Raw genomic sequence first — 144,179 nt, 5'->3', positions numbered from 1 at the left:
TCCTCGGCCAAGAAGCTCTTCATCTCAAGGTCGAGGTCCCTCCAAGAGTTAATCATTGCCCTAGTTTTCACATCCAAGATCATCCTAGGGTCTTGGGTAGCAACCCTCCAGTGGGTTGGAAAAGACCACCCTTCCGAGTTACAAATGATGAGGTACTGTCTTTTCCCGGCTGGAACCTTGTTCGGGCAGCTGGACAGATCTTAAATTCAGGCCTGGAGGAGATGTAGTAGCTCTGTCATACGTCCCCGCACAGATAGGCTGAATTTCGCTTGATCGCGTAGATCAAGCTAAAGACATCAAGGGACAAAGGTCGGTTGTAGGCGTCGAACAAAGAAATGGTACCAACTATGTTCCAAATAGAGTTCGGATGAAGCTAGTCGATGGTGATGTTGTAGAATTTGACTACTTCTATCAGAAAGGGGTGAAGAGGGAAGCACAGCCCTGCCACAAGCTCACTGTGGTCGTGATCCCAAGGATACTGACCTAGTGGAAAACTGAAAATCAAGTTGTCAGGAAAACGATACTGAGATGCCAGGTACCGCAACCTATCCAAAGATAGTTTAGAAGGCCCGAAGTTGTTAGCCTTCCGACCTCGAGAAGAAGTCGGAGCCCGTGACCTAGAGAACGGGCCCTCTTCCTAGGCTTCGGTCTCCCCGAGCCGAGATGGCCCAGCTTCGGGGACAAAGGTTCCCTCTACAGACCGATGAAGGGAGGCACCCTGCTGTAGACTGGCTTCCCCAGCAAGAACAACGGCGCCCTTCTTGCTAACACTATCTACAAGCCTATCTATGCTAGAGCTCGACATAATTGGAAACAAGAAAAAGCTAAGAGACTCGCCAAGATCGAAGAACGAAGTGGAAAGCGGGAAGAAAACTGAGCTGCGAGACCTTGACACAACTTTGGGAGAGCTCAATTGCAGAATTTGTGGCAAGGAATGAGTCGTGGACCCTCCTATTTATAGCCGCTATGTTCGAGAACTAATGGTCAAGATTAAAGCAATCCTACGGCTCCTAGGAAAACCGGTTGTGCGACCCCCAAGGGTAAATTCGATTTAGCGCATTTTTTGACATCCACGGAGTTTAGAATTTGTGTGATATTCGTGCGTGACGTGACTTGCATTTTCCTGGTTGAGCCAGGTGGCCGAACGAGTCCGACCCGTGGGTTATCTAACTAGCTACCCGGTCCTGGGACCAAATCCACTTGGCTTGTCACAAACTCCCTGCACCAGGTCAGGACCCTTGGCCCGGGGAGTGGGGGAAATTGATGTGGGGTGATTTGGCCTGACCTAATAATGGAGGGACACATGGACACGACCTAGTTGACAGAATGACAGCTCATCCCAAGTGAACCCAAGTCTTCAATGGACCAAACTCGGATAACCGAACCACCTTGGGACAGACCCACCTCAGAAGCAAATCCACCTTGAGACAAGTTCACTTCGGGGCACGATTGCATTAAGATCACCTCGGTTACCAGGCACCTCGACGTTCATAACAAGTCAGACCCGGGGGGCATCAGTTCGGGTAATATTGATCGGCCTCCACATGATAACCCCGAAGATCTCGTAACGGGATTCCATGTTTCATGGGATCACGCCTCGTAACAGTTGGCCTTATCTCCTCCGACCGATTCGAATGGCAACAATATGCCTTATCGGCTGGTGACGTTATCTCCCATTAATTCGGTGATAGGCCACATCACGATGAGAATTCCAAAACCACTCCAAAAAACCCGCGAAGACTCCAGTATAAAAAGACCCCAACCCTTTGGGGGTAGAGGCGCGCAATTACTGCTTACTAGCTCTCCTACTTTCTTATCACTTTCAATGCGCACATACTGACTTAAGCATCAGAGCAACCTCACTAGGTAAGCACCCCCGGATTCTCTTATCCTTTCTGTGCAGATTCTTCACGTCCGTCGTCTACTAAGAGCCAAATCATGTTCAGGTAAGAGCAGCCAGATTGCGTAGCATCAACCACCATTACTGGTATAACTCCAAAACTAATGGTCTTAACTTGGTGATACTCAATAAATCTGAAGTCAGAAAAATATTTTGGCACTTGAAACTCCCAAACAATGTTTATAAGAAAGGATACAACCAATAAAGTGTCAAAACATTGATTTTTCAAAATTTTCTTTCCTTTTTTCTTCTTTTGAAAAAGCCCAAAGGCATATTCATTCATCCGAGTCGGTTATTAAATCTGATAGAATTACATGACTTAAAGAAAGAGAATATGTATAACAATTTCAACATCTTCCCCACAGACTGGACATGCAATATCATTGAAATGAGAGTGCCAGCTGGCAAGTCTTTCTTTTGAAGGAAAAACATTATATACACATTTCCATACAAACTACTTGACTAAGGGGGGTAAGAGCTTCATCTAACATAGGTGAGGTGTCTCTTTTTCATATCATTGTGAAGGAAGCTAGATGTGGACCACTTGGGGAACCAGTGGTAAGCAACTTAATGCACGTAAGATGAGGTTGTTACTTTCCCATGAAGGGTGAATCTCCACACAAGCCCATCAATGGCCTCCATATTTAGTTGAGATAGGGGTTTATATATAGCCTTGTAATTAATTTCCATGTATTTGGTTTGAAAGAAAAGGTAGGGAAACCTATACAAACTTACCTTTTCCTTCCTCTCCTTACCTTTTCTTTCAAACCAAACATAGCCCAAAGTTCTGCATTCCAAGTGCCTATGGTAGAATTGTGAACTACCATGTGTTGCAAAACTTCCAAACGTCTTTCATTTTGCTAGAGTCCTAGCCCCTGAGTTTAACCTTTTCAGTCATCGAAAGGGTTTCTACTAGAAATAAGGCAGAGAAAATATCAGTGCACGTGATGAACACTAAGCAAAAGATAAATCAATAAATAAAAATAAAAACAAAGAGGACCACTTGTAAGATCCGTATCATCATTAATTAGCTTTATCTCATGTACTTGGGGACAGATATGTAAATCATATTCTGTCATTCCATCCTTGTTTTCTCTTGCTAATCCTTTCTACACGTGAAAACATCTCCTATGTGCAAGAAAGCCTTTTTATCTTACTGTTAAATTTGTCTAGGTCTTTGTATGGCCTTTCCCAATGTGTACTTAGAGTAGATCAATTCAATGAGTGGATACAAATTTCCCATCTGCAAGTAGTACCACTCTAGCTTTTGCCTTTGGGTTGTTTTCTACTTTCTATTTTGTTGTGTTTTATATTTCAAGTTTATGGTTCTTGTTTCTGCTTCTTGTTTTCTGTTATATCTGTTTTCTACAACTTTTGCTACTTGTAGAATCCCTTTTGGTCTACCATTTCAAAATCCTTTGAATGATTTGTTTTCCTTTTTGGTCCTTACTTCCCAATTACCCAAAAATTGTCCTAAAATCTCTCAACCTCTCCCCTCCCCCTTTCCCTAAAAACTCTCTTAAATCTTTCTAAAGTATTTCTATTTCTAACTCATCCCATGTTTACCTCTTATTGGATAGGGAGTTTATCTCTATCTATCAACGCTATCCATGAAAGTTTTCACTTATGCCACATTGATTTCATTGTCAACTTCAACTTAATGTTACTTAATTTTCCTAATGGCTACATATAATGAATGTTATTTTTGTATCATTTCTCTTATTTCTCACACTTACAATATGAAATATGTAATTTTTTTCTCTTTGTCATACACCTAAGTTGTATGTTTGCATGTTTTTTCTAAATTTTGTTGAAAACATCAGAAGTCTCAAGCTCTACTAGTGGAAAAAGAGGTTTTTCAAATGTATGGGGGGATTTTGAAAAGTTTATTGATGATGATGGAAAACCAAAAGTGAAGTGTAAGTTCTACGAGAAAGCATACATTATAGATTCTGGCTATGGCACATCCAATTTGAGACAACATATGAAAATATGTAAAGAAATGATAATTGAGACCTGTAGTCCTTGAAGTAGGACTAACATATTTGATGAAGTTGCATAAAAGGAAGCAATGGCAATGGTAATAATAAGGCATAACTATCCCCTCTCATATGTAGAGCATGAAGGAAACAGAAATTTTCATACTGTTTTGAATTCTAATGTTCGGCATATTACTGAAAACATCATTAAGGCTAATATTTTAAGATTATATAAGAGAGAAAGAGAGAGAAGAAAAGGTTTTATGATTTGTTGCATTCCATCCATGGTAGAATTAATCTTACATTGGATATGTAGACTTCGATCATAATAGAGTCCTATATTTGCATTACAGTACATTTTGTGGATTTTGATTGGTGCATTTTTTTTTACAATTTTCTTCTTTTATTGCATTTCTACAATTTTTTGGTATTTTCTGTGATTTCTTGGTATTTTTCAGCATTTTCTGCAAATTTGTTTTGGCTTTTCTCTGCATTTTCTGCAATTTTCTGTTATTTTCTTCTACTTTCTGGTATTCTCTGTAATTTTCTATTATTTTTTAAATTTTCTGCATTTTCTATAACTCCATGGTAGTTTTGCTATTTTTTTGCAAGTTTCTGGTATTTTTCTGCAATTTTCTTGTATTTTCTGCATTTTTGGTATTTTCTACAATTTACTGGTATTTTCTGTAATTTCTGCTATTTTTCTGAAATTGTCTACAATTTTATGTTATTTTCTGCATTTTCTGTAATTTTTTGTTATTTCTTGTTATTTTCTGTAATTTCTGCTATTTTTTCTGCATTTTCATCTATTTTCTTCAATTTTCTACTCTTTTTCTGCATTTCTGCAATTTTCTAGTATTTTTCTGCAATTTCTGGTATTTTCTGCATTTTTATTTTCTTCAATTTTCTACTCTTTTTCTGCATTCTCTTCAATTTTTCTGCATACTATTTTCTGCAAATTTTTAGTATTTTTTTGCAACTTTCTACTATTTTCTGCTACTTTTTTTTTTGCACTTTTCTGCTATTTCTGGTATTTTCTGCTTTTTTTTTCTCCATTTTCTGCAATCTTCTGTTAATTTTCTACTTTTTTCTGCAATTTTCTGATTAATTTCTGCATTTTTTGGTGTTTTCATGCATTTTCTACAAATTTCTTGTATATTTTTGCAATTTTCTGCATATTTTGTGAATTTTCTCCAATTTTTCTGATTAATTTCTACATTTTCTAGTGTTTCCATGCATTTTCTTGTATTTTCTATTATTTCGGGTATATAGGTCAACCCAACCCATTTATACCACATGGCAATCTTGGGAGAGTTGTTTCTCTCAAAAAGTTGTTATTTTTTGGGTATATAAGCTGACACAACCCATTTCTTCCATGTTGCATCATTGAAAGGTGTTTCATCCAAAATAACATTTTCGGGTACATGGGTCGATCCGACCCATTTATACCACTTGATAGTCTCGGGAGAGTTGACTCTCTCAAAAGTTGTTGTTTAGGGTATACCGGTCGACTCGACCCACTTATATATTTATATGCTATGGTAGGTGGGTTAGAATGGGTAAGGGTGGGAAAGGGTCATATGAATGGATTAAGTGGGTCAATATGGATGGATCAGATAGGGTGGGTCAAGGTTAAAGTGGGTTATGACCTTTTAGCAAGCATTGATGATGGATCATGATGGATTGGTGGATTAAGATGAGTGAATTGATACTCAATCCTTATCCAAACCAACCAAACCCAATCCACCCATTTGACAACCGTAGGGCCAACCTGTTGAGAAACTTAACTGGGACATCTCAGTCAATATTTTCTCTTAATATCACCTGAATCAAGAAATTGATACGACTTTTTGGATTATAGGGTTTGACATGCGTGATGAAAAGGCAAGGGTGTTAGGAAACAGTTGCACCAATATAATCCTAAGATGCACCATGCAGAAGCGTCAGATAGAGTTTAGGTTTATTTTAGCTTTTTGGATATATATTTGGATAAAATTAAATTAGCTTATATCTTTGGTGGGTCGTTCACCCAAAACCTGACTGTCTCATGCATAAGAAAAGAAAAGAAAAGAAATATCAAATAACCATGCACCACCATACATGCCGGTGGCATTTTCTTTTAAACTTAATCTCCCATCTCTTAACTAATTCCATTTATATACTTCTCTTCTTCCATTGAATGCGTGAATTTAAGGACCCCCTCTCCTGCAGAATTAGGTGAATTTTCTATATGTATAACGTATGTACTTGTATATATTTTCATGCATGAGTATATATGTATATGAATGACTATTATGACTATATGAGAGAGAAAGAGATGTCCGGTTTAATTTTGTCCAACTGGTTTTCTCGTCTGGGGTCTGCTGGGCTGGTTTACCTTAAATTCCCAACGACCTCTATGGCGTGTTTCAAGGTGTTAGTGGGCTAAAAGGAGAGAGACGGTGCAATTGAAGAAGAATCTGGCCACATTAATTAATTCTCCTATAAATCCGTGTAACTTCATTTCTCTCTTCCACAGTCATACGCCTCCATTTCTTTCCTCTTCTTCCTTTTAGCTCTCTGGTTTTCCGACGTAAAAACCCAGGTCTGAGGTCTCACTAACCTCCTTTTCTTCATTTTATTCCTTTACATTATCTAGTTTCCCAGTTTTCGTACATGAGTTCTTCATTTCTTCCTTTCACAGTCGCAGTCTCTGCAGGCTTCTTTTCTCCTCTTTCGACGCCATTTTCCTCTACATATATAGCTTCCTTATTTCTGCAGCTCCCAGCTTAATAAGCCGGTGACACGGAAGAACATCTCCCGTAGTTGATTTTATGATTTTATCATTCATATAGGAAGACGTACGTTCCCAATGCAGGGTTGCGATGACCTGTGAGGTTGGTGTCGACAGGGGAAAACCAACATTTTTTCATCGCACACACTGGAGTGCTTTCTATTTTCAAGCTACCTTCCAGAACCCAGTTCCAGGGTTTACCGGAGTCGAGTAATTTTCCGGCTATAAAAAAAAAAAAAAATCCGCTGTGAAATTGCTTTTTACCGGCGGCGGCAATCAATCATCCAATCCTCCTCCCATGGATGCATCTACGACTCTGTTGCTCTTGGCAGCCATTATGGCGTATTTACTCTGGTTCAGACTCATCTCCCGGTCATTAAAAGGTCCACGTGTCTGGCCCCTGTTGGGTAGCCTTCCGGGACTGATCGACAACGCCGATCGCATGCACGACTGGATCGCCGAGAATCTCCGAGCGTGTGGCGGCACGTACCAGACCTGCATCTGCGCCATCCCCTCTCTGGCGCGAAAGCAAGGGCTTGTGACCGTCACGTGCGATCCGCAGAATCTGGAGCACATACTGAAGACCCGATTCGACAACTATCCGAAGGGCCCTACCTGGCAGGCTGTGTTCCATGATCTACTCGGTGAAGGCATCTTCAATTCTGATGGAGACACGTGGCTTTTCCAGAGGAAAACCGCTGCTCTCGAATTCACCACCCGAACGCTGCGCCAAGCCATGGCTCGGTGGGTGAACCGAGCCATCAAACTGAGGTTCTGCCCGATTCTGAAGGCGGCTCAGCTCGAATCCAAGCCGGTCGATCTTCAGGACTTGCTGCTCCGGCTCACCTTCGATAACATATGCGGGCTGGCGTTCGGTAAGGACCCACAAACCCTATCTCCGGGTCTCTCAGAGAACGGCTTCGCTTCGGCCTTCGACCGAGCCACGGAGGCGTCGCTGCAGCGCTTTATCTTTCCTGAGTTCATATGGAAGCTGAAGAAGTGGCTTCGGCTCGGCTTGGAAGTCACCTTGACTGAGAGCGTCGAACACGTGGAGAAGTATCTAGCCGATGTCATCAAGACACGTAAGCTCGAGCTTCTGAATCAACACCAAGGTGGGACCCACCATGATGACTTGCTCTCGAGGTTCATGAAGAAGAAGGAATCCTACTCGGATTCGTTCCTGCAACAAGTCGCACTGAATTTCATCCTGGCTGGCCGTGACACGTCATCCGTGGCGCTGAGCTGGTTCTTCTGGTTGGTGATGCAGAACCCGAGAGTGGAGGAGAAGATCTTACGCGAGATCTGCACCGTTCTCATGGAAACACGTGGCAACAACCCATCGAAGTGGGTGGACGAGCCCCTGGCGTTCGAGGAAGTTGACCGTTTGATCTACCTGAAAGCGGCATTGTCGGAGACCCTGCGACTCTACCCGTCGGTGCCGGAAGACTCAAAGCATGTGGCAGCCGACGACGTGCTGCCGGACGGAACTTTCGTTCCGGCGGGTTCGGCAATCACGTATTCTATATATTCGGCGGGCAGGATGAAGTTCACGTGGGGGGAGGACTGCCTTGAGTTCCGACCGAAGAGGTGGTTATCACCCGACGAGAAGCAATTCGAAGCCCAACATCCATTCAAGTTCGTAGCTTTTAACGCCGGGCCCAGGATCTGTCTTGGGAAGGACTTAGCTTATCTGCAAATGAAGTCGATCGCGGCTGCAGTGTTGCTACGACACCGGCTGAGCTTAGCACCGGGCCACCGCGTGGAGCAGAAGATGTCCTTGACTCTGTTCATGAAGTACGGGCTGAAGGTTAACGTGCACCACAGGGATCTGACGGCGATCGCCTCTTCCATACACAGGGAGACTGAGGGGAAGCTGAGGGGAAGCTGTGGGGTGTAGAAGGTTTGGCCGTTAACTGCAACGGCGTCACTCCGGCAGCTTGTGATGATCGTCGAGTGGGGGATGAAATGATTGTTGAGGTGGCTTAGGGAGGAGGGTGGTCGACTGTGAATAGTGAAAAAACAGGTATATTATATATATATATATATATATATATATAATTATTATCAGATAACTAAAAGAAATAATTTCAGTGTTTTATGCAGGTGAGTACTGAGGACAGAGGAGTGTTAATTTAAGCATATCTGCGTATGTGGTCTCTCATTTAACTTATCAGAAGGAAAGAGATTGAAAGAAAAGAATGGTGTAAGTGTTAAATTTAAAACTTGAAAGAGGAGGGTAGTTAAGTAGAAAAACGTAGAGCAGAATCTGTGAAAGAGAAAACAGGAGAAAAAATGCAAGTCTGAGAGAAGACAGAAGAAGATTCAGATTGAGATGGTTTAATTTCTTTATAGGATTTGTTGATATGAGAAGATGGACTGGGTCTCTGTAGAAGTACAGATTGAATGGGGGAAACCAGCTTTTCCTCTGTTTACTGTAGAAAGCAATTTTATAAAATATAATTTCTTTTGTATTTGTAGCTATTGAGCTTTACTGCAGAATGAATAAACAAACTTATCAATTAATGGAGTACAGGAATTGAATGACATAAACTGTAAACGTCATGAGATAAAGAACACGATTTCTTCCCCTTGTCCTGCGCTTTGCAGTTGAGATATTACAGTGATTTGTGATTATTCCATTTGGGGAGATCCCAATTCACAACTCTTTCCTGTGGTCATGGTCGCAGGAGAAACCGAAACCCCCGAATGAAATTTGAATACGCCACTGTTTTAATCAAACATGGGATGTTCTGTCATTTTCTTCAACCTCTGGCTTGTTCACACTTCATTGGGTCTCCGGTTTGTCCTGCGACGGAGGTCGCAGGGAAAGTAATCTACGTGTGGGTTGGTTAACCCATACCAAGAAATTGAATTCTTCATGATTTCTTAAATGCTGGTTTTATTATTGGTTGACCTACCATGACCATGAGCTTACTTGAGCAAGAGGAATTCTTTCCTTCTTTCTTGAAAGTTGAAAGTGACCTTTGTTGGTAAGGGTAGTCAGAGGTGGAGGCATGGATAAATCTAAGGCCCAAGGAGCAAAGTAAACCGATATTGGGCTAAATTTCAACCCTCCTAACTCATCTCTCTGCTTATACATGTTTCCATTAAATAATTACAAATTTTGATGTTTGTTCATATCTATTCTATCTATACTATATTATAAAGCTATTAGGCCCCACATCAGCAGCCTTCTCCATCTTTCATCCCCCCTTCTCTCTTATCTCCTTAAATCTCTCTCCTTTCTCCCTTACCTCTTCCTAGCCCTTCTATGTAGTCACGTGGAAGCCCTCTCTTCGACACTAGAGAGCCACCCCAAATCTCTCTCATGTTCTCAATCACTTACCTAACCCCCTCCTAAAATTTCTCTTAAACTATCTCTCCTACCTAAAATTCTTTCTAAAGAACCTCTTAATCTATATTGCCATGTGCCAGCCCTCTATTCTTCACTAGATTTCCACTCCAACTCTCTCTCTCTCTCTCTCATGTTCTCAATCACCTACTTAACCCCCTCCTAAAATTTCTCTTAAACTATCTCTCCTACCTAAAATTCTTTCTAAAGAACCTCTTAATCTATATTGCCATGTGCCAGCCCTCTCTTCTTCACTAGATTTCCACTCAAATCTCTCTCTCTCTCATGTTCTCAATCACCTACCTAACCCCTCCTAAAATTTCTCTTAAACTATCTCTCCCACCTAAAATTATTTCTAAAGAACCTCTTAATTTATATTGCCACGTGCCAGCCCTCTCTTCTTCACTAGATTTCCACTCCAATTCTCTCTCTCTCTCTCTCTCACATGTCAACCCCCTCCTAAAATTTCTCCTAAACAATCTCTCCCATTTAAAATTCCTCCTAAAACACCTCTTAATCTATATTATAAACCATCTAAAATTCAAAAACGTAGGTAAATTAATTTTGGCAGTTAAATTAGTTTGTGAAATATTTTTTTATATTTTCAATAATTATGGTTATTATTGAATATTATTTAGTAAATCTCAACACCTAAACTATAATTTTTCATAATTTTGGTAAATTGAAAATTTTAATTACTAATAATTACTTGTTGAAAATTACTGATTTTTGTAATTAATTTTAGATTTTTTTAAATTAATTATTGAAATCAATAATTACTAAAAAATTAATAATTAATTAAAATAATAATAAAATACAAATTTAATAATTAAAAATTATCAGTAAGTTTTATAAATAAGTAGTAAATTAAGTTGGGTAGTTAAATTAATTTTTAAAATACTTTTTATATTTTCAATAATTATTGGTATTATTGAATATTATTGAGTGAATATCAACACCTAAACTATAATTTTTTATAATTTTGGTAAATTAAAAGTTTAATTACTAAGAATTACTATCTGAAAATTACTGATTTTGGTAATTTAATTTCAGAATTTTTTGAAAAATAATTATTGAAATCAATAATTACTAAAAAAATAATAATTAATTAAAATATTAATAAACACAAATTTAATAATTAAAAATTATCAGTAATTTTTAGCCATAAGTAGTTATTGATATTTTCAGTAATTTTGGTAAATTTACTAATATTTAATGATATTATCAAACAATAATTAAAATTTTTCAATAATTTTTGGTGGAAAATTAATTCAATAATAATAAATTTATTTTTTATATTTTTCAGTAATTTTTATATTTACTATAATTTTTTATCAATAATTTTTGTTAATTTAATGAAACTTAAATTATAAAACTTCCAATTTTTCAAATAAATAATTAGAAAATTTTAATAATTTCCATAATTATTGGATACTACATTTGTAATTACCATAATTATTGGAACTATATTTATGGCTTTGGGGGTGTTATAGGTTTAGAGGATGACCCCAAGGGTAGGAATGGCAATGGACGGGGGTCATACTCCCCATCCCGACCTCGAGTTTTAAATTAATAAGTGTCAAAAATTTTAGACTGCATCCCTGGTCCTCAACAAAGAGGGCTTCCCCATTGGGGACCTGAATCCCTAATTTTGTTAATTAAAAGTATGTTTTTAGAAAGATATTTTTTAAAATAAAGGAAAAAATAAAATTCAAATAATATTTTAAATATATTTTGATATATAATATAAAAATATTATAAATAATATTATATATTTAATTAATATATACACATATATTGAATATATATAATTGGGGTTGGGGCAGGGTGTGGACTTCACTCCCCCTCCCCAATCAAGTATTTCTATTAATTCCATCCCCTCCCTATCCCTGGGCAATCTCCATCCCATCCCCACCTAATTGGGGAGGCCAAGTACTTGATGGGCACGGAGAAAATTGTCATCCCTACCCCATGATTGTGTAACTCCATAGAACAATATGTTTTAAGTCCAATTCCGTGCATCGCACGAGCCTGCTAGTATATATATAAAGCGGCTCAATCTAGGTGGTAGAAATTTAAAACCACTTTACTCCTAAACAATTCAACCACTACTAGATATATTCCAATATTTGAGGAAGCTTAAAACTATTTTACTCCTAAGATATCTCCGGCTATCTTCTGTCTCATATTAATTGCAAAATCACATCCCACCTTTTTCTTCTAAAATCCCATACCCCTTCTACTTTCCTTTCAATAAAGCTTCTCCATCATGTCTCTTAAAGAAGATAATTAGATTACACTTCTCAACTATCTCACACTTTGTTAGCTTCTCCAAAGATAAAGAAAAATAAATCTTGGTAATTTGGAAATTAGTTTCGATAAACAATTTTGGTAGATTCCGAAATTAATTTTGATAAATTAGGTAATTTATGTTGGTAAATGAATTTTGGTAACTTTTGTAAATTAATAACATTTAGAAAAAATACCAAAAATTAATTTAAATAATTCATTTTTCTTAATTTTGAATTTATGAAAAATTACTAATTGATTTTTCTAATTATCAAACAATAATTTTATTAATTTAATAACTTTGGTTAATTCATTTATAGATAATTAATTTATGTTAATTATTTTTGGTCAATTTCATAATGAATTTTGATAAACTAATTTTTTTAATAAGTTTATGTTAATTTACATTTATTTTGGCAAATGAACGATTAACAAAAAATTATTATATTTCTAATTTATGAATTGGTAATTTTGATAATTTTGTAAAATTATTAATTTTGGTCAATTATTAATTTATGAAAGTGAAGTAATTTAGCTAATTTTGGTCATTTTTGTACTTTAAATTTGGTGATTAATTTTGTTATATGGAAAATTAAATTTTTCATCCATTTTGTTATATTAATTTTGGTAATTTTGTATATTAATTTACCTAAAATTTTAATTTTTGGTAAATAAATTTTGGTAATGTTGGTAATCATATCTTAAGATCCTTGAGGCAATGAATGTGTTGGATTTGCTTTTGTGGAGTCAAGGTTTGAACGTTACATAGATTGGGGCTGTTTGAGAGATAGAGATTTTTGTGAAGGGCAAGAAAATGGAGTAATTTTTGCTATTGGAATTTTGGTCAAGGTTGAGGTTGACATAATGCAATGCCTTTGCTTAGAAGGTGTAGTACAAACCCAAGTCTTTGAAGGCAAATGTAACTACCAAGCGATACTACAAAAATTAAAGTGGTGTCATCCTAGATATATCTAGTATTAATTAATGCTTGCATTAGTGATTGATGTATCGATTTGAAGGATTGATAATATAATGGAGTTTAAAAGTTTTTTTTTTTTTTAAGCTTGTTGAGTTTTGATGGATTTTGATGTTTAATGCGAGTTGATGTTGAAGGAAATTCTATGGGTGTTTGATTTTAAAACCTTTTAGAAAACCATTTTAAAAACTTGACAGAGGTCTTGTGATTGTTATAGTGCTTGTTGTCATCATGATAGGTAATAAGAGTCCTTTAGATGGGAGTAGCTTGCACATGGAAACATCAATATACCAGACGATGAAAACCGTATAGTGCAAAATGTCATGGTGTTGAAATAAGTCTAATTCCCCCAGTAATGGTTAGGTCTCCATAAGGATAGTTTGAGGATGGAGTGGTCTAATCACAAATTATCAAGCTTTTTACACTTCTAGACATGCTGCCACGCACTAAGAAAAACCTAGAGGCGACATGTGTAGAGTGAAAGATTTTTGAATTTTATGCTTATGTATGAATAGAAAAGCTTTTAATTGATTTCACAAAGTAAAAGATTTCCTTTTTTGCATTTTTCTATATTAGGATTTTAACATTAAGTGAAGCGATTGATTTTTTTTTAGATTATATCCAAAGGAGAAAATACTTTTGATTGATTTTAATAATTTTAGGATTATGACTGAAGGCAGTTCGCACAAAATGAAAGTTTTTTTTATAGATTTTAGGAGTATGCCCAAAGGCAAGTTAGATGAAGCAAAAGATCTTATATGGATTTTAGAATTATTCTCGAAGGTGATTCACACGAAGTGAAAGATTTTTATGGATTTTATTATTCTGCTCGAATGCAATTCGCACAAAGCAAAAGATTTTTTATGGATTTAGCATTATTACCAAAGGAAAATCACACAAAGCAAAAGATTTTTTATGGATTTTAACATTATGCCCAAAGGCGAGTCACATGAAGAGAAAGATTTTAATGGAATTTATGATTATGCCCGAAGGTGACTTGCATGAAGCAAAAGTCTTTTAATGGATTTTAACATTATTCCTGAGGCGATTCAACAGAACAAAATATTTTGATGGATTTTAACATTATGCCTGAGGGCGAGTCACACGAAGTGAAAGATTTTCATGGAATTTAAGATTATGCTTGAAGGAGAATCATACGTAATGAAAATTGTGATGGAACTTAGCATTATGCCTGATAAAACAAAAGATTTTTATGAATTTTATCATTATGCCCGAAGGCAATTTGCACGAAGCGAAAGATTTTGATGAATTTTAGCATTATGTTCGAAGGCAATTTGCACGAACTGAAAGATTTTGATAGATTTTAGCATCATGCTCAAAGGCGATTCACATGAAGTGAAACATTTTGATGGGTTTTAGCATTATGCCTGAAGGTGATTCGCATGAAATGAAAGATTTTAATGGATTTTATCATTATGCCTAAAGGCAATTTGCACCAAAAGACATTAATGGATTTTAACATTATGTCCGAAGGCGAATTACACAAAGCAAAATATTTTTTTTGGATTTTGGATTATGCCTGAAGGTGACTTAAATGAAGTGAAAGATTTTTTATTGATTTTGGATTATGACCTAAGGCAATTTGCACAAAGCAAAAGATTTTTTAATGAAAATGACTTGCATAATTAAAAGAATTTTAGAAGATGATCTTGTATGCAAAAGTTATGAAAGAATTTTTGGATGATATAGATGAATGAAATGTGGATGATTAAAGATTTTTGGATTGGGAAAGTTTGGATGAAAAGTAATTTGAAAGAATTTTGGATGCAAGAAAATTTGATGTAAAGATTTTTGGATTATTTTAGATTTGGAGATTTGGATGAAAGAGTTTTGAATAAAAGCAATTTGTATGAACAAATTTTAGACTTGGATAAAGTAATTTGTATGAAAGAATTTTGGAAATTTTCAAATTTGTATAAAAGTAATTTGTATGAAAAGATTTTGGATGATTTTGGGTTTAGATGTGATTGGACCTTAAATGAGCTTTTTTGTCTTTTTTTTTTTTTGAATTTAGTAAACAAGGGTTAGTTGAAAGGTCAAAGTTGACTCTCGACAAAACAATGACAAAACAATGGTGTTCAAAAGGGGTGTGCCTACCCTTCATGGGGTGTGAGATTTGACAATTGAAACACTAGTGATTATGTGTCATGGAAATATTAGGTTGATAACTGAAAATTCATTTAGGAAAATGTTCAAGTGAGAGGTAGCTGCCCCTTTATTATTGAAATTAAATCTTGAAAAAAGTATTGTCTTTCCTTGTTGATTCAAACATCTTGTGCTTTGGAATTTATCTTCTTTTATACCTTTTATGCCCCTTCTTTAGTGCTCCTAGGTACAACTTTTTTTCTTTCGACCTTTGGAGTGCCTATACTTGATTCTATCATTATCATCAAAGTAAGTTAAGACCATCTTACTAATCTTTCAAAAATCAAGGAGGTCTCATTAGATAGAAAGAAACATGGCTTAGAACAAGGCTCAAAATTGAATGATAGGAGGCTCAAACACTTTTTGAAATGGGTTTTGGATACTTTTGTCAACATATAGGGCATTTAGCACATTCTTATCCTTTTTTCTCCCTAGATTTTCCTTTTTTTTTTCTTTTTTTTTTTTTGCTTCTCTTTAGTTGTAGGGATTAAGAAATGCTTTCCATGTCTTTTGACACTATGAATCATACACCTTTCTTGATCCAGGAGGACTTTATGGTTAACTGTGAATGGGTGGGGTCAAAGTGAAATCAGATAACGGATGCCATCTAGAGAAAGTCTTACTAGCTTAATTGCCCTAGTTTTATTTATTGCTTTCAAAATCACACTTTGCTACTCCGATTTTCTCCTTTTGAGTTTTTTTCCTTTTTTTGGTGTAAAGACATTTGAACATTTGACATCTGTCTCTTCGGAAAAGGGATTAGTCAAAAAAAATGGTCAACATAAAGGCTTAAAGGTTGATTAGTGGATTAAATAAAAGAGGTTGGAGTGGACAAGGTGAAGCGACCAATAGATGGCTTCCCTTCATCTCTTAATCGTATGCATAATTCATGAAACAAAATATATGTCAAGCTTGTTCCCAATCGGCCGCTCAAGGGGGATTATTATTCTTGAAAATGTTAGGGCTTTTAATGAGCTTGCCCTTAGTTTCTCTATGTTTTTTTTCTTTCTTTCTTCACTCTCTTTTGCATTCTTTTGCATACTTTTTCATTTTTCTTCTTTTGTTTGCCCTTTAATTTATGCATTTGTGGAAATTTGTAAGTTTTGTCAAAGAAATGTTTTGATTGAAGGCTCAATTGGGCTAATTGTCGTCTAAATGAATGCTAAGGGACCAAGGGAAAATGACCAACTGAAAATGGCCTCTTGTGCTTTCTTTGATTGATCACCAATTGATATTGGTATTTTAAAGATGCATTTATATATTCTATGCTAACTTAGGAGGAGTTGTTGCAAGTAGATTTTTCCTTACATTATTCAATTGCCCTTGGAATGTATCTTCAGTGCTACTTTGGTTGTCCCCTTCTTCAAATATTTTCTTCTTTGAATTTCTAATTAATAGCCAATTTTTCTTAAGAACATATCTATGGGACTTATCAGAAGCCCTTAGTTGAGTTCAATTTCAATCATCAAACCTAGATATATTGAAAGGATGAATGGGACCCAATTGAATTTTCTATTTCCTAAGGAGTAAGTAGTAAGAAACAAACAAAAAAAAAAACAAATTTTTATTAAGTAATCAACTAAGTACAATGACTTTTAAAGCACAAATATTAACAAACAAAGTTCAATGCAAAGGTGCTTTAAGGTTAGCATGTCCACAAGGTCGAGCTTAGGGTTGTACTAGCCATCGTTAATGAGACATTGGATAGCATACTTCAATTTACAGAATTCATTAGTCTCATGTCCCAATCCAAGATCACATATGTGCCCCACATGCACATCTTAGCATGCATTGGGATCATCTCTCAAAGTTGTTAGTGGAAGGTCTTCCCAATATATGGTTGGGATATGCTGTAGAGCATTTATGGGGTGCCTTCTATGGGGTGTAGCTGTGAATTCTCCTAGTCCTTGGTGGTAAGCACAATAAGCCTTCTTATTGAAATTTTTTTATCCGCGGGAGATTTCCAAGATTGAAAATGAAGGTATATTTTCTTTATCAAGATGGGCAGAATTTAGGAAGGCATGCAAGGTAGTGAAGTGAATTTCTTTACTTCTTTCTTGGATGGTTGAGTAAATGTTGTGGGCTTTAAAACAAAGAACAAATTAAAATCTAGTAGTGTTGCTCCTGTGTGAGAGGTTAGCCAGTCATTTTTTAAGGTTAACAGATTCACTGCTTTTGGAAGTTTTTCAATCTCTTATTGGATTTTGAGTTGATCTCTGGTAGGTACAATCATCTTTCCTGTTGGAAGCATTAGACCTTAGAAGGCATGAATGTTAATAAAGTTTGTGTAGAGCAGTGCATAATGTATGTGCATGTAATGCAAAGATGATACAAGCAATGCCTAAACTATACAGGTTAGTACCTACAAGGTGCTTAGGTAAAGAGCCTAAGGTTTTAAGAGAGATTACTAAAAGGTGTTTATTTGAAAGTTTTAGGATTTTATTTTTATTTTATTATCTAAGTCACACCCAAGCGCCACTGCCAAGGTGCGGTTGAGGGTAGGATGAGTTGCGAAGGGTATCACCAAGTTGCAATTTCAACCAACAGTAGGGGTACAACCATCTTAGGAATTAGTGAAATGCGATTTGAACCAGCACTAAGAGTTGTCTACAACCCTAAGCAGCACTGATACACGACTTCAGCTCACGCAAACTATGCTAAGTCTTCCTAGATGCAATTTCAAATTGTAGAACAAGCAACCTTTAAGCCTTTATAGCGCAAAGAACACAAGTGCAAAATTGAGCCTAAACACCTCCTAGTAAAGGTCTCTTTCTTCCCCAGTAGAGTCACCAAATGTGAGCTATAGAAAGCTCATGACCGGCTCAAATAAAAGGAGTTGCTACCCATTTTTCAGAGGAAATGGGCCCTCATTTTCATATTTGAAAATCGACTATTCTTTGATAGTGACTCTATTCTCCATGAAATAAGCACTTACCAAAAGATTCTAAATTCGATAGGATTGGAAGAGGGAAGGGTTAGGCACCCCTCTCTCCATGATGTAAATGACATACCGATATGGAAGTTTTTAGGCTCTCAACTTCGCAAAATTTTGAATTAATAAAGATAGAATTATAAAACTTGTAAATGGAATCCCTTCTAACATCATTTTAATCTCAATTTTAAGGGGATGCTATCGGGACTTAGATACTGATTTTCCCTAAATACATTGCCTCTCACCCTCTAATTTCGAGATTTCGTAAAGTTAGAAGGAAAGCTTTCACAAGTGAAGAGCTCTAGCCTCAATCAATCTGAAATCAAACTAAATTATTCTTGGAAGGAAACTAAGGCAACAACAAGAATGAAAATCTAATAATGAAGGATAAGAAACTCACCTATTTGATGTAGCCTTGACTAAACTTTACAGCAGCGGTCCTAGAGCCTAGGAATGAAATGTCTTGCAATTACTCCTTGATGTGAAAAGTGGATATTTGAAAAGGGATTTTTTCTTTCTTGAATGATAGGACATAAACTTCTCTTCTCAAAATTGCCCTTAGACTTAGAGCTTAAGTTGGGTCTCTATTTATAGATAAGAGAAGAAATTCACCCAATCAGAGAGTCTGGGCTTCAAGAAAGCATTTTCATGAAAAAATGAAAAGATTTTTCAAAGAAAATGGTTTATTCCCTACTTGGTAAAAGGATTCTTCTCGGTTTAGGGTTGATTTTCACATGTTTTGTGTGTGGGGTGTAGTTTTCATTACAATCTCGTATTTGGGGTTGCCAATGGCATAAAACATAAATTTGACACACTAACAACTATTTTGTCTTTTCTTACCTTTAAGCAGGGGTTTAATGCCTTTTAAGTCTATTGGGCCTAATTTTATTGGTCCAGGTGTTTGAATAGGTCAAGCATGGGTCCGACATCAACCATTACATTTTAGAGGCCTTAGGTTAGGATAGATGAAGTGGCAATTTAATTTGATGCATCGAAATGGAATTTTTATAGTTTAATAGTCAAACGGGTGAATTAGGTCTTAAAATTTTATGTATTAGGATTTTTTTGGTCTATGAACAAGGTGATGCGGTCTGTTGGGGATTTTTGGGTTTTTAAACACAGTGGTGATGTCTAATTGGTAAAATAAGTTTGGGATGATAAAGATCCATGGCTGATAAGCGTTGATAAACAAGATTTGCTAAAATATAATTTTTATTCAGTGGTAGGTCAAATGAGCAAATTTTGGAATGAAATTTGGTAGGTAGGCAGTTTTGAACATCTCAAATCTAATAAAAGTAATGGATATTTGATCAGATGTGTGGATTGAAAGATTTGGTTTAGAACAAGGTTTTGGCTTATGGCTTACCAACCAATGAGAATGTCCAAAATGGAATCTTACTTGTTTTTAGAGGAAATTGAGGAATTAAGGTTGAATTTGATGAGTGGCTTATTTTGAGAATTTTGGACTCAAGACATGACTTTTTGTGTAGTTTAATCATAAACATCAAATTAAAATCTTTATTAATTGGATAGTTAAAGAAAAGAGTTTTGAGTTGAAATTTGGCATATAGGCATGGATTAAAATAAGGAGTCGGGTGGATAGCTCAAATTTGAGAAATAGTTTGTTGATCTTGGTTGTTTAGCTCTATTCATTCAAAGCCGTCAAAATGGAACCTTGGCATTTTTTTAGGTTGATCGTTATAGATTTGATATGGAATTTGGGGGTTAATCGTATCTTAGGATCCTTAAGGCAATGAATGTGTTATATTTGATTTTGTGGAGTTAAGGTTTGAATGTACATAGATCGGGACTATTAGGAAAAAAAATTAATGTAATGGTCAATGGATCTTGGGAGTTTAGTTATGAAATTCAATAATTGTGGGGTTTCACATAAGACTCCCACTTATGGATGATTGGGTGTTAACAATGGCCCAATTAAAGAGGTGGGGTGAAGGGACCAAGCAAAAATTGGGTGCATTGCCTAATTAGAAATGTCATAAGACTCCCACTTATGGATGATTATTTTTAACTTGACCCAACTCGGTTAAACCTATAAATTTCTAGACTCAAGCAACTATTTGTTTTTGGGCTAGGTTTAGGTTGGATATACACAAACTCCACACATAATGTAGGTAGCAGAGCTATAAATGGATCAAATTCAAATTGGATCCAGCTGCATCCGCATCTACATCCGATTATGAAATCTCTAGTTTAATATCCACATTTGATTATTATATTGGCTTTGGATTTAATCTGCAACCATCTTGTGTTTAAAATGACCAAAAAAATAAAAGGTTTTAAAAAATAGTTATTCTTAAAATATATATATAATAAATATATATAAATATTAAATATTAAATTTATCAATTATAAACTTTGTATAGTTATACATAATATCTATATGTATACATAATTATACTACATATATACATAATATAATAATTTGTTACTATACTCAAATTTAAATCGAATTGAATGGGGTTAAATCCACATCCAATCCAATTATTAATCAAATGGAACTTCTAACATCCAAATATGAAATAATCATATTCAAAGTCTAATTGACCTTTCAGAGTTCAATGGCAGCCGTAGCGGACAAGGCTCATGCTAAACAATTGCTAACCTCGACCTGAAAGTTATATACATAAATAGTAAATATTATTATATAATATTTAGATAACAATTTTATATTAATATATAGATAGAAATTTTTTTATATGTTTATAATAGACTAACATTAAATATAAATTTTAGTTTTAATAAGGGCAAGCTTGTCATTATCTTAGGCCCAAACAAATATTATTGCGCTTGAGTTATGGGTCAGGCTAAGCCAGTTAACCTTAAAAACTATTAATACACTATCAAAATTTGGCTTGAGATCTTTTATTTTTTTTTGGTCCATTGGCCTACACAATGTGGGGCAGCCCATCTCTCATAGCTACTTCAGCTTCAATGTTATCTAAAAACAACTAAAAACCCAAAAATAATGCATGTGTAGGTTTCACCCGATTTGGTTCGATCCAATATGAATGTCACATTGTTCTTAAGAGTATTACTTGGGTAGGTTAGGTTAGGTTGAGGATCAACCCAAGCGTAACCTGAAGTCTTAAACCTTAAGTTCAGGCTTAGATGAACTTAATTATGACTATAACCCAATTTTATATATTTATTAATATTTAAGTATTTGAAATATTTAAATAATATTTACAAAAATTATAACATTTAATAATTAATAAAATAAAATAAAACACTAACAAATAATATGGGAAATAATTATTTTATAAAATAATTAGAAATAATTTATTATTTTTGTTAAAATTTATTAATATAAATAATCCAAATTACTGAATCATTTTTGTAATAAATTACTAAAAAAAGATTAATTATTTTAAACAACATTACATTCCTTATAACAGTTATTAGCTTCACTTTCTCTTGACAAATCCCATGCATCACACGAGCCCCCACTAGTTTAACCATAAATCCACTCTAACATATCGCCTTTTTTTTTCAAAGTATCGATACATAGGATATGTACAAACATGTATATTAGGTGGTTTGATAGAATGAAAACTCTTTTTTTTCTATTTTTTACTCTCAAATTTTCTCAAAGAGATAGTTTTAAGTTTATTTAACATTTAAAAACATTGGTTTTTCAAAACCCTCAAAAATGGCATATCAAAGGGCCACAAATATAATACAATATGCTTGATACAGGATGTATCCTATTGAAATTTTAAACTCGTCATAGATCTAGGGGTGAGCATGGGTCCTATCAATTTGGTTTCAAGGTAGAACTTGGAACCTACCTTGTAAGAGTAGGTTCCATTAAAACTAGAACCAACCCTACCAAGGTTGGTTCTAGAGTTAGTTGTAAGGTATACCCATGGAACCTATTCTTTCTTTACACTCAAAAAAAAATGAACATGTTCATTAAAAAAATAGACATTCCTTAACATTAAAAATCAAATTAGATAGCTGTATATGTTGAGTTTAATATAGTACAATATGTTATGTTACTTTTAACATTAAAAACTACAAATGTTGTGTAATTACATAATCATAAATTGTACCACTAATAATGTTACTATCAATATATATTATTGATGAGAAATCACAATCATAAAATGTTTAAACTTGATTTTCAATAATAATAATAATAATAATAATAATAATAATAATAATATAGTTAACAATTTATCATTTTAATTTAAATTTCATAAATATTACCTTTTGCATTACTTATTATATACATTATTAAATTGAAAAAAAATACTAGTTAAGTGGCTTAGTGGTCAAATAAGAACATAATATTTGCAAACATTAGTGTTTGGGTTCAGATCTTCACATTCTTAAAGTACTAATCATGTGCTTTGCACATAGCAATTCTAGATTAGTGTTTTACAAGTGCAAGGACCTATTTGTGCCTTAGGTGCAAGGCGAGGTGTGCACCTTTTTGAAGCAAGGTGCAAAAATACAAAAAAAAAAAGTCAAAATTTTCAAAAAAAATGACAAAAAAATAGAAAATGCAAAAAAAAGATCAAAAAATATTAAACATAATGTTAATAAAAAATATAAACTTAAATTAAAAAAAAATGTTTTAAAAAACCTATTATCCAAAATTGAAATAGATAAATATAACATGTAAAATATATTTTCAAGCATGTAAAACCCACAATCTTTTTTTAAGCATATTCAAATGAAATTTTAAAAATAAAAGCAGATATATAAAGCATTTTAAAGCATGTAAAACCCACAATCTTTTTTTTTTCTTCAATTGCATTACTTCAAGTAGCTAATGTAATGTCAAACATATTGCATTCTTGATTCTGAGTCACCTTTGTACCACACCCCTTGAGACAAGCCCAAACAAGTCCATGTTAGGGTCTTAAATTTTTATTTCTCACATAAAAAATAATGATTTTATAACTTTAATTGTCTTTTAAGAAGATATTTTATTGGAACGAATGAATGAACAACATTAACAAATAGGGGGTTCTCGGAGCTTTGGTGAGTGAATTTTAAAATATATTCTTAAAAGGCAACTAAAGTTATAAAATCATTACTTTTTATGTGAGAAATAAGAATTTAAGACCCTAACATGAACTAGTTCAAACTCGCCTCGAGGGGTGTGGTCGGGGGTCTAGGGGCAGAGCCCCTAGCCCAGCCTTTAGTCTCAAAAATAAAAAGCAAAAAGTTCAGAATTTTAAAAAGGTGCAAGGCCAGCGTATGTCTAGGCACACCAAGCATGCACGTTTCTAGATGATGATAACATAGTAATAATGTATCCAAAATTTTCTATAAAATCCATGTATTTTTTATATTTTTGTTTTTCATTATTAATTGAATGCAAGTTACAAAATCCAAATCCGATTACGTAAACACCTCATATTGGGTTGCAAAGTTTTAGGTATTATTGACAAACCTATCTACTTATCTTGATTCTTCTTTTTGTAATATTTTATCTTATTAATGTATCTTTTTTGTTCATTTATCAAAGAAAATGTAAGATTTAAAGAGAGAGAATTGAATGAGGTGAAAATTAGTAGTAGTTCAAATTATATTTTAAACCTCACAACTAAATAGGGATTAAATTCAAAAGAATGGGTATTTTAGTTAAAAGAAAGTTTTACAATATTATTCATATTTTTAATAGTGGTATAACTATAAATATAGAATTATAGATGTGCTAAATGTTTTTATTTGTTTAAAAATAATTATGTTATGTACACTTATTTTTTGTTTAAAATGATAAATATATGACATATGCCCAAATGTTTTTTGTAAAATTTATATATTTTTTATTTTATGTTTTTTATATTTTATTAAATTTTATTATTTAATTATGACATTAAAGGTTGACACAATTGTAAAAGTTGAATTATTAATCTTCGTTAAACAGGAAAATAATTTCATTTTTTGTTAGTTTTAGATTATATATTTCATTTTCAACATCAACAAAAATAATTCTTGTTTATTACACTTATTTTTTTAATTCGATCAATAAAAATATCATAAATGTGTCTAGTTTTTCTATATTTTTGTAATTTTTTACATTCATTTCTATTTAAAAATTTTATTATTTAACTATGACTTCATGGGTTGACAACTCCCATACAAATGGTTGAATTGCTTAGTCACCACTTGGATAAAGAATGGTTTTATTTTTGAGTAAATTTTAAAATATACAGGTTTATATTGTTAAAATTATTAGACATAGATCTAATTAGTAGCATTTATTAGTGAAAGATAGCTTAAATATAAGATTTAATAAGAGAGAATGGGAGTTAATATCTTAAATATAAGACTTAATGAGGGGGATTAAATGAGGTGAAAAGCGTTAATTGAAATTAAATTTTCAACCATCATAATTAGGGATGGACTAAATACAAGTATGGGCATTTTAGTCAAGAAAAGTTTCATACCCTCATTTGTATTTTTATAATAATATAGAAATAGTATAGATTTTGAATAATTAGAGATGGACTACCAAGGTCAACCAATGCCAACCAAGATATGTTAAAGTACAACAAAACCCCCAAACCTTAGAACTAGTCTAAGTGAGGATCAGTTCCAAGATTTTTGAACCAAACCTTACTCGATAACAAATTGAGTAGGGCTGGTTTAAGGCCAGTTCCATTTAGTTCTAAGTAGAACCAACTTATTTGCTCACCTACCTAAACCCCCCAACCCGGGAAAAAGTGGGACTCAATCCCAAGTCTCTACTACAACAAACATGCTAGCTGGCACCTTCCAATGAATCACTATTTAAAGAATGGGTTATGAACCAAAGATGGCTTTTTTAAGTTAAAATTTTAATTAACTAAACAATTCTTAGAATGAGCTACAAGTCTAGGAAAAAAGTAATTCCAACAATTTTCATTAAAAATGAAATCTTAGAATCACAAAATTCATCAGAATTAATTCACTAAAAGCATTCAACAGACGAGCAATAACCTTGTTAACCCATGGTTCCTTGGAGGAATTCAACTGCTTGGAGTAAACCCATGGCCAGCCATGGGCAATTCATAATGAATCAATTCAAAAAACCAGGGCAAATCAAGGAAATGCTTGCCAAATCTACCTGTCAGTTTGGTTTGTGAACAAGACCAGAATCGAAATTGAAATCCTCCAAAATCGGAATCGAAATCACCTATTCCTGACACCTATTTGGTTCAATCAAGAATCAGAACCAAATTCCGATTGTTGTTTGGTTTGTTGGGAGTTGGAATAGGAATCAACTAAAATTTTTTTATTTTGTACTAGTCTATTTATTATTTTATTATTACCTTAATATTTTATAAATATATAATTATTATTTTATTAATACTTTGTTATTATTATTTTCTAAGTATTATAATATCTTAGTATTTATCATTAACTTATGAGTATTTTATTAATATATTATTATTTTATTATTACATTAGGATATTTTTATTACTATATTTTATTAATAATTTATTATTTTTTTATTAGTTTATTAATGTCTATTATTTTTGTTTATTATTTTAAAATTAATTTATTATTATTGAATAATTAATATGTTAGTATTTGATTATTACTTTAATTGGATTATTGATATTTTATTTCTAGTTAATTATTATTATTTAATAATAATATTTTTTCTTTTATTATTTTGTTATTATTATTTTATTAGCATTTAATAATTAATATCTTTGTATTTATCATTAATTTATGAATATTTTATTAACATATCATTATATTACTATTACTTTAATTATATTTTTATTATTATATTTCATTAGTAATTTATTGTTTTATAGTTATTATTTTCTTAGTAGCTTATTAATATTCTATTATTTTTATTATTTAATAAAGAATATCTTTGCATTTTATTATTAATTTATTAATATTTCATTATAATTTTAATTATTAATATACTCTTATTTTATTATTACTATTACTTTCATAATATTTTATTATTTAATTATTAATGTTTTATTATTATTATTTTATTATTTCTTTAATTATATTGTATTAATATTTTATTATTTTATTAATATTAGGATTTGGGGGCTTTTTTGTGATGAGTATGGGAATCGGAATCCCATTCCTTCCTAGAAATCAAACCGACCCTACATACAGTTAACCCGTACTCAAAACTTCAATGGACAAGCAATAACGAGTAATAACCTTGTTAACCCATGGTTCCTTGGAGGAATTTGACTGCTTGGAATGAACCCATGGCCGACCATAGGCAATTCATAATGAATCAATTCACAAAACCGGGGCAAATCAGGGAAATGCTTGCCAAATCTACCTATCAGTTTGGTTTGTGAACAGGACCAGAATCGGAATCAGAATCACCTGACACCTATTTGATTCAATCAGGAATCAGAATCAAATTCCGATTGTTGTTGTTTAGTCTGTTGGGAATTGGAATAGGAATCAACTAAAATTTTTCAATTTTGTATTCGTCTATTTATTATTTTATTAATACTTTGTTATTATTATTTTCTAAATATTTAATAATTAATATCTTAGTATTTATCATTAATTTATGAGTATTTTATTATTACATTAGAATATTTTTATTACTATATTTTATTAATAATTTATTATTTTATTATCAATTTATTAATGTCTATTATTTTTGTTTATTATTTTAAAATTAATTTATTATTATTGAATAATTAATATGTTAGTATTTGATTATTACTTTAATTGGATTATTGATATTTTATTTCTACTTAATTATTATTATTTAATAAATAATATTTTTGCTTTTATTATTTTGTTATTATTATTTTATTAGCATTTAATAATTAATATCTTAGTATTTATCATTAATTTATGAATATTTTATTAACATATCATTATATTACTATTACTTTAATAATATTTTTATTATTATATTTCATTAGTAATTTATTGTTTTATTGTTATTATTTTCTTAGTAGCTTATTAATATTCTATTATTTTTTATTATTTTAAAATTATTTATTATTATTCAATAAATAATATCTTTGCATTTTATTATTAATTTATCAATATTTTATTATAACTTTAATTATTAATATACTCCTATTTTATTATTACTATTACTTTCATAATATTTTATTATTAATTATTAATGTTCTATTATTATTATTTTATTGTTACTTTAATTATATAGTATTAATATTTTATTATTTTACTAATATTAGGATTTGGGGGCTTTTTTGTCATGAGCATGGGAATCGGAATCCCGTTCCTTCCTGGAAATCAAACCGACCCTACATACGGTTAATCCGTAATCAGAACTCAGAAGTGCAAGTTTCACGAAAACAAAAATTACCCCCTTTAACCTACCCTGAACCGGTCAGTGCCTCAGTGGCCCTTAAACCCAATCCCAGCCCATATCAAATGCTTGAGCTTGACAAAGGATTTTACGGGATCATATACAGCAAAACCTCAAAAACCACCATCTTTGGAGTTATATGAGATATCCATAGAAGATGCAAGGGGAAAAGCATAGAATTGATGTTCATATATTCCTTGTTTGTGTGCACATGAATTACATCCTCTCTTGAACAGTAAATTGTCATAAAATTTACAGCAAGACGCACCAAAGAGAAAATTAAATACAGAGAATTGAAGCTGATATTTAGTATTCATTTTTAATAGATTGTATTCTAAATTAATAGGAAATGATTCAATGGGCCTAATTACCAAAGTTACCTAATAGAAACATGTAAGAACCCAGGAAAACTCAATAAACTGTATAAAGAATATGGTTTTAAGACAAATCACAACCTCATTAGATAGGTGTAAAGTATTAGCTTCAAATAAACCCCCAGGAAAGACAGTTTCCTAAATGGTAGTATTCGTGTTTCACTTTCTCCCCCTTGCTTTACCTTAAATTTGAGGTTTGCGTTTTACTCCATTTCCTTGTTTACGAATTTCTTATTCTTGCTTATAGGCTACATCCTTTTTTATTTATTCTATTTTACTTTTTCTTTTGATCATTTTTTGGGGTTTTTTTATCTTTTTCTAGTCAAGAATTTTCTCTCCTGTAGCAAAGAAGTTCCAGATCAAAGTACCAATGATATACAAGGCAACAGCTACTTTAAAGACGTCATTCCATGACCCTGCACAGTTATAAAATTTAAAAGATGAAATTCAACCATATAAAAAATTGGGTAAAAATGTAATTGTTTTATTAACTTTAATAAAGTAGGAGGTGCAGGATTGATGGAAATACCTCGTTGGAGAATATAGCCGGTTGCTGCCGTACCAAAGACGCCAGCAAGCACTCCAGCAGTGTTTGATAGCCCCAGTAACACTCCCTTTTTCATTTACATGTAAACATTGTGCTACTGCATCAACTTCCCATTCTCCATGAACAAATGAAAAAGAAATAAACTGATACAAAACCAGAACTACTGTTTCTGCTAATACTTATAGAGCTAGGAAAGATAAGATAGCATCTCCTAAATTCATCCATTTTTATTTGGGGTATTAAAGGGATCATGCTCATTATATTCATCTGGAAATGCAATCCATACCTTTGATTTAATTAAATCCATAAAAGTTTCTTGTTTTTAGAACTTAGTATCTAATCCAGGCTATAAGATCAAACCAAACATGTGATCTTTCCAACCAAAAAAAAAAAAAAAAAAAAACACCTTCTGCAAAATGTCTCTTCCTAGCATAGGTGTGGGCAACAGTTACTACAGTGCAATAGATTTGAAAAGGTTAGAAATTTTCCCATCCATGCACATTCCAGATTATTTTCAAACCAAAAATGATTATAATTCTTAAGCCTTACTGCCAGGATCCCTCTTTCACCGACAGCTGAATTCTTCAGCATCCCTCCCCTTGTCACAAGTTCAAGACCATTGAAAGAGTTGACTTCCACTAGTTGCATAGTTTTGCAAAGGGTCAAGGTTGACTTAACATGCACCAATTCTGGCCCAAAACAAAACCATGTTATACCTATGCAAAAGGTTTCTTCTTCTTTTGGTTGTTTTCAGGATGGGGGACCAAAATATTTATCAACATGTATAGGTGACTTGAAAGTTTAAATTGTTTCTTGCTGCTAGTCATTTTCTGCATGCAGATTTTTCTTGGAAGTACAAAGGGCATAAAGTTGCTCACAATGGACTATGCTTTTTGCAGAGTTCATTCCATAAAACACAAAGAATCTGATTACCAAATAGGTGAAAAGATAAAAGAGGACTTACTGCATAACGTGGTCCAATGTCTTGGTGATTAGAGTAGAGACCAGATTGTGAAAATGCATCTGATCCCTGTACAGAAGAATATATAAGTTAAATTTCATTACAAATCATTGAATAAAGGAAATAAATTTCTATAGAACAAGTCAATAAGACCAATAATGACACAACATAGTTCATCCTAGAAGTTGGTTGATTATTTCTCTTTCCCATGCTTCTGCCAAATAATTCAGTTAGAATTTTAGAATTACCACCAGTTCATGATTGCAAGACCCTAAAAATAATTTTGAAGGAAAATTTCACCAAGCAACTTGGGAATATCAAGAAATGAATGCTCCAGTTCAGGAGAAAAAAGATAGTTTGCTACTTAAGATTACAAAAGCTTAAAAAACCTATGATATTTAAGTATCTAGACAATCATCCATATAATGAACATTTCATATATGTTTATTATGAACTATTTTAGTCATTTTCCTTGCTCGGGGAATATGCTTTCATATGTCTACCTGAAGATATCTTGGTCATTGTATATTGTTAGTGGTGTTAGTGAAGGGGTATTTCGGTCCTTTGTACTTGTTGAGAATGTTGATGTGTACTGTTATGTTAGTTCGAGTGCCTCTTACTTAAAGTTGGCTCCATGCACCCTATGTGATTTCCCACATTTCCAGAGACAACCCATAGTCTCCATCACTGAGAAAGGAGGGAAATCTCAGAGACGAATAAATGAAAATGGATCGTAGATTAAAATCCATATCTATGAAATGAACATGAATCAAATTAGGTTGTGGACTGATGTTTGCTCTTTTATCAGAAAATGGCAAACGGATCTTTTGCAAAACTGCTTGATGACAACAAGTTGAAGGGCCCAAACTATGCTGACTGGTACAGGAACCTTATGCTGGTCCTAGCTTCTGAAAAGCTGGACAAAGTGGCAAAGAATCGTGCCCCGGAGCGTCCGGGTGATAGGGCTTCTGAGGCCCGAAGGAGAGACTATCAAGAATGGGAGGAGAAAAACTCCCTTGCCCGGTGTTACATCATTGCCTCTTTAGACAACCCGATACAGAGGCAGTTCGATCAGATCGAACTTGCCAAAGACATATTGGACAGTCTCAGGACAATGTATGAAGAGCAGAATCGTTCTACTCGACAAAAGGTTTTGAAACAGTTCATGACCGCACAAATGTCCAAGGGTCAACAAGTTCACGACCATTGTCTTCGGATGATGGGATACATCAACGAACTGGAGGCTCTTGGATCCGGGCTGGACCTTGCAACCCAGATAGATGCTATCCTTAACTCTTTGCCTCCTTCCTTTAATCCGTTCATCATGAACTGATTAGAAAGGATAAGCCTGTAGCCATGCTTGTTGAAGCTGGCAAGACAGGCAAGAGAAAGAGGAAGGCAAAGAAGCCTCAAAAGAAAGCCGCTAAGAGCAAGAAGCAGAAGAAAGACAAAGCATCGGATGCCTGTCACTTCTGCAAGAAGACCGGCCACTGGAAAAGGAACTGTCCTACCTACCTGGAATCCAAGAAAGGTAACTTCGAAACTTGTGTTATAGAAACCAATTTGTTGGTAGCTTCTGCATCCTGGTGCATTGACTCCGGGGCTTCAACTCATGCTTGTAACTCACTGCAGGGGTTCAAGGTAAGCAGAAGGCTGAGTGAAGGAGAAGTCACACTCTTCTTGGGGACTACTGCAACTGTTGCAGCCGCGGCCATAGGAACCGTGGAATTAATTTTTAGAGAAGGAACAATTGTACTGAAAGACTGTCTTTATGTGCAAAATTTAAGGAGAATTTTGATTTCTGTCTCAAAACTGTGTGCAGATGGTTATTCTGTCTTCTTTAGTAATACGATTACTATTAAAAGAAACAACAGATTCATCGCATACGGGGAACTGGAGAACGGTCTCTATGTTCTACATCCTTCTCTAGAAACTAACATAACCGAAACTACATCGACTGAAATCCCTAAGAAGAGAGCTCGTGATACAGTTAATCCCACGTGTCTGTGGCATTATCAACTTGGCCACATCGGTGTTGACCGAATCACAAGGTTGGTAAAGGATGGTCCTTTGGATTTTCTAACTGTAGAAGATCTTCCCACTTGTGAGCCTTGCCTACAAGGCAAGATGACAAAACGGCCATTTAACGGTAAGCCTGAAAGATGTACGGGCACACTTGACCTAATACATATTGATGTATGAGGTCCCCTGAGTGTCAGGACACGAAATCAACACGTGTATTTCATCACCTTTACAGATGATTTTTCACGATACGGTTACGTGTACCTAATGAGACACAAGTCTGAATCCTTTGAAAAGTTCAAAGAGTTTCGACAAGAGGTCGAGAAACAGTTAGGGAGAGAAATTAAGGCCCTTTGATCAGATCGAGGTGGCGAGTATCTCTCTGACGAATTCAGGGACTACTTAAAGGACAATGAGATAGTATCACAATTAGCTCCTCCTGCTACACCACAACTTAACGGTGTTTCGGAGAGGAGGAATAGGACCTTATTGGATATGGTCCGGTCGCTTCTCATACACTCAGAGTTACCCACATCCTTTTGGGGTTACGCATTAGAGACTGCGATTTATGTGCTGAATCGGGTTCCAACCAAATCGGTTCCGAATACTCCATATGAACTTTGGACCGGAAAGAAACCAAGTGTCAGACACTTGAAGATTTGGGGTTGTCCAGCACACGTTAAAAGAACGAGTGCAGACAAGTTGGAATCCAAGAACAGTCGTTGCCTATTTGTAGGCTACCCAAGAGGCTCTGTAGGTTACCTATTCTATGATCCAAGTGAGCAGAAAGTGTTTCTGCAGTCGTAACGCGCAATTCTTGGAAACCGACTATATCCTAAACACCCATCGTCAGGAAGTTGTTCTTGATGAGGAGAGCTCAGGAGCAGTGGGAGATATCCCACAAGTTCCAGGTAGTGACCAACCTAGAAGATCCACTCGGGTATCCAGGCCACCTGTCCGTTATGGTTATGACCAGGATAGTTACCTGGTGGAAACCTTGACTAGTGAGGAGGATCCCGTGACTTACACGGAAGCTATGTTGGACATAGATTCCCAGAAGTGGGTGGAGGCCATGAGAGCAGAGATGGACTCAATGGAGACCAATGGAGTCTGGACTCTAGTAGATCCGCCCTCCGGGGTAAAAGCAATCGGTTGCAAATGGATTTACAAGAGGAAGAAGGGTCCCGATGGTAAGGTTGAGACATTCAAATCTCGTCTGGTGGCGAAAGGGCACACTCAGAAAGAGGGCATCGATTATGAGGAAACCTTTTCGCCTGTGGCCATGCTTAAATCCATTAGGATCCTGCTAGCTGTAGCAGCATACCATGATTATGAGATTTGGCAAATGGATGTCAAAACTGCATTCCTGAATGGAGATCTTACTGAAGATATCTATATGCAGCCGCAAGGCTTCATCGCTGCAGGTCAGGAAAACATGGTATGTAAACTTAATAGATCCATTTATGGACTTAAGCAAGCTTCTAGAAGTTGGAACATCCGTTTTGACTCTGCCGTCAAATCGTTTGACTTCGAGCAGAATCCGAATGAACCCTGTGTCTACAGGAAGTACAGTGGAGATAAGGTTACCTTCTTGGTTCTGTATGTAGATGACATTCTATTCATTGGGAATGATGTAGGTATGTTAACTACAACCCATGCCGAGCGCATTGCCGAGCGCATTGCCGAGCGCATTGCCGTAAGTGAGGCTGCCTTATGAATGAAGGTGTTCATTGCTGAATTTGGAATTCAGCACATCACCCATTCCATTGTTGTATGACAACACTGGACCTACGGGAGGATGATAGTAAGAGGTAGCATCAGCGGAGAATGTGGTAGACCCATTGACTAAGCCACTGACACAGAAAGTGTTTATGAAACACGTGGAAAGTATGGGACTCTGGCTAGTACCTGATTGGACCTAAGTGCAAATGGGAGCTGTTAGACAGTTTTGTATGCTCTTAGCTTCAATCAAATTGATGTACTTTATGAGTTTATTGTAAATGAATAAAAGTGCATATTTGATTCATGTTCCCTTGGTATGTTTCTGTGTAATACCCTTAAACTGGACACTTATTGAGACTTGTGTTAGTTTAGAATGTTCACAGCTAGTGGGTCGGTCTGGGGAGACCTATCCTGACAAGGCTGACACTGTGGTGCCACAAAGTCGGTTGGGGTGGCTTGTCTCAGCTACCGGGGTGAGACCCTAGGCACATATAGTGTGGGACTAATTGAATCTTTGAACTGGACCAGATTTCCAGTATTGCCCTGGACCTTGGAGATTGATGGGCAAAACTGGAAAGTTACACCCGACCCCTAGACTCGATTATGATACTGCACTTGGTGTTGGATCGGGTTATCTTTGATGTACCAATCAGTGAGATCCTTAGCGGGGGTCAAAACCTGGGTATGTTGGGACAATCCGAGAATTCATCTAAGTGGGTGATCATAGTGACAGGATCAGCCCCTTTGTCGGACAAAGGTAATTATCGGGGATGCGCTCTCACTGTTGGAAACCAAGACTATCGGCAACCGATTTCAACCGTTGAGATTTGTTTTGCAAAGTATATTTTATATGAGATATAAAAGTATATATATTATGGTTTCTAAAATGTTTGCAAAAGGTTTTAATTCCCAGGATCCATATAAGTGGAGAGTGCAACAATGTTCCTTGCAGCCGAGGGAGAGGTCCTCTCTTGTCGGGCAGTGTATGATCATTAAGGGCCGAGAGGTTAAGTGTAAGACCATTGAGGATAATACCTGATGGGCTAATCTTGCATCTGCCCACATTCCCTGGGTGTTACAAGGTGGCTTGGCCCAGGGACCACTTAGGGTAAGTGTTGGGCCCATAGAGCCCATTCGATGGGTTTCAGGGGGTGCACTGTCTTTAACAGTGTATTCGACCAAGCCTTGTAACAAAGGCTGGGCCGAACCCATGTGGCTGATGTGTAGATCAATGCTTAGGTCCCACGCCATACAAGGAAGCCCAACTGGGCAGCAGTTAGGAAGGTTAAGTGAGCACATAAGCTTGATGGGCCTAAAGCCCATTTCGAACTGGGCTATTTATTTAGTTATTTAAAGGGGCGAATTCTGAGATGGATTAGCAGATAGGATAGGGTCTTAATCCTATCCACTCAGAGAGTCCAGATCTAAATGTGATTCAGATCTAGAAACCTCCTAATGGGATTAGGAAAAAGCTAATCTAATCTGTAGATAAGATAAGGGTTTATCCTTATCACTAGAAGAGAAGGCTGATCCAAATATGATTTGGATAAGCACCTCCTAATGGGATTAGGAGCTGATCTTTTAATTTAACAAAAAGGAGGGGGCGGCAGCCTAGAGAGAAAAGAGAGACCAAGAAACACATCAGATCCTCTTTAGTGCTGAAATCAAGAAGAGAGAATTCTGCACCCTGCGAATACTCTCTTGCCGCCTCCCTGCTCTTGTCGCCCTGTTTGCCAGTTCGATCTCCAGTTGTGGGAGAAGTCAAGATTGGATCTTGACATCAGTTCTTTGAGAAAGGATTGAAAAGGAAGCTGTGCTCAGTACCATTCTACTGATTCTTGCGAAGGACAGAGTTCTTGGGGAAGAACACTGCTGATTCTGCTCCATCCTGCACTGCGCCATCTTCAGTGGGAGCAGTCTTTGGATCCTTCCTTGGGCGTGAACACCTTCGTTGGGAGATATTACTTCTCCGTATCAGGTATTATTCTCTCCCATTCCTTTTGGTTCAGATCTGGTTCAGTTTAAGGTTCAATATTTATCCTTGAAAATATGATTTTCTAAATAGGGAATGTGATTCCCAGAAGAAGGGAGAGGAAAAATTTTTGAAATTCGCCCCTTATTCCACAATCTTTGGGCGTCCATGGGATGGATCTCTCATCCTTTAACCTTCAATCATCCATTTCTCCTCTCCAGTGGCATTGTAGATTTGGTCATCCTTCGCTGAAAGTGTTGCAGTCGTTAGTCCCTTCATTGAGTCAACTTTCTGTTTTAGATTGTGAGTCACGTCAATTTGGGAAACACCATCGTGTTCCCATTCGTTCTAGGGTCGATAACCGTGTGTCGAGTCTTTTTTCTTTAATTCATTCAGATGTTTGGGGTCCTTATAAAGTGATGTCATATAATGGATATCGATATTTTGTTATTTTTGTTGATGACTGTTCAAAAATGGCGTGGCTCTATTTAATGAAAGAAAGAAGTGAATTATTTGCCATCTTCCAGAAATTTTATTCTGAGATCCGCAATCAATTTGGCATTCACATCAAAATTTCCCGTTCTGATAATGGTCGTGAATACTTGTCTTCATCTTTTCAAGAATACTTGCACCAACATGGCATTATACACCAAACTTCATGTACCTACACTCCGCAACAAAATGGGGTTGCTGAGAGAAAGAACTGCCATCTTGTAGAAACGACACGCTCCCTCATGCACCACATGAATGTTCCCAAAATCTTTTGGAGCGATGCAATGCTCACCTCTTGTTTCTTAATTAATCGAATGCCCATGTCTATCCTTAATGGTCGTTCTACTTTTAGTGTCTTATTCCCCAACATGTCTCTGTTTCCACTTTCTCCTCGGGTATTTGGGTGCGTCTGCTTCGTTCATAATCTGGGTCCCGAGACTGACAAGTTAGATGCGCGTTCCCTGAAATGTATCTTCCTTGGCTATTCCCGAACTCATAAAGGGTACAAGTGTTATCATCCCAGCTCTCGTCGTTCCTTGGTATGTGCTGATGTTACATTCTTTGAGTCTACTCCGTTCTTCGTGGGGTCCGGTGCTGCTGCTTCCTCCACATCACCACCTCCTCTTCCTCTTCCCGTGGCTGATCCACCTCCTCTGATTCCAGTCATGCCTACGTCCTTGCCTCCAGTGCCACCGTTGGTTGACCGTCCATCCCTTCGTCACATGTATACACATCGCCCGCATGTACCGGCTGCAGCTCCTCCAGCTTCATCACCATCGACAGATCCAGCTCCAGCTCCGACACCAGCCTCCGACCTAGATCTTCCTATTGCCTTCTGAAAAGGTAAACGTACTTGCACCCTTCACCCTATTTCCAATTTTGTTTCACTTACCCACCTCTCCGCCTCCCATCGCCAGTTCATCTCTTTGTTATCCTCCGTGGTTGTTCCTAAGGATGTCTAGGAAGCCCTTACCTCTCCAAAGTGATGTTATGCTATGGAAGAAGAGCTCTCTGCTCTGTATCATAATCACACTTGGGATCTCACCGCTCTTCCTCCTGGGAAGCAGACTGTCGGTTGTAAGTGGGTGTATAGTGTTAAGTACTTGTCAGATGGTCGTGTTGAGCGCCTGAAGGCACGGCTAGTTGCCAAAGGGTACTCCCAAACCTATGGCATTGACTACACAGAAACGTTCTCCCCGTTTGCTAAGATAGGGTCAGTTCGTGTCATCATCTCCCTTGCAGCTATGTATGATTGGCCTCTCCATCAGATAGATATCAAAAATGCCTTTTTGCATGGTGATTTGCTCGAGGTGGTTTACATGGAGCAACCACCAGGGTTTGTTGCTCAGGGGGAGGATGGTAAGGTATGCAGACTTAAGAAGGCTATTTATGGACTTAAACAGTCCCCTCGAGCATGGATTGGTAGGTTCGATGAGGTGGTCAAGAAGTATGGTATGAAACAGTGCCAAGTTGATCACTCTATCTTCAGTTTTGACTCGTCGGCAAGCAAAATAATATTGGTGGTGTATGTGGATGATATCGTTGTGACTGGGAATGATAAAATGGGAATTGACAGATTGAAGGCATTCCTACAGGAACACTTTCAGACAAAGGACCTTGGCAAGTTGAAATACTTTTTGGGCATAGAAGTAGCAAGATCTAAGCATGGCATTAATTTGTGTCAGAGGAAATATGTGCTTGATTTACTGGAAGAAACAAGGTTGTTGGGTACTAAACTGGTTGAGACACCTATGGAAACAAATACGACGTTGAACAGTGATATAGGTGAAGTATTTGAAGACCCTGGCAGATACCGACAACTTGTAGGCAAACTAAACTATCTAACCATTACTCGGCCAGATATTTAATTTGCGGTTAGTGTGGTGAGTCAATTCATGCAGAAACCTTTGGTCCCACATTGGAATGCAATGCTAAGGATTGTGAGGTATCTGAAAGGAGCTCCTGGTCGTGGTTTGCTGTACAAGAGTGGTGGAAAACTGGTCGTAGAAGGATACACCGATGCTGATTGGGCAGGTTCTATGTCTAATAGACGATCTACCACAGACTATTGCACCTTTCTGGGGGGTAACCTGGTAACGTGGAAAAGTAAGAAGCAAACAGTTGTGGCAAGAAGCAGAATATAGGGCCATGGCACATACTGCTTGTGAATTAGTGTGGCTGAGGAACCTTCTACAGGAGATAGGATATGACATCAATACTCCAATGAAGCTCTATTGTGACAATCAGGCAGCAGTTCATATCTCTTCCAATCCAGTGTTTCATGAAAGAACCAAGCACATCGAAGTTGACTGTCATTTTTTGAGAGAGAAGGTGCTGAATGGGGTGATAGAAACTGCATATGTTAGTACGGGAAACTAGTGGGCAGACTTGTTTTTTGAGTCGGGGGAGAGTGGACTACATATGTAACAAGCTGAGATTATATGATATATATTCACCAGCTTGAGGGGGAGTGTTAGTGGTGTTAGTGAAGGGGTATTTCGGTCCTTTGTACTTGTTGAGAATGTTGATGTGTACTGTTATGTTAGTTCGAGTGCCTCTTACTTAAAGAAGGGCACTTAAGTCTTTTCCAATAAGTTAATAATATAATAACGGGTCTGGCTGAATCTAGGGATAACTTTTTCTCTAATTCGAACCAGCCTTTCTCTCTTTCCTCTCTTTTCTCTCATCTTCTTTCCTCTCCTACTTCTTGCTGTTTACTTTACAATCAACGAACAAGACAAAATTCTAGGGCAGGTCAAACTTCAACATATATAATGGGTGTACTTTCCCTAACCCTTAAAAACTTTTTATTGTTCTCCTTTTTATGTTTTCTTCTTCTTCTATAGTTGTCTTCTTTTCTACAAGTTTGATATAAATATTGATTGGATCGCCCTTCCTTTCTTCAAGTTTTATTAAGTTCCTATAAAATACTAGACTAGAAACTTCTCTCTAGAAATCACCCTAGTTGGAAACCCCCATATAACCCCCCTCTATATCAGCAGTAGAGGTGCTCATCAAAAACCAAAAAAAACGGGTTAATCAAACCATCAGTTCAGTTTCATCAAAAACCAAAACCCTGTACTTTGGGCCTAGTGTCACTTTGGTCCTCGAACTTTAAAACGCGACAATTCAGTTCCCAAACTTTCAAAATGTGTGTTGTACAGGAAGAAGAGAGGAAGGGAGAGAGGAGAGGAGAGAGGAGAGATGAGAGGACTGAGAGCTCAAAAATAGCATCTGTTAACAGTCCCCCTCTAGTTGGAGCATAGATATCAATCATGCCCAACTTGTCACATAAATCATGATGTCTTGAGTGGTGTAGTCCTTTTGTAAAGATGTCTGCAAGTTGGTCCTCAGAGCTGACATAGAGAGTACACACTTCGCCTGTGATGACTTTCTCTCTGATAAAATGCTTGTCAACTTCGATGTGTTTTGTTCTATCATGTAGCACTGGGTTAGCAGCAATGTTTATGGCTGCTTTGTTATCACAGAATAGGGTCATAGGCTTGTCCACTAGAAAACCCAACTCGCTCAACAAATTCTTTATCCACATACTTTCAACCACTCCATGAACCATTGCTCGATATTCAGCTTCAGCACTATATCTAGCCACCACACTTTGCTTTTTACTTCTCCAGGTAACTAGGTTTCCTCCTATAAAGGTGCAGTAACCACTAGTAGACTTTCTATCATTTAGAGATCCAGCCCAATCTGCATCAGTATACACTTCAACTTTCAAATGCTCATGCCTTTGAAACAACAAGGCAGCACCTGGAAACCTTTTAAGATATCGGAGGATTCTTTCTGCTGCTTCAAGATGAGTGGACATAGGGGCATGCATAAATTGGCTAAGGACACCAACTACATAAGCAATGTCTGGGCGGGTCATAGAAAGATATAACAATCTCCCTACAAGTCTCTGAAACTGTTTCACGTCCTTGATAGGTTCACCTTGGTTGTCACCTAATTTATGGTTAGGATCAATGGGAGAGTCAACTGGCTTCACTCCCATTTTTCCAGTATCCTGAAGTAAATCTAGGACATACTTCCTTTGGGAAATGAAGATACCCTTTTTTGAGCGGGCAACTTCAATTCCAAGGAGGTATCTTGGAGGCCCTAGATCCTTTACTTCAAAATGTGTGGTAAGAAAACTCTTCAACCTATGGATTTCATCCTTTCAGTCACCAGTGACAATTATATCATCAACATATACTATCAAAGCAGCAATTTTACCTTATCCTCTTTTCACAGTGTGTGATCAGATTGACATTGCTTGTATCCTTTCTGCTGAACTGCAACATGGAATCTGCTGCACCAGGCTCTTGGTGATTATTTCAGCCCGTACAAAAACTTCTTCAACTTGGACACCTTTTGTTCATTGCCTTGAGCCTGAAAACCAAGGGGTTGCATCATGTAAACTTCTTCTTCAAGGTCACCATTCAAGAATGCATTCTTGATATCAAGCTGATTTAGATCCTAGTCAAGGTTAGCAACAAGAGAGAATAGAACTCTAATGGAGTTCATCTTGGCAATAGGAGCAAAAGTCTCTGCATAATCAACTCTGTACACTTGTGTAAACCCCTTTGCCACTAAACGAGCTTTATACCTCCCCACCGTGCCATCAGCCCTATGTTTGACGGTGAACACCCATTTACATCCAACTGGATCCTTTCCCTTAGGAAGATCTACAAGTTCCCATGTGCCATTTTTATGAAGGGCATTAATTTCTTCCTTCATGGCATCTGTCCATTCAGGTACTGAAAGAGCTTCTGCCACATTCTTAGGGATAGGGACACTGTCAATGGAAGTAAGAAATGCACGAAAAAATGGTGAAATGTTTTCATAGGAAACAAAGTTGGAAATGGGGTGTTTAGTGGTGCACGATCTAACACCTTTCCTGTGAGCAATAGAAAGGTCAAGGTCATTAGCAATAGAGGTATCAATTGCAATGGGGTTAGGGACATCATTGGGAACCAAGGTACCTGAGTGAGTATGATCCGCCCCCGAGGAGTTTGATGGCACTGGAGGTACAGCTTCTAGATTCTCCACAACTCTTGAATTTGGTTGGCTTTTGTGACGATGGAAGAAGACACGAAAAGGCGGAGGATCAGAAAGAGAAGGGAGTTGAACCAGTTTCTCCTCATTCCTACACTCCCCCTGAGGAGAAACAGGGAAAAAAGGCTCATTCTCAAAGAAAGAGACATCCATGGAAACATAGAATTTCCGAGAAACAGGATCAAAACAACGGTATCCCTTCTGAGTGAAGGAGTACCCCAAGAATATGCAAGGAATAGCACGAGAATCCAATTTCCCACGAGTGGGAGACAGATTTTGGACAAAGCACCAACAACCAAACACGTGAGGAGGAATGGGAAGAAGGGGGGCCTTAGGGAAGAGAAGCTGATGTGGGGCTTTGCACTCTAACCAACAAGAGGGCATACGGTTAATGAGGTAGGTAGAACAAAGGACAACCTCAAGCCAAAAACGTTTGGGGACATTCATATGGAGTAGTAAACCTCGGGCCACTTCAAGGAGATGTTGGTTCTTCCGTTCAGCAACACCATTTTGTTGTGGTGCTCGGGCACAAGAGCTACGGTGAAGTGAACCACACGAAGCAAAGAATTCCGTAAGATCACTATGCAAAAACTCTTTTGCATTATCTAACTGAAAATTTTGAATTTCAGTTTGAAATTGAGTGAAGATCATCCGCTGAAAATCTTGGATAATTTTTGGTACTTCCTCCCCGAGGCCAGATCCTGGATCACACAATAAGAAGGGAAAAAGGTCACTAAGCAGTTTAAGGAATTAGTAACACTACTAACAAAGAACAAATTAATGGGAAATTTTGGAACATGTAAAACATCAGAAAGGGTAAGACCGAGGGGAAGAGAGATGGTTCCTTGACCAACTATGGAAGCATATGATCCATCAGCTAGTTTCACCTTGTCTCTTCCAAAAAGAAGGTGATAGATTTGAAAGTAAGAGGGCGTACTAGTCATGTGTTTTGACGCTCCAGAATCAATGATCCAGGGAGAGTCAAGAGTATGAGAAGCAACATGGAAAGTTGTGGCAGAGTAACCTGATGTAGACGCAAATGAGGTTGAGGAAGGAGCATCCATCTGACAAATTGCTCTACCATATAGCTTTAAATGGTCACGGAAGAAATTCATAATATCCCCCCTTGGGTCAAATCCAGATGAATGTGTCTGAGTCACAGTATGGATGGGGGGCTGATTCTCGAGTAGCCATGTTGGCCATAGTGTGTTTTCTTGTACCTTGTTGTCCTAACTTTTTATTCATATCTGAACTTTGCTTCTTATTCAGATCTTGAGCCCATTTCGGCTTTCCATGAAGATCCCAGCATGTATCTCGGGTGTGTTGGGGTTTCTGGCAATGAATACACCACAATTTATCTTTGTCATCCATTTTTTTCTGAAGATCTCCTTTCCTGGAAGAATTTCCCCCACTGGTAGTAACACTCCCTTTCGATGCCAACACAACTGCATCTCCACCAGAACTGTTCATCAAATTCCTTCTGCTTTCTTCAGATTGTACAAGAGCATAAACTTCCTGAACTGATGGAAGATCCTTAGAACCGAGGATCAGGACTCTGATAGATTCATATGTAGGGTTCAAACCATGTAAGAAAGCAAACACTCTCTGCTGGGAGACGAGTTTTTTATACAGTTTTGCATCTTCATCACACTTCTAGTCCACAATCTGATAATGATCCAACTCCTTCTAGACAGAAGTCAAGTCAGAGTAATATAAAGATAGACACCTCTCCCCCTGTTTACAAGTAGACGATTCTGCCTATAGTTGGTAGATTTTTGCATAGTGTCGCAGTTCCGAATATGTGGTTCTTTTATTCTCCCAAAATGTGGTTCTTTTATTCTCCCATTAATATAACCTATTTTCCCCCTTGCAGTGGTGTACAGCTTGATCCCTCTTGACCACTCTAAATAATTTAAACCATCAAGAGGGATAACAGCCATGGGTAAGGATAGGTCCACACCCCCACTCATTCCCTTCAGCATTGAGGAAACACTGGATGTAGCAGAATCTTCACCACTCATGATTTCAGATTCAAAAAGCAACACTCAAAAGAGGAACACAACCTTAAAAAGTTGTTACAGAAGGTACCATCCACTTCCAGACCTTCAGTCCACCATAAAAGCTGTTGTTGCAGCACATAAACAAGGTCCTTACGACCTACAGTTTCACAGGGATCAAACGACCCCACAAAAAGGAAAACAAAGAGGTGCAGCTCACCTCACATCCAATCGGCAGACCTAGTACAGGTCCAGCGCAGGCACATGACCAGGAAAGAAAAGAGAGAAAAAAGTTACTTCATTCGAACATCAGAACAGCCGAACAGCAGATGATAACAAAGTCTGTCACCCTCAAAACAATGACTTCTACATGCTGGGAATCTGGTGCGAAGAAGAGGAAAAGACAGACTGCTCGACTTCTCCCTTCAGATCTGGTTGTCCTGCTTTGATACCATGTTGTACAGGAAGAAGAGAGGAAGGGAGAGAGGAGAGGAAAGACGAGAGGACTGAGAGCTCGGAAAGATACTGTAGGCGGCGCAGTATATTATATTTATACTAGGGCGACAACAACTAAACATAAAGAGAAGTAAAAGTACAATAGTACCCCTGCGGTACTATACATATGAAAAATAACATCTGTTAACAATGTGGCAATTTAGTACCCATCATTAACCAGTTGTTAACCATCCGTTAAGTAGCATTTAAAAGGACACAAATGCCCTTTGAGTGTTAACTAATTTTCTTTATCAACCATCCAAATGTTGACAAAAAATGAACAGTCCCAAACCCTTGCCTCTTCTATTCAAGAAATTTGGGGTCACCAGAATGCGGAATGCCCAGTAAGACGTGACCCAACTTTCTTGAATAGAAGAGAAAAGGATTTGGGACTGTTCATTTTGTGTCAGCGTTTGGATGGTTAATAAAGAACATTAGATGACACTCGAATGGCATTTGTGTCTTTCCAAATGCCACTTAATGGCTGGTTAACAGTAGGTACTAAATTGGCATGTTTTGAAAGTTCGGGTACTGAATTGTTGTGTTTTAAAGTTCAGGGACCAAAGTGGCACTAGGCCCAAAGTACAGGGTACTAATCGGGAATTTTCCATATATATATGTATGTATGTATGTATGTATTATTTATAGCATTTAGATTATATATTTATATATTTATTTATAATATATATTATAAATATGAAAAACCAAAAAACTAAAGAACCAAACCGATCAACCAGTTAACCGATAGGATTAGGTTTGATTTCGGTTCATGGTTTTCCAAAAACTGAAGGACCAGTTTGGTTTGGAAAAAAAGGTCCATGGTTCAGTTAGCATCCCTAATCAGCAGTCCTGTATATCTTATTCCTTTCAGCCTGCTACTTTTTAAGATATAGGGGACATTGCTTGGTACAATGGTATAATCTCAGGCTGGCAAGCATGAGAATGCAGGTTTGAGTCTGAGAATGACCAGTTTGTGCAAAAAAGTAAGGTCAAAGGTTAGGATTATATCCAGTTTACCCCTCCCAGGACCCCAGACAGCTAGGACAAACATTAGGCAATGGCCTTTCTTTACATTTTTGGAAGATACTAAAAGAAATCTTTTCTTTCCCACTCTTGAAAATTCCATGAATGCAGGATTCTTAGCACACTTTGTTTCTCTATGACCCCATCTTTGAAACCATAACATTTCCTACGAATTCTAAACCACTCCTTAGACTGGCTTAGACCTATCCCCATCTTCCTAGTCCCAAACTCTAGATTTAAAGCCTACCACAACCCTAATTCTCTTGGAAGTGTTTGCATGGCTGATTGCTAGAGGCTGTATTTTAACACAGGACATATTAAAGAAAAGAGGTTATCAGTTTCCAAACAGTTGTGTTGTGTGTTTTTCTGAAGAGGAAAATATTCTGCAACTGTTGGTTCAATGCAATTTTTGAAATCATCCGGTCCTACTTCTCCAAACTCTTCAAGGTGGACATGTGGTCGCCATCAGACACAGCTGGAAATCTTGGTTGTTGACCAAAGGTTCAGGGTGGTCCTAAGGCAAAAATTTTATTGGGCTGTATCCCCTTTGCTGTATGTTGGGAGGTGTGAGGGAGAGAAACATGAGGATTTTTGAGAAGAGGAAAAGTTTGAAAGAAGTTGGGGTGGCAATCAGTTATTCGATTATTGGCTGGGTTCTGTTTCTTCCAGATTTTGAAAGTCTAAAGAAGGAAGACTTCAGTGCTGACTTTTGGCGCACTCTGAATGCTTAATAGGAGTTTATTGGTTATGCTTTATGTACTTTGAAGTTTGTTTTTTGTGAATCTTCTCCTTGTCTTTTGTATTTCATGGATGGGATGACTCTTTGTCACCTATTTAAGATGTATTTTCCTTTTTAACAATAAAATTTTCTTCTTTATTTATCTTCAAAAAAAATTCTCCACTTTTTTCCCTTCTTTTTACAGCAATCCCCTATTTCCTTTTTTTCCCCTACCAATCTTACCATTACCCTACTTTTCTTCACTTTTCCCTACCATTTCTCAGACCTATGACCTATCTCCATCTTCCTAGCCCCAATTTCAAGACTTAAATCTACCTTTACATGCCAAGTGTTCATAGGAAGGTTATACATTATACTCTCCTCTGTAAAGGTCAAAAGACCTTAATGACTACGCACTATCTTATTGGATAAAACACATGTTCCGTAGCTTCTGTCTTAAGACATTGGAGACATGGCAGAGAATGGAAAGATCAAATTATTAACTTGTCAATCATGGATGCTAAAAGGAAGAAGAAATTTTGACTTGTCAAGAAAAAAAAAACGAAAAAGAAATTTCTGTAATGAATTTATTGGAGCAAGCGTTGTACTATCTTTCTAGCTGCTTATTTTTTAGTGTGCTGGTTCTTTAATGAATTTTAACTATCAAAAAGAGGAGGAAGAGCTGAACCGTCATTTTGTATTTCTGCATTTTCACCATAGTGCATACTACTTATCAAAACGAAGGAATTTTTTTATTTTTTCATATTTCATTTTCTTAAACAAATACTATGTTAAGCAAAATTTGTTTTACATATTATATTTTATGTTATTAAATGTCAGCCAATGGGATCCACATAGAATACAAATATGTTTCTGAGTGTATTCTGCTTACATGGAAACTAGAACTAGATTTATAATCTCTCATGAATCTTATTCTAATTAAATTGTATCATTCATTCTTCATTGGGGTGATTAAAATTTTAGCATAAGAGTAGATGGTCAAATCAATAGATCATTATAAACTTTATGCCGTTCCTCAAGCGATCAACCAAGACACAAGCAATATGCCAAATTCAAGAAAAGGAAGTAAAAAGACTTCTTGCGTGACTTAGTTAATCAAGAATTAAATTGATATTGGGTTCAGTGTGGAAGGTTTAGATTGGCCAAGATTGGATTCTGAGTTGGAAGAATTCAGGAGGTTGTGTTTTTAATGGAGAGATCTAAAGCACCAGAACCAGATGAGTTCACTATGACTTTTTATCAAGAATGTGGGGAAATTATCAAATCAGATCTGTGGGCAGTCTTTGAAGAGTTTACTGAGGAACACTTTATTAGTCCAGGGATCAACTCCACATTTCTAGCTTTGACATTGATACCTAAAAAGAGAGATGCAATCCAACTGAGAGACTTCATACCTATCAGCCTATTGACTAGCATCTATAAATTATGGCCAAAGTGTTGTCATTAAGATTAAGATTAGCCCTACCCAACTTAACAAGCCAGCTACAAGGGGCCTTTATTCAAGGAAGACAAATCATTGATCAAATACTAATAGCCAATGAGTATGTGTGTAGAGGATTTTAAGACAATGGGAGATTCTGAGGAAATTGGATTTGTGTGTAAATTGGATTTGGAGAAAGCTTATGATATGGTTGATTGGTATTTTTCTAATGGAAATTCTGAGGAAGTACAGATTTGGAGAGAGGTGGTGTGACTAGGTTGAAGGTTATTTGAAAACTTGTTGTTATCAATTCGATCAGATCTGATTTCTGTCCTGGAATAAAAGAAAAAGAAAAGAAGAAGGGAAGAAGAAGAAGAAGAAGAAGAAGAAGAAGAAGAAGAGAGAAAGAGAAGAGAAGGGATGGATCGAATGGTCTTTGAGAGAGAAAGATCATACTTTCTCAGCCGACTAGAATTAATGTTTCAGTTTCAGTTCTTAAAATTAGAAATTTGGTTAACTGAATTAACTGAACTTTGGTATATAATATGGCCGGATGGGCCCTAGTGCATTATTTTCTTGTTATTAGTGCTTCTTACATGTTTTATTTGATAATGGGCCTTTACATTTATGGGCATGTTAATCTTTTTTATTTCTTTTAAGTGTGTTGATGAGCTGGCCGCCCACTTAAGGCAGACTTGTAATTAATTCTAATTAAGTGAGATTAATAAAAGGATTAGAGAGAAAGCAGAGAAGACATCGAACTCTCTATTCCTCCCTTCTTCTTTCCTTTTCTGCTCTATTCTTCTTCTCTTTTTCCTTTTTCCTTGCCATAATCAAATATTATTTTCAGATTTTAGTGGACTGAATCACATCTTAATATATAATATGTAACATATAATATATAATATATTATATATTATATATAATATATATTCTGTTATAATATATAATATAGTATATAGTATATAGTGTATATATATATATATATATATATATATATATATTATTAAAATTCGGCTTTAACTGAAACCGAACCGAAAGTTCCACTTTTCGTTATTTCGGTTTTTCTATAATTCGGTTCAGTTTTATTTTTTTTAATTCAGTTATTAAAATTTCAGTTTATTCAGTTCAGTTTTTAACCAAATGCTCGCCCCTAATCCCAGCTTGTTACATATATAATCCACTTTTCCCTGACTCAAACATTTTGTAAAAAAATCAGCCCACTGACTTCCTGTGTTCACATTGTTGGTTCGGCTGTCTTAATTTGTATGTTTATCATTGTTGGGTCTTAAGTCATTAGTTATTGGGCCTTAGTTACTGGGCCTAATCTTATTTAATGTTTATTTTGACTAGGTGTCCCATCATTAATTAGGGGCATTCTTGTCTATTTATGTAACATTATGTAATGTTCTTATATATATAATAGATTAGGGCTGGCTGAGGACTATTCTGCCACCCATCTCATATCTTCTTCTTCTTCTTCCTCTTCTTCTCTCTTTCGACAGCCCTATTTCAGCAAACATGGTATCAGAGCACTAATCTTTCGACTGGTTACAGCAGCCGCCTCTTCTTCTACTCGCAATTAACTCTCTCATCTTTTTTTTGGTTGCTGCAAAGAAACCCTAGGGTTGGTCGTAGAACACAGCTAGACCTACATCTAGGGTTTCCCTTGGTTGTAGGGCCCAAGGGGAGTTAGACCCAGAGGCTAATGCCCTAATAAATGCAGTACAGCAGACTGTAGCCATTCGGCTAAGATAGATCTGTGTAGAACATATCTAGGCGGAAGGACTAATCTCAGCAGTCCTAGAACTGTTCGTGGGTGAGGTTATAACCTGCGATAGCAGTGCTTAGCTCACAGTAGAAGCCAACACAGCAAGTTGCAGGCTGCAGCAGCAGTGATTAGAACACAGCAGTAATTAGGGCACAGTGTGCAATGTAGTACTCGGTGTTTCAGCTCTGTGTCAGGTTCTCAGGACTGAGTTTACAGTGCAGCAAGTTCCGTAAGTGTGAAACAGTTCACTATATATTGCGTTTACAGTCTTGGCATTTACGAGTAAGTGAAGATGTCTTCCATATCCGGGGAAGTGTCTTCTAGAGATGTTAGGGCTTGTGGGAGGTCTCCTAACCTGGAGAATCCAAATCTGCACAGCCTACAGATCACAAGTGTGTTGTTAGATGAGTACAACTTCAGAGAATGGTCTGTCTCAGCCATGCTTTTCATCACATCCCGGGAACTCACTGGTTACTTGGACGGGCAGAAGAAGGAACCAGAAGTGGGGAGTCTTGAATATGCAGCTTGGCGCAAGGAGAATGCTACAGTTATGTCCTGGCTACTTGCCTCAATGACTCCAAGAGTAGCTAGGACTGTTCAACATTTCTCCACGGCTGCCAAGATATGGGAAAAAGTTTCTAAAACCTATGGGCAAAAAATGAATAATGCCAGAATTTACAGACTGAATCAAGACATTGCTGCCTTGAGGCAAGGAGATATGAGTGTTGCAACATATTTTGCTACACTAGAAGGACTATGGGAAGAGTTAGATCACCACCTTATTATTGATTGGGAGAGTGCCGGAGACAAGGAAAAGCATGACAAACAAATTGAAGAGGGTAGAGCATTTAAGTTTCTGGCTGGCCTAGATCCTATATATGAGAGAATAAGGTCCCAAATTCTGGAAAGGGATGAAATGCCAGACTTACATCATGTTTACTACCTTGTGAGGAATGAAGAGGTGAGAAGAAAAGAGATGCAAGTTGATACTCAAACAAAACTAGCTGAACAGTCTGTGGAACATTCGGCCCTAATCTTTACAAATCAAAGGGGAAACAGGCACTTTGACAAGAGACATCTGAAGTGCACCCACTGTGGAGGGGAAAGACATGTGAAAGAGACCTGTTGGGTTCTCCATCCGCATATGAAGCCAGCTGCATTGAGAAAAGATAAGAAGCATCTGAAGGGTCAATCTGCAAGTGTGAATCTGACTACGGGTCAAAGTGATGATGGTTCAAAACACTCATCTACAGTTACTTCCTCTTCCATGGGACAGACTACTAATTCCCCTCGAACCGGGTCCTTAGGTTTTACTGCCGATGAGGTAGAGGTACTTAGCCGGGCCCTAGCCCGTTTAAGGACCAATTCTCTTCCATCCTCCTCCCTTGCCAGATCAGGTATTGTCTCTGCTTTTAGTGCAACTAGTACTATTGATCCTGCCTCTTGGATTATTGATTCTGGTGCAACTGACCACATGACACACATGTCTTCTCTATTTTCTTCCTATCATTTAGTGTCTGGCCAAGATAAAATGAGAGCTGTTGATGGTTCTCTCTCTACCATCTCTGGGAAAGGAGTGGTTGACCTAAGCAAGGACCTCTCACTCAAATCTGTCTTGCATGTTCCCAATCTTTCTTCAAATCTCTTATCTGTTTCAAATCTTACCAAAAGTTTGAATTGTAGCATAACCTTTTTTCCTTCTCATTGTGTCTTTCAGGACAGATTGACGAAGAGAACGATTGGGAGCAGTCAAGAGTGTGGAGGTCTCTACTACCCTGATGCAGACATCAGTTCGGCCTTGCAAACATCTGCTACTTGTAGCCAGTCCAATGTGGAGTCAATAGCTAGGTTACATCTGTGGCATGCTAGGCTAGGTCATTTACCTTTTTCATCATTGGAAGTGTTGTTTCCAGAATTATTCAAAGGAGTTCCAAGTCAAGAGTTAGTTTGTGAAGTCTGTCAACTATCAAAGCAATGTAGAACTGTTTATCCAACTTCGAGTAATGAAATTCGAGCTTCTTTTGACTTAGTCCAGTCTGATGTTTGGGGCCCCTCTCCCATTATTTCTGTTGATGGCTTTCGATACTTTATCAGTTTTATTGATCACTATTCTCGATGCACATGAATCTACTTATTAAAAGCACGAGAAGAAGTGTCGCGGGTAACCATGACATTTTGCAAAATGATTGAAACACAATTTGGTACGAAGGTCAAACAATTCAGGTCAGATAATGCTACAGAATACTTTGAAAGGTCCTTGAATCTGTTTATGGAGAATGCTGGAATGATTCATCAGTCATCTTGTGCTAGTACCCCCCAACAGAATGGGGTTGCTGAGTGCAAGAATATGTACCTATTGGAGACTGCTCGAGCCTTACTATTTCAACACAAAGTTCCAAAAAAACTATTGGTCTCAAGCAATCCTTACTGCATCAAATCTGATAAATCGAATGCCATCCAAGGTATTGGGGATGAAAACTCTTTTCTCTGTTCTTTGCCCTCATCTTCCTGACTTTTCTCTTCCATCGAGAGTCTTTGGTTGTGTATGCTTTATACATGTCAAGGATCCGAAGAAGACCAAATTGGATCCTAGGGCTACAAAGGGAATCTTTTTGGGGTACTCCCCTACTCAGAAGGGATACAAGTGTTATGATCCAGTCACCAAGAAAAAATATGTCACAAAGGAAGAGGATTCTTCTATTTTCCCATTCTTTGTACCTCTCTCTACCTCAGGTCTTCCATCTTCTCCTCCTGATCCACCTAGTTGTGGTATCCTGGGTGAATCTAGTGAGGCTCCCATTGTACCAGCTACTACTAGTGATGTTGCAAATATTACTGAAGACTCCAGCAGGCTGCAAAGAGATATCAAAATCACCTACAACAGAAGGAAGAAGGGTCCTCTAACTCATGATAGCAACCAATTGGACTCGGATCAACCTATCTCAGAAACTCAAGGTAATCCTATCAGTTCCTCTGACTTGGATCTTCCTATTGCCCTTCGGAAGTCTACTCGTTCTTGTACTATCAGACACCCCATTGCTGATTTTGTGTCTTACTCACATTTGTCTCCTCGTTATTGTTCTTTTGTGTCTGCTCTCTCTTCTGTGCATGTTCCTACCAGGTATTCTGAGGCAGTATCTGACCAAAAATGGAAAGAGGCTATGGACGAAGAAATGAAGGCCTTAATGAAAGCAAGGACTTGGGAATTAGTGGATCTACCAGAAGGGAAAGGCACTGTTGGATGCAAGTGGGTGTTCACTGTGAAGCATAGGGAGGACGGGTCCATTGAGAGGTACAAGGCTAGACTAGTACCAAAGGGTTTACTCAAAAAGAAGGGATTGACTACAAAGAAACCTTTGCTCCGGTGGCAAAACTCAACACGATCCAAGTTCTATTGTCATTAGCTACAAATTTCTCATGGGAGCTACATCAGTTGGACGTGAAGAATGCTTTCTTGAATGGCGACCTGCATGAAGAGGTGTTCATGGACCCACCACCAGGTTATGGTTTTGGCAAGAAAGTATGTAGACTGAGAAAAGCCCTATACGGCCTTAAGCAGTCCCCTTGAGCTTGGTTTGAGAAGCTATGTGGGGTCATGAAGAAAGGGGGTTACACTCAAAGTGGGGCAGATCATACCCTATTCATAAGGAAGAGAAATGGCAAACTTACGGCACTTATTGTCTATGTGGATGATATGGTAATTACAGGGGATGATCAGGAAGAGATTAAAAGACTAAAGGAGGTTTTGGTTGCTGAATTTGAGATCAAAGACCTGGGCCAACTGAGATACTTTCTTGGGATTGAAGTTGCAAGGTCCAAAGAGGGCATCTATATATGTCAACGAAAATACATCCTTGATCTTCTTCAAGAGACAGGCATGATGGGGTGTAGGCCAGCAAATACTCCAATAGAACAGAATCATGGTCTACAGGAGTCAGTAGGAGAGGACTACCTTGATAAGGAAATATACCAAAAGCTAGTGGGGAAGTTGATTTACCTGTCCCTCACTCGCCCTGACATTGCTTATGTTGTACATGTTGTCAATCAATTCATGCACACTCCTAAAATCCCTCACATGAAAGTTGTGGAAAGAATCCTCAGATATTTGAAGTCTTGCCTGGGGAAAGGGATTCTGTTCAGGAAAAACAATAAAATTGAAGTTGAAGGATATACTGATGCAGATTGGGCTGGCTCTGTTGGGAACAGGAAGTCTACTTCTGGGTACTGCACCTTTGTTGGAGGAAATTTAGTTGCATGGAGGAGTAAAAAACAGAATGTGGTTGCTAGATCTAGTGCAAAGGTCGAATACCGAGCTATGGCTCATGGTGTTGCTGAACTTTTATCGCTTAAGATCCTGCTTGGTGAACTTGGAATAAAGATTGAGTGTCCTCTCAGGTTGTACTGTGACAACAAAGCTGCCATCAACATTGCAAATAACCCAGTGCAACATGATAGAACGAAACATATTGAGATAGGCCGTCACTTTGTTAGAGAAAGAATTGTCTCAGGAGAACTCTGCATTCCTTATACTCCCTCTGAGATGCGGATTGCAGATGTTCTGACTAAAGGGATAGCTACAGTGAAATTCATGGACTTACTTGGCAAGCTAAACATGATTGACATCCATGCTTAGCTTGAGGGGGAGTGTTGGTTAGGCTGTCTTAATTTGTATGTTTATCTTTGTTGGGTCTTAAGTCATTAGTTATTGGGCCTTAGTTACTGGGCCTAATCTTATTTAGTGTTTATTTTGACTAGGTGTCCCATCACTAATCAGGGGCATTCTTGTCTATTTATGTAACATTATGTAATGTTCTTATATATAATAGATTAGGGCTGGCTGAGGACTATTCTGCCACCCATCTCATATCTTCTTCTTCTTCTTCCTCTTCTTCTCTCTTTCGACAGCCCTATTTCAGCAAACACACATGTAATGTATTTATCACCCCATTGAGCACTTTTTCTCTTATAAAGTAACAATAAACTTCTGTGTTTTGTTCTCTCGTGGAAGACTAGATTAGGTGCAATGTGAACTACAGCTTGGTCGTCACATTACAACTTCATAGGATTGTTGAGTACACCCAATCTCCTGGAGGATATTCTTCAACCACACTAGCTCACATGTTGTGTGTTCCATGGCTCTATATTCAACTTCAACACCACTTCTCTCTATAACTGTTTGTTTCTTGCTCTTCCATGTTACAAGATTTCCTCCAAGGAAACTATAGTCCTTGTAGTAGACCTTCTATCGAACATTGAGTCTATCCAATCTGCATTTGTATAACCCTCTATTTCAAGACTTCCTCCGGATTTGTATAATAATCCACAACCTGGAGCTCCTTTCAAAAATCGTACAATTCTCAGAATTGCATTGCAATGGGGAACTCGAGGCTTCTGCATAAACTGGTTGACTACAGTCACTACAAAGGAAATGTCAGGTCGAGGGGTAATAGTCAAATAATTTAACTTACCCACTAACCTCCTATACCTTCTAGGATCATCAAACTCTTTACTTGCATCAATTCTTACTTTAATGTTGGGCTCCACGGGTGTTTCAGCTGGTTTGGCACCCAACAATCATGTCTCCCCTAACAAATCAAGTACATACTCCCTCTAACACAAATTGATGACATGCTTTGACCTTGCAACTTCTATTCCCAAAAAGTATTTCAATTTGCCAAGATCTTTTGTTTAAAAGTGATCATGTAAAAAAGCCTTTAATTTGTCAATCCCCAACTTGTCACCGCATGTTAAGACAATGTCATCTACAAGAACCACCAATAAAATCATCCCAGCTTCAAAATCATAGTTGAACACCGAATGGTGAACCTTACATTGCTTCATATCGAAATCTTTAACCACTTCACTGAACCTACCAAACCAAGCATGCAAAGATTGTTTTAGTCCGTAAATTGCCTTCTTAAGCCTAGAAACCTTACCATCCTCCCCATGAGCAACAAACTCTGGTGGTTTCTCCATATAAACTTCTTCAATAAGGTCACCATGTAGGAAGTCATTCTATGCCGAGTTGAAACAAGGGCCAATCATACATAGTTGCTAAGGATATCAACACACGAACTGAGCCAATTTTGGCAACAAGAGAGAATGTCTCTATATAATCCACTCCATACAACTGTTAATACCCCTTGGCAACCAACCTAGCCTTCTAGCATTCTATCCTTCCAACTGGTAAGTATTTGATGGTATACACCCACTCACAACCTACAGCATGCTTGCTAGGAGGAAGAGTGGTGAGCTCCCACATGTGATTATGAGCAAGTGCAGAGAGTTCTTCCATTGTGTGGTGCCACTCTAGGGAGGTAATAACTTCCTGAACATTCTTAGGGATAGAAACAGAAGACAAAAGAGAAACAAGCGGACGATGGGAATCAAAAAGATGAGAAACAGAAACATAGTTAGAAATAGGATGAAAAGTACAACTACGTTTATCTTTGCGTAAAGAAATAAGGAAATCAAGGTCATAATGAGAAGGCAACACAAGGTTAGGAACAACTGTTAGATATGTTGACAAAGAAGAAACTGGAGGAGCCGGTACCTGTCGTATGTATACACTTGCCTAGTCGGTGGTCACTTAGTAGAAACCTACAATGGAGGAAGTGAAGACTTGGGAACAATAAGAATAAGAGGAATGGGGTCATCAAGAAGAACTGGAAGTAGGAGTACATGAAATGAAGAAGAAACATCATTACTTGTGAAGAATGGAACAAACTCAAGGACAAAGAAGGTGAAATCTAGACACACAAAAGAATGTTGAGAACTAGGATTATAACACCTGTAGCCCTTCTGTGTCCGAGAGTAGCCAAGAGAGATACACTTTGTAGAATGTGCATTAACTTGTCCATCCCAAGACGATTATGAACAAAGCATACGCACCCAAAAACACTGGGAATAAGAGGAAAGGGAGACAGCATAGGAAACAGAACTACTAAGGGAGATTGACCTTCAAGGATAGACATTAGCATCCAGTTAATAAGAAAATAAATTGTGAGAACAACATCACTCCAAAAACATTTAGGAACACTCATATGATGCAAAAGAGACTGAGCAGTCTCAAGTAGGTGGTGGTTCTTGCATTCGTCCACCCCATTTTATTGCGGGGTATAAGTGCAAGAGGTTTCATGAATGATCCCGTGTTGTTTTGAGTATTCTTGAAATGGTGTATAGAAATATTCTTTCTCATTATCAGAACAAAGAATCTTTATGTGAACACCAAATTGAGTGCGAACTTCAGAATGAAATTTTTGAGAAATGGAGAACAATTTACTATTTTCTTTCATAAGACAAATCCACATCATCCTTGAATAATCATCAATAAAAATTCAGAAGACTTATAACCATTGTACGACACAACTTTGTTTGGGCCCCAAATATTAGAATGACTAAAGCAAAAGGACTCAGACTGTGCAAGGACTGAAGTAAGCCTAATGGTGTTTTCCATACTAACACGACTTACATTCCAATGAAGAAAGACAATGCAATAACGAAATAAGTAACCGAAGTGTCTTGAGAGATGGATGACTAAGCCTGCAATCATAGTTGTCAAGGTGTCACCTAGGCAACGCCGCTTAGGTGACTAGGCGCTTCGCCCAAACGCCTTGACTTTTAGCAACTAGGCACCCGCTTAGGCGACAAAAATGACAAGGCGGGTGCCTTTTATAATATCATTTATATTGTTGTATCTTATTAATATATGTGTTAATACATTTTATTATATGTATACATATATATATATAATATATATATGTATATATATATATATATATCAATTATACTTTGTTTTAATGCTTTAGTATTGAAATTTAAAAGATCAAAGGGTTTTGAGAAGAGAAAAAGAAAGAAAGAAAAGAAAGAATAGAATAATAAAGTTATTTTTTTCTGTTCTCTCTCTCGAATTAAATAAAGCAAAAACTCCATCCTTGTTTTTTTTTCTATTTTACTTTCAATCTTGAATATTTATCATATAAAGTTAATAACCTTCTTTAGCTACTAATTAATATGATTTTGCTCTATTAAATACTTATTATAGTAGTATTATTTTTGAAAATAATGAAATTAGTATATGTAAAACAGTAAAAGATTTTTATTTATTAGATGTGATGATTTGCCACAGTTTTAGAGGAAATTTAATGTTCATAATAAAGAGAATTGCTGTTTTTCAATTAACATAAATGCTGAATGGTATATAAAACTAGGAAACTAGCCAAAAGTCAGTTTTTTATATTATAAAATTTTTATCGCCTAGGCAACTAAGCAACTAGGCGCCCTAGTGTCACCCAGAATTGCCTAGACACCTTGAAAACTATGCCTGCAATGCCACTGAAGAGGTGTAAGAGAAGAATGGAAAGCTACTATTGAACCACTACCATCAAGATAATAAAATCCACCAACTTCAGGCCCTCCATCAATCTTCATCCCTATCTTGAGGTCCTTATAAACACGAGCTAGGGAATAAAGTTATAGAACAATTGAGAGGTTTGGTCAATTTTCTAACAGGCATAAGGTTAAAAGGAAATTAGGGCACACATAGAACTGAAGGTAAAAGAAATGATGCAATATCAACATTACCAACACCACAAATGGAAGAAGTAGAACCATTAGCTAAAGTAATTATTTGTGATTTGAGGATGGAGAAAGGGATGAAAACAAACCTGCAATCCCAATCATATGATCAGAAGCTTCAGAATCGATAATCTAGGGCAAAGGTTTGGAAGCCAAACAAGCCATACCTGAGTGGGCAAGAGTGGCAGTATTCTGCTAAGAGGTAGCTAAAGAAACCTTATGTTAAAGTTTGACCTGCCCTAGAATTCTGTCTTGTTCGTTGACTGTAAAGTAAAGTAAAGTAAAGTAGGAGAAGAAAGAAGAAGAGAGAAAGATGAGGAAAGAGAGAAAGGCTGGTTCGAATTAGAGAGAGATTCATCTCCCTATATTCGGCCAGACCTGTTATTATATTATTAACTAAATGGAAAAGACTTAAGTGCCCTTCTTTAAGTAAGAAGCACTCGAACTAACATAACAGTACACATCAACCTTCTCAACAAGTACAAAGAGCGAAATACCCCTTCACTAACACCACTAACACTACCCCTCAAGCTGGTGAATATATATCATATAATCCCAGCTTGTTACATATGTAGTCCACTCTCCCCCGACTCAAACCTTTTGTAAACAAGTCTGCCCACTAGTTTCTCGTACTAACATATGCAGTTTCTATCACCCCATTCAGCACCTTCTCTCTCACAAAATGACAGTCAACTTCGATGTGCTTGGTTCTTTCATGAAACACTGGATTGGAAAAGATATGAACTGTTGCCTGATTGTCACAATAGAGCTTCATTGGAGTAATGATGTCATATCCAATCTCCTGTAGAAGGTTCCTCAGCCACACTAATTCACAAGCAGTATCTGCCATGGCCCTATATTCTGCTTCTTGCCACAACTGTTTGCTTCTTACTTTTCCACGTTACCAAGTTAACCCCCAGAAAGGTGCAATAACCTGTGGCGGAACGTCTGCCAGACATAGAACCTGCCCAATCAGCACCGGTGTATTCTTCTACTACCAGTTTTCCACCACTCCTGTACAGCAAACCACGACCAGGAGCTCCTTTCAGATACCTCACAATCCTTAGCACTGCATTCCAATGGGGGACCAAAGGTTTCTGCATGAACTGACTCACCACAATAACCGCAAATGAAATACCTAGCCGAGTAATGGTTATATAGTTTAGTTTGCCTACAAGTCGTCGATATTTGCCAGGGTCTTTAAATACTTCACCTATATCACTGCTCAGCCTCGTATTTGTTTCCATAGGTGTCTCAGCCGGTTTAATACCCAACAGCCATGTTTCTTCCAATAAATCGAGCACATATTTCCTCTGACACAAATTAATGCCATGCTTAGGTCTTGCTACCTCTATGCCCAAAAAGTATTTCAACTTGCCAAGGTCCTTTGTCTAAAAGTGCTCCTGTAGGAATGCCTTCAATCTATCAATGCCCATTTTGTCATTCCCAGTCACAACGATATCATCCATATACACCACCAATATTATTTTTCCTGTTGAAGAGTCAAAACTGAAGACAGAGTGATCAACTTGGCACTATTTCATACCAAACTTCTTGACCACCTCACTGAACCTACCAACCATGCTCGAGCGGACTGTTTAAGTCCATAAATAGCCTTCTTAAGTCTGCATACCTTACCATCCTCCCCCTAAGCAACAAATCCTGGTGGTTGCTCCATGTAGACCGCCTCGAGCAAATCACCATGCAAAAAGGCATTTTTTATATCTATCTGATGGAGAGGCCAATCATACATAGTTGCAAGAGAGATGACAATACGAACTGACCCTATCTTAGCAACCGGGGAGAATGTCTCTGTGTAGTCAATGCCATAGGTTTGGGAGTACCCTTTGGCAACCAGCTGTGCCTTCAGGCGCTCAACACGACCATCTGGCAAAGACTTAACACTATACACCCACTTACAACCGACAGCTTGCTTCCCAGGAGGAAGAGTGGTGAGATCCCAAGTGTGATTATGATGCAGAGCAGAAAGCTCTTCTTCCATAACACGGCACCACTCTGGGGAGGTAAGGGCTTCCTGGACATCCTTAGGAACAACCACGGAGGATAACAAAGAGATGAACTAGCGATGGGAGGCAGAGAGGTGGGTAAGTGAAACAAAATTGGAAATAAGGTGAAGGGTGCAAGTACGTTTACCTTTCCGGAAGGCAATAGGGAGATCTAGGTCGGAGGCTGGTGTCGGAGCCGGAGCTAGATCTGTCAACGGTGATGAAGCTGGAGGAGCTGCAGCTGGTACACGCGGGCGATGTGTATACACGTGACAGATGGGTGGACGGTCAACCGACGATGGCACCGGAGGCAAGGACGTAGGCATGACTAGAACCAAAGGAGGTGGATCAGCCACGGGAAGAGGAAGAGGAAGTGGTGATGATGAGGAAGCAGCAGCACTAGACCCGACGAAGAACGGAGTAGACTTGAAGAATGTAACATCAGCACATACCAAGGAACGACGAGAACTGGGATGATAACACTTGTACCCTTTCTAAGTTCAGGAATAGCCAAGGAAGATACATTTCAGGGAACGTGCATCTAACTTGTCAGTCCCGGGACCCAGATTATGAACGAAGCAGACACACCCAAATACCCGAGGAGGAAGCGGAAACGAAGACATGTTGGGGAATAAGACACTAAAAGGAGAACAACCATCAAGGATAGACGTGGGCATCCGATTAATTAAGAAACAAGAGGTGAGCATTGCATCGCTCCAAAAGGTTTTGGGAACATTCATGTGGTGCATGAGGGAGCGTGCCGTTTCTACAAGATGACGGTTCTTTCTCTCAGCCACCCCATTTTGTTGCGGAGTGTAAGTACATGAAGTTTAGTGTATAATGCCATGTTGGTCCAAGTATTCTTGAAAAGATGAAGACAAGTATTCACGACCATTATCAGAACAAAAAATTTTGATGTGAACGCCAAATTGATTGCAGATCTCAACATAAAATTTCTGGAAGATGGAAAATAATTCTCTTCTTTCTTTAATTAAATAGAGACACGTCATTTTTGAACAGTCATCAACAAAAATAACAAAATATCGGTATCCGTTATATGACATCACTTTATAAGGACCCCAAACATCTAAATGAATTAAAGAAAAAAGACTCGACACACGGTTATCGACCCTAGAACGAAAGAGAACACGATGGTGTTTCCCAAATTGACATGACTCATAATCTAAAACAGAAAGTTGACTCAATGAAGGGACTAAGGACTGCAACACTTTCTACGAAGGGTGACCAAATCTACAATGCCACTGGAGAGGAGAAATGGATGACTGAAGGGCTGTCGAAGTTCGTCCACCACCATCAAGATAATACAGTCCATCGGCTTCATGCCCTCCACCAATCTTCATCCCCATCTTGAGATCCTGAAAAACACACATAGAAGGGTAAAATGTGATGGAGCACTTAAGGTACTTGGTCAGCATACTAACAGACATAAGATTAAATGGAAACTTAGGTACATATAAAATAGAGGATAGGGATACAGGGTCTAGGTCAACATTACCAACACCACAGATAAATGATATGGAGCCATTAGCAAGGGTAACAGATTGTGATGTTGAGCAATGAGTGAGAGATGAAAACACACCTGGAGTTCCCGTCATGTGATCGGAGGCTCCAAAATCAATAATCCAGGGGTTGGGTGTGGATGCCAAACAAGCCATACCTGAGTGTGCAAAGGAAGTTGTGTTCTGCTGCAACTTGGATTGAACAAACCTCTCATACTCATCCCGAGGAACACTCACCATCTCCTTGCCTGGGCCATCTGAGGGAGTAGAAGGCAACGGGTCAGCTGACCGGTTCTCTTGTCTAGAGCTGAAACCGGTGTCACTAGTCATGGCATGGTAGGCCTACGTCGAGGGAGGACCATGTAAGTCGTAGCAGTAGTTAATGGTATGTCCATCCAATCCACAATGAGTACACTTCCGTGGACCCGAGCCACGTCCTCTACCACGAGCTCCCCCTGAATCTCTGCCTCCAGTACGACCACCACCATGGGTATGTGTACATCCACCACTACCACTTCTGCCAGGCTGGACTCCTCGAGCCCCACTTCTGCCACCTCGACCTCTCGACACTGCAATGTTGATTTATCGGAGACATTAGAATCCATAGATCCAATGGAAGCCCTCCGAAGACGGGCAAACACCTCCTCTAAAGATGGAAGAGCAGATCCCCCTAGTATCTGAGCTTGTACTGGTTCATACTCAGACTTCAGCCCCACCAGAAACCGTGTCACATCAAGCTGCTCTCGCTGTTGCTGTTGAACTTTGACATCAGAAGTGAGAGGATGATAGGCATTTAACTCATTACGGATATTCCTCACACTGGCATAGTACTCCTCAAGGCTCTGACTTCCCTGTTGCAGATTGAAGTATTCCTGATATAGTTGATATACCCTAGTGGTATTATCCTGACCTGAATACAGTTTCTTAGCATGATCCCACCCCTCTTTGGCTGTGTCAAGAAACATGAAGTTCACACAGATTTTGGGTTCCATATTGTTCCACAACCATGTAATGATCTGTGCATCTTCCTGTTCCCAGTCTTCATACTCTTGAGAATTAGCAGGGGGTTTCTCCTCTCTTATATGCTTCACTTTCTTCTTTGCCTTTAGAAAAACCTCTACAGACTTGGCCCAAGGAACATAATTCTCTCCATTCAGTTTAATGGAGGTCATTTGGACATTCAGGTAGTCAGTAGAGATCATGACACTAGGTTTACTATCTCTGTTATCTGCCATTGCCGAACTCCTTATCATTGAATTCTGAGCACTGAATTATGAGCACTACACACTGCACACTACACACAGACACTTCACCGAAGTCTGCACACTGATTTCAACAGTAATAAATGCTGAGAACTGCAACACCACAAACCCTACTCACCGAAATCTGCACGCTGATTTCAGCAGTATTAAATGCTGAAAACTGCACTTGTAACACCACAAACCCTAATCCACAGTTATAGGGAGTTTCACCATTAAGTAGACACTATTGCCCTTCGATTCACACACAAACCAGAATAAACCCTAGCATACTGCAATCTGAAAACCCATCATGTGAACTGTACTAGACCTCTCATGTATTCCATAACAGATAATAAAAAAAACTTTACCTCATTGCCTGAAGGCCAACCACACGAAGGGCTGAGACACCACTACACCACACGTACCAGCCCTAACTAGGGCTTAGAAACCACAGCAACCAATCACCAACGACACAATCGGAGGCATCGGAACCTCCTAGGGAAGAGGGCGATCACTCCTTTTCAGCCCTTTTCCCAGTCTCCAACTCACAGCTGAGAAACCCAAGAGAAACCCTAATTCGAATGCACAAAAGACAGAATTTTAGCAAGTCTGATTTGTTGAACCTTGATATGATACCATGTTAAAGTTTGACCTGCCCTAGAATTCTGTCTTGTTCGTTGACTGTAAAGTAAAGTAAAGTAAAGTAGGAGAAGAAAGAAGAAGAGAGAAAGATGAGGAAAGAGAGAAAGGCTGGTTCGAATTAGAGAAAGATTCATCTCCCTATATTCGGCCAGACCTGTTATTATATTATTAACTAAATGGAAAAGACTTAAGTGCCCTTCTTTAAGTAAGAAGCACTCGAACTAACATAACAGTACACATCAACCTTCTCAACAAGTACAAAGACCGAAATACCCCTTCACTAACACCACTAACACCTTTCATACTCATCACGTGGAATACTCGTCATCTTCTTCCCATAGGCACTAGTAGATGTAGAGGGTGCTTGGTCGGTCTACTAAGCATCAACTGCTTCACCACCACTTCCTATCATTGCATGATTGGCCCATGTAGATCATAGAAAAAGTTAACAGTATGTCCTTCCATGCCACATTATGTACACTTCCTAGGCCCATTATCACGACCTCCACTATGTCTACCACCATGGTTCAACATAAGTCCACCACGACCTCCTTGAACTCCACAACCTCCTCTATTTTCACAGCCTCCCCCTCTCGTCATTGCAAAGGCTGATCTATCTAAAATGGTGGAACTCTCTGAAGACCCAATAGTAATCATATAGAGTCAAGCAAACACCTCTTCAAAAGAGGGAAGGACAGAGCCTCCTAGAATCCGAGCTTTGAGTGGTTCATACTCAACCTTCAAACCCACTAAAAACCCGGTCACATCAAGTTGTGCCCTTTGTTGTTGTTGAATTTCAACATCCACTATCAAAGGATGATATATATTGAGATCATTCCGAATGTTCCTCATACTAGCATATACTCCTTAAGTGTTTGATTCCCTATTGTAGATTAAAATATTCTTGATAGGGCTGATATACTCTTGTTGTGTTATCTTGTCCAGAATAAAGCTTCTTGTTATGGTCCTATATCTCCTTAGTTGTATCAAGAAACATAAAATTCACACTGATTTTGGGTTCCATGCTATTCCACAACCACATCATAACCTGTGCATATTCTAGTTCCCAATCACTATATCCTTGGGAGTCAGCCAAGGGTTTTTCTTCTTTCATATGTTTCACCTTCTTCTTGGCCCTAAGAAAAACCTCCACCGACTTGGCCCATGGCACATAATTCTCACCATTCAACTTGATAGACGTCATTTGTAAATTCGGAAAATCAAGGGGGATTATAACGCTAGATTTTTTATCACTATTCTCTCCAATGGTTGCCATGGGTATTAAAAAAACAAGGAAAACTTCACTCCACAGTACCACACTACACCACTACCAATCAACTACAGCGGAAACATGTGATAATAGGCAGTCCACAATAGGTTCTGAGATCCACAATTGTACCCTTTCATATCACTGAAACACCCCACACAAACTGTTGCACATGAACTGATCACTGACAGTCCCTCTTTGATACATTGATTAGAGGGTTTCTCTAAAACTCCACTGAAACAACACCTACTGGGGCAACTAGAGGCATGAATACCTCCCTAGAGAGAAAACGACCACTCCTTTGTGGCCTCTCTTCGATCCTCCAAGTAATCACCAAGAAATTTCATAATAGGTGTGCTGGAAGGCGCTAAAAGAGAGAAAAACTGGGCAGGAAATCAGAGCTCTGATACCATGTTCTCAGTTCGATTAGATCTGATTTCTGTCCTGGAATAAAAGAAGAAGAAGAAGAAGAAGAAGAAGAAGAAGAATATATAGGTTTGTAAAATTCAGTACAAAGACCTTTCTGCCCCTCTTTATGTATGGGACACCAGAGTACTTAACTTTAGATATAATAGACAAAACACCTTTAAATAAAACACTATGAAATGACTTAAGTACCGCCGGACTGTCGATTCTAACATTTGTCACCATTCGGTATCAGTTAATGGAGTGGTTAGAGATTTCTTTTCAGCTACTAGAGGATCCTGATGTGGGCGCGTATTGGGAGCAGCAGCAGCAATGATCCGGTGTTCTCATCCTATCCAATTCGGCAGCAACAGTCTTATCCATTCGGCAGATTAGATTAGACTATCTTGTTATTCTTATCTTATCTTATTAAGTTAGTAGATTAGATTATCTTATCTTATTAGGTTGTCTTATCTTATCAGATTATGATTAAGAAAGACTTATCTTATTAGATTAGGATTAAGAGAGACTTATCTTATCCTATCAGTCTTATCTTATCAAGATAGAGCAGGAGGTCTCCCTATTCAAGGAGTCCCCCTAGGATTAGGACTCTTGTAATCTCCTATTTAAAGAGACACTATTATTGAATGAAGGCATCGAATATTCAGTCAAGAAGTGAGTTAGGAGAGTTGGTGATCTCTTGAACAAATCACCAAGGCGCCAAGATAGGTTCATCAGAAGCAGGGAGGAACAAGGGAAAACAGGAGGTTTTCCCCGTGGACCGACCCGTGACGAGATCATATTCGAGGACCCATAACAATTTGGTATCAGAGCAAGGCGTCATGGGAGATCTGGAGCAGCTGCCGTCCAGGGTCCACGATCTCGAGCACCAGCTCGTGGAGACCAGCTCAGAAGTGCGTGAGATCAAGGACGAAGTCAGGGAGCTACGGCATCTGATGGAGTTATTCCTTTATAGCAAAGAGAGGAACACAGAAGGGGTGACAGCCACTAGCGGCCGCCGACCAGATCTTCCGGAGTCTTCCGACGAACAGCAGTTCATCAACCAGGGGACCGCAGTCATCCCCAAGTACAACAGGTTAGAATTCCCGTCGTACAACGGCAACGAAGACCCCTACCGGTGCGAGCAGTTTTTTCGAAATCAACGGACAGACAACCGGGATAAGGTAAGCCTAGCCGCCTTTCACCTAATGGAGGAAGCGCAACTCTGGTTCTATCGATTGGAACAGGAAGAACCCGAGCTCAGTTGGACCCAGTTCAAATCCTACTGCCTTCTTAGGTTTGGGCCCCCACTGACAAGCAACCCCTTAGGTGAACTGATCAACCTCAAACAGACGAGAGTGGTGGCTGAATACCAGCACCAATTCCAGACCCTCCTTGCCAAAGCAGCTTCGGTACGACCGGACCAGCAGGTAGACATGTTCACCGCAGGGTTAGCAAAACCCTTGAGGGTGGATGTGGAGATGCAACACCCCCCCGACCTGGTCACAGCCATGAATATATCTTGCGCCTTCGAACGCAAGCTACAACTCAGCTGCGGAACCTTCAGTATGGGGCGGCCTCCATCAGCATGGGCATCCCCAGAACCACTCGGAATGGCTCCATATTCAGCAGCCAGCCAAGAACGGAAGCCACAGACGAGCAACAATTCCAGATCAGCATCCAGTGTGGGGAGCAGTGCCATTGCACCCTGTAGAGAACACTGATGTGCGCCCCACTGCAGTGGTCCCCACTGTGTTCGTAGGACAGCATGTGTAGTTATTTGTTCCACGTATAGTAGTGTCAGTTTGAGTCAGTTTGTTAATTCAGTTGTTATTTATTTTAGCTTTATTTACTTTATTTATTATGTAAGTACTAAGGGCAGATGTGTCCTTTCCATTATGTACTAAACATAACCTATAAATAATAAGAAAGTGGCGGCGGTAGATCTATTAGAATCTGTCCCTCCTTTCAACCACTTGTGTTCTCCTGTTTCTCTTCTATTCTCTCTCCTTTCTCTCACTTTTCTTCTGTTTTGTAAACCTAAAACCTATTAGGATTCAAGACTGACTACAGTCTTGATCTTCTACTTGGTATCAGAGCCTATCTAGGGCTTCTCATGTGTGTCTAGTCCAGCCAACCACATGAGGACTAGCTAGGGCTAGAAGCTTTGAAGAAGTATTCAGTGGCTGAATCTTGGACATTACCAGGAGAGGTTCGCAGCAGTTGAAGACTTGTCTCGGCTTGCAGAGAGTTGGTAATCAGGAAGAAGCAGCGAAGGTTAGGGTTCAAGTAACCCTAGAAGATAGTAAACCGAGGTACATAAGTAAGTTTTTTTTTATTGAGTTTCAAAGACTGCAATCAATCGAGATAGGTTGGACCTATCTAGAAGTAGGGGCCGAACTGTGTTCAAGTTTGTTTCTAGGGTTTGACTTGCCGAACTGTGTTTAAGTCTGTTTCTAGGGTTTGACTGTTGGGCCAAGCCCCCTCCCTCTTAGAGGTGATTAGTTTTAGGGTTTCATATTGCCCTACGACAAGTTCCACTTGTGCGGACTGCTTGGAGAGTGCAGCTGAGCACTTATTTCAGACCCACAGTTGAAACCCTAATTTTGCTCTCACAACAGTGGGCCCCACAATAGTGATTTCAGAAAATAGCATCTCAGATTGACAGGCTGCCTGGTACTGTGCATGCCAATTGATTTCAGATCAGATTTGAGTTGATTCTTTGCCTATACTGTGATAGGCGATTGATTTTAGATCAGATTTGGGTTGGTTTCAGATCAGATTTCGAATCAGATCAGATTTCAGATCATATCAGATTTGTGTTGTTTCATATCAGTTTTCAAACCTACTTGTTTGACTCTATTTTCTAGTATAGTGACTCTAACAGTTTGTAGCCATTGAATCTTGATCAAAGATGGAGTTTATAGGTCAGGGAGAAAGTAGTTTTGAAAACCACAGTTATGGTAGTGTATCTGAAACCGGGTTTCAGATTACAACTATGAGATTTGATGAGTCAAATTATTTGGAGTGGGCTCAATCAGCCATGATGGCTATTGGAGGAAGGGGAAAACTGGGTTACCTCTTGGGAGATGTGAAAGAACCTTCCAAGGAGGACCCAACATACACCAAGTGGGTTCAAGAGAACTATTTAGTTATGGCGTGGCTATGTAATTCTATGAAACCACATATCAGCCGAAATTACTTGTGGGCAAAGACAGCCAAAGAGATATGGGATGTTGTGAAAGAAACCTATTCCCAACCCCTTAATGTTGCCAGAGCCTATGAACTGAAGTGTGAGGTGAACAGCCTTAAACAAGGAGAGAAGCCAGTTTTTGTCTACTTCTCTACCTTGAAATCCTTGTGGCATGAGATTGACCATCTAGAGACCCTTGAGTGGGAGAGTCCCAAAGATGCGCATGAAAGAATGGTAGGATCCATCTAATGGACGCCAAGAAAGGTGCGGAATGGGGCGAATTTCAAAAAAAAAATCCTACCTTCTTCCAACTGTGAATCATATTCCCTAAATTTAGAATACATTATTCAAGGATCCTACTTGAACCATAAACAAACCAGATCTGAACCAAAAGAAAATAGGAAGGATTATACCTGATCCAGAGAAATAATATCTCCCAAAGTTGGTGTTCACGCCCAAAGAAGTAACCAAGATCCGCTCCTGCTGAAGATGACACAGCTGCGGATGGAACGGAACCAGCAGGGTGCGTCCTACACACTGGATTCTTCACAAGAACCCTCTGGAAACCTTGAACACCGAATCCTAGTGTCTTTCTTGCAAGACTATTGTCAATAACTGCTTTCTTGACTTCCTGTTGCTGCAAAGATCCAATCTTCGAACAGGTAGTGGCGGCGGTTGAAGGAGGAGAAGTCCAGGGACGAAGAGGGCAGAATTGTCTCTTCTCTCTGGAGTCTGTGAGAGATCAAATCTCAGATTGCAGGATGTGTTTCTTGCTTTCTCAAACCCCCTAGTTCGAAATCTGATATTTCTGCTAGGGTTTTCTCCTCTTTCTTCTTGATTAAGAAACCTCCCAATATTTTGGGAGTTATCCCAATCCAAATCAGAATTTGGATAGAGGTTAATCTTAATCCTATCTGCGGATTAAATTAGTTAACTCCTGATCTTATCAGGAGGTTACCAGATTCAAATCTAATTTGAATTTGGTCTCTTAGAGTGGATAAGGTCAAAGACCCAATCCTTTTACTAACACTAATCTCATATTCGCCCTATGAACTGGTGATCATACCAGCCCAGTTCGAAATGGGCTTTTGGCCCATTAAGTGTTCAGTGTTTAACTAGTTTCCAACCTGCTGCCCAGTTGGGCTTCTTTGTATGGCATGGGACCCAAGCATTGATCTACACACCAACCACATGGGTTCGGCCCAGCCGAATTCACTGAAAGACTCAGTGACCCCCTTGAGCCCATCACATGGACCCTATGGGCCCAACACTTACATTAAGTGGTCCCTGGGCCAAGCCATCTTATAAAAACCCAGGGACTGTGGGCAGGTGCAAGATTAGCCCATCAGGTAATATCCTAAATGGTCTTACACTTAACCTCTCATCCCTTAATGATCAAGCACTGCCCGACAAGAGAAGACCTCTCCCTCAGCTGCAAGGAACGTGCCACACTCTCTACTCACATGGATCCCGGGAATTAAAACAATTTGCAAATCTTTTGAAACCGTACATATACATATATATGTATCTTATTTTGCAAAACAAAATTCCAACGATTGAAATCAACTGCCGGCAGTTTGGTTTCCATCAGAGAGAGTGCATTTCCGATCATTACCATTGTCCGACAAAGGGGCTGATCCTGTCACTATGACCACTCACTCAGATGAATTCTCAGACTGCCCCAACATGTCCAGGTTTTGACCCCCACTAAGGATCTCACTGATTGACACATCAAAGACAGCCCGATCCGACACCTAGTGATGTGTCATAATCGAGTCTAGGGGTCAGGTGTAACTTTCCAGTTTTGCCCATCTGTCTCCAAGGTCTAGAGCAACATTGGAAATCTGGTCCGGTTCAAGGGTTCAAGCAATCCCATACTGCATGTGCCTTGGGTCTTACCCTGATGGCCGAAACAAGCCATCCCAACACTTGGTGGCACATCAGTATCAGCCTTGGCAGGATAAATCTCCCCAGACCTATCCAATGGCTGTGAACATTTAAAACTAACACAAGTTTCTATAAGTGTCCAGTTTTAGGGTCTTACACAGAATTACACCAAACAACATGAATCAAACATGCACTTTAATTTATTTCCACTAAATAACAAAAGTACATCAAATCCGATTGAAGCTAAGGGCATACAAGACTGTCTAACAGCACAGACTCACAAAAAGCAAGTCGAGACGAATAGGGTATTTGAGTTTCTGGCTGGTTTGAATTCAGAATATGACATTGTGCGACAACAGATATTGACAAGGGATAGTGTAACCCTTTCTCAAGCATACTCCCCGGTGCATAGTGAAGAGACCAGGAGGAAAGTCATGATGCAGCCTCAGCCCTCTTTCCCAACCTTGACAGCTATTAAACCTAAGCCAGGGGGTGACTCAGAAAGGGACCGGAAGAAGGAAGATAAACGGGATCTAGTATGTGATCATTGCAAGAAACCCAAGCACACAAAACATACTTGTTGGAAACTACATCCACACTTGGTCCCAGCAAAACTAAAAAATAAGAAGGGTAATGCTCATGTGACCGTGAGCACTGATTCAGCATCCTCATCAGGCACATCCCTAGAGACTTTAGCTGCTGTTCGGGCTGCCCTCATACAGTTGGAAAAGGAAGTTGGGAGTTCAGCTCAGCCATCTCAGTCACCATCAGCTCCTGCCATATCTGCATTTGCACATTCAGGTACTCGAGCCTCAGCTTACCATGCTTCAGCTCCAGGTAATACTAACCACTGTTGGGTAATAGATTCAGGTGCATCTGAACATATGACTAGCTTGCCATCTTTGTTCACTTCTTATCACTTGTCCTCTAGCCGAGATAGAGTATCCATTGCTGATGGCTCCCTTGTTCCCATTTCAGGCAAGGGGGACATCAAGCTATCAGATACTATCTCTTTATCTTCTGTCTTGCATGTTCCTAAGCTTAATACTAACCTGCTTTCAGTTAGTAGTATTACCAAACACATGAATTGTTCAATAACCTTTTTCCCTGACCGATGTGTTTTTTAGGATTTGGAGACGAGGAAGGTGATTGAGACTGGCCGTGAGACGAACGGGATCTATCTGCTTGGAGAGAGTTCTCGTCAAGAGGAGTCAATGGATAAGAAGTCTTTTGTTTCCTAGTCTGTGAGTTCGGATATGTTTTGGCATAACCGATTAGGTCATTTGTCTTTTAAGTCTTTGAAGAGTCTGTTTCCTGCTTTATTTGAGTCTGTTGAGTTATTAAAGTTGAGGTGTGAGAGTTGTGAGTTTGCCAAACATTGTAGAACCTCTTATTCTTTAAGTAATAAAAGGAGTAATTCCTCTTTTGATATTGTGCATACTGATGTTTGGGGGCCATATCATATCTCTTCTATGGGTGGGTACAACATTGTAGAACCTCTTATTCTTTAAGTAATAAAAGGAGTAATTCCTCTTTTGATATTGTGCATACTGATGTTTGGGGGCCATATCATATCTCTTCTATAGGTGGGTACAGATATTTTCTACTGTTTGTTGATGACCATACCCATTTTTCTTGGGTCTATCTTATGCGCTCTCGGTATGAGGTTCCTACTCTGACCCAAAACTTCCATCAGATGGTTCTCACTCAGTTTGGGACCAAAATCAGAGTCCTTAGATCTAATAATGCAAAGGAATACTTTGCTCAACCATTGACCTCCTACCTACTTAGCCATGGAGTTATTCACCAGAGCACTTGCCCTTATACACCACAGCAGAACGGTGTTGCCGAAAGGAAGAATAGGCATATCTTGGAGGTGGCTAGAAGCATTATGTTTACCTCCAATGTACCTATTCGCTTCTGGGGTGATGCTATCCTCACGGCAGTTTATCTCATTAGTCGAGTTCTTTCCCGGGTTCTTGATATGAGAACCCCCTTTTCCCTTCTATACCCAGACGAGGAGTTGTTCATTGTTCCCCTTAAAACCTTTGGTTGTACCTGTTTCGTTCAGCTTCTCGGGCCTCATCATTCCAAGTTTGAACCTAAGGCCTCCAAATGCATTTTCCTTGGTTATGCACAAACTCAAAAGGGTTATTGCTGCTATGATCCGATTTTAGGGAAACGGTTTGTCTCCATGGATGTCACCTTCTTTGAGGAGACACCCTATTATCCTAGGGTTTCTCCTCAGGGGGAGAGCAGTGAGAGTGGGGCTATTTTGAGTTTCTTTCCTCAGGGGAAGAGCAGTGAGAGTGGAAGTGGGGCTGGTAGAAGTGGGGTTGTTCCTTTACCTATTCCACTGGATAATGAAGGCTGTAGTGGTGAGGGTGGTCAGAGGGAGCCGGAATTGAGAGTCTATCACAGGCGATGCAGGCAGGTTGATCCTAGTCATTGGCAGTCCCGCCAGCTCCAGTTCCTTCCGCGGTTCCAAATCCAGAGCCTACTGAGATACCTCTCACTGTTGTCACTTCCCCTCTTGTGGATGACCTTGATCTCCCTATTGCCATTCGCAAAGGGAAACGACATTGCACCACTTCTACAGCTCACAGCATCTCACAGTTCTTATCCTATGATCGTTTGTCTCCATCTTATCGGTCCTATCTCACTTCCATTGCCGATGTCCCTATTCCAAGAACAGTGCAAGAAGCCTTATCAGTTCCAGAATGGAAAGATGCAATGCAAGTCAAAATGGATGCCCTGTTGAAGAATAATACTTGGGCACTGGTTGACCCACCAAAAGGAAAGAAACCGGTGGGATGCAGATGGGTGTTCACTGTGAAGCATAATGTTGATGGCTCTATTGGAAGGTACAAAGCCCGGCTGGTTGCAAAGGGGTTTACTTAGACTTATGGTATAGACTACTTGGAGACCTTTGCCCCAGTAGCCAAGATGACCACCATCCGAGTTCTGTTATCCCTTGCAGCAAATCATTCTTGGCCCTTGTTTCAGATGGATGTTAAAAATGCCTTTCTGAATGGAGACTTACAGGAAGAGGTTTACATGCAGTTGCCTCTTGGATTCTATGATACAGAGACAGGTAAGAAGGTTTGCCGACTGAACAAAGCATTGTATGGTTTGAAACAGTCACCTAGAGCCTGGTTTGATAGGTTTAGATTAGCCCTTGGAAAGTTTGGTTTTTACAGGCCCAGTCAGATCATACACTATTCATCAAGAGGATGGAGTCCTCTCTGACACTACTTGCAGTATATGTTGATGATATTCTGGTGACAGGAAATGATAGTCATGAGATTGAGTCCCTCAAACAGCTCCTTCATCAAGAGTTTGAGGTGAAAGATCTTGGTGCACTACGGTACTTTTTGGGTATTGAGGTTGCTAGATCCAAGTAGGGGATTTTTATCTCTCAGAGAAAATATGTTCTAGATCTGTTGGCGAAAACTGGAAAGTTGGGTGTTAAGCCAGCTGATACACCCATCGAACAAAATCACAAGATTAGTGCAGAGGGCGGGGAGCCTCTTGAAGACAAAGTTATGTTCCAACTGTTGGTTGGAAAGCTCCTATAGCTCAGCCTCACTCTGTCAGATATCAGCTATGTAGTTAGTGTTGTTAGCCAATACATGCACTCCCCTAGAACTTCTCATCTTCTTGCAACAGAGAGAATATTAGCATACTTGAAGAGATGCCCAGGTAGAGGTATACTGCTCAAGAACAATAATCACATGAGGGTGGAAGTCTATACAGATGCCGATTGGGCTGGGAGTGTTGATGACAGAAGGTCTACCTCTGGATATTGTGCCCTTGTGGGAGGTAACCTTGTCTCTTGGAGAAGTAAGAAGCAGAGTGTTGTTTCCCGCTCTAGTGCTGAAGCAGAATACAGGTCAACGGCTAATGGAGTGGCTGAAATCTTGTGGCTGAGGTCACTACTTGAAGAGTTGGGTATTGACTATGAAAAGCCCTTAATGTTGTATTGTGATAATCAGGCAGCTATTAATATAGTCCACAACCCAGTGCAGCATGACAAAACTAAACATATTGAAGTTGATCGACATTTTGTGCGAGAAAGGGTCACATCACAAGAAGTGTGTCTTCTGTACATCACATCTAATATGCAGCTCGCGGATATCCTCAACAAGGTTGTACTAAGGAAGAAGTTAGAGACAGACCTATCCAAGTTGGGAATGATAGATATCTACTCCCAACTTGAGGGGGAGTGTAGAGAACACTGATGTGAGCCCCACTGCAGTGGTCTCCACTGTGTTCGTAGGACAGCATGTGTAGTTATTTGTTCCAATTATAGTAGTGTCAGTTTGTTAATTCAGTTGTTATTTATTTCAGCTTTATTTACTTTATTTATTATGTAAGTACTAAGGGCAGATGTGTCCTTTCCATTATGTACTAAACATAACCTATAAATAATAAGAAAATGGCGGCGGCAGATCTGTTAGAATCTGTCCCTCCTTTCAACCACTTGTGTTCTCCTGTTTCTCTTCTATTCTCTCTCCTTTCTCTCACTTTTCTTCTATTTTGTAAACCTAAAACCTATTAGGATTCAAGACTGATTACAGTCTTGATCTTCTACTCACCCCCTATTAAGCACTTGTCCAGGGCTGAGATGGCGGAACACAGGGCGAGGGGACAATGTTTTAATTGTGATGAACTCTACTCAGTAGAGCACAAGTGCAAGAGACTTTTCTGCCTCTTGGTGGAACAAGAGGAAGATGAAGATGAACCCTCTTCATTGGAACCCGATCCAGGAGGGCAAAGTCATTCCACCTATCTGAGATTCCTTTGACTGTGTTTCAAGACACCCATCCTGAATTCGAGCTTGAGGACAAGCTCGTAGTCCAGGAGGGGAGTAATGATGTGGACACATATTGGGAGCAGCAGCAACAATGATCCGGTGTTCTCATCCTATCCAATTAGGCAACAATAGTCTTATCCATTTGGCATATTAGATTAGACTATCTTGTTATTCTTATCTTATCTTATTAAGTTAGTAGATTAGATTATCTTATCTTATTAGGTTGCCTTATCTTATCAGATTAGGATTAAGAGAGACTTATCTTATCCTATCAGTCTTATCTTATCAAGATAGAGCAGGAGGTCTCCCTATTCAGCAAGGAGTCCCCCTAGGATTAGGACTCTTGTAATATCCTATTTAAGGAGACACTATTATTGAATGAAGGCATCGAATATTCAGTCAATAAGTGAGTTAGGAGAGTTGGTGATCTCTTGAACAAATCACCAAGGCGCCAAGATAGGTTCATCAAGAGCAGGGAGGAACAAGGGAAAACAGGAGATTTTCCCCGTGGACCGACCCGTAACTAGATCCTATTCGCAGGCCCATAATAGATCCTCTTTCTCCATTTCTTTACCTTGATAGCTATTCGGTAGACTTATTTTGAGAGCTGATAGGTTGGACTTAATTAGAGGTTGGAGGGTTGGTAAAGAGGGTACTGTTGTAAAACACTTGCAATTTGCTGATGATACAATTATATTTTGTGAGACTAGGGACCGCTGGAAAGTGTAGGGGCATGAAGAGCAATACAGCCCATAGCAATATAGCAACACTATTCGCGGGTTACTGTAGCAAATTGCAGCCAAGGGGGTCATTTTTTATTTCTGTTTTCTATGAGTGTCTTTTTATTATTTGGGTAGCTTAAAGCTGGTGCAGGGGCAAGAAGAAAAATACAAGTCCTGCCTACTGACTATTTAAGGGACAAGTACCACCTAATTCCATGAGTTGGAACAAGGGATAGTAGTGTGGAGGACTACTCTAATGAGTTCAATTAACGTGTTGGTGCATGTCAGCCTCCAAGAAACTAATCATCAACTTACTGCCTGTTATTTATCAAGCTTGAATCTCTCGATTCAAGATGAGATTGGGGTGGTGTGGCTCACAAATCTGGAGGATGCCAAACAGCATGCCCCTTGGGTTGAAGCTAGAGTCAGAAGGTCAGGGCAAAGGAGAGTTTCGGCTGTATGCACAGCTGTATATTCAAATCAAAGGTCTTATGGGGTTGCTAGGAAAACAAGGACTGAGCTTAATGCTTCTCATTATGATAGAGGTGCTTCTGGTGGCATTCGGACAGGGTTCAAGGGTTTTGGAGGATGGATAGAAGTGAGAAAGGAAAAGAAGTTTCCGAACCAGCAACTAGTCGCACAGGTGCTGGACCTTCCAAGGATGTTAGCATGCCCTCAATACGTTGTTTTACAGGTAGGAAAAGGGGACACATCTCTTATGCGTGTCCACAACAAAGAGTTAATCTTGTTGAAAGAAACAATGAAGAACTTGTGGAGCCTATGTATGATAACCATGAAGATGAACAGGAAGAAGTGGATGTATTTCCTTCCCAAAATGAGAATTTGGTGGTGAGAAGGGTGCTAACATCCCCTAAGAGTGAAGAAGAGGATTGGTGTCACCGAAGCATATTCCGTACACATGTCACTTGTGGCAGAAAGGTGTGCAATCTGATTTTGGATGGAGGGAGCAGTGAAAGTATCATTTCCAAGGATGTTGTAGAAAAGCTAAAGCTACCTATGGAGAAACATCCACAACCTTACAAGGTTTCTTGGTTTCAGAAAGGTATGGAGTTTCCCATTACTTTACGTTGCCTTGTAAGATTTACTTTTGGTGATAAATATGATGATGAAGCATGGTGTGATGTGGCTCTTATGGATGTTGACCAAATACTTTTGGGAAGACCTTGGTTATATGATCACAAAATGATGCATCTTACAGATGCCAATACTTACACCTACCGAAAGGATGGGAAGAAAATCACTTGCATCCTAAGAAGGAGGAAGATACAATTCCTTCTAAGGACAACAAGGTTGCGGGTTACCTTTTATCTCATAAATTTGAGGAAGAATGCAAGAAGTCAGGTGTGATGTATATGCTGGTTGGTAGGAGTTTAATGGCTAACCAGTTGGAAGAGTTGGTAAAAATCCCTGAGGAAGTGCAACCATTACTAGAACAATTTGATGAACTTGTTAATGGGGAATTACCAAGAGGTCTGTCTCCATTATGCAATGTGCAACATGCTATAAATTTGGTACTGGATGCAACCTTGCCAAATCTTCCTGCCTACCGTTTGCCACCTACTCATAGGGCTGAAGTGAAAAGACAAGTGGAAGACCTGGTTGCAAAGGGGTTGGTTCGCAAAAGCAAAATCCAATCTGCAAGATGGAACATGTCAGAGAGCTCGGGTGGATAACTTGGGCAAGGGAACTCCGAAAATCAAGTTAGTACCGAGTTGCCGAAATGAATGAGAGCTAGTGGGCAAAGAGTCAGAGCAGAGCAAGTGCGTAAAAGAGTGAGCATAATGATTGAGGGTGAAGGGCCACCCTTATATAGACTTCGAAGCTCAGTTAAGGCGTGTTCAGCACGTTCGGGTGATAGGCCTTATCCGTCCATTGCTTACAGAGTATGCCCGCACACCACCGCAATGACCTTAATCGGTTCCTCGAGAAGCGGAAGGAACTGAGTTTACCATTGCCATGTGGGTATCATGTCCATGCACATTTCGGGGGCGCTAAGTGGTGCGAACGAATAAGGAGAGACATGCCACGTAGGTCGGAGCCCTCCTGAGGTCGGTGTGACAACTCAAGTCGCGTGTTGCCCAGGTCAAAGAGGTAGGCTGGTGATCGAAGCAGATAATGGGCATGCATCGTAAAGGCCCTTTAAGCCAATCAGCCAATCTTCTCTTAAGCAAGGTCGGAGTTACTTTGGGAGGCGTAAGCCGACCTATCAAGGAGCGCTCAGCCAAGGTCGTGCCGCATGTGATGCCTGTTGAAGTTTGACCTGCCCTAGATTTCTGTCTTGTTCGTTGACTGTAAAGTAAACAGCAAGAAGTAGGAGAGGAAAGAAGAAGAGAGAAAAGAGAGGAAAGAGAGAAAGGCTGGTTCGAATTAGAGAAAGTCTTTCCTAGATTCGGCCAGACCTGTTATTATATTATTAACTTATTAGAAAAGACTTAAGTGCCCTTCTTTAAGTAAGAAGCACTCGAACTAACATAACAATACACATCAACATTCTCAACAAGTACAAAGGACCAAAATACCCCTTCACTAATACCACTAACACTCCCCCTCAAGCTGGTGAATATATATCATATAATCCCAGCTTGTTACATATGTAGTCCACTCTCCCCCGACTCAAACCTTTTGTAAACAAGTCTGCCCACTGGTTTCTCGTACTAACATATGCAGTTTCTATCACCCCATTCAGCACCTTCTCTCTCACAAAATGACAGTCAACTTCGATGTGCTTGGTTCTTTCATGAAACACCGGATTGGAAGAGATATGAATCGCTGCATGATTGTCACAATAGAGCTTCATCGGAGTACTGATGTCATATCCTATCTCCTGTAGAAGGTTCCTCAGCCACACTAATTCACAAGCAGTAACTGCCATGGCCCTATATTCTGCTTCTTGCCACAACTGTTTGCTTCTTACTTTTCCACGTTACCAGGTTACCCCCCAGAAAGGTGCAATAGTCTGTGGTAGATCGTCTATCAGACATAGAACCTGCCCAATCAGCATCGGTGTATCCTTCTACTACCAGTTTTCCACCACTCCTGTACAACAAACCACGACCAGGAGCTCCTTTCAGATACCTCACAATCCTTAGCACTGCATTCCAATGTGGGACCAAAGGTTTCTACATGAACTGACTCACCACACTAACCGCAAATGAAATATCTGGCCGAGTAATGGTGAGATAGTTTAGTTTGCCTACAAGTCGTCGGTATCTGCCAGGGTCTTCAAATACTTCACCTATATCACTACTCAGCCTCGTATTTGTTTCCATAGATGTCTCAGCCGGTTTAGTACCCAACAACCCTATTTCTTCCAGTAAATCAAGCACATATTTCCTCTGACACAAATTAATGCCATGCTTAGATCTTGCTACCTCTATGCCCAAAAAGTATTTCAAATTGCCAAGGCCCTTTGTCTGAAAGTGTTCCTATAGGAATGCCTTCAATCCGTCAATGCCCATTTTATCATTCCCAGTCACAATGATATCATTCACATACACCACCAATATTATTTTGCCCGCCGACGAGTCAAAACTGAAGACAGAGTGATCAACTTGGCACTGTTTCATACCAAACTTCTTGACCACCTCACCGAACCTACCAAACCATGCTCGAGGGGACCGTTTAAGTCCATGAATAGCCTTCTTAAGTCTGCATACCTTACCATCCTCCCCCTGAGCAACAAACCCTGGTGATTGCTCCATGTAGACCTCCTCGAGCAAATCACCATGCAAAAAAGCATTTTTGATATCTAGCTGATGGAGAGGCCAAACATACATAACTGCAAGGGAGATGATGACACGAACTGACCCTATCTTAGCGACCGGGGAGAATGTCTCTGTGTAGTCAATGCCATAGGTTTGGGAGTACCCTTTGGCAACCAGCTGCGCCTTCAGGCGCTCAACACGACCATCTGGCAAAGACTTAACACTATTCACCCACTTACAACCGACAGCCTGCTTCCGAGGAGGAAGAGGGGTGAGATCCCAAGTGTGATTCTGATGCAAAGCAGAGAGCTCTTCTTCCATAGCACGACACCACTCTGGAGAGGTAAGGGCTTCCTGGACATCCTTAGGAACAACCACGGAGGATAACAAAGAGATGAACTGGCGATGGGAGACGGAGAGGTGGGTAAGAGAAACAACATTGGAAATAGGGTGAAGGGTGCAAGTACGTTTACCTTTCCGGAAGGCAATAGGAAGATCTAGGTTGGAGGCTGGTGTCGGAGCTGGGGCTGGATCTGTCGACGGTGATGAAGCTGGAGGAGCTGCAGTCGGTACACGCGGGCGATGTGTATACACGTGACGGATGGGTGGACGGTCAACCGACGGTGGCACCGGAGGCAAGGACGTAGGCATGACTGGAACCAGAGGAGGTGGATCAGCCACAGGAAGAGGAAGAGGAGGTGGTGATGTGGAGGAAGCAGCAGCACCGGACCCCATGAAGAACGGAGTAGACTCGAAAAATGTAACATCAGCACATACCAAGGAACGACGAGCACTGGGATGACAACACTTGTACCCTTTCTGAGTTCGGGAATAGCCAAGGAAGATACACTTTAGGGAACGTGCATCTAACTTGTCAGTCCCAGGACCCAGATTATGAACGAAGCAGACACACCCAAATACCCGAGGAGGAAGCGGAAACGGAGACATGTTGGGGAATAAGACACTAAAAGGAGAACGACCATCAAGGATAGACGTGGGCATCCGATTTATTAAGAAACAAGAGGTAAGCATTGCATAGCTCCAAAAGATTTTCGGAACATTCATGTGGTGCATGAGGGAGCCTACAAGATGGCGGTTCTTTCTCTCAGCAACCCCATTTTGTTGCAGAGTGTAGGTACATGAAGTTTGGTGTATAATGCCATGTTGGTCCAAGTATTCTTGAAAAGATGAAGACAAGTATTCACGACCATTATCAGAACAAAAAATTTTGATGTGAACGCCAAATTGATTGCAGATCTTAGCATAAAATTTCTGGAAGATGGAAAATAATTCACTTCTTTCTTTAATTAAATAGAGACACGTCATTCTTGAACAGTCATCAACAAAAATAACAAAATATCGGTATCCATTATATGACATCACTTTATAAGGACCCCAAACATCTAAATGAATTAAAGAAAAAAGACTCAACACACGGTTATCGACCCTAGAACAAAAGAGAACACGATGGTGTTTCCCAAATTGACATGACTCATAATCTAAAACAGAAAGTTGACTCAATGAAGGGACTAAGGACTGCAACACTTTTAGTGAAGGATGACCAAATCTACAATGCCACTAGAGAGGAGAAATGGATAACTGAAGGGTCGATGATGTTCATCCACCACCATCAAGACAATACAATCCACTAGCTTCATGCCCTCCACCAATCTTCATCCCCGTCTTGAGATCCTGAAAAACACACATAGAAGGGTAAAATGTGATGGAGCACTTAAGGGACTTGGTCAGCATACTAACAGACATAAGATTAAATGGAAGCTTAGGTACATATAAAACAGAGGATAGGGATATAGGGTCTAGGTAACATTACCAACACCACAGATAGATGATGTGGAGCCATTAGCAAGGGTAACAGATTGTGATGTTGAGCAATCCAGGGGTTGGGTGTGGATGCCAAACAAGCCATACCTGAGTGTGCAAAGGAAGTTGTGTTCTGCTGCGACTTGGATTGAACAAACCTCTCATACTCATCCCGAGGAACACTCACCATCTCCTTGCCTGGACCATCTAAAGGAGTAGAAGGCATCGGGTCAGTTGACCGATTCTCCTGTCTAGAGCTGAAACTGGTGTCACTAGTCATGGCATGGTTGACCCACGTCGAGAGAGGACCATGTAAGTCATAGCAGTAGTGAATGGTATGTCCATCCAAACCACAATGAGTACACTTCCGTGGACCCGAGCCACGTCCTCTACCACTAGCTCCCCCCGAATCTCTGCCTCCAGTACGACTACCACCACAGATATGTGTAGATCCACCACTACCACTCCTGCCAGGCTGGGCTCCTCGAAGACGAGCAAACACCTCCTCTAAAGATGGAAGAGCAGATCCCCCTAGTATCTGGGCTCGTACTGGTTCATACTCAAACTTCAGCCCAACAAGAAACCGTGTCACATCAAGCTGCTCTCGCTGTTGCTGTTGAACTTTGACATCAGAAGTGAGAGGATGATAGACATTTAACTCATTACGGATATTCCTCACACTGGCATAGTACTCCTCAAGGCTCTGATTTCCCTGTTGCAGATTGAAGTATTCCTGATACAGTTGGTATACCCTAGTGGTATTATCCTGACCTGAATATAGTTTCTTAGCATGATCCCACACCTCTTTGGCTATGTCAAGAAGCATGAATTTCACATTGATTTTGGGTTCCATACTGTTCCACAACCATGTAATGATCTGTGCATCTTCCTGTTCCCAGTCTTCATACTCCTGAGAATTAGCGGGGGATTTCTCCTCTCTTATATGCTTCACTTTCTTCTTCGCCTTTAGAAAAACCTCTACAGACTTGGCCCAAGGACATAATTCTCTCCATTCAGTTTAATGGAGGTCATTTGGACATTCAGGTAGTTAGTAGATATCATGACACTAGGTTTACTATCACTGTTATCTGCCATTGCCGAACTCCCTTATCACTGAATTCTAAGCACTGCCTTATGAGCACTACACACTACACACTACACATAGACACTTCACCGAAATCTGCACACTGATTTCAACAATAATAAATACTGAGAACTGCAACACCACAAACCCTACTCACCGAAATCTGCACACTACACATAGACACTTCACCGAAATCTGCACACTGATTTCAACAATAATAAATACTGAGAACTGCAACACCACAAACCCTACTCACCGAAATCTGCACACTACACATAGACACTTCACCGAAATCTGCACACTGATTTCAACAGTAATAAATACTGAGAACTGCAACACCACAAACCCTACTCACCAAAATTTGCACACTGATTTTAGCAGTATTAAATGCTGAAAACTGCAACACCACAACCCCTACTCACCAAAGTCTACACACTGATTTCAGCGATATCAAATGCTGAAAACCACACTTGTAACACCACAAACCCTAATCCACAGCTACAGGAAGTTTCACCATTAAGTAGATACTATTGCCCTTCGAATCACACACAAACCAGAATAAACCCTAGCATACTGCAATCTAAAAACCCATCATGCGTACTGTACTACACCTCTCATGTATTCCATAACAGATAATATGCATAAAAAAAACTTTACCTCATCGCCTGAAGGCCAACTACACGAAGGGCTGAGACACCACTGCACCACACGTACCAGCCCTAACTAGGGCTTAGAAACCACAGCAACCAATCACCAACGACACAATTGGAGGCATAGGAACCTCCTAGGGAAGAGGGCGATCACTCCTTTTCATCCCTTTTCCCAGTCTCCAACTCACAGCTGAGAACTCAAGAGAAACCCTAATTCGAATGCGCAGAAGACAGAATTCTGGCAAGTCTGATTTGTTGAACCTCGCTCTGATACCATGTTGAAGTTTGACCTGCCCTAGAATTCTGTCTTGTTTGTTGACTGTAAAGTAAACAGCAAGAAGTAGGAGAGGAAAGAAGAAGAGAGAAAAGAGAGGAAAGAGAGAAAGGCTGGTTCGAATTAGAGAAAAAGTCTTTCCTAGATTCGGCCAGACCTGTTATTATATTATTAACTTATTGGAAAAGACTTAAGTGCCCTTCTTTAAGTAAGAGGCACTCAAACTAACATAACAGTACACATCAACATTCTCAACAAGTACAAAGGACCGAAATACCCCTTCACTAACACCACTAACAATGCCAAAGTGTCGTGAGACAGTTTTGGTCACCACATGGCAGCTCATAATTAGAGGGTCATTTTACCCCTCATTAGATCAGATTCAGATTTTGTAATTTACATCCGATTAATAATCGAAGCGGGATTCGGATTTGACTCCATCCAGTCCAACTAAAATCCGAATTTGATTATATTATAATATTTATTGATATTAAATTTTTAATATATAAATTTTATATAATTATATTTAAACTTATAAAAATATATATTTTTATATATTAATATATATGAATTTATATATAATAAATTCAATATGTATGTTTACATTAATTTATTATGTATAAAAGTTGAAAAGTAATTAACTTTTTAATTTTTGTATTTTAAAAAAATTAAAGCAGAGTCGGATTAAATCCGAATCCGATCCAAGTCCGTTAGGATTCGAATTCAAACCCGAGGTCTTTAAATCCGATCGGATTTCGGATCAGATTTGGATCCAATGGAGAAAGTTGCTACCAATCTCTTGCTCTTTCATTGTAGGTGTTTGGGAGAAGCTTTTTGGTTGCAGATGGTCGTGCCATTTGCATATTAGTAATCTATGACCCTACAACCTTCAAGCGGCCAAAGAGAAGAGGTGAAGTCTTGTAGAGATGTGCTAGGACTGCGTTGGTGTGAATAGTTTGGGAGGAAAGAAATGCTAGAATTTTCAATGATAAGGAGAGGGATGAGGCTATTGTTTGGGATTGTATAATTAACAAGGATATAAACTAGACTAAATCCCTGGACCTCTTCTCACACTTCTTTGATGATATATGGAGGAATTGGGAATTGGCCGCAAAAAGTTCTGCTGCAAAAGAGAAGCTTGTGGCGGAGTGGAGGCCCCCTAAAGAAGGTGTTATCGAGCTAAATTTTGAGGGTAGTAGTCTAGGCAACCCAGGGCCTTGCCGGCCTTCCAGTATTGGGGGAGTTTTCAGAAATCCCGAGGGTGAAATTGTTGCATTATTCTCTGGTCCTATTGGAGTGAGGGATTCTGTAAATATACAAGTCCAAGCAGTACGAGGAGAAGAGATTGCTAAAGTGTTGAGATATGGACATTTGCTAATTGAAGGTGACTCTAAAATAGTAATTGGGTGGCTGAAAGGACCAGAAACAGTGGCTGATCAGAAAATGGGTTTGCAGATTTTCTAGCTAAGCAAGGGGTGCATAAGAATCAATTATATTAGGCTTGCAATTTTATTTTGTTTTGTTTTTGAGGCTGCATCTCACGCTTCTTTGTGGGAAACCTTCACTGTGTGGGCAAGTCTTTTATTGATCTTTAATAATCTTCTATTACTTATCAAAAAAGACTTAAATTGAAATTGGGATGATCTTTAAGACTTATTTTCTACACATTGTGACTTCTTCCTTGATCACAATTCTCAGATTCTTTCAGTTGAACTTTTCATCCCTTTTTTTCTTTTCCTGGTTGGAATTTGTTATTTGTGGTTTTTACAGAAACTGGTTGTGTCCTACTAATTACCAGATCATTGTTCTTTTCTAGCAATATATGTTTCCTAAGAGCTTTCTCTAAAAGATTTGGTTAGTGGTCCTACATAATTGGTTGGCAGAATATGTGTAAATGATTATTCAACCAAACTGGAGAGTTGGGTAGTGCAAATGGTTGCCAATGCATAGCAGATGAATACTAATCAAGGGCAAATCATGGTACCTTGTTATAGCAAATTATTTACAAACAATTTCAGGAAGATTTAATAAAAGCAAGCATCAAATTACTTTGAAAATGATCAAACCTGACTGCATGCCATGCATAGCACAGCCAGAGCTGGAGAACGGGCATGGCTCAGCTGTGTGAGAAAGAAGGCTGGGCCTAGAAACCCAATTGTTTGCATGATCTGCAGAATCAGAAGGTTTTAGAGGAGAGTTAAGTTCTAGGAAGGGATATAGTACAAATATTAGATTCAAGCAGTAAAGATATCCATGTTTCTTGTAGACATGTGCAAGAGAGGACAAAGGTCCAATGGCATTCCTAAGAAGTGCTACAGGTTAACTTTCTCAGGAGCATAAAAATATTCTTTATGCCAATTAACCCATACAACTCATAAATAAATAAGTAAAGGGAATATACGTAATTGTACTGATTCTAGGTAGCCACTAATTCCTTTTCCCTTCACAATGTTGCAATAATGAATTGAGATGTAGAAAGTCAAGCAATGGGAGATCCAATTTCCCACCACAGAAAATGATATATAACTCCCTTATGCTTTTCCATGCTCCAAAATACTGGGTTCACTAGTAGCACTTACCTTACGAACTGAAGTTATTGAAAGACCTCTGCTCACAAGGGTGTCTGCAATCCATCCTCCTATATTTGCAAACACTGCCATTGTTAACCATGGCAGGACACAGAATAGTCCAGACTCAGTAAGGTTAAATTTCAAGACCTGGAAAAAGGAACAATCAAGAATAAGATATATGCAGTCCAATGGCCATGTTAATTGACATGAACTGCCTTTTTTTATATAATTGACACAAACTGCTTTTGGTTCTCTCCATATCAACCATGAGGTCATGTTCAATTACTTTCAGATAGAGATTTACAGTGGCAATTACATAATACACAGTTCATTAAAAGAAAAAACATGTATTTGTTTAAGTCTTAACATATTTAGAAATACAGTGAAAAGAACACTTAAACCTAATTGCAACAGTCCAACTGCAACTTAAATTGAAATCTGTATCCCAAAAAGAAAAAAAAAATGAAATTTGTATCCGAAGGTGGTTAGCCAAGTAAATAATAAGATTTTTAATGGAATAATGGGACATCCTGTGGATGATAATTTTTTGAATTTTCACCATCAGATGTTCAAGCACTTCTTATCAAAAATGGACTCTTTTCAAGAAGATCTAAAAAAAATCGAAGTTTTAGATAATAAAGACAAAGAGAACAAAAACACAAAACTATTAAGTAATATGCAAATAGTTATAAGAGAATTGCCCTCGAAATTATGTGATTAGTCTGGGACAAGATTTAATACACCAGATCCTTTGATAATGCACTAAACTCACTAAACCAAGGATAGTCAAGTATTTTCTTATTATTTGAAATATTTAGTAAAAAATTTAAATATATAAAAAGGAACAGATCAAAGAAAACAAAAGAAAACTCACTCATCAACTTAGCTGAATTGTGTAGACAATTTTTTTCCCAACAACCAGATCATTTCTCCAATAGCAAAGTAAATTGACACTACCCCAAGACAAACAACCAAAAAAATAAAAGAAACAAGGTATGACTAACAAGATTCAGTGCAAGCAAGAAATACTTCAAAACTATTGCTAGAAACTACATCATTGTAAGATCCAAATTTCATATGGATTCAGTTGCAAAGATGATAAGAAATACATAATTTGAAATAAGGGGTTTTAGGTTCAGGTCATCTTAACGAAAATTTTTTAGTAAGTGGAAAGATAGGAAGACCAGATAATTGTCCTGTAGCTAAACCAAGCTAGTATTTTTTTAAGTTTTAACCAGAAGATGAAGTTAGATCTCATCATCATTTATCATGCAATTTGTAATATACAGGACATCAACCTGATTAATATGCATTAACCAACAAGGAAGATGGCATTTTCTGGTTCCAAGTCCTGGCTCCTTTCATGTAATCAACATGTAGATAATAGAAGATGGAAAAAGATGGGAAGATCTTTCAAGTGGATGAAATTACATTTGTTTCAAATATTTAAATCCTTTTTTTCTTTAAGGCTGTGTTTGGTTTCAGTGCAGTTTTATTTGCACTAGTACAAATGTATGGGAGTGCAAATGAAAAATGCAAATTTGGTTTAATTTTGTTTTGGATTTTACTTTATTCTACTTTTGGTCTTATTTTACTTCATTTCTATTGCAACCAAACAAAGTAAGGTAAAATTTGAAACAAAAATAAATCAAAACTTGCACCCTAATCATTTGCACTACCATAGTTTGGTTTCAGTGCAGTTTTATTTGCACTAGTACAAATGTATGGGAGTGCAAATAAAAAAAAGGAATTTTGGTTTAATTTTGTTTAGGATTTCAGTGCAAATGAAAAAAAAAAATCAGAACTTTCTTTAAGGCTGTGTTTGGTTTCAGTGCAGTTTTATTTGCACTAGTACAAATGTATGGGAGTGCAAATGAAAAAATGCAAATTTGGTTTAATTTTGTTTTGGATTTTACTTTATTCTACTTTTGGTCTTATTATACTTCATTTCTATTGCAACCAAAGTAAGGTAAAATTTGAAACAAAAATAAATCAAAACTTGCACCCTAATCATTTGCACTACCATAGTTTTGCTCAGTGCAAATGAATTTGCACTGCAACCAAACACAGCCTTATATACATAATGGAAAAATAAAAATAAAAATGCCATTACTAAATTTTGGTCCCTGCTATCCAAGGTCTTGGGAGGGGTGGACTAGACAGTAGACACAGACCTAACCTTTAGCATTTTTTGCACAAAGTGGTCACTCTGTAAGTCAAACCTGTTCATGTTTGTCAGCCCAGGATTCTACCATTGCACTAAGTTGTACTAACACATAAATATATACTGGGAAAATGTTTTCTCATGGGGTCAAGTAGGTCCATTTCTGCCATTAGAGGGATATGTGATCTATTAAACTCTCATTAAGATAGAATAGAAGATGCTCTGGACCATCCACATGTTCAATCTCTTGCTCATGTCATTTCAATACCCCACCCATATTTTAGTATTTTCCCCCAAATGACACTGATATCCGGAGTTTGAATTTTCAGTTAACAATTGTCAACAAAAGAAGGTTCATTCTGGGGAAGTGGCAATATTTTGACAATGAAATTTGCCCCATGAGTAGAAGATGGCAACAGATGGGCCCTAAACCTACCATGTGTAAGGTTTCCGTGTAGTATACACTTCTTTTCTATGTATGAAATTTGCATGCTTTGACTTGCTGTACAAGTCATTCTGTATTTCATGTAACATTTTAATGTTTAATTACTAAATAGATCTGTGGTACATTTTGACATAAAGCAATTTCAATTACCTGATTATAGTATGTAGGCATCCATGTAAGAAGGATAAATGTCCCCCAGTTATGGCAGAAATGGGAGATTATCAGAGCCCAAACGGGTGCCTTTGACAAAATCAATTTCCATGGAATGACAGAAACTGGTTTCTTTAATTCACTGCCCCCCAGGATAAGTTTTTTTTCCTCTACACGAAGCTCTAGATCTTCTTGCGGTGAGCTGTGTGCCTAGTGAAAAAGCCCAGAGAAAAGTAGAAAAGAAAAAGTTGAGAAGATTTCCATGAGATGTCTTCTAAAACATTGTAGTATTGTACTAGAAAAAAGTAAACAAAATCACCTGATTAGGCATTTAGTTGTTATAGAGAGAGGAGGTCCAATCTAAAACAACATATAATATGAGCACAAACATAAACTGCAATGTTGAAAACTAATGGCAATGCATGATGGTTAACTCATACCCTTGGACAGAAAAATCTACTATAGATTTATACATATTAAAATACTGGTCTTTGAGCTCAAGACATTTGACCATTGGAAATAGAAGACAGCATCAAATGCAATTTGCTTTGTGATTGTAGCCTACAGAGTGCCATACAGCTGTAGCCTACAATTGAATGCACTTATTTCCATAAGTGACAAAGGAGGAGGAGATGTAAATTCAATTTCTGAGTAAAGTCTAAAGCATGGTTAAAAGGATAAAATGCCTGCCTTGTTCAGCCATAATGCAAACCAGAAATGTAAATTCGATAGGTGACAAAGAAGGAGATATGTAAATTTACTTTCTGAGTAAAGTCTAAAGCATGGTTAAAAGGATAAAATGCCTGCCTTGTTCAGCCATAATGCAAACCAGATGCTTCCAAGGGAGCCAAAAGAGTAAAATACAGAAGGCCATCCAAACTTATGGATTAGAACAGGAGAAAGAGCCAGGCCAGTGACAGAGCCAAGGTACATGCCACTGTACACTAGTGCAAGTGCTCTGCTTCTCTCAGATACAGGAATCCACTTCGATAGTATATTATTCATTGCTGGCATGGCAACACCCTGAAGACAAATATATCAAGCAGGAAATTTAGATGCAATCAGGTCCAAAATTAGCAAAATGCAGTAGCTAGATATCCCAAAAGTCATAAGATAAACTCCTTAAACCATTAACCAAGGTAAAAAATAAATAAATAAATGAATATCTCAAACCATTGGTGCAGAAAGATACATAAAAATAAACTCTCTAACAACTAAGAATCATGATGGAAAGAAAGTTTATTAGTTATTAAGAAACACCTGAAAAAAGATTTTCTTGAAACTTTTAGGTAATCTTCAATGCACATGCCAAACCATGTTAGCCTACTTTCCCTCATTTATTGAGCCTACTCCTAGATTCCCAAAAATCAAATGATAAACCTAAAATTATTTAAAATTTTATTATCCAGTATATATTAGATAATATAGTTATAAACCATGGAAGCAAGTACATTTCCTCATAAATCACTATATCATAGGAGTTATTCATTTATAAAATAGTAATTACAAGGGGGGCTACAGTACAAATGAAAAAGAATATTCTAGGCTAAATTTCCTTTCTTTTCTATTCTTGTTTTAAAATGAACAGTTACAGTTTATGTAACACAGTGCAAGTGTTTTTATTTTTCCTGTTTTCCTCTCTTTTCAACTCTCACATGGTATCAAAGACATTCATGCTCAGTTTGGTAAAGAGTACAAATACAAATATGTACAATGCAAAACCTTGTACGTTGAATTTCTAAACCTCGTATTTGCACTTTACGTATTTGTACTTGTAATCTTATTTCTTTCAAATTCACTATTCAGACAAGCATTTGATCAGAAACAACCTATTATAGGGTACTTTGTCTTCTATTCAAACTTCTAGATAGTGAAAAGATGCAAAACAGAGAAGATTGTTGACTGCAAATGTTGTATAAAGGAAAGGACGAAAATAGTCAGCTAATGTTAATTAAAGGTAAAGATCTAAAGGATAATTTTGTAACAGTAGGCCGCACATAACCTGAGCTTAAATAAGTCAGTTTATCCATGTATCAACCTGTTTAAGTATCCTATCAAAATCAGATTCTGCTCTAATAGATTATATTACTATATAAATATCTTAATATGTAAATTTAAAGACCATTTGGAAGTCAACATCATATAACAAGAAGACCACTATAAGACCAAAGCTTAATGTAAAGACCATTTTGTAACAGAACCAAGTATCAAAAGCTTAATGTAATGCCTTCCAGGAATGCATCTTGATAAATGGGAAATTTTTAATGTTAACCTATAAGACCAAAACCAACCATTAAATAGGCAAATGATTTCCATGCAAATCAAAGTATGCTTCTCAGAGCCAAAAAACAGGAATGCAGGAAGAAGCTAACCTCACCAATCCCCATAAGAGCACGCATTATAAGTAAGAAAGGAAGTCCAATTCTTGCAGCCACAGGTGTCAGAACAGTTGCAACTGACCACCAGACCACCCCAAAACCCAGTACAAACTTACCACCAATCTTATCTGCCCATATTCCTCCAACAATCTATAATGGAAAGTAAAAGGCAGTTAGAAATATAAGAATCAAGTTTGACCTTTTCAAGCATATAAAGATAATGATAGGATACATAAAACCACTATACCATCAGCTCTATAGAGATATCCCCTGACTGTTTAGAAAAAGATTATCAAAAGCAAAAAAAAATGCTGAGTATTCTTCCTCTAATAGCCTGTGAGCTGCTAACTAAGAATGTAACTTGCACACAATCTTTTGGGCTACTAAATCTGATGATCTGTCATTACTCTCTTGCCACATAAACCCAGAACACAGCCACCGGAACTATCCTCCAAGCAATTTTTCCACGTTTGCTTAGACCTGAAGTTTCCACCCCTCAGGAAATTCAGAACCAAGCCCGGGCAGCAACCTTTAACAGCAAAAAGGCCAAGTACCCTGACCCAAACTGAATGTGAAAGTTTGCAATGTAATAGCAGATGGTCAATTGTCTCTAGGCAAGATTCACACAGCACACAGCATCAACCGGAACATTGATGCCTCTCTTCAGTAAACCATATCTTATGAGAATCCCATTCAGACAAGCACTCCAGACCAAAAAAGCTACTTTGAATGGGATGTTTTGCACCATACTTTGTTGGCTGGGAAATCAGGTTCCTCTGAACTGGTCAGGAAGTTATAGAATGAGCAAACAGAAAATTGACCAGATATCTCCCTTGACTCTATCTGCTCAATTCTGATCCACCTGAACACAATCTTTGCATCATTTCCATCCATGTAGTCACTTCCCAATCATTTATGTTCCTCCTCAACTGTGGGGCCCAGGCAATGTTCCCTTCATGAATCTGCAAGTAATCTGCCACTTTTGCTTCCTTGTGAGCCACTATGTTAAACTGAACCATATACATTTCCATTTCAAGCAAAACTCTCACTTTTATGAAATAAATACATAAAGATCCACTAATGGTTGACGTATGAACATGAAAGAAAATGAGAGAACTCTTCTATTTACAATAAATGTTTTGGGTCTAAGGTGGTGCATTAAAGCACGTCATCACTTGATGCAGTCATCACCATGCATTGCCATAGCAAGCCAATCCTCAGATCTCATATTTATGTGTGTTGTGACCAGCCTGAATGCTAGGGATATGGGTCCAAAAGATTGGACCTGATCAATTATTGGGTGCAACTCAGGTCTATACATTAGCATTTAGCTAGGAATTGGGTCCCATCAGATCCAATACTCAGCTTGCTGTACAGTATCCAGTAATTAGTTATGCAGGTAGACATAACTAAAAGAGATGCTTAATTTCCTGAGGAAAAAATGTCATCACCCAATGTTGGCCCCAACTTCCTGGGAATCTATCATAATTCATGAGTAATTCATGGCACGCAGATCTAATTCTAAATTAAGCATTCAGAGACTTTAAGCAGTAACTAACTTTCGTCATACTATTATCCTAGATCCCTTTCACTAATTAGTAACTATCGATTTTGTTGTTGATTGACATGATGAGAGATACAATCAGATTTGGGTATTTAAGGCTCTAGATCTAACTTACAAATTTATATGCTAGACCATATAGTAACTATGATGACAAATTTTATTGTAGGATTTAAATGGTCTTACAACCACCAACAGATATCAAGTGCTTATTGGGTCCCATTTTTCCCACCTCACCATATTTCTGTGCTGAACCATTCATATTATATAGGTCAAAAACAAACTTTTGTGACAAACCTGAGTGAGTAGGTAACCCCAGAAAAAAGAAGACTGAATTAGACCAACAGTGGCAGAGTTCCAGTTGAATTCCTGTGACATTGGTAGTATCGCAATGCTCATATTTACCTGCAGAAGATGAGTTGATATATGATTAAGAAAAAGTAAATTGTTATGTTGAGTTGCTTAGAATAGCATGGGTCAATAAGCATTAAATGGGACAAGAGAAGCTCTGATAAGTGATATCCACTACAGCAAAGCTATGTACTAGAGGAACTTTGTGAGTAAATAAAATGAGCCCAGGCATCACTAGCATCTAGATATTGAAGATGGACAAACAGGAAATAGCTTACACGGTCCATGTTGCAGAGGAGAAATGCTGAAAAGCATAGTAATACAATCACCCAACGCTTTGGAAATCGCTCCCACCAGTAAGTTATTTTTGGCATATTCCCTTCAACTAAAACAACCTCATCTGACATCTCTGAAGAATTCAGTGGGTCCAGATTTGGTTCTGTTATGTCGAAATGCTCTGGTTTATAGTCAGCACGTGTAGTGGTTGCCTTGCGATACTCAAACTGCTGTAATTGCCCATCAGATGTACCAAGCTTATCCAACTTTAGTGGCCAAGGCCAGCTTCTATGAGAGGAATCTGAGGAAAGAAAACATTCACATCTTCCTTGATTTCTTTTCTTGAGATTAATGATATGAAACTTCTCATTAAACTGTATACGGTTTGAAAGAGAATGGACTACTTCACCAAGGAATCTGACTCTCTGTTTTATAGTTCTCTTCTCTGAAGAACCAATAAGATGACAATCCAGGTGATAAGAGTGCTTAGATGTACATGAACAGCATTCTCTTAAAATGGTTAGTCTTCTATTAAAAACATTTTCCTTCATATATCTTGAACCATAAATTCCCAGTTGCTCTCCTCTCTGATGTTTAATAGCTTGCTCTGTTTGCCATACTTTTCCTGCAAAGATTAGAAGAGACTCATCTCACAAGTAAAAAAGAAATACTGAAACAAAACCTCTATTGCTTCTTTCTTAACCACAAGTACCAAAAAGTAATACTTAACAGATAAGTATTGGGATATGCCTCCATATGTTCCACACATTCACAAACAGAATTATAGACGCCATAGTCAGACAAATTCAGATCCATATGCTTACATGGTGTATGCAATTATCACATCCATAAGAAAAACAGTTGCATGCCTCAATATGTACTTTTTGACTAAGAAATCTTCAGAAAACTTCTGTTTATGCACTTGAAATGAATTCTAGCAGGCAAATACAAAATAAATAATAAAGCACATTAGACTTAGAAGTTAGAACACCTCCCGCATCCTTAAGTCCACAAACACTAAACTGAAATGAATCAACTTACAGATAGCAGAACCATGTGGTTTACATGGTTATGATACATTTTAGAGGATTTCTAATGCATGAATGAATGCTATATGAATGTCAGTAAATAAGGCATTTTGGTAAAATAACAAGAAAAAGGAGGGAAGGATATTAAATAATGTATTCATGCTATAATCTTGAAGAAATTGTGGATAATTTTTCCCTAGAAATGTCCAGCCCAAGAAAAAGACTGGAGTATAAACTCCACAAAGCCATTTTAGTCAGCTTTATGGAAAATGCAGCGAATTTTACTAAAGGGCCTTTACCAAATGTTGGATCTGACTATCTGGGACCTTGGGAGGGATAGAGTCTACAGTGCATATGGATTTAACCTTTGGATTTACCATTGTATCGAGTAATGGCCCCTAAAGTGCAGATATTTGTACTGCCAGCACTCTTTGTGTCCCTTGAGTTCTCTATTTTCATTTCTGACAGCCATTACCAAATACAAGGAGGTATCCTACCAACCCAGTTTTGGAGTAATCAAAATAGAAGATGCAATTGGATAATTTAGCAAAGCTGAGGAACTTTTAATATATAGCACACGGACAACTTCCAACCAAAAATCTGTCAGTACCACAATCCAATGGAGCATCCTATTAAATTAACCTTCTAAAGTGCACAAGCATCTTGCAAGGAAAGTAATGATCAGAGTGTTAGGTTTGTGATGGTGTGCAATCCGGCTGGTCTTAGCTGTCAACGGCCTTGCCTCTGAACAGAGCTACAGGGAACCTGAAATGGAGAAGATGAGGGAACTCCGGGGGGGAACCCGGTGAGATTGCTCCGAAGCTCAAGTTAGTATTCTCTCAAAGGCAAGATAAAACCAAATGGCACAAAGTTCACATACCTTGTTCTTGGGGGGTAGGGAGCCTTTTATAACTACTTCGCACACTCACTCCGAGGCTTCTGTCAGGCCGGGTATGATTACTTTGTGCTTCTGCCAATTCGGGTGTCATCCCCTCTGCTGGGACAGAACCGCCACTGCTCCTTGTCGGAGCCATCTCTGTAACTGGAGATGGCGGGGTCAGGTGGCGGTGGCAGGTGGCCGTTGGAATGCGGCTATCAAGCGTCAGATCCCAAGTCAGTCAGGTGCGCCGCCCCTGGATACGGACTCCTTTGGTGTCAGGTACGGTTTGTTCAGTTCGGTGTCCTGGGCGAAGTGCTGGAGTGGTGTGCAAGGCGAAGTCTTGAGTTCGGAGAGAGGTGTGGCCCGAACTACCATGGGGCAGGTCAATTCGGTTTGTTGCCCTTTGTGTTCATAAGGCTCGATGCCTAAGGGAGAGCTCGGGCTCCGTACTGGGAGTTCGGGCTCCTTGCGAAGAGTTCGGACCGCTGGTTCCTCCCTTCGGAGCTCGCGCCTTGGCGAGCTGTTATGCCGAGCTGTTGCTTTTGCCACGTGTTGAGTGATTACAAGGTCGGGCCAAATCTTCCTTCATCAATTGCCCCCCACTCCTCGTGCTAAGGGTCTTGCCCTGGCGCGGGGAGTTCGCGAGGTGGCAGGTGGATTTGTCCCGTACTTCGAATTAGTTGAGTGATAGCGCGAGGTGCGTTGCCAGGATTCTTTTGGGTTTCTCGAGCGCCCAAAAGATGGGAGACGTGCCGATCTTCCTACAAATGCTGACTGACGTGACAGCGCGTGCCTTATTTCAAAATTCAAAAAGCGTGCCACTGGGAGACGTGACAGTGTGCGCCTTATTTCAAAATTTCAAAAAGCGCGCTGCTGGGAGATGTGACAGCGAGCGTCTTTTCAAATTTGAAAACGTGTCGCTGCCACCTTTAATGTGAGGAGACGTGCGGTCAGTTTCGAGAGACGTGTGGCCAGTCACATCTTGGTTTCAGGAGACGTGCGGTCAGCGCAGCTGCGGGCTGTCGAATTGGCTTTGATCTAAGCCGTTGATTCTTGGTTACTGCGGGTATAAATTGTGGGGGACCCCAGTTGCTTTTGTTACTTCTACGCTTTGCTTCTTGAGCTCGTGTCAAAGTTTCAGCTCGCGTCCAAGCTTTTAGTTCGCATTCAAGGTTTTTTGCTCGTGTTCTAGTTCCCGTAGTCTGTTCAAGCCTTTTTCTGGGTGAGTACTTTCCTGGAATCCATCTTCTCTCCTCGATGTCTAGCTCAGATAGCTCAGACGGTTCTTCAAGTGGGTCAGATGCAGGTTCTACGAACCGAGTTGCATCCCCTGGTGGTCCTAGTGAACCGGAGGTAGAGCTCGAGGAAGAGTTCGAACCCGTAGGCCGAGTCGCCTCGGATAGTTTGGCGTCCACCTCTCGTCGAGGTCGGACGTTAGACAAGTTTGGTCCCTCGACCATGACGCCTGAGGGGCTCCAATCCCTTATTACCTATTACAACTTGCCTGGGGAGTACGCCTACTTCATACCTTTGGGTGGCTTTCCTTGGAAACACGGTCCCGAAGAGATCGTGATATTCCAGGAGCAGCTCGCTGCGGGGCTGCGACTGCCTTTCCACCCCCTCCTTATCGAGGTCATGAACCACTTCGGCGTTACTGTCGGCCAGCTTCACCCGAACTCCATTCGTAACTTGGTGGGGACAATCTCCCTATTTTGCGAACAGAGCTTTCCTTTAGACTTAGAGATATTCTCTTCTATTTTAATGCTTAAGAAGCAAGCGGGTCCCCTTCCCGGGCGTAGGCAGGCGTATTACCTGTCTCCTCGCCCGGGTTTTAAGCTCTTACATGAACTTCCCAATAAGGTCCCGGAGTGGAAGCGGGACTACTTCGGGGTGCAAAGTGTATTGGGGTGGCCGTTTCAGACCGGGTGGGGGATGGCCGCCCCTGACTCCGATGTTACGCTTGATAAAGAGACAATGAAGGGCCTCCGGAAATGGGCATGGCTTGGGCTAAAATGCCATCAGTATTTGACGGAAGCCAAGCTCATTGCAGCCGGCCTGAGTTCGGGTAGGTTCCTTGCTCAGAGGTTTCTTGTTTTGCTTTGTTCTTTTGTTTTTTCTGATGCCGAACTCTTTTTGCAGGTGTGATGGACTCAGAAAGGACCCGTGGTGGGCAACTGTTTCAAGGCATGAAGAGGAGGAAGTAAGTCGCCAAGCGAACTCGTGCCGAGCTGCCCCAAGATGCGGAGCCCGAGGTACCTGACTACCCATCAGAGGATCTGCCCAGGGAGCCCGAGGTAGCTCCTCCCGCCTACTCTAGTGCTCCCGCTTACTCTGGTGCTCCCGCTTACTCTAGGTCCGCTTATACACGAGCTGGGCCCATAGGCTCGGGAGCCCAAGGGGAATTCAGGAGCGTGTTGTTGCCGAACTACGCTCTTCAAAAGAGTAGGGAGGCCACCTTCCCTAAGGAGGTCGCGGCGTGGACCGATCTTCCTTTGAACCAGGTGGCCTGTCGTGCTGCCACTCATGCCATGGTGGTGAGTCAGATTTCTTGTTGGGCTTCTTTGCTTTTATCCCTCTCGCTGTCGTTCTTTTAATCACTTGTTCTTTTCTTTTGATAGGTGAACTCTTCTATCCATGCCTTGGCGGCCCAGGTGGAGAGGAGCTCGAGGCAGGCGCGAGCTGCCGAAGAGGCTTTCCGTGCTACCGAGGCAACTTCTCGAGCTACTGAGGCGGCTGCTCGCGCTGCACTGACCAGGCAAGCGAAGTCTCAGAGAGATGCCGAGGCCATGGGAGTTGTTGTGAAGCATATGGCGGACCTGAGGCTGGATTTGCAGCATCAAGTTGAATACCTTCAAGAGGACATTAGGGAGAGGACACAGATCTTTTCCCAAGGCATTGAGGACGCTAAGAAGAAGGCCATCGATGAATACATCGCCTCGTCGCGCTTCGATGACCTGATGGTGGATTCGTACAGAAAGGGTTTTAAACTAAGTCGGTGGATGATCCGGAATACATACCCCGAGCTTGATATTAGTGCGATATCCACTTCGCGCATCACTCAGGAGATGGCCGACGCTACTGATGGTGAGCCGGACTCCGAGGGCGAGGCAGGACCTTCGGGTGTTGTTGAAGTGCCTTCTGATGAAGAATAAGTACCTCCGGGCCTGCGAGCTCGATATATATATATATATATATATATATATATTTTTGAAATGTACACTCTTATTTTGAAATGAAATGACTTTCTTTTGGTTAAGTGTTGGTTGTTCTTTCTCCCGAACTGACTATATTTGCCGAACTGATCATATGTTCGATCTGTTTCTTGCCCGGGTTACTGCACTCGCACGGCCTGTTTTGATGTTTAATACTTAAGTCTCCGCTTCGCTTGAGCCTTTGGCTGACACTTTTCTTTGCTTGCCTATGCCGAGGTTCCTTCGTTAGTTCGGCATCCTAGCCCTTAGGCTCTAGTAGCAATTTTGTTCACTTCGCTTGGTGGTCTATAGGTATTATCGCCTTAAGTTGACGATGTTCTACGCTTGGGGTATTTGTTTGCCCTCTAAGGTTTCGAGCTCGTATGCCCCCCCGAGCGCTCTCTTTACTCTATAGGGCCCTTCCCAATTTGGTCCAAGTTTGCCCACGCCGGGTTCGGGCACCATGATCTTACAGAGAACCAGGTCGCCGATGCGGAAGCTCCGCTTCTTTACTCTAGCATTGTAGTACCGAGCTACTTTTTGCTGGCAGGCCGCTGTCCGAATGTGCACGAGGTCTCTTACCTCATCCAGTAGGTCGAGGTTGGTACGTAACTCGTCTCCGTTTGTCTGATCGTCATATGCTTCTAGTCACAGTGTAGGTATTTCGATTTCCGTTGGGATTACCACTTCAGTGCCGTAGGTGAGGTTAAAGGGGGTCTCTCCCATGGCGGTTTTTTCTGTAGTTCGGTGAGCCCATAGAACACTTGGTAGTTCATCCACCCACAACCCTTTAGCTCGGTCTAGTCGCGCTTTCAGTCCACGGAGGATGGCTCTGTTCATTACTTCTGTCTGACTGTTTGCTTGCGGATGTGCGAACGATGTGAAGTTCTGACGAATTCCCAAAGCTTGGCACCATTCTTGGAACTTGATATCCTCGAACTGCTTGCCGTTGTCGGAGATCAGTACCCGAGGTAGCCCGAAGCGACATACTATGTTCTTCCAAAAGAAGTTCTGTATGTTTCGGTCTGTAACTGCTGCCAGAGGTTCAGCTTCTATCCATTTTGTGAAGTAATCTACTGCCACCACTAGTAACTTTCTCTCACCTGTTGCTGGCGGGAATGGCCCCAGGAGGTCGATGCCCAATTGCGCAAAGGGCCATGGACTGGTGAGGTACTTGAGGTCGACAGCAGGCTGATGGTGGATATTGGCATGCTTCTGACACTTTTCGCATTTTCTGACGAGCTTTACGGCTTCTGCCTTCATCGTTGGCCAGTAGTATCCTTGTCGAAGTGCCTTTAAAGCGAGGGCTATGCCTCCAAAGTGTCCACCGCACAGACCTTCATGAGTGTCACGGAGCACGAGCTCGACTTCGGTAGGTCGCAAGCAGCGCAGGTAGGGCAGCGTGTAGGACCGTCGGTACAGCCGTTCGTCTATTATGACGTATTTGGATGCCTGGCGCTGCACCCTCTTGGTTGCATTGCGGTCTGCAGGGAGGGTTCCATCTAGCAAGAAGCTCGCGAGTGGGTCGATCCAGCTCGGCTCTGCTTCAAGGATGGGAGCGACCTCCTCTACCCCACCGAGAATGCTAGGCCGAGGTAAGTCCTCTATGTACACGGTTCTCATGGTGTTGTGACTCGTGCTGGCTAACCGGGACAGGGCGTCGGCCTCAGTGTTCTCTGACCTCGGAATTTGCCTGATGAAGTGTGACTGGAAGTTGAGCAGAACCTCCTTTACTTTTGCTAAGTAGGCGATCATAGTCAGCTCACGCGCTTCGTATTCGCCCGTAACTTGGTTGACTACAAGCTGGGAATCGCTGCAGATAACTATGTGCTTTGCCCTTACTCTTTGCGCTAGGTTCAGTCCGGCAATCAGTGCCTCGTACTCCACCTCGTTGTTGGATGCCGTGAACTCAAAGCGTAGTGCGTATTCCAGTTTCGTGCCACCTGGGCTGCGTAGTACTATTCCAGCCCCACTGCCCTATTGGTTCAAAGAGCCATCTATGTGAAGGATCCAGGGCTCCTCATCCCAATTCGCGTTTGTCCTAACCAGGAGAGATGCCACACTGGCTGCTACTTCACGGAGTTCAGACTCTGTTGGCTTGGGAGCTCCGTGCTCACCCTAACTGGGGATCTCGAGCTTGACCGGCATGGGGACTTCGGGGCTGAACGTGCATTCAGTGATAAAATCTACTAAGGCTTGGGCCTTAATAGCAGTTTGTGGCTTGTACTGGAGGTCGTACTCGCTGAGTTCGATGGCCCATTTCGTCAGCTGACCGGAAACCTCAGGCTTGAGCAAGACTTGCCTCAGAGGTTTGTTAGTCAAGACGATGACAATGTGAGCCTGAAAGTACGGGCGGAGTTTCCGAGCTGCTACTACCAGTGCGTATGCTAGATCGTTGGACCCGATCTACCTCTTTTACTAGTACCGAAGTGACCACCTCGTCGCTTGCCGAGAGGTACAGTTCCAAGACTTCGCCCTCCTCGGGCCGAGCTAAGGTCGATACACTAGTGAGGTAATTGTTTAGCTCATCGAACGGGAGCTGGCAGTCTTGGGTCCACTCAAACCCTTTGCCTTTGATTGCTTTAAAGAAAGGCAGGCAGCGGTCTGCCGATTTGGACATGAAGCGGCTCAGAGCGGCTATGCGGTCATTTAGCCTCTGAACCTCTTTTACTTTTCTAGGTGGTCTCATATCTAGGATGGCCTTTATTTTGTCTGGGTTGGCTTCAATATCGCGCCGGTTGACAATGTACCCTAGGAACTTACCCAAGGTGACACCGAAGACGCACTTGTTTGGGTTCAATTTCATGCTAAATTGATGCAGAATTTGGAAGAAAGAATCTAAATCTTGTATTAATTCCTGTGAAAACTGCGTCTTGATGACCATGTTGTCTACATAACATTCTATTTTCGTGCCTATTAAGGGCCGAAACAACCTATTTACAAGTCTTTGGAAGGTTGCCCCAGCATTTTTTAATCCGAAGGGCATGACCTTGTAGTAGTACAGGCCGAACTCGGTTATGAAGCTAGTTTTTTCTTCATCGGACTAGTCCATCCTGATTTGGTTGTAGCCCGAGTAGGCGTCAAAGATGCTTAGCAACTCATGTCCTGAGGTCGCGTCCACTAGGCAGTCAATTCTGGGGAGGGGGAAGCAATCTTTCGGGCAAGCTCGGTTCAGGTCGGTGTAGTCGACGCACATGCACCACTTGCCGTTTGCCTTTTTCACCAACACTGGGTTGGCTACCCAGCTTGGGTAATGAACTTCCCTTATGAAGTCTGCTGCGAGGAGCTTTTCAACCTCCTCGTCGACCGCCCTCTAGCGTTCTGGGGCTAAGTTGCATTTCTTTTGTCTAATGGGTCTGACTACAAGGTCAGTATTAAGTTTGTGAGTTATAAGGCTAGGGTCAATACCGGGCATATCAGCCGCGAACCAAGCAAAAATATCTAAATTTTGAAGTAAAAAAATCACCAGTTCAGTTCGTAGAGTTTCCTTGACGGAAACACCGATCTGTAGTGTGCGAGCTGGGTCCGTGCCGAGGTCGGAATCGCGACCGTTTCCTCTGTGGGCGAAGCTCGTTCCTCGCCTTGCTCCGTAGGCCGCTCCAGTTCAATGTCGTCGGCCGCCTTGGTTTTTCCCTTCAGGGCGGCAACATAACACTTGCAAGACTCAAGCTGGTCGCCCCCGCGCTACCCCCACACAGAAGTCTGTAGGGAACTTCATTGCCAAATAGTAGGTGGAGACCACTGCCCGCAGGATATGCGTAATTGGCCGCCCTATTATGGCAATGTATGGGGAGGGGGTCGCGACCACCAGGAAATCGTGGTTGAGTCTGACCGCACAAGGCCATGTGTCGGCTTCCACAGGTACTGTTATTTTTCCGAGGGGCCTAACTTCCTCTCCGTTGAAGCCCACCAGAGGAGTATTCGCAGGTTTCAACTCGCTTCTCTGCAACTGTAGCTGGTCAAATGCTGACTTGAAGAGGATGTCTGTCGAGCTGCCCGAATCCACGAGTATGTGCCTGACCTCGAAGTCACTGATCCTTAGTTTTAAGACAAGTGCGTCACCGTGGGGGTAGTGGACCCCTCGCGCATCATCTTTCGTGAAGAAGATCGATTCTTCAGTCTTCAGCCTCTTTGGAGGGTTCTGTTCTTCTTGGGCTGCTTCGCGAATTGACGTCCGGGCCGCTGACGAAGTACACCCTGCTACCACCGAATCTCCCACTATCACGTGGATGGTTCCCCGAACTGGCCTCTCTTCCGGAGGCTGTCATTGCAATGGTTCAGCTGGTCTGTTGCTGGATTTGGGGGCATCTTTTCCATGCTCCCCTTGCCGACCTACCTTATTGTTATTATTATTATTATTATGCTGTACAAAATTTCTCAAGTATCTGCGACAGATGAGTCCCTCTATCTCGTCCCGGAGATTATTACATTGTTCGGTACTATGACTGTGATCTCTATGAAAACTATAGTACAGATTTTTATTTCTCTCGTTTGGATTCCCCTTTAGGCGAGGTGGCCACTTTACGTATGGGGCGTCTTTGATCGTCATCAAGATCTCGGTCCGCCTCGTGTTTAACGGTGTGTAATCCGTCCGAACTGCTAAGGGAGCTCAGGACGGCTGGCTTGGCTTCGCCTCCCGGGCCGGGTTTCTTCTGTCACCTGGGTTAGAGGGCTTGCCTTCTCTTTTCCTTTTCTTGACCCCGCCTTCGGTCCTTTGGTTGATCTCTTCCTCTGTTCTCATGAACTTGTCCGCGAGCTTGAAGAATTCGGCCACGGTCGCGGGTTGACTGGCTACCATGTGCCATTTGAACTCCTTGTGCGTTACTCCTCTCTTGGCCACCGCGAGCTGTACTGCGGGGTCTAATCGCGGTATCTACAAGCACGCTTCATTGAACCGCTTGATGTAGCCCCGGATGGATTCTCCTCTCTGGATTACTCCGAAGATCCTTTCCTCGGTTCTGGGGCACCGCTTGCTGGTGACAAAGTGTGTGGTGAAGACCTGCACGAACTGGGCCCAGCATTTTATCGACCCGGGGGCCAGGTTCCTGTACTAAGTGCGGGCTACCCCCCTGAAGGTGGTGGTGAAGGCCACGCACATGCATGATTCACTGGCCCTAGCGAGGTGCATTTGGGACTGCAAAGCATCGACGTGGTCGTTAGGGTCAAAGGACCCGTCATACTTGTTCAAAGGTGGGAGCTTGAAGTCTCTGGGCATGGGGACTGCTAGGAGTTCTGATGCGAGGGGGGAAGAAACTAAGAGAATTGGGGCAGCTTTTACCTCATCCGAGCTCGTCTCTTCCTTACCTCTGAGCTTGGGCATGACATGGGTGGCAGTACGGCAACTTCGCCGGCGCCTTCGTTGTTGAGTGGGCCTAGTACTGGTGCTACTAGCCTCTGTGTTGCCAAGCTCGATGGGCTCGGAATGTTGGTAGTCTGCTGCTAGGGCGCTGAATCGGTTCTCTATGAGCGGGAACTCAGGCTTGAAGCACCGAGGTGCCGACTTTGCGGGCAAGGTTCCCGACCCGCCTGCAAGCTGCGAGGCGGGGGTGATTCTTCTTTCCCTTCATCCTGGGGATGAGGCCTGGCTGTTAGGGGGGTTCTGGAGTTGGGAGGCTTCTCCTCGGTGAGGGCGTCCACCCTGAGGGGAAGCCTTAACCGGCTTCGGAGCAGGGTGCCGAGGTGGAAGCAACGACTGGTTCAAGGGCAGTTGGGGAAACTGCTGCTGATAGTGATGTTGAGAGAGGTGGTGGCAGTACTTGGTACTGCTGGAATTGTTGCATTTGGGCTTGCATTGCCTACATGCATTGCATCAGGTTGTCAAACTGGTTCTGACGGGTCGCCAAGGGGACAGCAATTGGTTCAACAAAAGTTGTTTCGATAGGGACTGGAAGGGGGATGCTCATGGCAGGAAGGCTTATGGGTGCCCCTGTTTGTGGTGCATTCAAGCTAGGGATCCCATCCACCGAAAGGGGGATGGTGAACTGTCCGATGCACACCACGGGGACTTGGAGTTGTTCCCCGGTGGTGTTCATCTCTAAGCCACGTCCAGCATTCCTGGAAGAAGCCATGAGTGTTGGGGTTTTTGGAAAAAGAAGAGGTTATGAGAGTTTTAAATGGAGGCTTTTAGAAGCGTTTCCCACAGACGGCGCCAATTGATGGTGCACAATCCGGCCGGTCCTAGCTTCCAATAGCCTTGCCTCTAAACGGAGCTACAGGGAACCTGAAATGGAGAAGATGAGGGAACTCCGGGGGGGAACCCGATGAGATTGCTCCAAAGCTCAAGTTAGTATTCTCTCAAAGGCAAGATAAAACCAGATGGCGCAAAGTTCACATACCTTGTTCTTAGGGGGTAGGGAGCCTTTTATAACCACTTCGCGCACTCACTCCAAGGCTTCTGTCAGGTCGGGTATGATTACTTTTGTGCTTCTGCCAGTTTGGGTGTCATCCCCTCTGCTGGGACAGAACCGCCACTGCTCCTTGTCGGAGCCGTCTCTATAACTGGAGATGGCGGGGTCAGGTGGCGGTGGCAGGTGGTCGTTGGAATGCGGCTGTCAAGCGTCAGATCTCAAGTCAGTCAGGTGCGCCGCCCCTGGATACGGACTCCTTCGGTGTCAGGTACGGTTTGTTCAGTTTGGTGTCCTGGGCAAAGTGTTGGAGTGGTGTGCGAGGCGAAATCTTGAGTTCGGAGAAGGGTGTGGCTCGAACTGCCATGGGGCAGGTCAGTTCGGTTTGTTGCCCTTTGAGTTCATAAGGCTCGGGGCCTAAGGGAGAGCTCGGGCTCTGTACTAGGAGTTCGGGCTCCTTGCAGAGAGTTCGGACCGCTGGTTCCTCCCTTCGGAGCTCGCGCCTTGGCGAGCTGTTATGCCGAGTTGTTGCTTTTGCCACGGGTTGAATGATTACGAGGTCGGGCCAAATCTTCCTTCATCAGTTTGCATCAAAAGAATGAAGACAATGTCATGAACAACTACGACACCCATCTATTTAGGAGAAAACAAAGTTGCTGAGAAGCTTGCTTGGGTGCCTGCATTTCCTTTATTGAGATGTTTACTTGAAAGGGGTCAATTTAGCAATCAGCAGAGAATTTTATGCATCTTACCAAAATTAAAATTGATTTTATGCCTCATGCATCCCTTTATTTTTTTCTTACTGATTAATAAAAACCGGGCAACGAAATCTCAGCTCAAGACTAATATAAACGGCATTTCCCACAATTCACGCTTCTTTCTTTCGACCCAACCCCACCTCTCAAAACATTTGCAACAGTAAAACGAGAATTAGTTCAAGAAGAAAGCCATCTAAATTGTTCCACCAGCATAAATACCAATAATGCAAGAACGAAGCAAACAAAGAAAACCACAGGAAAACTGCAGAAACAAATCCAGATCACACAATTCCAAATAAACTGAAAAACAGAACTATGACAGCGGTGTTGATGGATATACCTGAACCAATAAAAGAACCAAAATTTCGGCTCGAAATCATGGCACTAATTGCCATTGCTCCTGCAATTACGACACCAACTGTTAAAGAATCACACTGAAGCTATTCGATCCTTTCAGAGACGAATTCACCATTCAAAATACTGGCAGAAAGCCAGAAAATTTTGTTGTCTAATAGAGGTTGTCTAAACGCTCTGGCTCTCTCGCTCGTGTGTGCGTCTGAGTAAAAAACCAAGACACTGCTGAAGTTTGGAGAGAGAGAGAGAGAGAGAGGAGGAGGAGGAGGATAATCAAGGCCTTTTGTTTCAAAAGCGGGAAAATATATGTTGTAAAGGTAAAATACCAAGGGAACCCATGAAACTGGAAGAAATATCGGGAAAACAAAGCGGGTTATTGAAGTAAATATACGATACTAGAAGTGGGTTTGTTGGAAGTTCAACCGGGAGGTGTAAATTGAAGATCTTATTACTCTGAGTCTGCGCCATGCGGCCCAAGACAATTTCTCAATCGCAGAAGTTGCTCTCGACTGACACTCAACACTCAAAATAAAAGATAATAGTATGCATTATCGGTTACCATTTTCCATGGTGAGGTCAAATCACGTAGTGTCGGAGCTGAGGTAGGAACACGTGGCAAATAATTTTGTTGCAATGCCAAGTTTCATAAAATAAGTTACAGAAAATGAGATTGCGTTGCTACGGTTACGGTTAGATGTGAACTCCGCACATCTGGAAACTGGAATGGAATATGGTGCGGGACCCACGTGCAATGCAATACACTCCTTTGAGTTTGTCATAATATTCCAGATGCGTGGTACACAAAAATTTCAAAAACTTCTTTGATAAAATTAAAATAAAAAGGGAGAATACCAATCGGCGCAGATGAGAATTTTATAGCATCCTGACCGTGAATTGATGTAAAATTCACGGACAGGATGTGATTTATAAGGGGGCTTGAATTCAGAATTCTGCAATGTATCCCTACTTTTCCGAAAAATAAAAGCTCTGTTTCTCATCATAAATAATTTTGCTCCAACGGTTTGGTTTAAGCAGCCCCTTGACTCTTGGATCCCAAAGTTGACGAGACTGGACTCAGTTATCAAATTTATCCTCACAGCACTTCTAAGAGTGCGTTTGTAACATCTACTTGGGTCAATCATTCAAAGTTCTCCCGGATGACTATAAAGGCAAGTAACTAAATATGAACCCTAACCTTGTTTTTTGGGTTTGAATTAAGTCATGTTCGCAGGTTGGGTCAACTTTTTACCAAGTTTAAACAGGCACATGTCAAGAACATTTTCGCATGAATGGCATTGACATGCAATATAAAATACAAGAAATTATCACAATGTACAGGTATGCTCATGTGGTTAACAATGTGTTGTGGCCAAGAGATACAAACTCTTTAGCAACAACAATGTGTTCCTTGAAGAATACAAAGCCTCACAATCAAGGTTTTAAATTTCGCAATGCATCGGCCAATACGGGCCAATACGTATCATTTTGGAAGAGTTTCGATACATGGAACATGTATAATTACATAGTTTTGTATTTTTTCGTTCGTATCGGCTTTGTATCAGACCATTTCGGGTATGTATCGGCTGATATAACCCAAAATGCGTCAATACGCTTTATGTATTAGTCAAATTTAATTTCTCTCTTTTTTTATTTAAATTTAATTTATCTCTCCTCTCTTTCATTAATATCAATTTTAATTAAGTCTTAAAGTTTGAGACGTCACTAAATGCTAATATAATTTAATTAAATGCTCATTTAAGTTACCTTTGATTACAACATTTAATATGTCATTAAATGTTATTTAAGTGAAATGACTTGTTAAAAATCATAAACCAAAGCTAACAAGTTTTGAACCCAAGTCATTTGCTTATAACAATAATTAATTAACTGCCATGCCAACCTTAATTACTTATTAGAATGACATGTATTTTTATACTTAAAGTAATCTTTCTCACCTTAATGGATGTTTCCCAACAAATGCTATAAATTTGATTATTAATATTTATATAATAATAAGATGAATACAAGTTATATTTATTTATTGAAAATTAAGGTATATATTAACTTGTACACATAATAAATATTATCTAAATCTATATATGATAAATATTAACTAATAAATGATTTCAAAATAATATTAACTAAAAAATATTAGTATATATACACACATTTTAGTTCTTCTATTATTTTTCAATGATTACTAATTATATCCCAATACTTCATATAAATCATTAAAGAATGGTTTTTATGTTGAGATAAATTAGTTATACTCATATAAAACTCATTTTTCTTATTGTTCATATTTTTCAGGGTTTTTTTTGGATTTTCTAGTGTATCCATGCATATCTTGATTTTTCGTCCGTATTTATACGTTTCCAAAGTGTATCTCAATACTTTTCATAAAATTACCTTTCCGATACACAATCTCGAAGTCTAAAGACTTTTTGGTGAGATTTTTCAAAACCCACATTTAGGGAATAATTGTGCATAGAGATGCTTCCAAAGTTTGGATCTCATATAAGCAAAAATTCTGTGCATATGGCATCCAACTGCATATTGGGATTATCTCCCATACATGTATGTTAAATTCATGTGCAGATTTTCCAATGTACTACTAGACACTCATATTTATAGTGTGCACAGGGGTAGAAGCAGTATTCTTTATGGGGGGAGGGGGGCAAAAGCTAATAAACATGGATTAGGGAGGCCAAAAGTTAATAAGCATGAATGGGGCCAAACTTCTTCCAGCATAGTCAGACAACTCAGAGACACGAATACCTCTAGGGGCAACTTCAGCCCCCAACTGTCTGTGTAGGCCAATTCACCATACCGTTTCCCATGGATGGGATCCCAGCACCCGTCGTGCCTCAACCATTTGGGCCTATGGGTGCCCCATTCCCTCTGATAGTAGGCCCTACCCCCATTGAACCATCCGCAGTTCCCCCAGGAGCAGGATAAAATCAACTAAACGACCTAGTATACTACGTGCTTGCTATGCAAGCCCAAATGTAGCAGGTCCAACAGTTCCAACAATACCAACAACAAGTTCTACACCACATGTACCAGCAGCAGTTTCCAATACTGCGGCAAAACCAACGACCCACCCCGCCTCAATGACCAATCACCCTGAGCAAGCCTCACCGCCAAGGCAGCCGCCCTGATCGGGAAGAAACCTCCCAAGCCTCGTTTCACGGCAGAAAAGAGAAACAAGTTCACCCCACCTCACTCCAAGTGAGTAGGTTGAAAGGTACTCGACCCACCAGAGTCAGCCCGCCTTGGCCTTCATGACTTAAAGGCCTTCTTGCAAAAAAACAGTTCGAGGTTCTAGTTGAGGACTCCAGGCAGGTCCTCTCAGCCCGCAACAACCGACAGTCCGAGTCACACCTGACCAAAGCACCATCCGACAGTACGGAGGTCAACAGCACTACTGCGGAACCATCCAAGCAGTGCCAAAGGCCTACCGAAGCATCCACTTGACCTGAGCAGCCTAAAGGTAGAGCACGGGTAAGCTCAAAGATCACCAAAGCCACTCCCCTCCTATCAGTACTCTCTCTGCTATCCCCTGAGCTCCTAGCCTCCTCAATGCCGACAAACTTTAGGGTTCCTCCCCTGGACAAGTATGACGGGTCTTTCGACCCCAATGACCACGTAGATTCGTTCCAGTCCTAGATGCATCTCGCTGGGGCTGACGAGGCCTACATGTGTATCACCTTCTCCACAACTTTCAAAGGAGTAGCCCGCACTTGGTATAGAAACATTACACCTGGGACAGTTAAAAGCTGGGCGCAACTCGTACAATCATTCACCTCGCACTTCATCACCAGTAAGAAGTGTCCGACGTTACAAGAAAGCATTCTCAGTATGGTCCAAAGGGAAGGAGAGTCAATCAAAAGCTACATCAAACACTTCAACGACACCTGCCTGCTGATCCCGGACTTAAGACCCGGCTCTGAGTCTTGCAGCAGCCAAAAAGGGGATTACTCACAGAGAGTTTAAATGGCATGTGGTGGCGAACAAACCCAAGGACATTACAGAGTTTCTGAAGCTCGCAGATCAATTCATCGGCACTGAAGAAGAGATGAACCAGCGAACTGAAGCCCCACCAGAGAAAAGGAAAAGGGAAGACCACAACTCAAACAACGGAGTCGGTAAGAGAAAGAAAAGTGGGTCCCCTGTCAGGGGGAACAGGTCAGATTTCCACCCCCGAGTTGCCCCAGTTGAAAGAACAAGCTTCACGCCTCTCAACACGAAGTGTGGGAAAATTCTCATGGCCATAAATGATACTTCCTTTGTAAAGTGGCCACCTAGGTTGAAAAGCGACTTGACCCATAGAAATAAAAATGTATATTGCCATTTTCATCGTGAGTACTTGAAAAACTTTGAGGAGCTCATCCGTCGTGAGTACTTGAAAAACTTTGTACAAAGAAGTAATAAGCGACTTGACCCATAGAAATAAAAATGTATATTGCCATTTTCATCGTGAACCTCCACGACGAGATTGAGGAGCTCATCCGTCGTGAGTACTTGAAAAACTTTGTACAAAGAAGTAATAAGGGCTAGACAGATCAGCGAGGGGAGCAAAAGAAGTAATAAGCGACTTGACCCATAGAAATAAAAATGTATATTGCCATTTTCATCGTGAACCTCCACGACGAGATTGAGGAGCTCATCCGTCGTGAGTACTTGAAAAACTTTGTACAAAGAAGTAATAAGGGCTAGACAGATCAGCGAGGGGAGCAAAAGAAAGACGCTCCCGAGTCCAGCAACAGGCCGAGTGAATAGAGACAACTGCCTGAAGAAAGACCAGTTCACGGGGTAATCAGTACAATCACCGCCAGGTTGGTTGTTGCGGGCTGTTCCACGGCAGTGGGAAAGACTTCAGCTCGCGAGCTAGAACATGAAGAGCAGAACCCTCCAAAGCGACTGTGAACTGAGGACCCTATATTCTTTACCGAGGACGACACACGAGGGATTCAAACCCCCACGACGACACGTTGGTCATAAGAATGAAGATCAATGACTTCGAAGCCAGGCTTTCCTGGTAGATTCAGGAAGTTCGGCCGATATCCTGCTCAAAAGCACCTTTGACAAGCTACAACTTCGGGAAGGCGACCTCTAGCCCGCCAGCACTCCTTTATTGGGTTTTCAGTGGAGAAGAGGTCAGACCACTCGGACGAGTTTCCTTACCTATGGAGATCGGTGCATGGCCCAACATCGTGAGGTTCAAGCATGTCTTCCTAGTAGTCGCAACGCCCTCCCCATATAACGCCATTGTAGGGCGGCCCGTCACTCACACACTTTGCACAATAGTGTCAACTTACTACCTGGCCATGAAGTTCCCCACGAACTTCGGCGTATGGGTGGCCTAGGGCGATCAACTCGAGTCCCGATAGTGTTATGTCGCTGCTCTCAAAGGAAAAGGCAAACTGGTGGATGACCTCGAACTGGAGCGGCCTACGGAATACTTCGAGGAACGAGCCATGACCACCAAAGGAGCAATCCACATACCGGCCTCAGTGGAAGATCCAACTAGAACTCTCCAAATTGGAACTACGATTGAAGAGCCCCTTCGCTCTCGGCTGGTAAGTTTTCTACTCGAAAATTTAGATGTATTTTCTTGGTCCGCGGCAGAAACGCCCGGCTAAGGTTATAACTCATAAGTTGAACACTGATCCTTTAGTCGTGGCAATTAGAAAGAAAAAAACGCAACCTAGCCCCAAAGCGTTGAAAGATAGTCGATGAGGAGGTCGGGAAACTCCTCGCAACCGATTTCATCAAGGAGGCCCACTACCCGAGATGGGTGGCTAACCCCATTCTGGCATAAAAGGCCAACGATAAATGGCACATGTGCGTCGATTATACCGACCTGAATCGAGCCTGCCTGAAGGATTGTTTCCCTCTCCTCAAGATCGATCCTCTAGTGGATGCGACCTCAGGGCACAAGTTGCTGAGTTTTCTGGATGCATACTCAGGCTACAACTAGATCAAGATGGACCCCTCCGATGAGGAAAAGACAACGTTTATAACCGAGCTAGGCTTGTACTGTTATAAGGTTATGCCTTTTGGACTAAAAAACGTCGAGACAACCTATCAAAGGCTTGTCAACAAACTTTTTGAGCCGTTGATCGGCGGGCGATAAGGTTGAGTATTATGTAGACGACATGGTCATCAAAACCTAATTTTCAGACTGTTTAATAAGTGATTTGTAGTGTGTTTTTTAAATCTTGTGCAATTATAATATGAAGTTCAATCCTAGTAAGTGTGTCTTTGTGTCACATCGGGTAAATTCCTAGGTTACATAGTTAACCAGCATGGAATCGAGGCAAACCCCAAAAAAGTCAAGGCTATCCTAGAGATGAAGCCACCTCGCAATTTGAAAGAGGGTTAAAGGCTAAATGGCCGCATGGCTACCTTAAGCCGCTTCACGTCCAAGTCGGCAGATCGCTACCTCCCCTTTCTTAAAGCAATAAAGAAAAGTAAAGACTTTGAATGGACTAAAGAGTTCCAGCTCATCTTCGATGAGCTAAAGAAGTACCTAGTTAGTATCTCGGTTCTGACCCGACCTGAGGAGAGTGATATTTTAAAGTTGTACCTCTCCGCGAGTGATGAGGTAGTCAGCTCGGTACTAATAAAAGAAGTAGATCGAGTCCAATGACCTATATACTACATGAGTAAATTTTTGCAAGATGCAGAAACCAGGTACCCAGAGATCGAGAAACTGGCGTACGCACTAGTCATGACAGTTCGGAAGCTTTGCCCATATTTCCAAGCCCACACTGTCGTAGTCCTCACAAACAAGCCTTTGAGACAAGTCTTACTCAAACCCGAGGTATCTGGCAAACATATGAAGTGGGCCATCGTACTCAGCGAATACGACCACCAATACAATCTTTGGATGGCAATTAAGGCCCAAGCCTTGGCTGACTTCATAGCAGAGTGTACCTTCAACACCGCAAGCCTCGAACTAATAGAGATTGGACACGGAGAAGAGGCCTCAACCAGTACGGCACCGATCCCGGTCAAAGCAAGGCCAACTTGGGATGAGGAACCTTGGATCCTTCATGTGGACGGGTCATCCAACCAACAAGGAAGCGGAGCCGGCACCATACTACACGGACCAAGCGGGGTGAAACTAGAATATTCACTTCGGTTCAAGTTCGCGATGTCCAACAACAAAGCTGAGTACGAGGCACTACTAGCCGGACTCGCATTAGCGAAAGAAGTATAAGCAAAGCACGTTGTCATCTGTAGTGACTCCCATCTCATGGTCAATCAGGTCATCGAAGACTACAAAGCCCGTAATCCTGCCATGGCCGCCTATTTGGCCAAAGCTAAAGAAATCCTACAAGGCTTCCAATCTTATTTTATCAGGCAGATTCCAAGGTCTGAGAATGCTGAGGCTGATGCACTGTCCTAGTTCGCCAGCACGAGCAACAACACCATGAGGATCGTACACATAGAGAACCTACCTTGACCCAACATTCTCAGGGGGCGGAAGAGGTTGCTCTTGTTACACAAACTGAACCAAGCTGGATCGACCTGCTCGCGAGCTACCTACTTCACGGGACCCGACCTGCAGATCGCCACACAGCCAGGAGGATAGAACGACAAGCGGCCAAGTATATCATGATAGACGGACGATTGTATCAAAGATCCTACATGCTCCCCTACTTGCGCTGTTTGTGACCGTCGGAAGCTGAGCTCGTTCTCCATGACACCCATGAAGGCCTATGCAGCGGACACTTTGGGGGTAGGTCTCTCACACAAAAAGCACTATGGTAAAGTTACTACTGGCCCACGATGAAGGCAGGCGCACTCGAGCTTGCCAAGAAATGCGACAAATGTCAAAGATACGCCAACATCCATCACCGACTGGCTGCCAACCTAAAGTACCTCACCAGCCCATGGCCCTTTGCACAGTGGGAAATTGACATCCTTGAACCATTACCGCCAGCAACAGGACAAAGAAAATTCTTAGTAGTAGCAGTAAATTATTTCACAAAGTGGGTAGAAGCGGAACCCCTAGCAATAATCACAACTCGAACCGTGCAGAACTTCTTTTGGAAGAACATAGTATGCCACTTAGGATTGCCCTGAGTGATCATTTCCGACAATTGTAAGCGGTTTGAAAATATCAAGTTCCAAAACTGGTGTGCAAAAATGGGGATACAACAGAACTTCACTTCAGTAGCACACCCCTAGACGAACGGGCAGACATAAGTCACGAACAAAACCATACTCCATGGACTGAGGGCTCGCTTATCCTGAGCTAAGGGGCTATGGATAGAAGAATTGCCTAGCATACTATGGGCCTACTGAACTACAACAAAGACCGCCACAGGAGAAACCCCCTTCAACCTCACTTATGGCATGGAAGCAGTAATCCCAACCGAAATTGAGTTACCCACACTTCGTCTGGAAGCCTACGATGAAGAGGGAAATGATGACAAGCTCCGCACCAACCTCGACCTAATAGAAGAGGTACGGGACCTTGCATACATCCAGATCGCAGCCTACTAGCAAAAAGTAGCCCGATATTATAACGCCTGAGTCAGAAAGTGATACTTCTGCGTTGGAGACTTAGTTCTCCAAAAAGTTATGGAGCCCGAGCCCGGTATAGGTAAGCTCAGACCGAACTGGGAAGGTCCCTACTGAGTGAAGTGGATACTAGGAGAAGGCACGTATGAGCTCGAAACCCTAGATGAAAAGAAAGTGCCCCGTGCATGGAACATCAGCAACTTAAGGCGGTATTATCTCTGATTACGAATCAAAGCATCAGCCCTGAAAACAAGTAAGCAAGCTCTAACTCTCAGATTGTGATTTCTAAGCCCGCAGTCTAATATGGGAGTACTAACTTCGCCATTGGAGCAACCCTGTCGAGTTAGTACCCCGGGTCTTCTGACATTTAGTTCCTTACAGGTCTCCAAGGAGCAACTAACTCCAGGAGCGGACTATGGGTCCCTCCCTAAGCCTAAGGGCCACAAGAAGATCCCAGTTGCCACTTCAGCCTAAGTGAAATCCAGGAGTGGACTACGGGTTCCTCTCCAAAGCCTAAGGGACACAAAATGCTGAACTGACAAGGACATGGGTGCTACGAAAAACTGGTTATCTCTAACCTAAGGAAAGGACAACTCGGGTATGAACCTTACAGTGTCTATTCCACCCTTGTTGCTCCTACTCAGCTCGGTAGCCCGATAGTCCGAGGTAACTTGCGCAACCCGAAGTGACATAACTTCACTTTTAGTTATCCTTACTCATTACCGGCTTGGTAGCTTGATAGCTTAGACAACCTATACGGTAAATTGCCCAGCTCAGAGTCCACTCACACTTGGAAGTATTTTTTGCACTCAGATATACTCAAGAAACTACATTTCATTAAAGGGAGTTCGGATACAATAATTTTTACCTGAGCTCGAAGGCTTGGGACAGTACATTCACGGTTCAGAAAGAGAAAAAAGAAAGAAGCCATCACTCAGAAGGGCCCATTGCCTTGACCACAATGTCACCGTCCTCCCCCGAAGAATCGGGCTCTACATCCGCCTCCCTGGCCACTTCAGGGTCCAAGCCCGCCATCGTGATCCCACCAAGATCAAGGTTAGGAAACTTTTGACGAACTAAGTATCGGCACTGCTTGAACCCTGCGTGGTAGGAGTCCAATCCATATTCAACCTACAGAGCCTCGAATTCTGCAAACTCTTTGAAGCTCTCCATAGCTTTGACACTCTCCTGCGGGATAGAAGCTTTGAGGTCCATGATCTCCTACTCCAAATGCACTTTCTCCTCGCTCAGTGAGGAAATCTGCCTCTCCTGAGTTAGGATAAGCTCCTTCTGGGCCTCAACCCTCTTCTTGGCCCTAAGCGCCTTGCCCCGAGCATGGTTCAAGTCGTGGTGGAGACTCTGCATCTGCATTCTAGTGTCTATAGCTTCCTTTGTATGGATTGCCGCCTAGCAAGCCAACGCACGACCCACAGAGTTAACCTACAAACCAGAAAGCCGAGGTCAAAAAAAAAGAAGAGAAAGGGGGAGAGGAAAGGTAGAAGGCTCACCACCATACAGTGGCTGGCAACTAGTCCTAGGAGGGCGCCCGGAGCCAGCTCGGCCCACTTTGAGACTTCTTCCTCGAAGATAGCTTCCTGACTTTTCCGCATGGCCTTGACATGGTCCATGATGCTGTCCTTCACAGCCGGAAGATAACCTTTTGGTCCATCCACAGGTATGGATGAACTCCCCGGCTCTTCGGACCGAACTTCCTCGCGCTGGACCTTAGCCGAGGTCTCAGGGGCAGTAGACTGGGCCTCCTCCTGAGGTACGGAGGACAGTTCTACGATAACAACCTCGGGAGATTGCTCGACCTCCGGACGCAGTCTCTTCACGCCCCTTTTTCTCCCCTTCTAGGAGTTCCTCATAAGGCTTTAAGCATTGACTGGCATGGTAGCTGCCAAAAATAAAAGGTAAGATTAGTCACGAACAAATCAATATCTCAAGAAAGTAAAACCCAATACGACCTACCAGGACTCAAGCCGGCATGCACAAGCTTGTCTTCAGCAAGGTAGTCTGAGCAGAGGAAGCCGAGCTCCGCCCAAGACTTAAGCGTCTCTCTCGTCTTCAGGCCCAGTCTAACATCAGGTACCTGGACTACCGACCTTCATTGGGTCGAAAAGGATCACCCCTCGGGGTTATGAACTATAAAGTAATCCCATTTCCAGGCTGGAATCTTGTTAGGAAGTTTGTGCAATAGCTTGTACCCCAGGCGAGGAGATAGGTAGTAGGTTCTCCTATGCTCAGGAAGAATGCAGGAGGAGTTTTTCTTGATGGACAGGTTAGTGGAAAAGGAGTCAAGGTCAAGGGGAAGACAGTACTCATAAAAGAGCAAAATGGTCCCTACCACATTATGGATAGAGTTCGGGTTCAATTGATCTATGGTTATATTAAAGGACTTTAAGACCTCAGTGATCAAAGGATGTAATGGAAGATGAAGACTAGCCACGAGCTGCTCTTCAAAAACCACGATCTCGTTATGATCGTGCTCCTAAGGGAAGTTACCGCGAGGAAGGCTATAGGAGAACTCCCTCGAGAGGTGGTACTGGTGAACTAGGGCCTGAAGTCGGTCCGAGGTCATGGTTGAAGGACCAAAGTTGTCTGGCTCCCGACCTCGGCCGGAGGTGGATGCTTGATCACCCAAGGCCTCTCGGGCCTCTCGAGGAGCCTGTGCTTCAGAAGGGCCACGAGCTACCCCCGAACTCACAATGGCCCCATCCTGGCCACCGACTAGGGCCAAGGCACCCACCTCGGCCTCGTCGAGAGGGCCATCGGAACTAGAAGGTGACATAGAGATAAAACTAAAAGAAAAGAAGAAGTGAAGGGAGACTCACCAAAGGTGGACGACCTGACTAGGAAGGAACAACGAATTGGGAAAACCCAAGCTGAAGAAGCAAGCGTGACCTCAAGACAAGAGCTGATGGATTTGTGGCAAAGGAAAATGGGTCCCAGGTGACACTATTTATAACCACTGTGCCGATAAAGTAACGATCAAGATTAAAGCAATCCGACAGCTCCTAAGAAAACCGATTGCATGGCCCATGAGACCGAAATCAATTTAGCGTGTTTTTTGGCGTCCGTAGAGCCTATAAGATCGCTTGACGTCCGCACGTGAATTGTATGTGGCCCATCCCACATCAGCCTAAACTCCGAGCGAAATCCACTTGTCACATCATGAACTCCCCAGACCAGGTTAGGACCCTTAGTTCAGGGAGTGAGGGGCAATTGATGAAGGGTGATTTGGCCCGACCTCATAGATAGACGACGCGTGTACATGACTCGACGCAAGTGAAAACTTGGCACAAGCCAGCTCGGTATAAAGCGAGCTCGGGTATGCTAGTACTCCGAATTGGGGTCACCTCGGCCCAAGGACACTTCGGCATTTGCAAGGACAGACCAAAGCGCGAGCTTGAGAAGCTCGCTACCGAACTAATGATTATCCTCCAGGTAGCTTATCTACCGTACAGATCTCCGCATGGCCATCTCGAGGAATACACCCCCATCCCTGAACCCCACAGGACTGTACTTATAACGATAACATTAGTTCACCAACTCCCCTTTTTGACGGGAAGTGACAGTATTACCGTTTGATGGCGCTTCAACCACCTAACACGCGACAGGTCCCATCGTAACAGGGGTTCAATGACCATTCCACCTACCCACCTAAGCCAGTGTATAAAGACCCCACTCTCACCGGGGGCGAAGGTATGTTCTATTTGTTATTATTGTTGTGCGAAATCTCTGCTCTCTGAGCTCCAATTGTTATTACCTCCAAATTCTACACTATCCCTGTGTTCTAACTTAGTCATCGGAGTATCCACATCGGGTGAGTCACCCTGGGATCTCTGAGCTCCCCTCTTTCAGGAACCCGTCCTCATCGACGCTGGAAGCCAGGTCACCTCCAGCATGGAATAGCCGGATTACGCCACATCAGCCGCCTATTGACCCAAGTGGTCAAATTGTCGACCCATTCAATTAGGACAACATTTTTTGGCCTTTTTATTTTAATGATTTTTTATTTTTATTTTTTTATTTTTAATTTGGAATGATCTATCCCTTCAAAACGGATGGTTGAACCGCTAACTTAGAAACGAGTGACCAAAATGGTTCTAATTCCAAATTGATTATTAAAACATTGGTTGAAACAGTTGCTATGGAGTCTTCCAAAATGCTACGCTCTTTGTGGTAAGGTAAGTAGGCCTTATTTGCACCATATGTACCCACGATAGGCCTTATGTGCGCCATATGTACCCACAACGATGCCAAAAAGGCATGATCTTTTGAATTTTGATGAATATGACCTAATTGGTTACCATTTTCATGATAATGGTTGATTGGTTATAGTCCAACCTTATTCCTTAATCCCCCAATAATGTGTAACATATAATACCAAGAAAAACCTTAATAGAGTAATTGCCTTTTTTCTCTAATTTCTCTAACATGTGGGTTTTTTAATTAAATTATTAAAATATGTAAATTCTAATCTTTTCGGATAAAAATCCTTTAGTACTCTCTCTAATGAAGTTCTCTTTCTTTCTCCCCAAATAGCCAATGCATGTTTGTAAAATCTATTCTTTCACATTAAATCTCATATGTGATGCTTAGCTTTTCCTCAACTTCATGATTCTCAAAGTAAACATAGTTTTATTTTCGCTTAGAACTTTTAGAACTCCTTTTGACTCTCCAACCCATGAATTGGGTAGTCGAGTTAAGAGCTAGACCAAGACCAATCTCGTACATAGAACTTTACTTCAACCCAAATTAATTCCAAAATACAAAATTTCCAACTCAAACTTAATCAAAATTATATTCAACCCCATGCATTTGCATGGGTTTACTTGCTAATTTAAAAGATAGAGAGGAATGAGTGTTAGGCTACTAATGATTCAGGTTTTGGTCAAATTTTATTATAATATATTAAAGTGGGACATCAGAGGATGTTTGGCAACATATACAAATTAGTTTTCCAAAACAAAAACAATTACTATATCAACAAAAACCACCTGACTTGTTCTTTAAGGCTGCATTTCACATTCTTTATTTTATCTCCTTTTTGCTGTTAAAAATTCAGTGTTCATAAAGAATGTCAAATGCAGTCGAAGGCTCTCCAATAAAGTCAAGCAAAACCACAAATTACCAAAATCAACAATGTAGCTAAATTCAAAATTAAGTTAGGCCAGTCAAACTTTAGACTGAGATATGACTCAAGTTTCATATATTTTAACATGAAAACAATATATATCTTAGGCTTTAGCGTATATGGCCCACAACAGGAGTTCCGGTCAGGTAGGCACATTATTGTAAGCAAAATTTTTTTTACCCTTGTCCCTTGAAATACCTTCAACCTACTTTTGAAAAGATTTAAAGACAATTTTTAACAGTTGTCAGAATATTTACAAAGTGCTCACTGAATGTGCTTCCTATGTGATGATTACCAGATTCAGTCCCCCACAACAGCATAGCTTGGACTACATCATCCCAGAACTTCCACTTGCCTTTTTCCTTCTCTACATCCGTGGAATTCAGATGACTAGACGCCTCCAACAACCAAACGTAAAAGACTCCTCTGAAATTTGGATAACCTTAGAAATGGAATTTTATAGAGAGGCATTTATTTATTATTATTTTTATAACAAAAACAACTGTAATATGAAAAACACCCCCCTCATTTATAATATGACAAACACCCCCCTTTCTCTACCTTTAATCCCAACTTCGGCATTATATAATGAATGTGATAACAGCTGAAGTGCTGATGAGGAGGTTATTTAATTATTTTACCCACTAAAAACAAAGTAATTTAGTTAAAAAACTTCGACTATTATCAAACGGTTCTTAGTGAATTAAGTAAATTGATAGTAGCTTGAAAGCAGTAATATTCTCTCCTTGGAAAATCCTCAAATTGGTCATGTTTTAAAGTAGGGCTATTTTGAGAGAGAAAAAAAGTGACTACTGATGGCAGAAAGTAGAAATTGCTTGTGTTGTCAGTTGTCATCAAACCAAAAGTCCCCAGTAGAAAAACTGAATAAGGAGGGTGCAGGCGGCAGAGGCAAAACCACGCATGATATGCATGCTCATAAAAGAGAACTTGGAATGTGAAAAATGAAAATGCAGCCTTTATATACAAACATGTGAAGGAGTGCTAGCAGCCTAGCACTACTACCTTATACTTCATCAAGAATTTTAATAAGTAATAAAGATTTTATGCAATTCCCTGGACTCTTTTGCCCTATGAGCATGGTGATAAAATTAGGCACAGATGGCAAATCATCCAGAATTGCATAAGCTTTGCTGCTTATTGGGGGTGTTTACTAGAGAAATTGCCAGCAAGCAACGAGTTATGCAATTGTTTTCCTTGTAGAAAAAGGTGAGACCCTTGAAAATATGTTTCTAGTATACGTTTTCCTTAACCTTAACCTCGGAGTTCTGTGCGACGGCTGTTGACTTCCAAGATGAGAATGATAACGTAACCCAACACCAAAGAAATTCAATTGCAACTCACTGTTTACAACTGCCTGACTATATAGAACATCCATTAGTCAAATACGCGAAACACACTACACTTGCCGTTGCCAAAATTTGACGGTCAACTTAATTCAATACAACGGCTCTCGAGTCACTTGCATTTAGAACTCCTATACGTGTTCCACACTGTATCATTGACCACGGAAAACAGCAACAAACAAATTAGGAAAACGAGGAGCTCAACCAGGGGCATGCTTGGGATTTCGTGAAAAGACGAACGAACTAGGAAATCGGGCATAGGTGACATTTCATAGAAAGAAATTGCGTAGACCATAAGGCGATAGCGGACCTATCGGTTTCATATCTGTCCGTTTAATTAAGTGATAATAATTATTTAATTATGAATAATTTATTAATTTATCTATTATAATAAAATCAACACTCGGACAACTCCATTTCTTCTCAACTCATCAGACATCATACTCTGTCCCTATTACAATACTCTCTCTCTCTCTCTCTCTCTCTCTCTCTCTCTCTCTATGTCTACACATTCGATTCCTTTTCTCCTGCTCAGAACTCCCCATCTCCTTCTCTACAAGTTCTGTTCTTGAACCAGCGCTTCGAATTCTGCAAGGCCTCTTTATATTCCTTTCGCATTTACTCATATTTTAGATTTCTAGGGTTTGGTTTTGCTCTTCTGAGCTGGACTAAAAGAAAACAAAATCGATGGATTTGAGAGCAATTACAGTCGATTTGCAAGGTTAACTTATGGTTTTGTTAGGGTTCTGAGCTCCCAGGATGTTGGTGGCCCTTTCCACGATTATTTGGCCCTGTTTGGTTCTTCAATTCGGAGAAAATTACAGTCTTGCGAGTTGTCGGTAGTTTAAAATGATTTGTTCTCTTTCAAGAGTTTCGTTGAAGCCGTAGCATCTAAGGTTAGTAGTAGAGTGAGTTTTTCTAATTTTAATAGATATGTTTCCAGCAATTTAAATTTATAATTCCTTTTGCATCTTCAGTTGAGCTTTTACGACGAAAGCTTTAACTCTTAGATCTGTGTGGAAAATTTTCGTTTTGGTTTTCAATGTTGCTGTGGACTATGTAGTAAAGTGGAATGGAATGGGTAATGGAGATCGGATTCTTTTTGGGCAATGAGTAAAAGAATCAAATCGAGCTCTCGATTGTGGATGAGCAGGTTGAAGTCTTTGTCTTTTGAGTTAACGTATTTTATAGAAAGAAACATAATTGTGAATTGGTTAAAGATCATGATTGGTGGCAATGTTCGCACTCAACGAACAAGAAAAATGAAGCGGATACTGAATTTATCACAGAGTGGTTCTTTTTTCGCAGACATTTGGTTAAGCAAACAAGGAATGTGGATATCAAGATGCTAAAGAGCTTGGTTCGTGATTGGTGTTGTACGGAGTAAATATATCACCTATTCATGGCACTGAGATGTGCTAGAATTATATAGAGTGAGACATTGGGACCTTAACTTAGTTAAGCGTGTTAGTTGCATGGTCATTACCTTGCTGTCAACAGTTCAACTCTTGTCTACAAACCAAAAGAACAAGTTGACGCAAGGTGGTGCGGTTTTAGTTGGATCCAAGTAAAGCTTTCCGGACCTTCTTAAAGTTTATTTTATTTATTTTTATTTATTTTGTGTGTGTGGGTGTGTGTGTGTGTGTGGGGGGGGGGGGCGAGGGGGGTGGCGTTCTCTAGGTGACGTTAATTAATTTGATTCAGTAACTTGAAGAGATTTTGGTTGATTCTTCTTTTAACCCTTTTCACAGGAAATGGGGTTGTCAGCTTGAAATTTGGCGGAACCAGGGTGTTCTGTAAACTTGGAAGATCATCTAAAAGTTTCTATTTTAGAAATTACTCATTAGGATTCACTTCAATCTTCATTCTGAAATATCTAGTGCTTAGAGAAAAAACTGAGAGAGGAAAACGCTGTTGTGCCTAAGGTGAAAACTTTCACCTTTTATTATTAAAGTCAAGCAGTGGTGTGACCTATACCTATTTATCCATGGTGCTACTAAATTAGTGAAATTTTATTTGCTTCAAGTATAATGAAACTTTTATTTTTGAATATACTAATTCGCACTTTTGTTTTCAAGTAATACAATTTGTATTTCCAAATTCAATGCATCTATATTTTTTTTGTTTGATTGGTAAGTTTGTAGCTATACCAAAGCTTGATGGAAATGAGCACCATTTTAACTAAATGTACAGACAATGCCATTATTTTGTTGTAATTTCAATTCTATCATCTTTCCTTGCAATATTTTTCTTTGTTAAATCAAATGCAGTTTCATAAACTCCGTGGAATCTTTTGGTTTATATGGGCCAATGGCTACTGTATTATGCATTGCTTCACGAAAAAATTGGTTCTGTTGAAGTTCTCTTTGAGAATTATCCAACAATATCTGTTTAATATATGACATCTGAAGGATGTAGAATTGAAATATCAGTACCATTTAGGAAAGTCAATGATGAGTTCATCATCATCTATGCCTTGTCCCAACTATACGGGGTCAGGTCAACTACAGCAATCCTGTGTTTAATTGGGGAAAGAGTGTTGCCACTTGGATCTTATAGTGTGATCCATACAGTATGCATATACTACTACCTTCCATATCCACGTCTTTGAACTTGTGAATTGTATTAATTTTAGCCCAGATTAACTAACCACTCTATCAAGGTTAGAACTTTATTAGCTACTAAAGTGTTAATGATTGTTAATGATAAGAAGGTAGTCAAGCAATCTTATTGACTGGGCTATTCATATTTGTTGATTTTCTTGTAACTTTCTTATTTTCCTTTTTATAAAAATATTATTTTATCTTAAAAAAAATGTTGATCTGGGTCTATAACCATATAATATGTGGTCCACCAATTGGATGGTGTATGTTCTCTGCACCTATGCTCATTCTAATTTGTGTTAGATATGTACTGTTCATGCATATGCAATCCAATTCTTCTTTCATACCTAAATCTAAATCAACTTATACTGATAAAAAAAAACCTAAATCAACTTATTTCTAATTAATGAATCTTTTCTGTATTGCTGATAAAAAAATCTAAATCAACTTATTTTAGTCCTCTATGTTTTATTTAGCTTAACATATTTACACATATTTTAGTCCTCTACTAAATCAACTTAACATATCAACAAACCGCTGTTCTCAACCATGAGAGGGAATGAACCTGTGTTTGTGTGCACCTGAGTTCTGCAACAATTTCTTCTGCTGGTAAACTTAAGTAGAATTTAACATAGCTAAAATTATATTTGTTTTTGCTAATTTATGTAGGATTTAATTTTTATAAAAAAGCAAATAGGACAACTTATAGATTCTCTTGGGCTAATCCTCTCAAATAGATGAAGTGGTACACAACATATTAGCAAAGATTTACTCTTGGGAAAAAGCCTCACCCCACGTACAGCATCTCAGTTTACAAAATCAATACAGCATACTTTACTCTCTTGATTTCTCTCTCTTTTCAAAAAAAAAAAAAGGACACCTTATAGTTGTTTTCTGTTTTTGAACTTCTTACCAGGTTGCTACCACCCACTCTTTCTGAACAATGTTCTCATGGTGCTGAATGGTGTTCTGAAGTTGATAGGTGCAGCTGCCTAAAGGTGCTGATTTTGTTGAGGAGGATACTGTTGAGCAAACCTTTTCATCATCTTATTAATCCTAACTTTGATTCTTGACCTGGTGTATGCATTTTGGCCTAAGTAACTCACCATCTTTTTGTAACTTTGGAGTGTTGAAGTTGGAACAACATATCCATTATTTCATTTTTTTTATTAAAACATGCCTTCATGGTGGGGGAAGTCTTTATCTAAAGAAGTAAAGAAGAAAACAAACAAGGAAAGTTTTATTGATACATTACATCGTAAGTTTAAAATTCCTTCTGAAGAAAAAAGTAACAGCAGATCATGTGGGTCTCGAAGACATAGCAGTGATGTGGTTTCTGAAAAGGGATCTCTATCCCGAGTGGAGTCAAGATCACAATCACCCTCCACACAAGTATCACGGTGTCAAAGTTTTGCAGAAAGGTCTCTTGCACAACCACTTCCACTCCCTGGGTTGCACCCTGCAAGCATTGGACGCACAGATTCTGGGATCAGCATAAGAAAACCAGGATTGGAGAAATATGCTAAGCATTCATTACATACCCTCCCTAAACCTGGTTGTATTCCACACAGGCCAGATGTGACAGATGTGGATGGAGATCTGGCTACTGCATCAATTTCTAGTGATTGCTCAATTGATAGTGATGACCCAGTTGATTCACGTCTTCTTAGTTCCCAGGCAATTGACAACAAAAATGGACCAAAAACTGCCTTGAGCAGTCCTTCCAGGTAACCCGATATTTGAATTTACTATATGTTGTAATGTCTTAATAAGGCTCTCATTGTGAAGTACAACATGGTTACATATGAAACTATTGGGTGTTGTTTAGTCACCTTTTTCCTCATTTCCTTTATGCTTGGATTGATCCCTAACAATTTATCTTGTTTACTGAAGTTTGATGCACAAGGATCATTCTCTTACCTACAATCGAAAGGGCTCAAGAGAGGTGCCAAAGTTAGTTAGCCCATTGTTCAATAATCAAGTACTCTCTACATCACCTAAAAGGGGGCCCTTGAGCTCTTATGCACCAAATTTACAGATCCCACATCATGGTGCTTTCGGGAGTGCTCCAGACAGCTCATTGTCAAGCCCTTCTAGAAGTCCTATGCGAGTAGTTGGTGCTGACCAGATGACAAGCTCTGCTTTTTGGGGAGGAAAACCTTTTGGTGATGTTGCATTTGGTGGTTCTGGCCACTGCTCTAGTCCAGGTTCGGGTCATAATTCTGGACATAATTCAATGGGAGGAGATTTGTCTGGACAGTTATTTTGGCAGCACAGCAGGGGCAGCCCTGAGTGTTCTCCAATACCTAGTCCCAGAATGACAAGTCCTGGTCCTAGCTCACGAATTCACAGTGGTGCTGTTACTCCCCTGCATCCACGGGCAGGAGGTGCAGTCATAGAATCACCAACAAGCTGGCAAGATGATGGAAAACAGCAAAGTCACCGTTTGCCTCTTCCTCCTGTAACAATTTCCAATTCTTCTCCTTTTAATCCTACAAGTTCAGCAGCATGCATGTCTCCTTCAGTCCCACGAAGCCCAGGGAGGGCAGAGAATCCAACAAGCCCTGGTTCACGGTGGAAGAAGGGAAGGCTGCTAGGCAGAGGAACATTTGGCCATGTTTATGTTGGTTTTAACAGGTGGGATTCATGATTGCGTTCTGCCTTCTAATTTCATATTTCTATTTCCTTAGCATGCAGAGTTCATAGCAGTAGTTCTACTCTGCTCAGGATATCCATTCTTTCATGTTTTAAGTATTTTATTGGTTGCGTTTACCAATACCAATTAATATTGCTTTGGTCTTGTTTTCTGAAAGTCATTCATTGTCAGCTTCTCTTACTCTGGATTCCTTGATTTCTGTTGCTTTTAGTGAGAGTGGTGAGATGTGTGCAATGAAGGAGGTTACACTATTTTCTGATGATACCAAGTCAAGGGAAAGTGCAAAGCAGTTGATGCAAGTATGTATATTTTTCCTTAATGATGATGATGACTCTGAGAAATTGTTCATCTGGAGGATGATTTTCTTCTTCCTTGAACATTATTGTTGCCATATGAAATGCTCTGTCACTTTTAAGGTAATTCTTGAGTTATTATAACAGGAAATTGCCCTTCTGAGTCGCTTGCGACATCCAAATATAGTGCAGTATTATGGGACTGAGATGGTATGTGCTGTTCTTTTTCGTTTCTTACAATTCCTGTTCTGTCTTTGTATTCATTAATGCATTTATAATACACATCCATCACTACTTATTTCTTATTTTTTTTAGTAACAGGCTTGACAAATTGCATTTTATTACCATTTCACAAAGTGTATTATCTGAGTCTGGGTTCAAAATTTGATCCGATTAAACTGGGATTTTATTCTTGAAAATAAGATCTGTTTTTAATTGGAACAAATCTGGATTCACTCCAATCTAATTAAGATCTGAATCCAATAACATTAGTATGTATGTGCATTGTGCATCATATGTGTGAACCTTATTTAGTCATAGGTTACAATAGAGAAGGAGAAGAAGAAGAAGAGGAAGAAGAAGAGGAAGAAGAAGGGTTCGGCCAGTAGAGGAAAATCTGTCCTCTCTCTAGTCGGCCCACTTGTATTTATCTCCAATGACATAGTTACAAGAAAGACCATATTGTCCCTCATAAGTGATGGGACACATAACTTAAACTTAAATAAAACAGACTTTTCACTCTCAAACAAATAAACCCAAATGACCAAAATACCCCTGTTTTGTGTAATCTTAACACTCCCCCTCAAGCTGGAGAGTATATGTCATATAATCCCAGCTTGTCACAAATATAATCTACTTTGCCTCGAGACCATACCTTTGTAAAGAGATTTGCCCATTGATTTCTTGAGCTCACATGAGATATGGTTATCACTCCACTTATCACTTTCTCTCTCACAAAGTGACAATCGACCTCAATATGCTTGGTTCTCTCATGGAAGACTGGGTTGGAAGAGATGTGAACAACAGTTTGGTTATCACAGTATAGTCTCATGGGTTTGTCAACTGAGAACCCCATCTCTTGTAGCAAGTTCTTCAACCATACTAGTTCACATGTGGTGAGACATAGCTCTGTACTCAGCTTCTGCATTACTCCTTGCCACCACTGTTTGTTTCTTACTCTTCCAAGTTACAAGATTGCCACCAAGGAAGGTACAATACCATGTAGTTGATCTCTTGTCTGATATAGAACCAGGCCAATCAGCATCTGTATACCCTACTATTTCAAGAGTCCCTCCACTTTGGTATAGCAAACCACGACCTGGAGCACCCTTCAGGTACCTAACAATCCTTAGAACTGCTTCCCAATGAGGAATGCGAGGATGTTGCATAAGCTGACTCACCATACTCACAACAAATGATATATCTGGTCGGGTGATAGTTAGATAATTCAACTTTCCTACCAACCTCTTGTATTTTTCAAGATCATCAAACTCTTCACTTGCATCAACACTCAACTTGACATTAAGTTCCATAGGAGTCTCTGCTGGTTTAGCACCTAATAGTCATGTTTCTTCAAGTTGGTCAAGAACATATTTTCTTTGACATAAGTTAATAACATGCCTTGACCTTGCAACTTCTATTCCTAGGAAGTACTTCAGCTTACCCAAACCTTTCGTATTAAAGTGGCCCTGTAGGAATTTCTTCAACCTGTTAATCCCTTTATTGTCACTCTTAGTTATGACAATATCATCCACATACACCACTAGCAAGATTTTTCCATCTTTTGAGTCATGTTTGAACACATAATGGTCTACTTGACACTGTTTCATCCCAAAGTCTTTCACTACTTCACTGAACCTGCTAAACCATGCACGTGGAGGTTGTTTCAGTCCATAAATTGCCTTTTTGAGTCTACAAACCCTACCATCCTCCCACTGTGCAACAAACCCTGGCGGTTGCTCCATATACACTTCCTTAATGAGATCACTATGTAGGAAAGCATTTTTTGATGTCAAGTTGCACAAGAGTTCAATCATACATAACAGCTAATGAAATCAACACCCGAACTGAACCAATTTTGGCCACAGGAGAAAATGTCTCCATATAGTCCACACCATACAACTGAGAATAGCCCTTGGCCACTAACTTGGCTTTTAATTGCTCCACATTGCCATCTAGAAGATACTTCACTGTGTAGACCCAACTTACACCCAATAACGTGCTTAACAGGAGGAAGAGCAGTGAGTTCCCACGTGTGATTGTGTTGTAGAGCAGAGAGTTCCTCTTCCATGGCTTGTCGCCACCCTGGGGAGGTAAGGGCTTCTTGGACAGTCTTGGGAATGGAAACAAATGATAACAATGATATAAAGTTGCGATGAGAAGCAGAAAAGTGAGCAGCTGAAACAGTGTGTGAAATAGGATGAGAAGTACAAGTGCGTTTACCTTTCCGTAGGGCAATAGGAAGATCAATGTCCAAGGGAGAAGAAGCAATGATAGGATTTGTCGACGAGGGTTGAATTGGAGGAGGGGCCGGTGCTCATTTGTGAGTATACACTTGTCTGATTGGTGGCCTCTCAGTAGTAATTGGCACGGGAGGTGAATCTGCAACTGGAATGGGAACCACAGGAAGGGGATCTGCAACAGGGATGGGAAGAGGAACTATGGGGGAAGGAGAAGAAATCACAGTATCCGAGAAAAAAGGAACCGATTCGAAGAAGGTGACATTGGAGCACACGAATGACTTATGGAAGTTAGGGTTATAACACTTGTATCCTTTCTGAGTCCTAAAGTAGCCAAGGAAGATACACTTAGTAGCTCGTGCATCTAACTTGTCTAAACCAGGCCCCAAGTTTTGAACAAAACAAACGCATCCAAAGACTCTTGGGGTGAGAGGAAACGGAGACAAGGTGGGAAACAACACCGAGAAGGGGGATTGACTTCCAAGGATGGACATGGGCATCTGATTGATGAGAAAATAGGGTGTGAGGACAGCATCACTCCAAAAATGCTTTGGGACATTCATATTAAGCATCAAAGACCGAGCAGTTTCAAGGAGATGTCGATTTTTCCGTTCAACTACACCATTCTATTGTGGGGAAGTTTGATGAATTATCCCATGGTGCTCTAAGTATTGCTGAAATGGTATTGAGGTGTACTCTTTGGCATTATTAGAGCGAAGAATTTTAATATGAATATCAAATTGGGTACGTACTTCTCACAAAATAATACATAAAAACCTAACCCTATCTTGGATTCTTGACCAAATCCACCCTCCCCTTCCCTATCCTTTCTTTTTATTTGATTTTGGCCCTTTTCTTCTCTATGTCTTGGACTCTATCACACTGGAGGTCCAGCACCAAACCTTAACCTCAATCCTTTAACCAAGGAGAGAAAATCCTCTTTCCATTTAACCATATCCATTAACTTGGCAAGTTCAAGGTAACCCTTTGAAATCTAGTGCACCAAAACCATGTCCATCAAGGCATCAACTTGCAATAACAACAAAGCCATAGTTTGGCATCCGAGGTAGATAAGCCTTTTCGATTGCAAGTATTGGTGAGTTCTGATACTTGTTTTTGTGAGATCATTCATTATTTTGTTTACCTTGGATCAGAAAATGATGTAATTTATTGAGCAATTGAAATATTGGCCATGAGCAGCTTGACTTCTGAAGTGGATGGTAGATGCTTTTGATTCGTAGAGCTGCACAAATTGATGGTTACCACTGAATGGGCTGATGCCTATATGATTGGGTGGTTTGTTATTGCTGGTCATGCTAGTGATGTTTTTCTGGTTACCTGAGTTGATCCAGGGCAATCTTATCAGATTTGGACCATATAGAAAACCACAATGCTCACTGGGTCATGGTTTTACTTGTTAACCTGTCCAAACTGTGAAAACTATCATTTAACTAGGACCCGGAATGCTAACTGTTGTAAAAATCTTGTGAATACATTTTGAATACCATCTTTAATGATGTGCAACTTTTGTTTTCTGGAAGTCTTGAGATATAGAATCAAGATTGATGACCATTCTACTTAAGTTCTAGGATCTTACAACAAGGTAAATCATAAAAAGCAAAGACATTCAGAGATTGAATTGAACTAACAGGTTATTGGCGAAGTCTTTGAAAACTGAAGGCCAATTAGTGTGCTTGCACATATCTGGGGTTTGCATACTCAAAGTTAATGTGGCATTCTCTGAAGAATCCTTCCAAGGAGTGCTTATAGAGAATTCTTACAGAAGTACTGGATAACAATAACCTTGCTTTCTCATCCTAATTCTGTGGTTGAAGCACACCAGAATCTGTGCTTCGGTTTTGTTTCTTATTCGCTTTCTCCCTGCCAACATGTAGTCATCTCAATTTGGCTAATTGAGATGCATGTTATGTGTTGAAATTTTCTTAGAAATGCAATGTTTAGCCTAAAATTTCAAGTACTATAGATGTATATATATTCCTTTTGTTGCTAGTGGATATCGTGTCACAGTAAATTGTTTATATTTGTAATTGCTAGTTGGACTTATAGCAAGCACTTGCAGTTGAGTTTCTCATTTTTGCCATTACCATGTTCTGAAAGGTTTCCTTTTGTTATTATTAATATTTCTGAATTCTTTCCTATTTGGTTAGATGCTTCAAATTGTTTTATTTACTTTAGCTTGCTACTGGATATTGTGTAATGTTGAATTGTTTGTCTTTTCTATTGCCGGTTGAACTTCATTGCAAACAATGTGCAGTTGGATGGCCCATTTGCTATTACCATGTCCTGAAAGACTAATTTTTGTTATTACTAATTTCTCTGAATTCTTTCCAATTTGTTTTGATGTATCAGTGTGTTTTATTCACCTGAACTTGAACATTTATTCTTGAACAGGTAGATGATAAAATGTATATATACTTGGAGTATGTATCTGGTGGTTCTATTTATAAGCTTCTTCAGGACTATGGACAGTTTGGTGAACTAGCAATTCGTAGTTATACTCAGCAGATACTTTCGGGCCTTGCATATTTGCATGCTAAGAACCATGTCCATAGGTCAGTGTAGTTAGTGCTCTTTGTTGATTTGGTAAACAAAAGAACAGCTTCAGTAACTTTATCCTAATGGATGTACAGGGATATTAAAGGGGCAAATATACTTGTAGACCCCAATGGACGTGTGAAGTTAGCAGATTTTGGAATGGCAAAACATGTAAGCTTTTATTCCTGCTTATCCTTCTCCTCCACTTCCTAAATGCACAACAAAACTTAAAAAAAAACCAACCTATGCATTTGAAACTAGAATTATTGAATGATTACTTATCACCACATGAGAAACCAAGAGGGGTTTGAAACATGGGCAGCAAAAGTGTATTGCAACTCACCTGTTATTCTGGTGTAGGCTGCTGTTCTGATTAGATGTTTAACTAAATCAAATCTGTTCAGAAGATGGGTGCAGGTTGCTGACCAGATTTGTATGCTGTGTAGGCAGGCATTGGAGGATACAAATACCTGTTCCTCCATTGCTCTATTGCCTTCCATCTATGGTGGCGGTTTGGCACTATATTTCAGCACTGGGAGTGGCTTGGGCTATACCTAACACAGTTTTGGACCTTCTTTGGGGCTGGGAAGTTCAAGGTCTTTCAAAGATTGCAAGCAGTATTTGGTTCTGTTCTGGCTGCTGTGATCAGCACAATCTGCACTGAAAGAAAAAACAGTCTTTTCCAGAAGACCTCTAAAGAAGTGGAGGAATTAATTTCTTTTTCTTTTGGGAAGCTGGTATCCTGGGTTTCAGCTGCCAAGGGGTTTCAGCAGCATAATCTGGTGGCTGTATTGAGGTCTGGAAGTCTGTGGGAGCTGTAGTTTATTGTATTGTTGCTGATCGTGCTCGGCCAGGGTACTTTCCTTGGTGGGCCTGCTGTACTCTATCTGATTTTTAATAAAAGTTACTTCACGTATTTCTAAAAAAAAGTCTCTACTGCAAATGTAAGTTGGTTTCTGAACTGCATAGAGTGACATTTTGTAAATGAAAGGCGATAAAGAGTTGATTAATGGTTGTCAAGGCAGCTAGGCAGTTCTGGGTGTGAGTGGGTGCTTAGTTGCTTAGGTGATAGGATTTCATAAAATAAAAAAGTAAAATTTGCCTAGTTCCTTGTTTCATATACCATTTTTTTATATGATAAAATTCAAGTTAGAAAGAAAAAGAGAAGAACATGGGTGGAGTCCTGTTTTCTTTAATTTAAGGTGATCCACCTAGGTGTCACCTTGACAACTAAGTTGATTAAAGTAAATTGTATGTTTCTTAGTTAATTTTTATGTAAATGGAAGGTTTTAGGTGTTGATTAACAAGTTACTTGTTAGTTTTATTGATTGGGTGTTTACTTATGGAGATGTTTGATGGGGAAAGGAATAATACCATATGCATGAAATCCATTTTACTTGTATTTTCAGGTTTCACATTCCTGTTCATGCCAAATCTCACTAGCGCTTTATATTTGCAGATTGCTGGGCAGTCATGTCCTTTATCATTCAAGGGAAGCCCTTACTGGATGGCACCTGAGGTCAGGGCATTTTCCTTGTTGCTCCTTATGTCCTGGTTCCTGACACTTTGTTGTAACCCTTCTCACTTTCATTGTCATCCAGGTTATTAAGAACGCGAATTGCAATCTTGCTGTTGATATATGGAGTCTTGGGTGTACTGTTCTGGAGATGGCTACAACAAAACCACCTTGGAACCAATATGAAGGGGTAAGTAACTTTAGTATCAGTATATGATTTTATATTTCTTTTGCTCTTGAATTTGTTAATTGTGTCAACTTGTTTCTTTCTAACTGAAATACAGATCTCACTAACAATGCTTGGATTTTAGAGATTGGGTTTGTCACGTTCTTTTACTGTATTAATAATTAACATCTTGCTTCTTCTGGTCAAAAGGTTGCTGCTATGTTTAAGATTGGGAATAGTAAGGAACTTCCAGCAATCCCTGATCATCTCTCAGATGAGGGCAAAGATTTTTTATGGCAATGCTTGCAACGCAATCCGCAAGATCGTCCTACAGCTACTAAGCTTTTAGAGCATCCTTTTGTGAAAAATGCAGCGCCACTGGAAAGACCTATTCTGGACCCTCCAGAAGCACCTCAAGGAGTTGCAAATGTAGTGAGATCTCCGGTATGAACATGATTCTGCTTACCTAAATTCCACTAGTTACCTTTCATTTTGACTTTGGTACAGTTCCACATTCATATGACATAATAATGGAGCATTGTTGCACATCTACTTTGGCATATGGAATAATTTTAAATCTTGTCCATTGGTGGGAGGCGGGAGCCTTTTGCACTGGGCTGTTCTTTTATTTTAGTTCTTGTGCATCCTGTATATATTGTTCGCAGAATGGGACTATTTATTTATTTTTGCATGGGTATGTTACTTCAGAGTGACATGTGGGATTGATGAGACTGAAATCAATAAAGAAAGAGGAATTGATTAGTTAATCAAAAGAAGCAAAAGAAAATTGGTTGATTTCTTTTTTGAGAAGGATAACTGTAATATTTGTATTATTTGCCTCTAGCAAGAAAAAATGAGTATAAGAGGATTTAAACAGTATACAGAACATGGGCCAGACAGATCAATGCTGCAACCCTCCCAAACCAAAAGAACTCTACTCATTTCAGGATCTGTCACTATACAAAAAAATTCTATCAAATTTGTCTATATTGGTGGTAAAGTTCTGCTTAGTAGGACTCTGCGTGCAGTGTTTAGGAAACTGGACTGGGCCAAACCAGTTGAACTGTGGCCCGGACCTATGTCCGGTTTGGTTGTACCCTAGAAACCGGACTATGTAGAGAATTGCTTAAAACCGGGTAGTCTGCCGGTTTAACCGGGGAACTGATCTCGGTTTCTTAAAACTGCCTGGGTCTCAAACATAGTTGTCAAGGCAACAAGGCGCCCTTGGAGGCTCGCCTTGCCCAGTTGCCTAGCAGTTTTGTGCACTGAGTTATAAAATACTTATAGATTTTTAATTTTTTGACATTATAATTATAAAATAGACATTATTAAACTAGAATATTCATTTTATGTGTTTATATACTAATTTCTTTTTGTTATTTTCTTATTTTGTTAGGGTTTAATCAATGCAAACATTGCTAACTGTTGTATTGAACCCATGGTTCACAGTATTGATACACCTCTGTGTATTGGCAGAGGTGTATCGGTACTTTTAACTATACTCCCCCTATTCTTTTATTTCTTTGGTTTTCAATTTCATTTTTAAATATATATTATTTAAAAAAATGGGTCCCGGAAAACACCTGTAAACAGGTATCGGGACCCCAAAGATACAATATAATACACCCGATACGGGGCATATCGTATAAAAATTACCTGAACCTATGAGCAAGGGAAGAAGTTAAAATTTTGTCTAATCAACACCTTTTCTTCTTCCACGTCTTCTTCTTCTTCTTCCACCTTTTCTTTTCTTCTTTCCTATAACAAAAGTAGGGGGTCAGCCCTTATATTTTTTGAATTTTCTTTACTTTGTTCTTTTTCTTCTCATAAAATGTTGATTTTCTAGACTTAAACATGAAATTTATACTTTCTTATGAAAATTACGAATAATTATTAAGGAAAGATGGTTATGGAACCTAGGGAACTACCCTAGGATCTAGGGTTTTACTTAAAAAAATCCATCGCCTAGGCAACTAGGCGTCCCCTGTCGCCTTGCCTTGCCTTGGCGCCTTGAAAACTATGGTCTCAATTGTATAGAATTTTTCAAAATGCAAATGGTAAGATTTGTACCCATGTCCTTTTTGTATATTGACTTGTTACCATTAATCCACTTCATTATTATTTATGAATATTTAATGCACATATTGCTTTAATACATAGTATTTATGTGACTCAGTTGAACCTTTAATCCTCTGGTTCGGTTCTCTGTACAAGATTTCCCTTGATTTTGTCAAGGGAGTAACTCAGCCTTGAACGACCCATGCAACCATCGATGGTAAGGGCAACTGTTGTGCAGCTCAGATCCCCATGTAAAAGGCTCAGACATTGGCTTCGGTTGAACCCCTGTTGTGCCACTCAACTAGATGAGTATATAAGAAGAGGGGTTTCCATATTGGGAAGATACCCTTTTTAGTGTTTTAAAAGCGCAAGGCACAAAAAAGGTATAGGGGTTGATTTGCGCCAAAGGCACAAGGTGCAAGGCGAGGCGCTCGCCTTTTTGAAGCAAGGCTGTCAGAAAATTCAAAAAAAAAATACTAAACATAATATTAATAAAAAAATATAAACTTAAATTAAAAAAAACCTATTATCTAAAATTAAAATACATAAACATAAGATGTAATTATGTAAAGCATATCAAAATGAGAATTTAAAAATAAAATCAAACATGTAAAACATTTTCAAGCATTTAAAATCTCTAATATCTTTTTTCACTCAATTGCATTACTTCTCATAGCTAATGTAATGTAAAACATATTACATTTCTGATTCTATGAGCCACCTTTGTGCCACACCCCTCGAGGCAAGCCTTGTACAAATCCACGTTAGGTCTTAAATTCTTAGTTTTCACACAAAAATAATGATTTTATAGTTTTACTTGCTTATTAAGAAGACATTTTATTAGGATGAATGAATGAACAACATTACCAAATTGGGGGTTCTTGGAGCTTCGGTGAGCAAGCGAACCCCCAATTTGGTAATGTTGTTTATTCATTCATCCTAATAAAATGTCTTCTTGAAAAGCAAGTAAAACTATAAAATCATTATTTTTTGTGTGAAAACTAAGAATTTAAGACCTAATGTGGATTTGTTTAGGCTTGCCTTGAGGGGTGTGGCATGGGGGGTTCCGGAGGCGCCTAGATGCTACGTTCAAAAAAGGCAAAAAAGTGGCAAATTTTCAAAAGGGCACACCTAGGCTAAGGTACAAGGCGCATCAGACACACGCCAAGGTGCACCAGGCATGCACCTTTTGAAAGGACTGTGCCTAGGACCTAGGCGAGGCGCATACCCTGAAATGTGCCTCGTCTGTGCGCCTAGGCACGCTTGAGGCGTGCCTTTTAAATCACTGACCCTTTTCTCTTTCAATGAAATCTTGTTGCCTATCAACCAAAGGTATTTTAGAGGACATCTCGAGTATGTGATGACTGAAGAGGACTGCTGGGGTTTCGATAGTTGTTTGGAGCAGTGTGTTCTGCTATAACGAGGAGTTAATGCATTGTAGGTCCATTTCTTGTAATAGTGTTTTTTTTTCTTATCTTTACTTCTCTTTACCATAAGTTCTGTTTTTTTAGAAAAACGATTACTGTATAAGAAGAGAGTTAAGATGTACATGTGAAAAGGATGCACACAACGATATGTGTTTTGTTTTGTTTTATTTATTTATTTATTTTTATTTTACTATTATTACTTTTTTTTGGAGGGGGGTTGCACTAAACCATAACTGTTTTTATTTTTATATTTTTGATAAGTAACAAGAAAATGTTATTAAAAAAGGAAAAAAAAAGGTGTTAATAACACCCCCAAACCCTTTACACACAACAACAACAACAACAACAACAACAACAACAACAACTTCAGCTAACCGCCTACATCAATGAAGATACTGTGTGCATATCAATCTTCCAACAGCAACAATTACTACTCCAGCCAAGCAGGTACTATGTGCAGATCAATCTTCCACCTCATCAAACTCATCTGGGCCTCCTTCCTCATTCCAAATTTCTCCCCGTAGAACTTCAGGAACCTTTCTCATGCTTTCAACCTTCCTCTTTCTCTCAGACGCTTCAAAAGCTCTTCTAGCAAATTCCTCTCCTCCTAAAAGGAACAAGCCCAAAGACCTGCTGATTGCCACCTCTTTGTCAACTAGAGTCTTCAAGTCCACTCCTCTTTTCTTTATTTCCTTGATGTCACTTCAACAGAAACCTCTTTCAAATTAGAATCAGTCTGATTTTTTTTTTCTCTAAGTAATAAGACTATTTCAACTCCACTCTTTGAGAATCCACCGGAGGGGATATCTTTCTAGCCCCTTTGGGAGAGAGTGACGACTCCAGGCCGGGTTCTCAAGACTCAGAGATCTGAGTTTAACCCCTCTTCTTTTGTAAATCCTTTTTACTTATTGGTCGGCCCAGCTCCCACCAAACCATCTTTCATCCTTGAGAATACATAACTGTTTTTATTTTTAACCGGAAATAGTATCAATTTAAGAAAAACAATGGATTAGAAATGAAATGTTAGGCTAGACTGGACCTTATCTATATCTCTATATATATCTATATATATATATTTATTGGTAACTGAAAATTCATTAAAATTAAAAACAGATTACAAGAGTACAATAAAGAAACAAAAAACAGAGAGAAAGAGAGAAATTCTCTTATTCTAGCATGACTTCTTTTTACAACTGAGCCCAAAACAGCTGATCTCTACCCACCCCTTGTTCAGCAAGAGCATCATCAAAAGAATTTGCACTCCTTTTGACACATTGAACTCTCACTTCCATATTTTGTGTGAGCCATTTAAATTTCTTCCTTTCATTGTTAAAGCTCCACAGATTTGCCTCCTTACTTAACAACCATCCCACAACCAATTTGTAATCCCCTTCACTAATTAGTTTTCCACAGATTTGCCTCCTTTTGCTACCCTTGCTATTTGTCATAGAGATTAGACCATCAAATGCATCCTAGTTTGAGTAATTCACTTTATAGAGTTTTTAATCACTAAGTTTTCACATTGTTTATAATGTTATACATTTTCTACTTGGGCAGTTAAGTAATACTTCCTTTTTTTTCCTCCTGCAATTCATGCCCTGTTTACTGCATCTTCACAACATGGAACTTGTGCCAAGTAATATGGTTATCTAATATTTCATTTAAATATAATTTCTTATTACTTGCATGTGTTTACATTCGTGTGGAGATTATTGCAGCTTGTGTGGTTTAGTTTGAACTTTTTGGCTGATTCTGTGACATGTGGTCATCTTTCAGGGAGTTGGTCATGCAAGAAACCTTTCCTCCTTGGACTCAGAAGGAATGGGGGTTCATCAGTCCAGAGGTGTGAAAAATGGTTCAACATTCAGGTATTTCTCTGTTTCTGTCTGTCTCTGAAATGTAACCCCCTCCCCTAAAAAAGGTTGAAAGATGAAGATTGCAATGTGCGTGTCTTGTTTAAACAACTTAGCACTGGTCTGTGATAGAAATTTCAAATCTTAGGTCTCAATTGGTTGTTTCACGTGGTTGGCTTTTTGGTGCTAGATAGATTATGAAGTGTGATGATGTGCTTTTTAAATTCCAGTACTTTGAGTTGTCGTTTTCAGTCAATGTCTTTGTTTGTGTTTGCTATCTTGATTAACAGACCAGTTTTCTTTTGAACATCAGAAAGGAAAACCTTAAGACTTAAATTGTCAAGTTTGTGATAGTTATCAGCTTGTTTTAAGATCCACATGAGGAGTTATGTATTTCTCTCATTTCTTTCTTTTGATTTTCAGTGATAGCCATATGCCAAGGAACATTTCCTGTCCAGTTTCTCCTATTGGAAGCCCACTTCTACATTCAAGGTCACCAAGGATGTCTCCTTCTCCGATATCCAGCCCTCATACCATGTCTGGCTCATCCACACCTCTCACTGGTGGAAATGGTGCCATCCCATTTCATCATCTGAAGCAGTCAGCTTACATGCATGATGGATTTGGAAGCATGCCTAGGTCCCCAAACAGTATGTATGTCAGTGGTTCCACCACTTACCATGACCCCAGACAAGATCTATTTCGAGGAATGCAGCCAGGTTCTCAGGTCTTTCGTGATTTAGTGTCATCTGAAAGCGATGCTCTTGGAATGCAGTTTGGAAGACATGCCCATGGGGAGTCAAGGGAACTTTATGATGGACAGTCAGTGTTGGCTGATCGTGTATCTCAGCAACTTCTGAGAGATCATGTGAAATCGAAGCCATCTCTAGACCTTAGCCCCGTCTCTCCAATGCTGGGCCGCAGTAATGGTATCTAACTTCATGTATACCTGATCGTTTGAAAAAGCTGTTGATCATATCAGATTATTTTTCCTGATTTTGGCAACATTGGTTTATGAACATATTATTGGTTAAGGAAACCCATTTATATAATAAGGAGCAAAGGTGGAAATCTGTGAAATAAAGCCTGGATCTTTGAAGCTGGTAACTGTGGGGATAAAAGTCTCATTACTGCCTTGAGTGTTCAATTCTTTAAAATGGTAAGTCATCTTGCTATATTCATGTATGGACACAACTAAGCTGCAGTTGCATATGGCTGGAATTTTTACTCCTGAGTAATCAAATTTCATTCTTGTAAAACTCATTTGATCCTGCCTATAAATTTCATACATGCAAAGCTATTGCATTTTTCTTATTAATTTTTATGAAATTCAGTTGTTTTAAGCCTTTGTCACAGTTTAGACTAATACAGGATTTTAAATCTTGATTTTTCAGAGGGAAGAAGGCTTCCAGTGATCAGAAACTCTGCAGTCCCTTGCAGTGAAAAATATTCCTTGAGGAAAAAAAAACTGTACATTTTTAGTTCACACAAAAAGACAAATGTCGGAAGAGCTATTTGCACTTTTAGGAATCCATTTTTCTATGTTTCTTCTACTCCCCCTCCCCCCTCCCCCCTCCCCCCATCAAAAAAATATATGTATCTTCCCTTTTTGAACTTTTCCTTCGGTTTAAAACTACTGTACAGAAGATAGGGAAATGGATGGAGTCCAGGTTTTGTCACCAAGGAGTTTGGAACTCGTCGAGTATGTACTGCTCTCTCTTTTGCCATTTTATGAACTGTTGAATTTTCTACTGAATTTATTGTATGTACATCAGAATTTCAGTAAATTGAAAGAGGAAATTAACTCTCTCTCTCTCTCTCTCTCTCCTGCAATGCAATTTATATGTTTTTCAAACAAGATGGGTTTCACATATTGTCATTGGATCAAGTTACCAAGCCTCTCCACTGTAATAACCTCGATTGGGTGATCAAGAGCATCATTTTCCGAGAGGTTTCACTTGAGTTGACAATCTGTGTTAAATGTAAAAGATCTAGTTCAAGATATAATAATTTCAAGACATGGTTTCATAGAAGAGTTTGGATCAGCGCCTCACGGGGCGCTCTCCACAACTCCCCACAGCACATCCCAACCATGTATTGGGAATATCTCCCAATGATAAATACAAGTTCAAATCAGTCCCCCACAAGACTGCTTCCCATAATGTCTCACAGCACATCTCTGCCGTGTATTATGAATATCTCCCGATGATGTCATCATTAGGAGATGTTCCCAATACAGGTGGGGATGTGCTGTGGGACGTTATGAGGGGCAGAAAATCTAGGGGGCTGATTTGGTCTCCATAAATACAGAGAGATGCTCAAAATGCACGCTGAGATGTGCATGTGGGGCGCTGATGTGATATACCTTTTACAATTTTCCTTTTGGGAACGGTGTATATTCTTGTCTTCTTGCCTTCCAAAACTCCAGCGAGTGACCAAGTTACCAAGCGAAAATGTACTTGTAAACCAACGATATTGAAGAATGTGGTACGTGTGTCTGTATTCCCCTCACAACATCCCACAGCACATCTCCTCCGTGTATTGGAAACATTTCCCAATGATGATACTAGGAATGATCATCGGGAGATGCTCCCAATACACGGCAGGGATGTGCTGTTGGGGGCTGATTTGATTGGAAGTTAGAAGATGGTACTTGGTAGGAGGTCTGAATCCCTGCTTCAGGGATGCGGTACCGTAGCCCGTATTATTTCATGGACGCCAGAGGCATCACCCAGAGTGTTTATTGATAATGGCTATGAATCAAATAATCGATGCTCCTTGCTCGTGAATCAAATATAACCGGTAGTGTTCTTGCAGCTTGGTTTGCAACTTGTAGACTACATTTTCTCTTCTTATATTTTAGATGGCACTCGAAGGGTATTTATATCTTTTCAAATGTCATTTAATGATAGGTAATGGATTGACACATTTTGAAAATTTAGATACTGAGTTATCGCATTTTAAAGTTTGGAGATCAAAGTGGCATTAGACCCAAAGTATAGGATACTAATCGGGAATTTTCCCTTTATCACTACAATTACAACTTAACAGCCACCCTCTAGTGAGACCGAATCAGCCACCCACAAAACTGTCCCCCACAATGGCCCACAACAAATCCCTGCCATGTATTGGGAACATCTCCCGATGATGACATCATCATTCCAGATATTATCATCAGAAGATATTTCCAATAGATGGCAGAGATGTGCTGTGGAACGTTGTGAGGGGCAGTCTTGTGGGGAGCTGATTTGAACTCCCCTCCAGTAACATCTGCTCTTATTCCTATTGGTTCATTCTAAGGGAAAATTACTCAATACTCCCTCTTAACTTAATTTTATGCTAGCCGAAAATTCTAAAAGCTAGGTTCAGACTTCAAACTTCACCTATTATCTGTAATGGTATTCCTCAATCCTCATCACATACGTTTGCCAAACATATGTGATAGAAAATGTCTAAGTCCGGATCTGCTAGTAACAAAGACATGAGATTAATGTTGTTGAGGATGAATGACATAAAACTGTGATGCGCCTAGAGTTTCAAGAAAGTATAACGAATTAATAAAGGTAGCTTTTGGTAATTTTTTCTTGTTCTCTTTTATTTCTTTTTGTACCAATGACCTTTCTCACCAGGACGATTGTAATGATAATATCGAAAAAGTTTGGATGCCATTGATAAAACCTCCGGCCTTTCTCTTAGCATGCAGAAGACATTAAGGCTATGTTTGGGAGTGCTTAAAACAAGTGCTTATTCGAATAAATGTATTTGTATTTAGCACCCAACTTTTTCAAGTGCTTATTTTTTAAAATAAGCACTTATTTTATATTGGATGTTTGATAGTCTTTTTCTCTAATAAGTACTTAAATAAGCATTTATGACTATTTTGTCTTTATTTTCTTTCAAAATTTCAAAATATACCTTTTGGAAGCACTTTTATTAAATTATTTTTATAAAAACACTTTTATGAAAGTATTTTAATAAAAACACTTATGAAATCACTTTTATAAAAGTACTTTTATGAAATTCAACTAGGGATAATTTTATAAGTGGTATTTTAAAATTCAAATAGGGATAATTTTGGAAGACAAAAATTGAATAAGTACTTATTGTATAAGCACTTAAAAAAGCTGAAAATTTGGACTTAAAAAAGAAACCCTTATTTTTAAAATAAGTCTAGGTATATAGTGCTCGCTCAGACCATCAAAGTACAGAAGAAACTAGACTGGCATCACATGGACACTTGTGATGAGTCCATATCTCATCGGTTACCTGCGATGAACTTTTAACTCATTGAACGACTGCGATCGACGTTCGACTCATCACATGCCTGCGACAAACTTGCACTTGACACAAGTCAGAGTAAACACTAGCTAATGTGAACCTGCAATGAAGTCTAGATGTATGCGGTTCTATGATAAACTTTAAATGTGCGCGGTTCTGCAATGAACTTCGGATATGCGTAGTTTTGCAATGAGCCTGAGACTATTATAGAATCGTAGGTTATTGTGAACTGGAGATAAATATTGGTTACACGTGCAACTTCAGGATCACATGCATGATAATGCAACATGCAGGTTTAGTAGAACATGCCTGTTGGATGATGACATCACCAATGCCACGTCGGTTAAGTAGGTCACGAAAGGAAGTGCACATGTGGATTATAAGAATCCTCAGACAAAAGGAAAGTTAGTCCTTGAGAGATATCATAAGACACGTGGCGAAACCCTAGCAGTGCCCCTTAATGACCGACAACGAATCTAATATTCACTTTCCTAATGAGAATCAAACTCTTTCAACGCCTTCCTTTCAGGACCTCGGGATCCCTCCTTATATATGAGAGTCCATCCCATGACGAGATCATTCATTCGAGTCATTCAATCTTCCTACCCTGCTCCCTTATCACTTCCATTTACCCTAATCTCCAAACCTTAAACCTGCGCCTAGTCTTCCTTCGTCCTTCAAGGAGATCACTGAACGTAACTTGACCACCACACTTACAATAAGCACTTATGTCGGGCTTATTTCCCAAATACCAATAAGTGCTTAATGGTCCGAATAAACGGTTATTTAAATAAACACTTTTTTTAAAACACTCCCAAACATGGCCTAACAAAACCAAAATGAGAGAAGCTTGGTTCACCGGCCATGAGCACAAGAATAACTGGTGCGTCCTTTTTTTTTTTGTCTTTTTAAGTCCAAGAGAGTTTTCTTGTCTATTCATAAAACTCTATTCTTCTTTTATTCTCAAAATGGACTCACAGATATATAACGGAGAAAGACTGTTAGACAAGGGACACTCTTCAAAATTTCTTCTTCTATGTGTTTCCTTCCATCAAGTAAAGCACTGCATCTACATGGAATGGGAAGTAATGGGTAATTTCCCCAAGGACAACTAATCAATCAGAGGTTTTCTGAATGAGAGCAGACTTTATCCTAAAATCCCAACTAGCTATATAGGTGGGACCCACATGATAATTTGGACCAATTAACTCTCTTGAAGAGAGGAAAAAAAAACCAAAATTCTCCCACTTGATCCAAACTAATATAAGATAATTTTATGGGTTTTAGAGAGTATTGGATGTATGACCATATAAAATCTTTTGTTCCACTCTAGTAGGTAAAGAAGTTCATGTTCAACCAAAAAGTTTCAAATCTCAATGCATGAGTCATGGCGGCAAACATCTTAGTGAATAAAATATCACCTTCCATGCACTACAATGCCACTAATTCTCTCTAGTTGAACATTTTATGTGGTATAATATTTTATAAATATACTGTCAAATGCCTACTCAGATCCAAACAAAGATAATTTGCCATCAATTATATCCTTATGTGTGCAAGCTTTAGAGAGACAATTTTGTTAAGGATTACTATATATTTCAATATCATCAGTTCAAATACAAGATTTGCTAATGAGTCCCATATGCTCCGCATGTTCTTTATACAATTTAGGTATCAACCCTTTTGACATGATATCCACTATCATTAGCTCAGTCTAACGTGTTCAATAGCTACTCGATGATCTTGAACACTTTCTCTAACAACAAAGGAGAGGGGGGGGGGGAGTTAGTCAATGAGATTTTGGTTCCTATTGACCAAGAATCCCATGTTCTTTTTTCATATTTATGTGGGGATAAGGGAAATTTTATTTTTCTGCGTATTACTTATCCGGGTAAGTGATAACCATCTCCTAGGTGGATAAATAATTTTCCCACCTAGGGGGAAATTTCCAACACTTGAATGGGACAAAAGTGCCCCTTTTAATAATGAATTTTTATTGATAAAATGGTCATTGCCTTATTGACATAAGAAATAAAAGAACATGGGTAAATGCACTTATCCGGATAAGTGTTCCCAAGAAAAACTTAACCTAGGTAACTGCATTTACCTAGGTAAGTAACTTAACAAAAAGCGAACAGGGCCTTAGATTCTATAGTAGAAGTGGTAGTTAATACTTGTTTTAAGATGATGATTTCCTAGCCTGATGTTGATTTCCTAGAATCAAGTTACCCCACAAAATCTGTCTGAATATCCAACAATTTCAAGATGGTTGATTCTTATATAAGCATGCGATCTTTGGTTCCTTGCAGATATCACATGACTTTCTTTGTAACTCTCCAATGTTTCATGCTTGGATCACTTTGACATCTACCTAACATTCCTAATGCAAAGGTGATGCCCGATTTTGTGCAAAGCTGAGCATACATTAAGTTTTCCACCATAGATATGTTTGGTTTGAAGGAAAAAGTAGGGAAAGGAAGGGAAATGCAGGGAAATCTATACAAGATTTGTAAAGGTTTCCCTTCCTTTCCCTACTTTTTCCTTCAAATCAAACATAGCCATAAGTAGGGGTGTCAATTGGACTGGATTTGGTCCAATCTGGTCTAGTCGAATGTGAGTCCATTACAAATGGACCTGGTCCAATCCAGTCCAATGAATATTTTGGACCATTTTGGACCGGTCTAGAGACTATCCAATATGTTCAAGTTCCTGTTAATTTAGATTGGTTTCAACTCAA

At 39.9% G+C, this 144,179-nt stretch overlaps 2 protein-coding genes and 1 pseudogene across 6 annotated transcripts; 2 read left to right on the top strand and 1 right to left on the bottom strand.

Moving 5' to 3' along the window:
* The first annotated feature begins 6,515 nt into the window (after positions 1-6,515).
* On the top strand, positions 6,516-8,933 carry LOC148848699 (cytochrome P450 86A8 pseudogene; annotated as a pseudogene). Its single transcript, XR_016100174.1, has 2 exons — positions 6,516-8,675; positions 8,744-8,933. The product of XR_016100174.1 is annotated as a cytochrome P450 86A8 pseudogene (transcript).
* An 18,893-nt stretch (positions 8,934-27,826) lies between these two features.
* On the bottom strand, positions 27,827-105,056 carry LOC148848698 (ascorbate transporter, chloroplastic-like). Of its 3 annotated transcripts, XM_088952215.1 has the most exons (12): positions 104,522-104,805; positions 92,390-92,605; positions 91,983-92,281; positions 91,651-91,758; positions 89,787-89,942; positions 88,222-88,437; positions 87,415-87,624; positions 84,665-84,802; positions 84,152-84,253; positions 29,554-29,619; positions 28,572-28,656; positions 27,827-28,458 (listed from the first exon to the last, which is right to left on the bottom strand). In XM_088952215.1, exons 1-12 carry the CDS (start codon positions 104,574-104,576, stop codon positions 28,361-28,363), a joined length of 1,749 nt encoding a protein of 582 aa, XP_088808341.1. In that variant the 5' UTR covers positions 104,577-104,805; the 3' UTR covers positions 27,827-28,360. The 3 variants fall into 3 exon arrangements, with proteins under 3 accessions (XP_088808341.1, XP_088808340.1, XP_088808342.1); XM_088952214.1 differs by having other exon boundaries at positions 91,983-92,605; positions 104,522-105,056; XM_088952216.1 differs by lacking the exon at positions 87,415-87,624 and having other exon boundaries at positions 91,983-92,605; positions 104,522-105,046.
* Positions 105,057-119,982: 14,926 nt separating this feature from the next.
* Positions 119,983-138,973, top strand: LOC148848697 (mitogen-activated protein kinase kinase kinase YODA-like). Of its 2 annotated transcripts, XR_016101135.1 has the most exons (14): positions 119,983-120,473; positions 123,097-123,907; positions 124,074-124,817; positions 125,048-125,135; positions 125,277-125,339; positions 130,001-130,161; positions 130,240-130,315; positions 131,604-131,663; positions 131,746-131,850; positions 132,037-132,270; positions 137,088-137,179; positions 137,588-138,093; positions 138,200-138,323; positions 138,559-138,973. XR_016101135.1 is itself a non-coding variant. In XM_088951553.1 (12 exons), the coding sequence occupies exons 2-12, from the start codon at positions 123,357-123,359 to the stop codon at positions 138,099-138,101; spliced, it is 2,688 nt and encodes an 895-aa protein (XP_088807679.1). In that variant the 5' UTR covers positions 119,983-120,473; positions 123,097-123,356; the 3' UTR covers positions 138,102-138,242. The 2 variants fall into 2 exon arrangements, 1 of the variants encoding a protein (XP_088807679.1); XM_088951553.1 differs by lacking the exon at positions 138,559-138,973 and having other exon boundaries at positions 137,588-138,242.
* The last annotated feature ends 5,206 nt before the right edge of the window (positions 138,974-144,179 follow it).

Source organism: Nelumbo lutea, chromosome 6, assembly GCF_056320005.1.
Source record: "Nelumbo lutea isolate HS-2025 chromosome 6, American lotus-T2T, whole genome shotgun sequence".
NCBI lineage: Eukaryota > Viridiplantae > Streptophyta > Magnoliopsida > Proteales > Nelumbonaceae > Nelumbo > Nelumbo lutea.
Note: the sequence above shows the minus strand (reverse complement) of the source record. Positions and strands in the feature narration are given on the sequence as shown.

Bases quoted from the DNA above. Each gene is read 5' to 3' on its own strand.
- LOC148848697 (XM_088951553.1), top strand. From the start codon at position 123,357: ATGCCTTCATGGTGGGGGAAGTCTTTATCTAAAGAAGTAAAGAAGAAA. The intron at 125,136-125,276 runs GTATGTATATTT...TTATTATAACAG, and splicing joins GTGCAAAGCAGTTGATGCAA to GAAATTGCCCTTCTGAGTCG. The intron at 131,664-131,745 runs GTCAGGGCATTT...ATTGTCATCCAG, and splicing joins CTTACTGGATGGCACCTGAG to GTTATTAAGAACGCGAATTG.
- LOC148848698 (XM_088952214.1), bottom strand. From the start codon at position 104,576: ATGGCAATTAGTGCCATGATTTCGAGCCGAAATTTTGGTTCTTTTATT. The intron at 91,759-91,982 runs GTAAGCTATTTC...CATCTTCTGCAG, and splicing joins TCCTCTGCAACATGGACCGT to GTAAATATGAGCATTGCGAT. The intron at 89,943-91,650 runs GTTTGTCACAAA...TTTCCATTATAG, and splicing joins GGGGTTACCTACTCACTCAG to ATTGTTGGAGGAATATGGGC.